This window comes from Gouania willdenowi, chromosome 7 (assembly GCF_900634775.1).
Source record: "Gouania willdenowi chromosome 7, fGouWil2.1, whole genome shotgun sequence".
Classification (NCBI taxonomy): domain Eukaryota; kingdom Metazoa; phylum Chordata; class Actinopteri; order Blenniiformes; family Gobiesocidae; genus Gouania; species Gouania willdenowi.
In genome coordinates, this window is record NC_041050.1 from 6,505,945 (window position 1) to 6,624,738 (window position 118,794).

Genomic DNA, 118,794 nt, shown 5'->3' on the forward strand with positions numbered 1-118,794 from the left:
AAGAAGAAACTTGGTCTGATGTGCGTGTGTGTGTGTGTGTGTGGGCGTTTATCTCCAGGAGGGAAGGAGAGAGGATGGGAACTGAGAGAAGAAGAGTGGGGGTGAGTGAAGCCAGGAAAGAGAGCTGTAGATGAGGTGGTGTGGAATGGAATGGGGGGGTTGGAGGAGGTGTTTTGGTGCATTGTGTGAAATGTGATCACATCCTGGCCTGCAGCCGCTTGGACAGCTGAGGTTTCCCCTTCCAGCTGGGAACACTCACTGGGAACACTGGGGGCTGCAGGCAGTTTTTTCCCTTATTTAACCCTTCATGCGCAGTGTCAGACCATTAAATCACTGGTTCTCAACCTAGGGGTCGGGATCCCATTTGGGTTAGCAAGACACTGGGGCCAGATGCCCTTAGGAGACAGAATATGTTTTGAAGACTTTAAGCCCATGTTTGCTTATTTTTACCCTTTTTCTGCAACTACACCAAACTTGCCACATTTTAATCTATTTTACCTCACTTTTTTTTTTTGCTCCTTTAAATGCATTTCTGCTACTTCTCCATCAAATTTCAATGCCTTTTCTTGACATTTTTTCCACTTATAAAAACTTTCCGTCACTTTTCCCAAGTAATGTTGCAGATTGTTGTCCTATTATTGTCACTTTTAACCTCTTTACACCATATGCTTTTTTTTTTTTTGCCAATTTAACCACATTCACAAATTGTCATGCCCATCATGTGCCAGGTTAAACTAATCGTTCCAATATTGACACTTTGAACCCTTTTTCTGTCCATTTGTGCAATTTTTAACTGATTTCTGTGGTTTTTAAAATGTAATTTCACCACCTTTTCTGGTCACTTTTAACCCATTTTCTCTCTGATTAAAACAAATATTTACAACTTTAAATGACTATAATATGGTACAAATAATAATAAACTTCCTGGATAACAGTGGATATTATTCACATAAATTAATAAATGTGGTTATCACAGATTCATAGAACAATGAACCATCATTTGTCCCAAATAGCTCGCTCGTTTATTCCTCCTTATAGACGTCTCCGTCTCCACATGACTGTTCTTCAATGCTCATATCTGTGTTCAACCACCTTCAGGTACAGTGGGGGTCCCCGGACCTTTATTATGGGGGTCGCTGGCTGAAAAGGTTGAGAACCACTGCTTTAAATAACAACTCGGAGACAAACTTGCGACTTAAGTCACGTTTATTGATTTTAACCAGCATGACTACCCTTACACAGACTTACCACCTGTTCACTAGAAAACAAACAAAAACACTTTCAGAGGATTAGTTCAGCAGTAATACAGACTCAACTTTTCTCTTTAGACTAAAACCCATTTTTCATTCTTGTTTTTTTTTTTTTTTCTTCTTTCATTTCTAAATTCCCTGACAAAAGTTAACATGTTTGTTTTCGGTTCTGTGTAAAGGTCCCATGACTGGGAAACATGCATATGACGTTTAGTCGTAATCAATATGCCACTAATCATAATGCACATTATTGATAAGAATACAGTACTGCATGACAATTCAAATAAATACCAACGTACAGGTGGAGTTGTTATTTTTCGTATAAAGATATCAAACTCTCATTATGGATCAATACTGAAACACAATATGACGATATAAAAATTTGCACAGCTAGATTTTTTATTATCACAAATGCTTTTTGCTTCCAGCAAACAGAAAACGTCTTTCACTGTAAATCAGCACCTGAATTGCACTTTAATTTGAGCTTCTCTTTCCGTATTTGTAACTTTAACGCCTCAACAAGCAAGCATTGGCTATCATGGCACTACTCAAGCTTGTTGATGCAACTTTTGTTTTCTGTTTCCTGAAAAACTGAATGCTCAAAGATTATGTAAAAAAAAAACAAAAAAAAAAAAAACACAAAATTGAGTAATAAAAAAACCCAACAACAAACAAACAAAACCTGGACAAAAAAGAAAGAATGAAATGCGCCGTTTTGCACATTTGTTAAACAATACTATCGATATCACGTCACCGTCACCAAACAATGCTAGAGATAACATTGATGTTTCCAAGAGTACACTGAGCCCAACACTTTACAGATGTTTGGGGCGTGTTGTTCAACAACTGGAGGCCAAAGGGATTTCTTTTGGTTCCCAAAGTTTAATTAGAAAAACACAACTTTTTTTTTTCGTAACACCCCTGAATTCATCAAGTGGATCACTGACCTGCAGAATTCAATGCAACTTTACCATTTATTGAGCTCATTTCAAAACAATCGTCTCACTTTTATTGCTGCTCACAGTCATTTTAACCCCAAGTCTCCACCTAGTTAAACAAAAAGAAACGCTCTAGTCTACACGATTCTCCCTTGAAACAATTAAAGGCACTACTGGTCAGAAAATAAACTTTAATGAACCAAAAAAACAAAAGCCACGGTTCTTACGGGTTGTTTGAACCCAACACCTGTGTCCGCTGGCGGCTGGTCGTCTTTTCCAGTCTCCGTTCCTTTTTCGACCTAATGGTGTACCAAAGATTTGGCACAATAAATGAAGAGAGAATGAAACAATTCCAATTTGGAATTTCAATGTTGCACTTTGCAGAGAATTCTGAAAGCCAGTGATCCCATTTACAGTGGAACGCCCTCGGTAAGAAGCTGGGGGAAAACATTACCAGCATCAGCGAAAATGTTTTCCCAAAAATGCAACTCACCATATCCGACGTATCAGAGTCAGAGCGTTTGTCAAGTTTCACCGAGAGATTTTTGAACTATTCCTAGGAATAATAAATACATGAAAAAACCCTAGAATTTGATCACCCTGGATTTTTTTTCCTTTCTTTCCGTATGGAACATGGCAGTAGAACAAACATACAAACAAAGTAAACAAACAGCTTCCATGCAATAAATGATCACGTGGATGAAATCTTGAGGAAAGTCATAATAGTACGTTTGTGGTTTGTGGAGCCTTTACTTGGGTATCGCGTTTTTTGTCGTATAAATACACGAGGATGTATAATCCTATCGTAATCTATAAGGAATAACTCACAATCCGTAGTACTACCATGCTCTCCTATTAGTTAATAATAGTAAGTTAAAATCCTAAATAATGAAAGTGCACAGATTATAAAAACAAACTAAAAAAATAAAATAATAATAATAATGAAAAGCTTGTTGATTTACATTATGAAACCACCACATCACCATTGGTTGACCGAGGGTCAGTTTAGCCAATCAAACTTGTGAGAAAATGGCTTCTAGTAGCTGAACGCAAAAAACGAGGCCTGGTGTTTTAAACAAAAATGCGTCACATGTTATTGTGTGTCAGCAAAGTCAGTATAAAACTTAAAGTAGTGTTTTTTTTTTTTTTTTTTTTTTTAAGCGTTATCACTGCTACAAGTGTCATCTTTTTTTTTTTTTTTTAGTCCAAAGCTAACAGTGCTAACAACGCTTTTCACCGTGCTCAATCAGCTGCCGGAATTGGACCTGATGTTGGAAATCCGTGGTCGGCGCAGAATTACTGTAATTACTGTAAAAATGGAAAAACAAACAAATGATCAGCATCATTAGCATTTACGTTAGCTTGAGAGTGCGGAGCCGGCGCTGTGGTTAGTTAAAGCAGCAACAGGCAGGTGTTAGGAGCATGAAGCAAACCCATGTAATGCTTCTTTTAGGCAGGAAGTAGCAAAAAACAAAACAAAAACCAAAACACACCAGGCCACACGTTTGGTTAGAAAGCCAAAGACTCACAAGTAAAACAACCCTCGATTGACAAAAGTGAGCTGAGGGTGCGTAGAATAACCCACGTCTCATGCACGTTAATGAAGGATGGCTTATGTTTTGGACATGCAGGCTTCCAACCAATCAGAAACCAAGCTAACGAGTGAGGTCCAACTAAACGGTGGAGCGAAAGAAGTCCTGCAGACGGAGGTAGGAGGAGGCACCATGTTGGAATGACACGATGCGTCAGACATAATTGGCTGTGTTCGAAATCGCATACTAACGTAATACTCATACTAAGTTTGACGTCAAAATGACTATGTAGTGCGTTCATATTAGATAGTATGAAAAGATTGAGTAAGAGAGAAATACCCAAACGTATATTATATTGGGACATTTTTTTAGCTTCAAGCTTCAAAACAAAAGCATCTCTTCTTGTCTTCTATTAGTTTTTTTTTTAAACACTATTGTAAACAGGGCTCTTATTTTGAAGTTAACCGGAAGTTTTGTCAGTAGCACAATGGCGGGTCTCCGAAAATCTCTGAAATGTCGGCATCAGATCAGTAGTGTTCCTTTGAATCAGAGGGTGTTTTGGCCTTTTTAACACTAGACACCCTCATCAAAGGTGGCCAGCTACAGGGTGTTCCAGCCTGACCTTTGTTCCCGTCATTGTGCATCAATCTACTGATTTGACAAGTTGCTTCGTAAGAAGTACTGGTCAATGCGTTAAATATGGACTCTCCGAAATGTGGCCATGAAATGCATTTCCGCGAGTTTAAAGGATCAAATGAGCACATGTTGATATTCTACTTGGTCACTTTTTCGCTTAAAATGAGAATCAACGAATATATTTAGCCTCAGTGTGTTTCAGTTTCAGGTTCAAAATGCATCTTGGGAAAGTTGGAAAGTCATCGTCATCATCCTAACCATACTTATAGTATATAGTGGACAGTATATACTCATTGACTTTGTAGTGCATAGTACAAAGTGTGCAATTTCGAACACAGCCATATATTTTGAACTAAGTGGAATGAAGGGGGAGGGACTGGTATTTGGGGGGTGTAGTCACCATCACATCTTGGGAATCTATCAAAAATAAGCTCACAGCCAAAATGTAGTTATCCCTCCTTATTCCTCTCAGCCTCACATCTGGTGATCTCCACCAAGGTGTCCAACTTCTTCTTCTTCACTGGGAACTGGTTTACTATTACATCATCAACAAATCTCCCTTTTTCAGTTCCTATTTAACCTTTCTTTTTCGGCGCAAATGATATATATCATACATGTACATTTGGTAAATCTCACAGGTAAAGAGTAAGGAAGCTCTTTTCTTTCCCGTTACGTGTACATAAGTCTGGTTTCCATGCTGTAGTGCTGTAGCTTATGGATACTCACTGAAGCAGGGTTGATGTTTCCTAATTATTTTATAAGATTAAATACTGATAGAATCCTGCAAGATTTGAACCTGAAACTGTCTATTAGGTGCGCGGAGGTCATTTTAGAGTCGTATAAAAAGTGTTTTTCGTAAACCTTGCAGGATATGCCTCACATCAACCCTGCTTTCAGTGTCATAAAGCTAATGTCTATGATTTCTAAACACAAGCCCCACTTTTTTTTTTTCCTTCTTCTTATTTGCGTAATACATACAGTAGCTTGCGAGGGGTTAAAGCTTTTGTCGATACAAACAGTATATTTTGTCCTCGAGACACACACACACACAAAAAGAAGAGAATAACGCATCCTAGTACACACACACACACACGAGAGCTCGTCACGTCAACACTGAAATATACACACTAGGGTGGTTCACAAAATATATTTTCACCAAATTTTGCCAAATTGCTTTTTGCCTTGTTCACGTTGATTGCATCTGTTACCAAAAATGGGGTAAATTTTCACCATGTTGACATTATTTCTATTTTCAGATTCCCATGTTCGATAGCACTTTATAATAACTATCATTAATAAACAGTTAGAAATTGCTTGTTGAATATTTGCTGTTGACAGTTTGTCAAGGATTTATAACTATGTCTTATAGATAGTGAATAGAATACTTACAAGCTTATCAATGACATGTTAACTGTATGTTAATGATATAGTATAACAATACCTTTTAAATTAGAAATAGATCACAAATAAGTTATTAGTAAACTACTGACCAATGACTTATTAAGAATCAGTTAAAACTTTATATATGTTATTGGGATTTTATTCTAAACATCTACTAACAGTTAGTAAACGAGGAATATTCACAATTTTAGAATAACGTCCCAATAACACGTGGAAGCTAATAACTAACTCACACTTTACAGATCAGTTGTTAATAGTTTGTTATAGCAATTTATAACTCATTAACTAACAGTTACTGCTTATAATGGATAGTTATTACAAAATGTTTTACCTAATGTTTTTACTCATTTAGTTTAAATACAAAGACAATTAATGACCAAACTGACCGTTATATTGTTGACATTTCTGATATCTGTGAAAGTTGCACATTGTTTGGTTGAGCTACAAAAATTGTGAATATTTATATTTTATACGTTATAATGACAACATTTTGGGTGCAGATGTTCAAAGAAAACAAGGAAAAAATGCGATCTGGCAAAATTTGGAATTTTTTTTCTTATACCATCATATTTTGAACCACCCTAATAGGCTAATACACACACACACATATACGCACACACACACGCGCGCAGGCAGGTGAGGAATTACCTGACCACATTATTCAGAGGGAAAAAGCTTCCCCCGAGCGGAGACTGAGAGGCGATGCCGAGGGAACAAGCTGCTGACGATCTACGAGAGAGAAAGTCGTGATGATGAGTCAGCGTTTAGAAAAGGTGAGGCGATGAAACGGATATGGGAGCTCTCGGCGATCTCGCCAAAATAAAAGGAGAAACACAGCTCGTGCAGAAAGCGAGGACAGGGCTTTCCATCATCACACTGATAGATTCATAAATAGATATCAAGCGTTTGGATCAACAGGCACTTTTGCCAGAAAGTTGTTTACTGATTTATTATTGTCCACCTTTTGTATTTTTGTGCTCTTTTGAAGTTTCTTTGTATTCAAAAAATCTTCTTTGACCAAAACTATATTTCTATATAAGCATCTCTTTTCACAGTACGTAATCATTTCAACCATTTTTTAAACCAAAAATAGGAACCTGAGGCACCTATGCTGAAGTGCACTTAATTAATTTAGATGTGGGGATCGATTTGTCAAACGTCCACTCTTATCTTCCGATATGGCTCTAAAGAAATCACACTACGGTACATAGCCCTCCTATTATTCATAAAACATCATATAACTCTACGTTGCTGTGCGATGTAGAGCCCTGCGGTTCTTGAGTTTGTCTCGTATCTCACACCTAACGACGGAAACACTGTGGATTAAAAAAAAAGCTTATAAGTGTTTTCAGCTTGCAAAGCCATGCAGTTCTACAGACTCTATAGTGTGTGTTGGTGTGCTAGCGTCACAGCTGTAAAAAAACATCCTGAAATAAACAAAGGTGCTCCTTTTTCTGTCCAAACAAATCCATCAGAAAAGCAGGAATTTTACTTAGATTTTTGCTCCCCTGACCAAAAAAATAAGCAGAGGAACTTTGCATATTTTCATTTCTCCTATTTTTTTTTTTTAAACTGTAAACATTACAATGGACTTGATTAAAATGCTTTTTTAAAGGAGCACCAATGTCAGCAGACAAGCCAGAGAATAGACGATGTCATATCATCATCATCATCATCCTCATCCTCACACGTCATGTGTTAATAGTTCTAGGCAAGCGACCCGGGGTCAGAACAAACAAGCACAGAAGCTGCCACCTATGACATCATACACAGCAGAAAGAATAGACACTTCATTATATCCACAACGGCTCCTTTATACCCAGGGCCTGACCCTCATGCCGTGTATGTCTACTAAGCTCCAAACGTCTAAGAAGTGCACACTTTACGTACATACATCCAAGTGCACACTCTACGTACATATGTCTAAGTGCACACTCTACGTACATGCGTCTAAGTGCACACTCTACGTACATGCGTCTAAGTGCACACTCTACGTACATGCGTCTAAGTGCACACTCTACGTACATACGTCTAAGTGCACACTCTACGTACATACGTCTAAGTGCACACTCTACGTACATACGTCTAAGTGCACACTCTACGTACATATGTTTGCGTTGCCCTCGGCGCTGACACTAGCACACACAGCAGTCCCTGAAACAGCAGGCTAGTTTGGGAGCTAAGCGAGCTAGCATGTGGAGGCTCTTTAACACTAAGGCAGGAAAATTTGGGCGTTCCTTCTGTACACGTCAGTCCCGTGGAGGGGGGCGTGGCCTCCGCCTCAGTCGCAGTAGATCTTGTACTTCTCGCTGCAGAACACCATGGGCCCTCCCAGAAGGCCGTTGGGCATTGAGTTGTTGGGCTCTGGGTGGCTGGAGCTGGAGCAGGTGATGCTCTGACTTACGTGGGGGGTGTTGATGGTGCCGTTGGTGGTGCTGGTGGTGCCGGCTTTGCTACGAGATTTGGCCCGGCCCCCGCTGCCTCCCCGTCGTGTCTGCTCGTGATCGAACTCGAGATCTTCCAGACGCTGAGTCAGCGCCAGCTTTTGCTGGATGGCCATCCTCAGCAGAGAGTTGAGGGTCTTCTTCTCGTCCTCTGCAGCCGCCAGCTGCCTTTGCATTTCTTCAAGCTGGGTGACGTACTCGTCACAGCTGTAGCAAACACACACAACCAGAGCAGAAATGTTAAAAAGCAAAAAATAAATCAGTTTGCTCGCTTCAAAGCACGAGTTAGAAGCTCAAAGCGGCCCTGGAAGAAACTTCACATGGAGCCTAATGCATAGTTCTTCAAAATCACGTATTAAACTTAAGGCCGGGGACCAAATCCGGCCCTTTAGACCAGTGGTTCTCAACCTTTTCAGCCCGCGATCCCCAAAATAAAGGTGCCAGAGAGCGGTGACCCCCACTGTGGCTGAGGGTGGTTGAACACAAACATGAATATTGAAGTATTTTCCTGAATAAGATCAACTAGGGGTGTGCCAAAATATCAAAATGTCATATTAAAGATGTAAATCTTTGTTTTAATCAGTAATAAAATGGATTAAAAGTGACAAGAAATGGTGGAGAAGGTGGTGAAATGGGAGTTTAAAAACCACAGAAATTGGTTAAAAGTTGAAAATGTACGTGTCCAAAAAGGGACAGAAAAAGTGGTTTCAAAGTGCCAATATTGGAACAATTAGTTTAAACTGGCAAATAATAGATATGACAAATTGTGAATGTGGTTAAATTGGCAAAATAAGCATGAAATGTGGCAAAAAGAGGTTAAAAGTGACAGTAATGGGTCAACATAAATGAAGACGGTTTTCAACACTACTACCACCAGATGGCGCCATCAAGCAACAACTTATCTCCACTGTCTGTCAACACCAGCAATGATCCCTCAGTAGAATGCTCTTAGCAGCACATTACCTATTAATATGGAAGATTTTATCAATAATTGATTATAAAAGTAATAGTATTAATGTGTCACCACTCAGGCACAGAAATCTGAACTATTTATGAAGGTTAGTAAGAGTTGTTGTGACGTTGCAAAGCAGGAAACAGTCAAAGTTAGAAATAGGAAGAGGGCTCATTGCTCTGTAATGTAGATGTTTGCACTGATTTCACACTTTTAAAGCTAAGCTAAGACTGTCAAAGCTCCATCCTCTGAGTCTATTTGGATCAGACTTCAGTGTGGCCAATCATCACACAGGACAGACAGTGTGTCTGCCTCAGGCTTCTAAAACCTGAGTGCTGCACTGCGGCACCACTACATGATGTCCTTGAATGTGTGTGCGTCTCTATGAGTAAACCCAAAAAAAACTTGGATACCCACCCAGCCATTGAGATAGGGGTTTAATATTGCTTTTCTTTATCATTTCTAATGTATCTCTCTCTCCCAACCTCAACACATCCTTCCTCATGAGTTTTGTATTTCAGCTCCTGGCATTCCCCTTCATTCATTAGTCTAATTATTTATCTCTTTCCTTATATCACACCATCACACTCATGACGAAGCAGCATGGACGACATTCTCCAGTAGGGACGGACACATCCCTACGAAGGGAGTGGTTGTACAGGCAGACGTCACTTTGTGTTTCTATCGTACACTATATTATCATATGTTACCGTACTCGCTTTCATTGTTCATCTATTTTGGTTTGTTTCTTTTATTTAACATCCATCATTGATAAAAAAAAAAAAAAAACAAACTCTTGAGCAGTGGTTCTCAACCTTTTTAGCCAACGACCCCCAAAATGACGGTGCCAGAGACCGGGGACCCCCCACTGTAGCTGAAGGTGGTTGAACACAGATGTGAACATTGAAGAACAGTCATGTGGAGACAGGGTCATCTATAAGGGGGAATAAAGGGGATACATTTTTGGGGTCCACCCATAAAGTCTGCAAAATGATGGTCCATTGTTCTATGAATCTATGATAACCACATTTATTTATTTATTTGAATTATATCCACTGTTACTCAGAAATGTTATTATTATTTGGGCCATAGTATAGTTATCTTAAAGATGTAAATCCTTGTTTTAATTAGAAATAAAATGGGTTAAGAGTGAACAAAAATGGTGGAAGAGGTGGTGAAATGTGATTTTAAAAACCATAGAAATTGGTTAAAAGTTGAAAATTAGAGTGGCCAAAACGGGGAGAAAAAAAAGAGGTAAAAACGGTTCAAAGTGTCAATATTGGAACAATTAGTTTAAAATGGTAAATAATGGTCATGATAAATCGTGAATGTGGTTAATTTGGCAAAAATATGCAATAATATGGTGATAAGAGGTTAAAAGTGATAATAATGGAACTACAATGTGCAAAATTAGGTGCGAAAAGTGGTGGAAAGGGTTTTTAAGTATTAAATAGGCATTGAAATTTGATGGAGAAGTGGCAGAAATGGGAGTAATGTAGCAAAAATGCATTAAAAGGAGCAAAAATATGGCAAAAAGGAGATGAAAATAGGTTCAAATATGGCAAATTTGGTGTAGTGGCAGAAAAAGGGCAAAAATGGGCTCAAATTGTTCAGAAAATATTCCTAGTTTCCTACACCACCTACTCCGACCCCACTCCCAGTGTCTCGTAACCCAAATGGGGTCCTGTCTCCAAGGTTGAGAACCCCTGATCTAGAGAATGCCAAGTTTTTACTTGTGTTATGTTATCAGATAAATTCTCTGAGAAAACTACCACTAATTAAGCTCAGTTAAAACGTTTACTCCTGAAAAAGGAAGAATACGTCTTTCACTTATAAACTGACATCAAAGGTCATTTCGAAGCACGTGTTATTGTTGTGTGTGTGAGACGCTGCACATGGTCCAAGGCCATGTGAACCCTGGCCAATGCCATACAAAAACAAACCGTGCCCCGCCTACTTGTGCATGCAGCTCGATTCCCTGAGGGACACACACCCAGACAATGGGATCAGTGCTACTCCATTAAACCCAGTATGAGATGGTGGGACACCCCAGGAGGAGGAAAAGGAGGGGCTGGTGTGCTTTCAAACAGATCAGTCACTCATGTGTTGGGGCTGTGCCAGTTTCCCGGGAAAAAAGCGAGGAGGTTATTGTTTGAACTGGGGGGTTACAATAGGCCTGATTATTGGCTGCTGCAGCTCAACAGCAGAAAGGGGTCAGGAGGTGGTGGCTGGCCTTCGGAATAATTGTCAAATTCCCAGCGACGAAAACCCACAAATGTGTTTATTTCTGTGGTAATTTACAGTCAGGGCCGCAGCTATTGAAACATTCATACAGACATGGGTCGTAATTAATAACCCTAATAATCCCCTGAGGCCCGCACGCCATCGCCTCAGCTGTAGCCATGTCTGGAGCTTGATTGGTCATGGTGGGATATATATCACACACAGAGAGCAAATCCCCCAACATTATAATTCAAGAAATTGGAAGTAACATGAAGCCCAACATAATACACAAAATAACAGTAGCAAAATGCACAAAGTACACAAAAAATTCTAAAAATACACAAAATGACTCATAAAACACAAAAAGACAACAAAGAGACACAACAGCCACTTAAACAAAATGACGACAAAAACAATCACACATTACATAATAGCTACACAGACACACAAAAAAATGACACAAAATGATGTGAAAATATTAAACAAACAACAAAAATACAGAAAGTGACCCCAAAAAGGCACAAATTACAACAAAAATTCAAACAAAGTTTCTACAAAAAGAAGATAAAACCCTTTTTTCCCCCTGTGGTAATTCTCAGATTGGTAATTATTCTAAATGCTGACATGAATGTTGATACTGTGGCCCTCGGATCAGATACAATCACAGTTTTATGGCCCCGCTCTGATGACTTTGCCCATCCCTGCTTTAGGAAGGCTTGGAGGACATTTCTCTCTCCATTAATAACCACATGTAGTCGGTCTAAATGAATGGACACCCTTATTGTTTTGAAAAAATCGCAATGAAATGAAACGTGCAATCCGGACCTGATCTGGATGAAACTCTGTGGAGTAATTGAGGAACCAACGCAACAAAACTCAGTCGAAGTTTGTAAAGATCGGTCAATTACGAACCGAGATACGAATCTTTGAAATTTCGCCAATGGTGAAAGATTTTTAAAACTGATCTAGAATCAGTATATTAGTCCGGAACATCCTACAATGTTACGGTTTCATCTATTCTCTGATGTTTTCCTGAAGAAAGAACTCATAAGGATGCATAAAAGCAATCAATAGATGCCTTTGAGGAAGACTGACAGTCGGCAGAGTAAACATGTCAGGAGACTAAAGTAAATTTCAAAGTAAAGGTTGTCTGAATAAATTAAACCGCAACATATTTAAAAAAATATTAATAATCCGTCCATTCGTTTTTGAGTTCGACTGCTCACAGACAAACAAATAAATAAATACCAGCAAAAATATAACCGGTAAAAAACGCCGGGAAAAGATAATTTACCTTCTAGGCGAAGGTAACTAACAAAAGCATTGCAGCTCAACTGATGGTGTACGTTTGATGATCAAAAGAACAATAGGCTTTGTATGGAGGGCTGGACTGTTACAGTGAGAGCATGTTGAGACATGTCTTAGGAATGTTGGAGGTTTGAAGTCAACACGACACCAAAGACCACAGCTGCAGAGGACCAGAGAGAAAAAACACAAGCACACACACGATAAAACTCCCTTGAAATTCTCAGATGTTAAAGTAACTGTAATCTATAAATAAGCCCCACACTGCTGTATAAGGCCATACAAAGGTGCCACAAAAGGATTTAGGAAAAAAAATCCACTCATCTGGTCTTAATCTTTAGTGGAAGCCCACACATCGTTTGTTTTAGAGAGTATGTCAAAGCAGAGATTACTGTGTAGAGACTAAGAGGCTGTCAAATTAGGCTCCTTTAGTGGGTTAACAGAAAAACCCTCCTTCCTTTTCAGGACAAGAAAACCAGTTTTTTGGTTGTGCAGGATGGAGAGGGGTGAGCAAAAGAAGGGGGAGTGTGGGAAAACTTACTCAGGCAAGTCTCAAGGAGTCCCCTGACCCAACTCTGCACCGTATAGGACTGAATTTACATACCAATACATTACAACAAACTCAAAAACAGGGGGAATGGAACTCGTGTAGGGACGAGGACGGCTGGATGTGTGCGACAAAAACATCAACAGAAAGAAAAACACGTGGGACAGATCTCCAGATCAACTTTCACACTCTAAGCCAGTGATTCTCAAACTTTTTTGGCTCAAGTACCCCCTTTCTCTCATTTCTAAATCCAACTACAACGTTTTGCTTAGAAAACTATTTAAAAACAACTAAAGAGCATAATGATGGAATGAACGAGTGATAACAGACATTTTAAAGAATCTCATTTTGCCAATAAGTGGAAAGAAACACTATTTAACACAGTTGTTCCCAACCTTTTTTGGATCTTGACCCCATTTTAATATCAACAATTTCTGGCGACCCCAAATACATTTTTTTCTAGAATTCGTTTTTGATCATGTTTGAGGTCACATTTGTTTGAGATTGTGTGTTGTTTTAATTAAAAAAAAAAAAAAAAAATTCATTTTGAATTTAAATTTTTCAGAAATTTCAGATGACCATATTTAAACTCCAGGTAACCCCACATGGGCTCCCTACCCCAAGGTTGAAAAACACTGATTTAGTGGCTCCTGAATAAATTGATATAGATATATTTTTTTATGCCAGGGGTGGGACCAGGACTGACATTTTATTTAATTCTCTCAAGTACCCCCTGTAATTCCATTGCGTACCCCTAGGGGTACACGTACCCACATTTGAGAAACACTGCTCTAAGCAACTCTAAGTCCTCTTGAGGTAAAAAGCACCACCACTGGTAGTGATTCCTTACTTTTGATGATATGACATCTTTACAGTACTACCTCCAGCCGTCTGGCTGCTGCTCGGTACTGCACTCTCATTATTGCAGACTGGAGTTTTCCGCCTGTTACTAATTCATGAAACACTGCAGGTTTATATAGAGCTGCTTTCGGGGAAAGGTGTTGTATTACTGTGTTGGGATTGAACAGCTCAGCACACACGTTGCACAATTTCTACTTCTATCAGCACAGGTCGAGCTTTGCAGTGAAGTCTTAAAAGCAGATCTAGGTCCACGTTGACCTCTTAGTGCAAATGGAAACAGATTATATTAAAAGATAAAATTGCAATTCATTGTTTTTAAAGATATGCAAAGGAAAACATAGGCATATCATCCATATAACTACAGTATAGAGGTGGGATGACATACTAAGTTCACGATACAAGACAATATTCTGGACATACAGTACTTACTCTAGGTATGATCTCAATAGGAATATAAACCATAAAATAAATAAGACACATTATTCTTATTACAAGTGTAGAAAGTGCCACTCTGCAAATGGAACGAAAAAATAAAACAGAGACTGACATTTCTAAAAGTCTAAAATTAAGATGAAATTATGTCATCATGACATTCGTCAAAAAAACAAAAAAAATAATTTCTTTCCAACAAGTTTTTTTAAAACATCAAACTAGGACCGTCTACACAGCCCAGACTTAAGATACGGACATGTTCTTTTTAACAGTATTAGCATGTCTACGTTTTCTGACGGCAATTGAGACCGTTGGACACTAGCTGCCTTTCCATTACCCTTGGAAAAGCACAAAACGTAAATAGCGCAATAAAAACTGCTAATGAAAACACCTAAAATTCGAAAAAACACTCAAATATCACTAAAAAGTTTTTCCGCTTTCATAAGGAGGAATTTCAGGTGTTTTATTATTTAAATGTATTGTAAATAGGCCATGGAAACACTTTTTCCGCAAAATACATGTCACGTGACGTGCCTGGTCACGTGACCACTTCTCTCCAAGAAAACATGGTGCGGTACGTGTGGACAGAAGAGGAGATCGAGACATTTCTTCCTATTATACATAAAAAATGTTACTGATTACACGATAGACAGCAAACAACAAAGGAATGCAGTGTTATACGGAGGTTTGAAGCGTCTATCTTCCTGCAGCAAAGTCTTGCGTGATGAGATTTCACAGGAGTTACGAGGCTCCAAAACAACCTTCAATGGAACACTTTCGAAGCGCAATTATACTTTGACGACATTTAGAAATATCGCAAAAAACTGTAATGGAAACAAAGCTTATGTCTCCTGCAGTTTAAAAAACACGCTCACCTGGGGCAGATGTACTTGACCTATTAATAACGCAATATATTTTATATAACTTTTTAACTGACAACTAAAATGTGTGATAACAAAAACAAAACAAATGCACGCCAACGTTTGCACACACGAGCCGTGGGTTTGTACTACAAACCGAGCGGTGAATCTGTAATCCAGTCTGAGATGAGGTGGGATTATACACAGAACGTTTGACCGCCTTCCTTGTGGAATGAGGAGAGATTATGGCGTGCGACGACCCGTCTGATCCACCCCCCTTTTTCTCTCAAACACACACACACATATTACTCCACACAAAGTCACTGGACACAAACAATGCCTAAGTGACATATTTTAGTGATACCCAGATTAGATGCCTTCTGTGCTTTACAGGCATTATCAGGGCAAACAATGCCTTCAGGGCTATGAGCTGAATAAAAAGCCGTCTTCTTTAAGATGTTGTGCCACATTAATACCCTTGTGACATAGCTAGCACATGGTAAACATGGATTATTTGATGACAATAATAATCCTGTCATTGGTTTACCTGTTTGTGTTGTGTGTTGCATTATTGTCGAGATTATGACTTGTGTGATATCCCAATCACTCCAAGAATTCATCTCACACTAGTGACGCACCATGTTATCGGCACGTTATCGGTATTGGGCGATATCAGCTTTAAAATTAATTATCGGACATCGGCGATATAATTAACCGATAAAATAACAGGCTTTGTTTCCTTAATTAACCCATAGACACCATATACGTAGACACATCATTTCCCGTGGAGAAAGAATAGAGTATAATCATTCACTGTATTAATGTATCCATTTCAAAATGGGAAGATTTTTGTTGTCGTTAATAGCTCTGACACAGAATGCTTGGATCTTGTAAAAATACTGATGTTGGTGTGTAAACGAGTACCCGTCGACAGTATTCTAGTCAACTGCCAAAACGCTAGTTGTGTTGATTGATTGATTATTTTCTTTCCTTTTTTTTTATGATGCTCCTGTCTGTTGATATGTCGGATTGTTTATCATCCAAATGTTTATTGTTCAGAGCTTCAAAACTAAAGAAATGCTGGGTAGTGCCACACATTACACATTGATGTCGGACAATCAGTACTGAACAAAACATGGCACAATCATGTGACTGCACTTTTGCACAGGAGCCTGGAACTGCAATAAATATTGGTATCTAGATGTGTTTTATATTGTGTGTGAGTATGCTGAGTGAATGTACATGTGATTGTCATTTTAACGTTGGATGCCAACACTTAAAGAGTATATGAGAGTGAGCTTGGATGTTGGTGATGTATTGAATTAAATGTACTGTGTGGGTAATGTAGCTGGCTTTTGGTCCAGCAGGAACCTGAGGATGGAAATTAGCTTTGGCAACAATCCTGCATATTCACATGTACATGTTTTAACATTTTCTTGTTTTTGATGTGCATTGTCCCTTGAATAAATAAACAAACCAAATCAAATTGATTCCTGTGGTCATTTGGTTTGTTTCCAATGTGATTTGCCTTCTTTGATTCATCACTGAGGAGATCTGTCTCACAGTGAGCACATCTCAGTAGTATTTAAACTAACAACTCGGTTTGCAGAGGATCTGTTCACATTTTTAAATGCACCCAATGAATTGAACTGTTTTTAGAAAAACCTTGTGTAATAGACTAGAAAGAAAACATCAGTGTCATCGCCAAAGTAAATAGTTTGTGAGCAAAATCCTTGGTTTGTACCACTCAAATACAAAAAGTAAGTAGGTAGTAATGGTTTTAAGTAACATAGGTTGCAAGTATCTTTATTGTTTAATTTAAAAATAATTGTCATGGATAAATATGCTCTTGTTTTGCACAAAAAATTATTACTGATGTTATATTTTTTCAGCTTTGTCATGTGTCTGCATCTGCCAGTGGACCAACATGATAAAGAGCCTGAGAAATAATTCTGTTTATTCCACTACAGAAACTAGATCAACTCTGCATGTACTGTGTGTGTGGGTTAAAAATACCGGTATTGGTTATTGGCCAAAATGAGTTGTAAAATATCAGCTAAAAATCCAATATTGTGCATTACTATCCCAGACTAATTACGTTTCAGCTGAGGATACCATGAGGAATGTGTGGCTATGAGTGTTAATGGAGGCGTTTCTTTTTACCGTGTGGCGAACATTGCTCTCAATGAGGAAAAGGTTGCAGCGTCTTCTTTCAGAGCTTTCAGCTCATTCCTCAGTTTCATCATGGTCTCAGTCACCATGGCCTTTTCGTTCTCATATTTGCTCTTCAGATTGGCCAGAGCAACTTCAGCTGTCTGAACAACAAAACACAAGAGTCAGAGCAGTTAGCTGGTGAGTTTACAATTCTTAATGTTGACCAAAGGAGACGTTTTTATGTCTTTTCTGAGCCACTGAAGGAGCATGGATAGATGTTTTTGTCTAGAGTTTTAAAACGCTGCCCATTTGGCCACACACACAGTTTAAAAGCATTCCACCGCGCGCGCACACGCACACGCACACGCACACACACACACACACACACACACACACACACACACACACACACACACACACACACACACACAATGCTTTGCTCTCCTGTGCTAACACAGATGATGAGGGCAGCTGACACCATCCGGCTGCTGTCTGTCTCCAACACTGTTTGACAATCTCATCTGCAAAGCATTCACAATAACAGCTGAAAAGATCAGAAATAGACCTGAAGTGCAGTGGCTCCTTTAGGTTCTTAACAAAACCTGACAAATGACATGGAGAAAGTGAGTTTGAGATGGTTAGGATCAGGATTGGGCTAAATCATAATTGGTAATTAATTTAAATTATGGCGTAACTATAATTGTAAGTAAAAAAAATCTGTTGCTGTTGTAATCATAATTGAAATGTAGTGAGTTTAGATAATTTAATTAGTAATTGTAATTCTATGAAAAATGTATATAGAATTTCATGGAAATTGTTCATTACAATTTAATTAGATACAAAACTGGGGACCCATGTTACAGTTCTATGGCTTACACATACGTAGTTAATAATTATTAAACTGTGTTTTATATTAACTTTTGTCACTACCTGTCAGTTCACTTCAGGATCATTTTACCATTAAAGAAACATTTAATCAAGGGGTATACTGACTAACACCAAAAATATTAATACCAATATTTTCATGGATAAGGAAGCCTAATAAGGTAACCAAGAGATGAGAAACACATTACATGATAAAATACATTTGTATTTACAGCTTAAGACGAAGGTCAAAACTGACTGTTTATCATGAGATGCTAACAGAAAGCTAACGCAAGAAGAACGTTAAGTTTTATGAACTTATTTATTAGAGGCTCAGTAATTGTGATTAATTGTAATTGAACATTAGTAATTGAAAACATAATTGGGTAACACTTTATTTGAAGTTTTATACATAATGTTGATATTACACTGTCATTAGCATGAATAAGGTGTCATAAAGGCTGGTATTAAGTGTCATTCGCTAAATTATGACACCTTTGGAGCTATGTTGGCATTTTTTGGGTTAGGTGGAGGGATCTAGTGAGGTTGGGTAGGGGTAGGGTTAGGTTAAAGTTTATGGTAACGAATGGTTAGGGTAACAAATGATACTTCATGACACCTTATTCATGCTAATGACAGTAAAGTGCTACCCATACATGTAATTAATTTTCTGGGGAAAATAATAATGTAAATTTTAATAATCATAATTGAGTTGTAATTGAACATGGATAATTGTAATTGAAAAATGTAACTGATCCCAGCCCTGATTAGGATGAACCCACCTGCTTGTTGGCTTTGAGGACGGTCCGTAGAGTGGCGATCTGTTCCCTCTTTGTGCTCAGGAGGGATTTCAATTTCAGGATTTCTTCCATGCAGGCCTCCTTATCCTTGTCGGCCATGGTTCCGAGCTCCAAGGAGGCGACCCTCTGGCGTGACAGCTCAGTGGTGCGATCCACAGCCAGCTGCAGGTGTTTAATCTGGTCTCTGATGATGGCTACCAGGTTGTAGATGTTCATGGGCTCGCGGCGGTGGTCCGACACAGGGGAAGGTAAGGAGGAGACGGGTGACGGCGCTCCGTCGCTGAGGTCGCTCCTGAAAGGCTCAGGGAACAGGCCTTTGGTGAGAAGAATGGGGGAGCGGCGGCCCCGGCCCTCTGGGCTGCTGCGTCCAGCTTTCCCCTCCTTGTAGAAGTCGAGCATGACACGATTTGGAGTCTCGTTGTTGCACATGCACACGTGGTTGTAAAGAGTGGCCAGTTCTTCGCTGAAAGTGACCAGCTCGTCCTGAGCCACGCTCAGGCTGCCTTGGGACTCGCCGGCCACGTCACTCAACTACGAACAAACAACAAAGTGTAAATTAGAAAGGAGAGAAGGAGAAACTGGGATTAAAAAGAGGAAAAAGAGGTTTTCTTTTTCATGTTCACCTTGCGCAGCTCCTTCTCCAGTTTGGTTTTCTCTTCTTTCTCAGCACGGCTGGTCTTTTCCAGAGTGGACAGCTTCTCTCCCAGTGTGGTGACATCGTTCTCCAGACGAGTTCGCTCCTCTTCATAACGCGACTGACAGGTTTGGTATTCAGCTTTCAGAGTCTTCAGTTCTTCTTTTAGCTCTCCTGCTTCAGACATCGCAACCTGCCAAAAAACACCCCCAAAACACCCTGTTAAGCATTTCCTACTTCCTTCCTCTCGAGACCAAATGTTTTCTTATATTCATTTGAAAAAATAAAATTCTTAATATAACGTACATGATATACAGATATTTTAAGTGCCATAAAACAAAGTGACTGTACAAAATATATATTAATTCATTTTCTCAAGTCATGTATGGTACTGAAACAAAAATGAAGCAGAAAGTGTCCACGTGGTCTGATTTTATCATGAATTTACAACATTAATCTAAAGATAAGGATTTCAGCCAAAAAGTAAAAAGAAATCAGGGCGGAGCTGCTTTCTTCTTGTAAATAGGACGGTCCAGCAGTTTTATTGTGAGGAGTGCTGGCTTGATATGTGGAATTTTTTTCCCCAAGTTTGACAAAATAATTGACTGTGTTTGCTGTGATGGTTGTGTCTTAGAATGGTTTATATGGTTAGCATGAATGAGTGAGAACATGCATTTTGACCCAAATTCGAGACAATGGACGTTAAGGGGGTGCGTAGACGCACATTTTTGTCGTCAACATTATCAATTATGTTACAAATCATTTTTGCATTATTGTATACGTTACACACATTGTGGTTAGCGTGAATCTCGAGATGGTCCATATATTTAGTAGTAGAACCTCAAACTCTGCTCGTACCTTGTACTTGCACTCCAGGATCTCTGGCCCATTGATGTCCACCTCGTAATAGTCCCCGTCCTCATGGCTGTCCCTTTCTTTCTCGTTGTCCAAAGCAGACTGACGCTCTTTGCTAGCTTGCAGTTTCCGGATAGCGTTCAGGTTCTCTGTGAGGCGGCTGACTTTCTCCTGATGTTCTGACAGTGCTCCGTTCGCCTGCTCCAGCTGTTTCTGGGAGTCCTGCAGGTTGGACAGCAGGTTGACTTTCTCACGCTCCATCTGGAATGAGATGCAGAGCAAAGACAAGTGATGCATTTCATTATCTACATATACATGTATGATGATGACGAGAATGTTTCTCGCTTTAAAAAGTGGTGAAGTCTATCCACTATCAGGTTGCTGCTGCCCAAAGCATGCAAGGCAAATTGCCGACTAGCACATGAGTCAGGACGACCTTCACAATTTGCTGGACTCTGTTCATCTCAGTATGGGCAGATTCCTTACTGGCTTGTCTTACACAAGTGCACAGAGCTGTGCTGGCATGATACTGATCTTTGATCTGTGATACATTTAAATGTATCACAGGCTTGCTCATCATTACTAATATTCAAGGGCAAATAAGTAGTGATTCATAGGTGTGACAGAAAGGACATCTGGGATATAAGGTGAGTCCACATGTGGCCCTCAATCTAACTTTGTGCTTCCCCAAAATCAAAAACACAAAAAAGATTCAAAAACATAAAAAATGACAAAAAAATATACATTGTATTGCGACACAAAATCTACAAAAATGACTCCAAAAAGATACAAAACAACAATCTAAATTGACAAAATAAGTCCAAAAACATGCATAATGACAACAAAAATTACTCTAGGAAAGGACATCTGGGATATGAGGCCAGGCCACATGTGACCCTCGATCTAATTTTGTGTGGCCCCAAAATTAAAAGCACAAAAAAGATTCAAAAACATACAAAATGACAGAAAAATACATGGTACGACAACAAAAATGACTCCAAGAAGACACAAAACAACAATAAAAATTGACAAAATGAGTCCAAAAACACACAAAATGGAAACAAAAAAAAAATACAAAATGACCACAAAACCCCTAAACCCTTTGTTTTTTCCTGTATTCATGTTTTAAATTTCCTGTATTAATGCTAAATGCTGACATGCATGTTGATGGCTCTCAGCTCAGACCACCACATTGTTGTGGTCCCCACTGTGATCAAAGTTGCCCATCACTGCTCTAGAACAAGAGGTTCTGAGTTCTTGGCCTGGTTGCTATGGAGCTTTATCAGGCGCTGCTTTGGGACTCATGGGGTGATAGAAAGCAGATGGTAGGTTATCTGGTGGCACCACCCGCTGCCTCAAGGCCACAGTGGAGCCTGGAGGGTGTGTGTGTGTGTGATTGTCTCCATGGATTAAGCGTCTATAAGGGGATTTCCATCTTCCCAGGGACTGGATGAGGATACCTCAAAAACATTCCACAGAACACACTTCAAGTAAATAAAAAGCTAAATCTCAGATTAAAAAATTACGGTGACATTTCTCACCTATCTTTATAGTTATTTGGGTTGCATCAGTTGCACCAAATGAAAAGACAAACATAATGTGGACGTTTTTCCTTTAGTTTATTAGAAAAAAATCGATTATCCACAAACCTGCATCAGCTGCTGCTTGAGTTTCTGGATCTCTGAGAGGTTCAGTTCACTCAACAGGTCGTCCACAAGGCTCGGAGCAGGACGGAATGGTTCCTTCTTGGGTGTAGAGATGCGGTTGTCGTCACTTATGGCGTTAGCCAGTTTGAAGAAGCTGTTCTCGTATCCATGGAGAGCCTCGTCGTTGTTGGGCTCAGTGCCTGCATCCTCACTGAACTTAAGGCCATCCAGAGAAATGTTGAGAGGGCTGAAGGACAAAATGTGGGAAATCAATCGTTATCTTATACCAAGGCACGGATTATTTCATTTAAATTTCATTTATTTTTATTCTGTCATGGTACAGATCACAATTTTTTTCACAAGGAATATTTAACTTCGTTACATTCCATGTTCAGTAAGGAGCAAGGAGAAAAAAAATTCTTATATAGCCTTCCCATTACTCATTCAAAAATATTAAACAATCGGTCCGCCAAGTTTACACCAACAGAAATTATGATATTACAGCGTTATATAAAATAAATAAATAAATAAATAAATAGTACATTAACAAAATCAAGGATTTACACGTCTACTCTCAGCACCAAAATAGGAAAACAAATAACCCTAATCACCATGTTCATATTGTTTAAACTGAAACATATTCAAACAGCTCTTTATATTACCATGTAAAAATAAAATAAAAAAAAATTTACATTTTAACCCCCAACATCAGAAATCCACATCCGCTTTAAGGTTGTTCATGCAAATTAAATTTCCTTCTATGGTTCTTTTCTTTTAACTTTTGTAAATGTTCTCGTAATGCTCTATTTTTTTTTTTTTAGGTCTAAACATCACTGAGTGTTTGCAGCTCAATCAATTTGTCAAGTTTTAACAATCCTGATTTAATAAACAGAATACTTGTGTGTTCTCTGTATTGTCTTGAATAATTCTTACTGTCCTTTTCTGTAATAAAAATAATGGTTTTATATTGCTTATGTGTGTATTTCCTCAGATTTCCACACAATAACAAAGATATGGCAAAATAAGAGAGCAATACAGCATTCTCATAATCTTACTATTTAACAAAACTTTGCTTTGTTTAGAATAAAATGTTTTTAGACACCTTTGTTTTTACGTGGGCAATGTGAGTAATCCTATTTGTCCTTGGCTTACTTGTGGTACATGTGGTCTCCGATGTTCATGTAGTGGGAGAGTTCTTTCCTCAGGGAAGCTTTCAACTCGCGCTCAGTCTTGATGGTCTCCAGAGCTTCGCCTAGCTGACGCTCTGCGATCTCTTTGAGGCGTATCGCGTCCTCCAACTGGCTGTTAAGGAACTGCGTGTCTTCCTCCAGGCGACGAATCTCATGCTTCAAACCCTCAAATTCCACCTAGGGAGAAAAACCAGTGTCAAAAAAAAAATGGATACACAACATTTTAGATGAAAACCAGTTGATGATTAAGTGTGTCAATGATGGTTAACACTTCTATTATCCTTGTGGTCAATTTGACCCTATTTAATGTTTGTCATGAAAAAAACAATAGTTTTCTTTTTGTAATTGGATGGGTTATAATGATTAAGTGTAAAATGATGATGATGATGATGATGACATTTGTTTAATGTGTTGAACACATGTTGCATGCATTGGTGTTGGATGAAAACTATTCAAGATAAATTAATTCCAATTTAAAAGTTTGACCTAGAGAACACGTCAAGGTTTCATTATCAAGGGGTTATTCATGTATTCAACAAATAAAGTGCCAGACACAAAAACGAGGTCAACAATTTTGTGAAAACTATTTTCTTCGGGCAAATATCCCTGGGGTCAGATTGAATAGGAAGGTAAAAAACCCAACTATTTTTCCATGTAGTAGTTCATCTTTTATTCCATGGACTGTGTAATTAAAGTTACCCACTTGAAGAAACAAGCACATGTGGAGTATTCTGAGTTCAGAACTCACAAGAAAAGTCTTCATTCAAAGGACCATTCTTTGTTTGATCTTCAGCAAAGCTTTTGGTGAGCAGCTGTGAAAAGTGGATTTTTTTCCTTTAGTCACGTTAGAATAAAGCGAGGAAGTGCTCTGGACTTATTCAATGAAGTAGTCAATGCTTTTACTAGTAGAATGAAGTGAAAAAACCAGAGGAAGCTGCTCAGCACTTTTATGTACGGTAACTAATTAAATATTAATCTCAAAGCATTATACAGTAACTTTTTTTTTAATACTTATTGTAAAAGGAGTTACTGAATGTAGGAGCATTTGTAAGGAAACTCCTGTTGAACAACTATTAAAATTGATGAGAGTTCCTCAAACAGTTTAACTAGATTAGGGGTGTACATTTGCCATGATTCTGACGATATGTTACGATTTACATGTCAAGATGTGATACTGTATACATCGCAATATATCGTGATATCAATAATTACAAATTTCACCTTTACAAGTACAAAATGGTATGAAATACAATTTATTTCATTTTTTAAACTTGCAAGAACAAGCACATATTAAGTAACTGTAATTAAAGTACCAATATCACACACAAGTGGTCATTCTCCAAAAAAGTAATGTTTACGTGCTATGCATATGTAGCACATTTTAAATGTTTTTTTGTTTGTTAAAAACATGATTAAAAAAATTGATTTGGAGATTTTTTGGATCGATACGATAATCGTGCAATGAAGTATCGCAATATAACGCAGAATTGATTTTTTTCTTACGCACTTAAATTAGACTGAATAGATGAAGTATCAGGAAGGGAATTCGTTTTCAGGCAATTTTAAAGAAGAAAACAAAAATGTCCTCTCTTTATTCTCCAAGCTTGCACTCTGCATTAAGAGATTTATCTGCAGCTATTAATGATTTCAGACATCGAGTATGTATGTGTCTTCGTCCTCCTCACCTGGCTTTGCTTGAGCACAGAGACTTGCTTCTGCAGCGAGATGTTCTCCTCCTCCAGCTCGGTGTAGTCCTGCAACAAACGACTCTCTCTGAACTTGTACTCCTTGATGTCGTCACGCAGCTGATTCCTCTGGAGCTCCATCATCTGGCTGTTCTGTGAGGCCAACGAGGAAAGGACAACGGGAGAAGGAGAAGAAGATGGAGAGACATCAGTCAACAGCAGTGTTAGGTTTAGTGTTAGCAAATTTTGATTTAGTTTTAGATGTGGTCTGTTGACTAAAATGCAACTTAGTTTGAGTCAAAATGTTGTCATCAGGGCTATTTCAGTTGTTGCATTGGTTTAATCAACTAAATTACATTAGTCGACTAAATCTGTTACAGATAAAGTCGACTAAAATATAAAACGCAAGAGAATGCTTTTTTAAAAAATACACAGACAGATTTGATGTGATGAGTTCTGATTGGATTGAGTTTTTAGTAGACAAAATTAAAAATATCTTTTGATATAGTTTTAGTCAACATTCATTTTTTCAAAATTAGTCATAGTCTAGTTCAGTGTTTCTCAACCTTGGGGTCGAGACCCAATATGAGGTGGCCTGAAATGTCTAGTAATTGAGAAAAAAAAAAACAAAAAAAAAAAAAAAACTGATTAAAAATATATTCTTTAAATATTTTAATAATTATTATTTCTCAAACATCACGCCCAATCTTAAACAACTGTATTCTATACTTTCACTTTCTCAAATATCAATCTAGTTCAAATAAAATGCAGTATAATAATATCTGAGCTGACACATCTGGTCTCAGTCTCTCATTTTAACACAAACATTATCAAAAGCTAATTCTAGGTAAAAAAAATTGTCTGGGGGGTTGCCAGAAATATGTAATATCAAAATGAGGTCACGCCCCAATAAAGATTGGGTACCACTGGTCTAGTTATTGTCACTTAAATAATTTAGTTGAGGAAAACTATGACAAAAACCTTTAGCCTACAAAATGAACACTGGTCAACAGGACACATTTCTGTCATGCTATCTTTTAAATTCTGAACGTCAGGCTTCTTGGGAAACGGTGTCCATATGGACTAAATAAATGCAAGTGTGTGTCTGTGTGTGTTTGAAAGGATGGTTCCAGGTGTCCTCTGGGCAATGGGCCCCAAATGTGCTCATCTGCCAGTTCTGACGGCAGCAAAGACATTGAAGCCTACTTATGTCCTTTCTGGTAACAGCCAGGAAGCCATGTAATGGTCTAATTTTCTAAAGAGGAGTCTCATTAGAACCAATTCTGTGTCAAAGGACATAATTGCTTTTCAGAGAAGTGCAGAAATATATATATATATATATAAATCTAAATCAAAAGTGTTGTGAAAGACTGAAATTTGCTTAGACCAAAATAATAAAAGGCTGGCATGGAAACATTGTATTACTGCAGGTATTACATGATGATAGTGTTTTGAATACATCGGTAGCAGTGCTCGGCCTTGTTGTTGCTCAGGAAAAGCTGCATTAATAATAGAAGTGTTAACAGCAGCAACAAGATGTGCCCTTCCCCCCAAAGTCAAAGTCAAACTAAAAGCCACATGAATCCAATCAGCCTAACACCACCACCTGTGCCCTGAACCACTCTACCAATGACACGTTCGCCCTCTTCTCCTCCTCAAGTCTGTGATCCGGAAAAAGAAATAACTATGAACTCCTTCTTTCAAACTGAATATGTAAAAATGAATAGAGATGAATAATAAAGCAGACAAACAATGTTAAATACATAGTAAATCATCATATTCAGCAGTGTCTGTGCTGGCCTTTACTGTTAATGCATGAAAGTGTAAGTCAGAAATGGGCCACATGCAGCTGTTGGCCTCATTTCTGCACGAAATGAGGCCAAAATAAAAGAACATAATGAGAGAAAAATGCACAGAACACTGTAACAATACACAAAACAGCAGAAAGTACACACATTGCTCCAAAAACAAAAAAATACTCACACAAACAACATAAATATATTGAATGACATTATATATATATGAAATATTATAGTTTTCTATATCACCAAAATAGAAAACTCGATACATCTTGAATCTCGATATATCGCCCAGCCCTAATTCCTAAATTATAAAACAGCATAAAAAAACGACAATAAAAATGATGCGAAATGACTACGAAAACACACAAAACACCACACAAAACAGCAGAAAGTATAGAAAATGACTCCCGAAACTCATAAAACAACTACGAAAACGCAACAAAAGGATACAAAACAGCAGAGTACACAAATGACTCCAAAAAACACACAAAATTACTCACACAAATAACAAAAATATAAAGAATTACTTAAAAATATACAAAACGGCAACAAAAATTATGCAAAATGACTCCCAAAACAACTATGAAAACACAACAAAACCACACAAAACTGCATAAAGTTCACAAATGACTCCAAAAACATACAAAATTACTCACAAACAACAAAAATATACACAATGACAAAAAATGTACAAATGGCAACAAAATGTATGCAAATCAACTCATAAAACCCACAAAACAACTACAAAAACACAGAAAAACCTTTTGTTTTTCCAATATCAACGCTTAGATTTACCATTATTCTCAAGCCAGACATTAATGTTGATAATGTGGCCCTCAGATTAGACAATCACGTTTCCGCGGGCCCTGCTGTGATAAAAGCTGTCCATCTCTGGACATGCACCAACATTTTGAGAATCAGCCATTATTACTCATAGAATAAAATACATTAGAAAGTGAAGCTTTTCTTTTCAATACAGTCAGTTTACTAAATGTAAAATAAATGTTGTGATAAATGTGCAGACAAACTCCTCTTGATTAAAGGAAATGCTCCTTGTTCTGTTCGTTATAATGATTAAACATGTTAAAAAGCTGCGTTGAGGCTGATGTTTGAAGGTTTAATAATATGTATCAGGGCTTTGTGGGTGTCTAATGATTGTGGGTGTTGCTGGGTGAGAATGTTTTTTTTTTTTTTAGATGAAGATAATCACACAACAAGAACTTAAATCTAGTGCAATATGTTTTCTGTAACAGCTGGATCCTCTGCTCTCTTCCTCTTCAGGGGTTATTCTGAGTCTCAGCTGGGGGGTCAGGCTCATCAGGACAATATGAATGCAGGCCCACACTGAACCCGATTAAGATCATGCAACAATTTGATTAAAATACCTAGCAGGGTTGTGACCTTTGAACTTTTACATCCTTTGCTAGACTGATAGCCCCCCTAGAGAGTGGGGGGTGGTTTTTAAAGAGAGGTTTTCATTAAACTCCCCAGATATTATGGTGGCAATGTGCTAATGCTTCCAATAGCAACTATTCAAATGGTAACAATTGAATGTTTTTGAGTTATGGAAAACTCAGCTTTATGATAAATTATAGCTGCTGCGCAGCAATGGTAGGGGCCAGGTAATTTAAGGCAATTCTGAGCAACATACAGAATGTAGGAAAAAAGTTGTCATTCTAATGTGTATTTTGCATCAGCTGAGGCTTGAATTCAAAAATTCTGGCATAAGACACGATGCTCTATGTCACTGTGTTAATTGGAAAATGGAAATGTCACATGTACAGTAGCTTCACTAATTGACTAAGCCTGTGTGCAAGACATTTCAAGGCGGATTCAAACAGCTGCCACACATACTCTTAAGGCAAAAATAAAAATACAAAAATTGCACCTAGATAGGATGGATATGTTGGCCATTTGTTTTTAACAATTGGCTCCATAATTGGAAAAAAATTATGTTTAAAAATGCCATTTAAAAATGCCGTGAAATTCAAAATGTGGTAAAAAGTTCTGTTTTTGAGATTTCCAAAACATCATCTACCATGACTCCAAATGTGGCCTTTTTATATAAACAAAAAACATTTATTTATCAAAAGTTTGCAAATATACGTGTACCTCCCCATTTACAGTCAAACATTTTAATGTATTCTTGGCTCAATTTTTGATAAATCACAAATCTGTGCGGATCATTTGTGTAGGACAGTCTGAAGATGAGCTGTAGCAAGTTTGGTGTTAATTGAGCAAAAAATTCCGTGAGGGGAAAAAGTGATGGACTTTATAATAGGTTTAAATAAAAAACATTATCTTTAGGATTGGAGGATTGCAATCTGTAGCAAATGTGGTTGATTTGTTGTGAGCTTTCAAAATGCTGTAGCGCCACCTTAAAGACTATTGGCCTGTTTTTGCAACTGAGGCATCTGAGAAGAAGAAGCTTAGGCCCTTAATAAATATTATAATGATGTAAAATAACCCATAATTATTGAAGTAGAAACTAACAGGTCATAATGGTTGGTGCACATCACAACACTAGCACATGCATGCATGCACGTTATCTCCAGGAAGTCTGGGCTTACACCAACTGCAATTAATCTGTTCTTTCATGTCTGCATGGTTTGCACAGAGACAAGTCTTTCATGTATGAGTGGGAATGATAACATGTTCTGGTTTCAGACTGTTTTCCATTTTGCACAGTACAAACCCTGACACACTGAACTCCAAGCCTCTCCACCCATTAAACTGCTTTTGACGACATAGTGAGGCTGAGCCTGCTTAAATCGGACCAAAGCTCAGAGTAATTTCTCAATGTGTTAAAGCCTGTAACCTCTAAATCAATCGAGCCGGCCACAGTAGCAAAGTTTTAGGCTTAACACAAGTGTAGCTTAGAAACACTTTAATGTTTCACCAAAGGTTCTGCTGTGGTCTTAATATCTCCAGAGAAGCTGGCAAGCGTTCCTGAAAGGACCGCCAGATGGTGTTGATTGCGTCAATATATCAGTAATTTCAGAGAGGCTTGATATACATACAGTTGATCTTTTTTTTCCATCTGGCTCTTTAAAATCTACTGATCTCTACTTTACTCTCTATGTTTCTCTGTTTGCACCTTTAATAGAGTTTTACCATTAAAACCTCCCAACAAAGTGCAAAGAGGCTCCAGATGGCAAGACACAAAGTGGTTTTAACCTCTTTCACTACTTCTTAACAACACTGACCTCTATTTGGAAGTACACCAGCATTTGTTTGAGTGTCCATCCCCTTCCTTAGAGTCATAGCGGAATTGATTCCTCATAGTGAGCTTAAAGCTGGTGGAGATAATTTTTCATAGTGGGGCCTCAAACATCAATAAACCAAAGATCACTTTCTCGAGTAAAAAAAAAAAAAAAGGTTGATATTGCAGCTTGAAAGTTTGTTTTCATCTCCACTGCAAACACTCTCCTATTGACAATGTTTCATGCATTGCATTGTGGGATATAGATGACTGATGGGTAAAGAGATTTTACTTCATTCTTTACTGTGATTTCTTGATTTCTGCCCCAAAAAACTATGACAAAGTGACTTTCCAACACAGGATTAAAAGTTGTGGCAAATCAATGGCGGATGTTCATTTTGTGGTTTACATGAATAGAACCAAATCTGGCCGACACAGAATGTCTCGCGGAGTGAGGTGATATCACAAGGAATATTGAGAAACCAGAACAAAAATGGTGTCTTGCCAATCACTGTCCTCCTCATCTGGCCAAGAAACACATAAAATCACTGTAAGAATGAAGTAAAAACACTTCTACACATCCGTCTAGGGAACTCCACATCCCACAATGTAATGCATGAAACTTTTTTACAAGACTACTAACATTCTTTCGTCTAGCAGTATTAAGCTCCTTCGTACCCGGCTGTCACATCAAAAGAAGCGTGCAAAATGTTACACACAAAAGGCTAATTTGAATTCATGGCCAGTTGGCAAATGTGTAAAAAGTTCAAGTAACCTTGTGAAATTTAGTCAAGGCTGAGGTGATGAACAAAACTCATCCAAGAACTCTGCTCACATAGGGTGAGGCATGACTGATAGTCCAACTAAAAAAAGATGACGAGGCTCAGAGGCGTCATGCAACTGTCAGAGCTGAGACAATGTGTGAAAGCTGATATGCTATTTTCCTCCATTTTCCTGCGAGCATCCTATAGCCTGATCCACTAGAGAATGAAAGCAGTCTTTTTTTTTTTTTAATAACTACACCCTGAATAATTAAGCAAACCGCTGAGTGATTTTTTGATGGCACTGTACTTTGCACTGGTGTGTGAGAGATGAAAACCCCTCTGGGTTAGAGCCTGCCTGCATGCACTTACTACTGAATTACTGACGTTTGGAGTCATTTGGATGAAAGTGGTTAAAAAACAATTAATGTACTGTATGTATGTTCACGCCTATCAGTCTATGCGAGTGTGTTGCTGATTTATTAGTATCCATTGACCTACAGTTTCTTAGTTTTGTGTTTTTCACAAATTTGCTAAAATCTACTGGTGAATAAAACATTTTTCACATTGTCATAATGGGGTATTTTGTGTAGAATTTAAGGAAAGAGATTCATTTATTACAATTTAGAATAAGGCTGTAACACAATAAAATGTGGAAAAAGTGAAGCGCCGTGAATATTTTCCTAATCTTTGGTTCAAAACATGAGGAGGATTTTTAATTTCTTTCACCCTGCCCTATATCCTGTCTATTCCCTTGATTGTGTAGTTGTTCTGATCCCAGTGTTCCATTTAACTGAAAAGTTATTGTATTTAATTTTTCTTGTCGTGTATGTAATCCTGTTGTATATTGTTTTGTGACTCGCCTTGACTCATTAAGTGCGAATTTTTTTTACATCAGCCTGTCTAGGGACAACAGATGGAAATTAGCCTATGGCTAGAATCTGATATATTTACATTTGTTGCATGTTCATTGATATGTACTGTTCCTACTTAAGTAAAAATAAATGAAATAAATTTTTTTAGTGGATATCAAAACGTTAAACTTATTCTTTCCGCTTTGTTTATACAATATACCGGTAAAAAAACAACAAAATACAACACTGAACAAACCTTACATCCTATTTACACATTAGCTGTGATGTGCTCAACATTAAAGCTGATATTCAGAGTTTCTGAGAAATCTATGTCTATGTATGATACTTTTGAAATGCGAAAAAATACCTATCTAGTCTTTTACTATGGTCTACTCATATACATCAATGTATATAAGTCCCTCCTTCGTCCTATAGACCCCTATACAAATGGAAACGATCGCCGAATGCACCCAGCCAATAGGCTTCGACTTCCTGTTTTTGCGACTGTCAATCAACAGAAACAGGTAAATATGATTTTGGCTCTTACGTGACCCAGAGACCTATATCAATGCGACCCGTTGCGACCTTGTTGTGTTCCGTGATGCGCATGCAAAAAAGTAGAGGCGTGGCTTCTGGTAGTTTGGCAGAGGCAGTGAGAGGAAGTGAGGCTGTTTAGGGTGGGACATCGAGACGTTTCTCAGAAACTCTGGATATCCTTACACCGGTGAACATCTGGACTGGTTTCAGGAGGTTTTAGGCACAAATATTATAGTGTAAAATGAGCAATCTTCCATTTGTTATTCTCCATTGTATTGACTGCTAAAGCCATTTCTTTAAATGTCCTGATTGGTCTTTCCACATTGGCCACCACCTTTCCTTTGCATTCAACGTGTGGTGATTTGTCTTGGTACTGATTTCAGGGGAGTAATAAGGCAGATGACATTTAAACCCCAAGGCCTTCTCAGGTCCCATTACATTAGCCTTATGTCACACGGAGAACAAAGAACCGCCCGCGTTAAATCGCTACAGTGCTCAACTCTGACTTACAGTGATCAGAATTAGCCTTTAGTGCTGCAGTAGCACCTGGAAAAGATGAGATGTAGAAGAAGAATTGGGACATTGTACCAAAATGTCACATGCAAAGTATGGAATGGACAGTTTGGTTCTTCTTTTACATCTTCTGTTTCAAACAGCAGTTGCCATACAGCATTTTAATGCATTATCACCACCACTGGTTGAAACTTGAAATGTAGCAGATAAAGCCTGTGACTTCATGACATCATTTTGACATGTATTCATCAAGTCAGATTTGTATCCACAGGAATGAAATCATTTAATAAAATTAATAAAATTAGAAAGCAGGCTTCAAATTTGACAGTTCTACCTGAGCAGACAATGAGGAAAAAATATCAACCATGTTTTCTATGTGAATGCCTTCTACTTTATTATTTACATGTGAGAGCAAAGCAAAAGCAAAGATAATATTTTCAAAATATGTAAAAGTCTTTATTTATTGTAGCGTTACATGCAAAGGGTGGACAATAGTGCAACTGTAAGGAAAGTAGACAAACAGTTAAACCTATTCTATGTGACAAATGTATTTTTTAAAAAAGACACAGGAGGCATTGATTCAACCTTTTCTCATTTGAATCCAGGCTTTATGCTAATCATCTAAAAGACGGGGATTCCCAGTTTTGGAATGACAATGATGCTTATTACTATTGGCAAATTTCTCTCAAAGCTTGGGATTTAATTTAATGAAGTCATGGTAATTAGAGTGCGCCTCCCTGTAATGTTCTTTGTATGAGGATTAGTACCATGGCACTGAAATATGTCCAATCAGTGCTTTAGTTTAGACTGAGTGTGGAGTCGACATGCTGTAAGTGTGTGGGAGGGTTATCTGAATCACTGTTCCTAGAGGGCTACGAATGCACTGGTCTCTAAAGTGACTAAATCCTTTCACACATGGAGAAGCTTCCAGATCTGCCAGGCTGCGATGATAACCATTTAAACAGGATTACCATATAATTCTTGGACCTTTTGCACACACTTTTGTAAAACCTGTGTCACCAAATATTATGTCAAAACCTTGGAGAAACACATGGTTTTGACATAAACATGTTTTTGCTATTCCAAGAGAAAACAGAGTCATTCTTTTACCATTACTAGTAGCCATACTGAACCAATAATGGTAAACAGTCCACCATTGAGGCTGAATTCACTCTCATTAAGCTCCGCTCCTTCTCCAACAGATTTCAAACCTTCTCCTTTGTGCCATTCTCGTGGTTTCCACGAACCCCCCCCATTCTCCCAGGTTTGTGCTTCGAGGCTAATTTGGAATTGAGGAGACAAAGATCTCTTTCACTCCTCTCAGTTTTGTCACAATGCCAGTCTCAGTGCCCAGGCATCCTCCATTTGCCTGCCGCACACACACACGCCTCGCACCCAATAAAGTGCCATTAGACTAGGAGCCATTATCTTCTCTACCATACATGGAGAGATTTACGCTCCAGGCACTTTTATCTGACCAATTAGAATTAGAGGTATTCGGGCCTCACCATGGTTTAATAGGGGAATGGCACCTGCAAAAAGGTCAATATTGAGGCCAACAGAGGAAAACCAGTAAAAGCTGTAGATCACATAGACAACAGTATGCTATCTATAATAAGAAGAATTATAGCGGCTGTGCAGTAATGGTTGGGGCCAGGCAATTTTAGACAAAACAAGACAGCAGCTGTTAGCGAGTAAAGGCAGATTTCAAATAGCTGTCAAAAATGATTAAGTTATTAAGACAAAAATCCCAAAATACACATATTGCATCCAGACACTATGGAGATGCTGGTCATTAGTTTTTTTTTAAACAATGTTTTATTAGCTCCATAAGTGAAAAATGCCATTTTTGCAATGATTCCAACTGTTCATATGACAGCAAAATTCAAAAGAGCCATTTATCCTGCCTGCAGGGCCTATTGGCTGATGAAGGGCACCCTCATCAGCCAACAGGGTGACGAGGGTGCCAACAGGGTATGTCACGGAGCGGCCTTTACGTGGATTTTTCTTGGAAAATTGCTAAATTGTTGGAATGCGGCCAATACAGTGGCGCGTTCAATAGCCCGGAGAATATGGTATATCGATATAGGCAATATTGTAATTTTCTATATCGCCAAAATAGAAAACTCAATATATCTTGAATCTCGATATATTGCCCAGCCCTAGCTGTCTCCCCGTTAATAATAATCTCCAGTTAAAGATTTACAAAGCAAAATGTATCTAAACTTATACTTGAATGAATGACTGCTCCATTTCAATGTCTTTCAATATGTATTTGTCTCATCTGGCCTCTGTAATGCTCAATACCTATTTGGAGTAAAGCAGCACAGGCAGCAGCTGACCTAATTATAGTGGATTTTAGGGCTTTTCTGAACTTAAGTTGTTGTGAGGGACATGCCATTTTTAGGTCGTTCACTAATCTCAGTAAGAAACACCACTGACATCTGTTGCAAGCAATGACTCACAGAAAACAACAGCAGAGTCTCCAGATGTCACTCCAGAGGGGAGCTTTTCCTTAAATCTACAAAGCTGGAGTGCACAAACACTGGGAGATTGGTTTACTATTTTAATAGTGAATGTATTAAGAACCAAAACACTTTAACAAAAAACTTTAACATCATTGTGCCCTAGTTTCCAATATCAGTTCAATTCACTACAAAAATTGTTTGTGAGAAATTACAAGATTTGTGGGAAAATAAAGTGTTCTTTCCAAACTTTGCAATTAAAAATGACTTCATGTTATATAAACAAAGGAAAAATGCCAGCCCCTAAAAATATTGTGGAGTGTCATTAAATTGGTAAATTTGAGATATCTAAAACTGGATTATTTGGTAATTTACACAAAAATTCATGTTTTGTATGTCATTTTTACTTTCTTCTGCGGGCCGATTTGGATGCTCTAAAGGGCCAGATTTGGCATCGGGGCCTTGAGTTTGACAAATGTGGTGTAGGCCTAGGAATTCCCAAAATACTGATGTGATGCATCAAAGTAGTATGCAGAACAAAAAACTCATTCCACCTTGTGCAAAACAAAGCCCTCGTCGTGCCAACTCCATCAAGCTGAATGCAGCCCTAGCAGAGACGTCCTATGCTGATGCAGCTACTTAAGATCTCAGCTTTACAAATGCACCCTTGCATCAGCACTCCAGGGGAGTAGATGTCTTTGAAGCAAAGAAACCTGTGTGAAGGCGAGAGGATTCCTTCGCCTTGCTGTCAGATTCATTTTGCCCTTTCAAGCCTCGTCATTTCTGCTTCAAAGACGTCTTCCAAATCTCTCAGTCAGCCTTCTCTGCACCCTATTAACTCAATTCCTCCATCACGAGCTTCACACAAGCTAGCCTTGCCAAAAGTACCACCAGTGCTCAACATTGTACTCTTGTCTCTTTTAATGAGGTCAATTAGTTGCATTAACTGGCAGAGAGGAGGTCAGACAACTTCCAAAATGGGCCACAGACAATAAAGGCAGGCATTATTATATCGAGGGGAAGCTTTGAAGAACTTTTCAGTGTATATTACTTGTACAAATGGCTTGACTCAAGCTTCAGCTCAAAAATACTTAAGTTAACCAGCAGGCGTGGCCATGAGAAAAACCCTTAATGGAGGGACAACTACAATTGTTAGACCTTAAACAAAACTTTAAGCACGCAATGCTGCAGTTCCCACAAATTAAAGAAAATGACCCATCAAACATGTTTGTTGGATCTAAGCATAGTGAGTGGTTGAGCTTATTTCTGTTGGTGTAATTATATTGGATCACATGAGGGTGGATGGTATGATAAGTCTTGTTTAGGCTTGTGAGCAGAAGAACAGTTTATATCTCTACAATCACACCTTTAGTAATAAAAGCCTATGACATAGTATACAGCTGGAGTTTATCCTAGTACAAAGGTACAGCTCTGTATAATTTGCTTTGGACAACACAGGACAGCTTTGTCATCAGTTCAGTCAGTCATTCCCAAACTTTTTCTGTTGGGCTCCTTTTTAAGAATGAAATCCACCCCTCCTCATTACAACAAAAATAAGTGGGAAATTGTGACCATTCTTCTTTAAAACTCAAAAAAATAACATAACATGCTCTTTCATATTCTAGAACAGTAACAAAGTTCTTTGAGTGCAAAAACTTTTTTTTTTTTAAATCAAATTTTTAATGGTCAGTGTTCAACAAGGCCATTCTTGAATGCCCTATGTCATGAAGGGGGTTAGAGATGACCAACACATTTAAAATAAACAAATACTAAATCTTCATCTGACCAAACGAGCACACACAGGGATTTTCGTTCCCTTACCTCTCTAGTCTCTTGAGCAATGGCGTTAATACGTTCGTTCTCAGACTGAGTGTTGGCAAGGTTGTTGCGTGCCTGACGAAGCTCGGTCTGCAGCTCCAGGACCCTCTGCTCGTAGTAGGCCTCTTTGCAGGCCGACTCCTGAATTAGAGACTCCTCGCGGCTTTCTCCATCTGCTGCAACTTTCCGGTGGTTCGAGTAGGCTTGTCCAAAGGCCTGGAGATAAAATGACAGAGAAAACAGCCTCGTGTTTACAAGTCATAGGTATTATACTGTGAATAAAACGCATAAATATTTCAACAAGTGCACTCAGAGTGCAAACCTCCACCAAGCACCAAATATCCCTTTTTCTAGATATTGGCAGTTGATCCTGATCAAGGTACCATGATCGTTCACACTTTAAAGGATTGGAAGAAATTTTATCCCAATTAATAATGATATAGTAAATCCTAATGTATGGACATCCATATCTTTGGAAAAATCGTAATAAAACATTCAATCCTGATTCGATCCGGATTAAACTGCGTGGGATAATAGAGGAAACCACCCGACATACCCGATTCATTACATAAAGATAGGCGATTATGCACCAAGATATACATTTTTAAAATTTTGGCAATCATGAGAGATAGGAATTTTATGATTTTTCTAAGTCAATCCAGAATCCGAATCCAGATGTTGAATTTTCCATGGCGAAAGGTCATCTTTGGTCAAAACGTTGTCAAAAGCTGTTAGGTACTTTTGACTTAATCCTGCCAACAGACAAACAAATACCGGTGAAAATTTGGTGAAGGTAATAAGATTGTGATTTGAAATGATGATCCCCCACTGAGGGATAAATGAGGACTGGGGCACCAAAGTCTCCCAATTTACCACAATCTCTGCCTAGAGGTAATCAGTTAGGCTCCATCTGGGCTACATCATCACACCCCCCCCACTCCCCAAGCCCCCTCTCCTGCACGTGCTCTGCCGCAACTCCACAGATGGAATAAGCGAACAGGAAAAGTAGAGCAAATGGACTGATGCAAGACGCAAGTATCCTAATGCTCTTAATATCTATGGAGATCATAGCAAAGCAAGGAGGTCACCAGATATCATCTCATATGACAAGCTGCCTGAAAGGGATGAAGATCTTTGAAGATTAAATAACTCGCAGGATATATGCTTTCTACCTTCTGTTGGGGGATATTCTTTGTTAAAGTGAGAGCAGTTGCGTGCTTGTTTGTAATGTTATGAAAACAGTGTTTTGATCCGATTTAAAGGTTGCCTGGGAGATAATGTCAAACACCTACACGGATAAACTCACGCATTCAACAGTTGTAAACTGAAGGTTGGACTAACCTTTGCCTCTTATGACAGATTTCAATTCAAGCACTGCCTGTATTCCCATCTTTCCTCATAGCAATCTGGAAGCACCCGAGCTATGAGGCACCCGAGGCTTTCAATCTGACCTTGTTTGCCGCTGTGGCACATTCTCTCCTCTTTGACCCGCTAACCCATTACTTTGCACGTGACTCCGTGCTGCAGGATTTTCTCCGTTTGACAACGTAGAGTATTAATCCCACTAATTCCGTATGAGAGGAAAATCAGTCAGTTTGTATTAGTCTAGCTGACCTACTTTCTGGACTTCAAGGTGGATGTGAATGTGTGAACGTAGTTTATTGGATTGGAGTAGAGTTAACAACTAAGAGAAGGGTGGTCACGCATGCACAAAATGTTTGCATGACAGAGATCATCAAATAATGGTTTTCACTGAATAAAACATCATATTGTGACGTCGGTGACATACTCTGGATTCAAAAAAATTGGGGAATTACTAATGGCAGCAGAACACTCAACATACTAAAAGAAAAGCTTTTTCTTTTTTTTTTTTTAAATCTAATCCAAGAAAACTAAATATTTTGATTTAATTTAGAGGTCACAGTGCCTTGAACTGATGACCAACGCAGCTAGAAAATCAATAGAAACATCCCAAACAAGTAAAATATTTAAACAGACATTGACTAACAGGAAATCCCTCAGTGTTCCTTCATTTGTCCTTCTTAAAATCTCCCCAACAGTCTGCAGGAGTCAGTTTGATTAAAAAGTGAGAGACTGGATTAACCCAATCACAAATGAGGGAAAATCCCATAATTATAATCTTTATGCATCACTGTTATTGTTTAGACTCCGATCAGTTCAATCTTCGACCCTATGTCAACTAAACATGCTGCTAAACCCAGGTTTTTAATCGCAGGTCCTTGCGTGTGGCTTTGGGCTCAATTTGGTTGGTGGTAATCGAGGATGGCTTGTGTCGGTGGGGCATTTGTGGGGGGTTGCACGCGACTAAATACGTTATCTTATAGCGGGCTGCCCCCTCAATTTCTGTCATGCTTATCAGGCCATATGTTGAGGGGTTTTTTTTTAACACGAGGCCACGGATGATTAATCTCTGGTAAAGCTAATCAAAGACAGGTCTTTGTTATTAGCACAGTCGGTCAGGATTTCCTCACAGATGACTAGAGTCAGCGGTTTAAATGAATAGGAAAATGTCCAAGATTTTGTGGGAATTATCCCTCTACAGAAACCAATTACTAACTCCAGATGAGTGCATAGGTTATGAGAAGAGGTTGGACCCTCTGCTGGGGGCCTGAAAGCTGTGTGCATGTAGCTTAGGAAAGAAACAAGCTATAAAACTTTCCTTTAGTTTTTCACGTTGATATTTAAATACTGCTTTTCGAGAATTAAAAAAGCAGTGTCGCAGAGTTGGGGCCTCTGATCTTAGAAAACGGATTTAAAAAATATTGAACTGAACTGAATTTGCGTTCTGAAACGGAAAAGGCAATGTGAACCTGTTTTCCCGCCCTTTATTTAAAATTAGGCCCAGACATGTCACTGAAATGCCTCACGTGCATGTTTTTGGAAACTATATGCCATTTTTCACCAAAAAAACGGGTGATTAAATGTCTATGAAATGTGACAAATGAACAAAGATGTGCAATTCTGCCAATAATCCTGTTCAAAGTCTTGCGCTATGTGCTTTGGTCCAACTCGCAATCACATTACCCTGTGATTGAAAATTATTGCAGAGCTTCATCTAAAGTGAATTTATAATGTGTTGTGATGAACAAGCGGTTCAAATTATTATGAACACATTGAAATCTGAAAATGCTCTGGTACAAAGACAGGTTTAGCTGTTGGTGTATTAGTTCAAGTGGCAATAGTGTATACCTGATAACACATCACGGCAGAATCATCTACAATCAGACTGCCGCGCTGAGTTTCGAGTGATTTGCCAGTTGGCGGTAATTTAGGACTATATCATATATTTTATGTGATTTCATTGCAACTGTCCCATTTTTGTAAATCATCCAAAGCATACAAAATGTGAAGTAAATGACAGGTGTTGACTCTATTAACCCTACTTTGGATGTTTGACACGATTTCGGGAAGTAAAGTAATCTAAACAGGGAAAGATGATGAAACGGAACGAAAAAGTGAAACGAATGTAGGAAATTTTGAACGAGAATATCTGCGGAGCTTCATCTACAAACCATTAATTTCCCAGAAAATAGGAAAGCACTGATACTGATTCCACAAAGCTTGATCATAGCGCTGCATTTCACACATAAATGAATGTTGTTGGTTAGAGATCAGTGCGATATTTACACCAAGTGCTGGAGCAAAATCCAGAGAAGGTGAGATGTATCACAGCTTATGATTACCATAGTTAGAAAAGTGTGAAAAGGCTTTTCTCAAGAATATGAAAAAATAAGAAGAATATAGGCCACAGAGTTCAGAATGCAGTGAGTCAAGGGGCTCTGGGCTTAGAGCCAAGGAAGGAAACGAACAGATCGATGCAGCTGCTCTCAGGGGCCCACATTGTTTTGCAGCATTAAGGGTGAATTGCACCATCTTCAAAGATCCTTAGGAAAATAGAACTAAAAAATGGCAGCTAGAGGTAAAGTGAAGACTGGTTTATTGTAGAAACCAGTGCGTTTTTGGAAAACTCCTGTTAGAAGACCAAAACCTAATGAGAGCACCAGATATTCTCAATCTCTGGTACATTTTACATTCTGTCCTACTTTCTACTGTGGAACCTTGACTTTCTAATATGAGGAAAGGCAGCATGAAAAAAAGAAAAAGTGTTGTGTTTGAGCTGCTGAAAGCTACATTATTAATTTAGGCAATGACATGCTGACGGTATAAACAGGAAACTTCAATTAAAACTTTGTTCATGTGGTAACTTATCAAGCAACAATGTTAAAACAAAATAATTGGACTCAACATGATACAGAAACATGATTTGAGCAAGTTGTGATGAGGCTGAAGCCGAGCTGAGATATTCTATCACTCATTTCCTGACTGCCAGTGGTGAACATTATTTTCTACACCCTGTCATTTGGATGAGTTCTTCGGTCAGTGTTGGAGATAACCGTGAATACCAGAACAGCGGCTCATAGCACTAAAGGCCACCCAGTGTTATGAGCCATGAAAGAATCAGATAGAGCAGGAAAAGAAAAAAGAAAAACAGTGAATGAGTTCTCCGGCCTTGTGAACCCCAACTCACGTGTATAGTGGCAGTTTCTGATGATAAACAGACATGGCTGTTTTTTTCCCTTTAGCTCTATTCACACACCACTACACATCACGCTGCTCTGAAGAGAGAAAGCGCTTCGAGGTGTGTGTGAAATCTAAATTTGGGCCGTCCACTACAATCAGTAACAGGGTTGGAAATTATTTACTTCAGGCAGCTCTACCGTGGGACAGAGATGAAAAATTAAAAGATCAGTTCACTTTCATCAACTGAAAAATCTAAAGGGGGGGGGGGTCATCATTAAATCTGTACTGCACTCTTGAAGTATAGAACTTATCTTTTTACTGCAGCTGCTTGTCCTCTCCATCTCCAAAATTGAAAATAATAAATTAGAATTTTTAACACATTCCCGCTGAATGTGAGAAGGAAAAAAGGCTTATATATTAGCTGTAGCCTAGCATGCAGCCACATTAAATCACTGCATTGCAAGGAGCCGTTTGCTGCAAGATCACACCACCAGGTACTCCGATTTTCAGTTTCAAGGTTTAACCATTTCCGCATAAATTTACACTTCTTTGTTTAATCATCTTTCCCTGCTTAGATGATTTTACTGCCTAGTAAACCTCCTGAAATCGTACCAAACATTCTAAACTGGGTTAATGGAGTCAAATACTGTTATAAATGTTTCATTTTATATGCTTCAGATGATGAAAACAGATTGTTACAATGAAATTATTACACGTGGTGAGAGATTTTGAATGGCAATAGGGGTGAAAACAAATTTGTAAAACTTTCTAAATATAAATGTAAATGCGTGATATTGTCCAAAAACATGCATCAGAGGCTTTTCTGTTTCATGTTAGGTCTGGATTTTAAATTAAAAAATGAAGAAAAAAATGAGTCAGAATGCTTTTTCCATCTCAGTATGTATATTTTATTTTTTCTGTCCGTTTTCCATGATCACGGATAACCTGAGGTCCTACACACAGATTGTGTAGATTGCCAAACTCATGCACATACCCTACTTCCAATTTTACCAGTGAGCCCTGCAGTCAGCTTTACTGCAGCACCTGTTAACCATGTTGAGGCTTGCACCCACGCTATCCACATACATGAGCAATAAACTGAACACCAGAGGCAAGAAAACACAACCTGATAGAGAGAGGTCAGAGAAAAAAATGCCTGAAATAGAAAAATCTAGCTGCAAATACACCGTGAATCTTGTGCGCCCAGCTTGGGACTTCAAAGCCATGAACATCCCCAAACGACCTCAAAGAACAAGGACTGTGAACCAATGGGGGAGAGGAGGAAGAGAGTGCCACTAGGGATGGAACCATTGGGAGGGGGTAGACATGCACGTACACAGCAATGCATTAATCAGACTCATGAGGACTTCTACACGACTCACTGCAGAAGTCATCATCAGTCGTACAAAATATTAGACTAGCATAATTAGGCAGTCAGGGCTTGGTATCACAATGTTGCTACATTAATTATTTCTGCTTACAACCAGAGTGGGATGTCTGTGCTTTCATTACATCTGCCAGGGGAAAAGACAAGTCATATTTAATTTTTAATGAACACTGACCATATAGTGATATGATGTCAGTATTAGAGTTTCTGAATTATACCATTTGTTCAAAGGCAATGCTTTCAGTTTCTGACAAACAAACGTGTCTTTTTCTTAAAAAAAGAAACAAAACCTAAAGAAAGATAAGAATATGCAAAGGGTGTCCTGATCTGACATATATATATATAAAAAAAAAAAAAGAGTATCGGATTTTATCTGTGTGTATTTAAAATCTCCAATATAATATACCTTGTTTTTATTAGACTTAAGTGTTTTTTTTTTGAGGGTCTTACATATTTGTCTTTGTTTTATTTAATTGTAGAATATTCTTGTGTTTAAAATTAAAATGTATGCAACCAATTTGTTAATAATAAATCAGTCAGTTTTTCTCATACCTACTCTTGCTGACTATTGTACGGAGTAATATCATTCAATCTAGCTTTTTCTAACATTCCACACTACAAAATAAGTAATAATAGTTTGTATGATCTGTGCAGGCATAAGTGTTGGCCAATACTCAAGGCTGCAATATCTGTAACGCATCGGAAGTGAAAAAGTTATCTTGGGATATCGCTAAAGGGGACCTCTGTGTTTAGTTAACATTAAAGTCAACTGATGCACAAACTAAATATGAAAAAGACAGAAGAGTTTATTTTTCACCAGTAGCATTTGCAGACCAAACAAATTTTTTATTAAAGTAAAAGTTTTCCTCAAAGTTTCTTTTGACTCAAGTTATGGTTTGCATTTCTATCATCCATGCCACAACTAAGAACTGTTTGTTCTGTCTTGTAGATTGAGATAAACCCAAAGATTGTTCAGCCTGTGTTTAATCGCAGCAGTCAATCAATCACAAGGAAGGAAGCATCTGTTTATGCCAGATTGCTTTCTGGGACTATTGTTTGCATAAATCTCCAAACGAATGGAGGAAAAGGCCTCCACCTCTGGGATTCAATAAGTCCCTATAGATTCACTAAACCCCCAATATCAGCGTCTGAGCTGGGGTGCATGATCTTTAACAATAGATTCATGCAGACTCAATATTCTGTACCACCAAATCATTTGCAATGCAAAGACAGCTTTATCTGTGGCTGCCTGTACCGGAGCCAGCCTGTAGATACCCTTTTCCTGTCTGAGACTTTGTATGGATAGGATCTCCCTGGTCCACGTGCCAGGACCCCAGGGGATGTGCTGTTGTTATAGTTACAATGACAATTACAGTGACAGAGTGTGAGGCAGACAGTAGGCCAAGCAGACACAGATGGTCCATTCAGAGCTCTGTCTCACACAACCTGCTCTCATTCTTCCTCTGAAAGTAGACCTCCCCTTTATTCTGCTCCTCTCCTATCCAATATGTTAGTCCCAAACTCACACTGGTGCCGGGGTCAATTTGGATCATCCTTATTCTTGTTGGATTGAGGGTACCATGGTGTACATTACAGACAACTTCCTGGAAGGAGTTATTTGAGATTTCCATGGCCTTTATTTTTATAGCTAACAGATGATGGAAGCAGCTTGGCTTGCAACTGGAACCATACACTCATATTTAAGAAGCCAGCCATTTGAACCCACCCGCACCATCCACTTACATTTTCTTTCAAGTCCACTGTGTGGTTTCTTCAAAGAAGAGTCTTGTTGCGTGAGCATTGAATCCCGTTTGTGATTTTGTTTTGTTCGTGTAGTGAAGGGTATCCAATATCAATATTTACGAGACAAATGTATGCAAAAGACCATTATGCATATTCACCAATCGTTTAACACCCATTCATTGGTACTGAGGGATATTCTATTGACCACAGAAAAGCATTCAGAGATTGGGGGAGGGATGCAGAAAGCTCTTTTAGTTTCCGATGTGGTTTCAGAGTCTAAAATAGCACACAAAATCAATGTTCCACAATATACAAAGCTGGTGATGAATAGGATACCATGTCTTTTAGTAGACTCATGCCATCTTGATTTCATCCACTGTACAATTTGAACTGTATATTCATTTTTGTCAACAAAGGCAGTTGAATTTTCCCTTCCCCGAGGTATTGGACAAGGGAAAATTAAATTGTCAATGTACCTTGGGCAAAGGAAAACCGACATATAAAACCTGATACGCATCTGATATTTTGCAATATGACTGCTGTTTGATCAGCCATATCACATTTATCCAATCTTTACGTTATCAAAATGCAGTAAACGTCACAATTCTGGTTACAGGAGGAGCGGCGGGGGGAAAAGTAGTGGAACGGTAAATGATTCAATATTTATTGTATTCTAGATATCATTATGCCAGTGTGGTCACGTATTGTATTGCGCATGCGGGTCACTTCAGGGTTGCATTCAGTTCATACTCTAATCTGAGAGAAGATGCATTTAATGTGTAATATGAACAAGCACCCACAAAGAAAAAGATCTGACTTTTCTCCCTTCTCAAGGAGCCTCAAGTGGCCAGCACAATCATTTAAATAACTGTCCTGCATTTAATCGGTCAACAATTACACTTTAAGGTAACTGCAGTCCTGCCTACCCCTGCCTCAAAATACAAATCTATCATTTCATCGTTTTCTCTCTCCAGCCTAAAGGTTTTTAATCATAGGTTCCTGATGATTGGGGTACAGAACATTGCAATAGGGGGACCCACTGGCATATTTACGACAGCTGCCATGGGAAAAGAGAAGTGGGGGAAGGGATTAAGGTGGAAGGGAAGTCTGGCTTGTGGAGAGCCATGTAGACATGAAGCTTTTCTCTGATTGCATTGTGGAGTTGAAGTTAACAGGACCCCTAGGGTGAAGTCGCATCCCTTTGAATTTGGGTCGGCTAACGGTTTGAATAGATGGCCTATTGAAAAAGGAAGACACTCAGAATCTGCCCCCTGGTTTAATTAATTTAGGAGGAATACATGGATGTGAACACTATGTCAGGCCACGAGTAACCGAGATAAGTGAACATCAGAGAAACCCAAGAAGGGCGTGCCAGAAAGCCACAATGTAAAAAGAGACATCAATCTGTCTATGAATCTATGTTTGGGGCTAATCAACTGCGATAAACTGCAAAATAAAGCTTCTCTTTAGAATGAAAATAAGGCTTGGGTCTGTTAGGGACATACGTGGATGCTTTTAGATTTGCAGTTAACGAAATCACCAACTGTACACTAATATAGCTAGGAATACATTATAAAAAGACTAGTATCAGGGTAAAGAGGAACTTATTGACACATCTGAAGAACTCCCTACACAGGATTAGTCAGAAAGTCTTTAAATGCATCACAATTCACTAATTTTAGGTTAAGCAAGTCAGAAATAATGGAGCACATGATAAGCACTCCTCAAACTGTGAGATGAGGAACTACTCAAAGACCTAATATTTGACAGGTTTACAGTGTCTACTAAAGATCACGGGCTTGTTCCACTATAAGTCAACATACAATACTAAAAAAAGTGCTACATCCAAAACAAGTCAGTGTTATTGCAAGAAAACAGACTTGACTCTTGCTAAAGAGATTAACAAATATTTATTATATGTTTGAAAAATTTACCGGTAGTCACAGGCATCATCATGTGGTCACTTCCTCTGATTCACTAAAACATTCTAATCTGACACAGCATCATCAATCACATACTTCCTGCTCTGCTATTTAAAGAGTCTTTAGCGAATAAACAGGATGCAGAGGTGGGGGTACAGGAGGCAGGAGCTTCAATGGGAGGAAGGAACAAAAAAAAAATGATGGACGACGTTTTTGGTAAGAGATCTTATGACCACAAAAAACAAAAACAAAATAACAATTACCGAGATTTTTAACAAAAGGAAATAAAGCATCATTATTGAAAGAATTATTATTGCTATTGTCTAGCCAATTGCTAAAGGCAAACTTCTGCTAGCACACTGGTTGCATCAATAATCAGGAAAATGCAGCCCCAGAAAAACTAAAGAAAAAAACTAGCTTGGAATACTATTATTTTATTCAACAGTCAGAAACTATAACCATAATGTTATTCATAATATGCTCCTCTATGTTTTCTTTTATTCTCTCTTGATTGTTTATAGCCATGTATGTTTTCATTGCATTCATTCATATTTTATTGTTTATTTTTTTCAATGTATGGTGACCTTGAGAGGTTTGGAAAGGTGCCTAAGAAATAAAATGTATTCTTATTATAATCTTTTCAAATCCAAAAATATTTTTTAGCCTTGAATGAGTCTGTATAGTCAACCTAAAGTGAACAGGTAGTCATCAGCTTTGATCTTTGTTGCAGTCATGATGCAACAAGCTACCATTTGTTAACAGCATGATAGTAGTATGGTACTTGGTAGCCATTGGTTAGATTTTCTCCGAGTATGGTACACAATGCTGTTACAAATAGTTCTAAATATTTACCAAAGTAGCAGCGTGAATAAAATGCAGCCATTGTGCTCTTACACAAACAGATTCAGACGCACACACCTCACACAGTCGCGTGTTTAAACACTGAACTCATTGTGAGCAGAATTACAATCATTGACAGTCAGACGAATAAAGTTTTTGAGATGAAACTGAAAACTGGCATTTTGCTTCAGGGAACTTTGTTGTATGATGAGGCATACAGTCTTTACTATGACCTCAGCTGCTGCTTTTAGCCTGATCTGGTGCTAGTCTGCAGTAATTGGATTACACCAGCTGAATCATGACCCTGCTGTGTTAGCATACTGCTTCAATGCATGTACCACTCACTGACTCACTCTGTGTGAATAGTTAAAATATATCTAAAGTTTGGATCTTTAAAAATAAAAAATAATCATACAATAGATTTCATAGTTAATCGCGATAAAGATGTGTGCAGAGACGAAAATTAAAATGAACAAATAATGCAAAGTAAACACATTTTTCAACACATCACATGACTAACTTTATAAACATGTGATTCAACTCATTAAAACACACTGCACAAACACGCTATTTTTCAAACATGGAGGCAAAGGACATTCCAGGCAGTGCAAACATTTCACTCACTGGGAATGGAAACGTCTCACAACCATTTGCTAACATTCACACTCACATATTGATGGTGTTTTGTTCATAGGATTTAAGGACAAAAGATTTCAGAATACTCAATGTTAGCAATGATCAATTCCTAAATTGTGATAAAAGTTGCATCACAGCTAATAGGAAGACTGGGAATTCATAAAGGCTGGGAGTGAAAAATGACAACAACCTAAAATAAATATATATAGGAGCATTCAATAAAACTACCCTTTATTTATGGCCCCCTTTCTCCCCTGATGTCCAATCGGTATTCAACAGCCCAGCTGTTTGACTTTGGAGCCACATCAGACATCTTTGTTTAAGAACACAGGGATATATTCTTTAGTGGTGGTGGATCATTTCAAAAGGCACAATTGTGACCAACCCTTTCAAAAAGAACCACAATGAAGCGCCTCTTTCAATCTCTCTTTTGTTACACACTGTTTCACTGCCATTTAACCCTCTATGCATCTGTGACACTCAAGACCAGTTAACCTCGGTGGGCTCACGCACACAAAGGGCCAAAAGTTTGAGTACAGAGCAACCAGGTTTGACTGAGCTTAAAAACATTTGACGTTGTGATTACGAGGTTAAATTCCACAACGTGGTACAGATATTGGATAGGTGGGAGGGGAGAAATGGGGTTGGTGTCATGGTGTGTGACTAGATGACTGCGATAGTGGTGTATGAGCCATAGAAGGCCTTGACTGTGATTATGATTTCATAATCTGATGGACTATGGTTGGATCTGATCCAGAGGGTAAAGGTTTGATCCATCTTTGATTGTCCACGAGCAACAATTTTCCTGACCAAAGGTTTTTCTCAATAACTCACTTGGTAGCTTTATCTTTACTGGTGTGTGACTGTGGCTAATCATTACCTATCCTAAGAAGGTCGTATTTTCCCTGGCGTTTATTTATTTGTTGATTTGTCGGTTAACAGCATTACGTCAAAATTACTGAATGGTTTTTGATATTTTTTTAACCAAAGAATATCATACCATGCCATGGAAGAGTCTGTTCATATTTTGGAGGAAATCTGGATCAATATATATATATATAGGGTCATTCCATGTCATTTCACAAATGGCCCACGCAATTGGGTCTCAAAAAATTCTGAAATCTTTAGCAGTTGGTCCGTGATTATTCAATAGGCACACTGCAAATTGTAAGTTTGATCGGATTAATACTTTTTGAGATATGGTCAATTTAGTGAGAGGGGTATGAGGCAATTTTCATACGTCCTTATTTTTCTTCCATTTTCAGTGTGCCAATTCAATTAATAAGGAACAACTGGTAAAAAAATTACAGAATGTTTTGAGACTGACATGAGCGGGATATCCTGGAAATTTGTTGAAATTACATGGAATTACCCTACAGTGATTCTGGATCAGTTTCAAAAAATCTAAAAACATTAGCCAAATTTTAAAAATTCATATCTCGGTTTGTAATTGACCGATCTTTATGAAATTTGACTCAGTTGTGTCGAGTTGGCTCCTTGATGGCTTCAACAAGTTTTATCTGGATTCATTCAGGATTGCACATTTCATCGCAATTTTTCAAAAACAAAAATGGGAGCGCCCTTACAATTGGACCTACTGTATGGTAATTCATGGAGATAGGCATTTCTTCCAGGCCTTTAAAGTATGAATGATCATTGTACCGTGATCAGGATCACTTACCCAGAAATAACTGCAAATATTTAGTAAAGAGGATATATGGCACTTGGCGGAGGTTTGAACTCTTGTTTAAAATACTTCCAAACTGCAAAGGTAGTAAAAACTGTGTATTTAGAACAAGTCCATCTAGCATTTGTTAGCTCTTTTGAAATTGTTCAACAAAATATTGTTTGCATCATTTGTTCGGCCTCAGTACCATTAAATTGACTTGAGAAAGCCAGAAGGGCTAAAGAAGACCAAGTTCAATTATATAGATAGCCAGACCCTTCCCACAGCAGCACAGATTGTACCCTGAGCCTTTACATCCAGAAGAAAGAAACACAACAACAGTTGGAGGTGTGGCACCTGATGTCGTCGGTGAGTGGCTTACAGTAAGTGCATCAACGACAGCTGAGGGGGTAAACTAGCATAATTGCATTAGCTTCCTCCCCTTGTGTTTGAAGCTGAACTCTGCCACGCTCATGATAAGATAAAAGAGAAGCCAAGAACTTCTTTATCATGCTGAGTAAGAACAATCAAAAAGTGTCTCTGAGTTTAGTCTTTAAAAATAAGAAGAATGTACCATGAATGCACTAACTGTCAATGAACACCATCATTTACAAACATCCCTACATTACCAGAAGAGGAGACATATGAGGCCATAGTGGAGTTTCACTCGAGGTCTCAAGTATGGGGGAATAAAAGCAAGTAAATCATATTCATTACACCAGGGGTTCTCAACCTTGGGGCCACGAGACACTGTGAGGGAGTCACCAGATTCCTTCAAGTAAGAATTTTTTCACAATTTTCCCATTTTCACCCTTTTTCTGCAACGACACCAAACTTGCCATTTTTAGCCTATGTTTATCACTTTCTCTTGCCGTATTTTTCTTCCTTTTAATACATTTTTGCTACTTTACTTTCAGGACAGTTATTTTCTGCATTTATTTCCAACTATCAAGACATTTTCAGCACTTATAAACCTTTTCCATTACTTTTCCCACCCAATGTCAAATATGTTGACCCATTATTGTCACTTTTATCCTCTTTTCATTATATTTCATGCTTATTTTTTTTTCCAATTTAACCACATTAACGATTTGTCATGTTCCTACTTTTTAATGATTTGTCATGTCCCCGTCCCCCCACCCCTGAAGCCAATTAAAACACTTTTAACCACTTTTTCTGTCAGTTTTTGCCACTTTTAACCAATTTCTGCAGATAGTAAAGTCCCCATTTCACCACTGTGTTCAACCACCTACATGTACAGTGGGGGTCTCAGGTCACTGGGAGCTTTATTTTGGGGATCACTGGCTGAAAAGGTTGAGAACCTGTACTGCAATATACAATACTGAATCAACATTAGGATTATCCTCTCAGGTTAATGAACCCATTCTGGACAACTATACCAGGTGACTGGTGTTGTCCTTTGTAATCAAGGTTAATGTGAATGAATGCTCCAACAACTTGCCAAACACACATTTTAGTCGACATTAACTCAGCCACATTAAGCCATGCCTGTTGATTAAAGTGCAGGTAATCCACATTAAATTACACAGCAGAATAATTACAAGAAATTATGTGATGGTTTATGCTAAAATGTAGTAAATGAATGCCTTTGGGTCGGAACAGACATTTGTAGTTGATCAAACAATTTATTAAAAGAAAGAAAAACACAAAAAGTGACATTGTATACAACAGAAAAATGTCAACGACTCGATAACTTATCATGTGTCCTTGGGCGTCTCTTGGTGTCATGATGTTAAAATGTAAACAGCAAAATTCAAACAGTCCTTGAACCAGAACATTTAGTGGTTGATTGGACACTTGTTTGGAGAACTGCACGATATGCAAAAAGAAGTGTATTTTTTACTGTTCAATCTTGATTTAGTAGTGCATAGTTTATACTGTACTAAGTATACATTGTTTAGGAAATGAGGCTTTACTTAAAAGCAGAAAAAGAAGAAATAATTCAATAGACAGGGAGTGAGAATTTTAGCAAATATGTGTGAAATTCTGGATGAGGAGTTGCATCAACATGTGCAGAATGGTGTTAGATTGTAAGGATATCTTTGTGATCATATATGTAATTTTTCCACAGCCTTTAACAATTGCCCACAAACACCAGCTGGTCATTTTATGGCTCAGAGCCGTGTGGTTGCCAGGCAACAGCGAAGCACTAAATTCCTCCATCATCCTATACTTTACTGCATGCCTGCCCCAGTGAATGTGCACGTGCACGCATGTGTGATTAGCAGTCCCCTGTCCAAACACAGGTGAAGATTGTTTGTTCGCTGTCATGATGATTTAGCGATTACGTTTCTCGGCCAGGGAGGATTCCACAGAGTTTTGTTTGAGCATTTAAAACAATAACGAAGAAGCAAAAGTTTCTCACGTAGGGAGAATCCTGTGTTAGTTGTGAATCCCTTTCACAATCTACTTTAATCATATGAAGGTCAGTGTAACAGATAGCTGTTTAAAAGACAATGTGTCACTTCAGATTAATCTGCTGTGAACACATCGGCTGACAAATTTAGGTGATAAATAGAGATACAAAACTTAAAAAAAGCAGTAATGCACTTATTGAGTGTGACTACAAGTAATAATTCATCGATCTGAATCGATTGGTCAAGGAAAGATCCCATCAAATGGATGGAAACAAACCATCAATCAACATTCACCAATATTGAAAAACCAGTATGTGCTGCTGTTGTTTGGGATGACATATTAAAACAAAAACTACACTTTTTTTCTCCATAAATTAAGTTAAATAAGTATTCTTATTTTGCACAGGCATTTATTTGTGCAACAAATACAATTAAAGTAGCCCAAACCTATATTTTCTCTTTAGATTTACAATATCTTAAACCGTAAATCTGGATTAAGTAATACACAAACTTAGGGATGTCCTGATACAACTTTTTCACTTCCGATCCAAAACCGATATTGCAGCCTTGAGTATTGGCCGATACCAATATGAATCCAATACAATAACAGCATGAATCATACATACTTTTATTAATTATTTTGTAGTGCGGAATGTTAGAAAAGGCTTAATCAAGTGATGTTACTAAACAGAGAACAATAAATATCAACAGTAGGGATGAGAAAAACAGACCCATTTATTATTAACCAATTGGTTACATACATTTTAACCTTCAACATAATATCTACAGTATTCTACAACTGAATAAAATACATAAAAATGTAATTATTATATCGGTTATGATATCGGAGATTTTAGATGCAGTCCGATAAAATCCGATATTCGTTTTCTGGCTGATATTGGACCAATATCCGATATCAATATCAGATCGGGACAGCCCTGCACAAACTTCCCAGTGGCATAAGCTCTCATTTAAATCCTTATCTTGTGTTTCATACCAACATTTTCTGCTTCAACCAACAACAATGAAGAAGGAGCAGCGAGAGATGTAAGCTGGAATATGTTTATGTTTCTCTTAATAGCATCTCTTCTGGTCTGGTTGGGGGTTGGGCGGTGGGATGGACGAGCACAGCCACACCATGGTTGCTCAAAAGGTTAACATCCGATCAGTGAGAGATAACCAGGATAACTGAGGCCCGTGGCAAAAAGGAACCTCTGCAGAGCTGTTAGCGGACAAATGAGTTTCTTCTCTCTAAAACGGTATTTCCACTCCATTATAGAACAGAAATAAGATGACATTGCACCTGAGTAGGATCCTAATGTCCACTTGAGTACTTCAAACAAGATTTAGGCTTTAAAACCAGGAGAATACACACAAATGTTTGTTTTCCAGAGTTTAAGATCTTTGCCCAGTGCAATGGTTTGGTTGGGAAATTCTTTCCAGCTTTTTTGTTTTGTTTTTTACTGCCATTTCTTTGTTGCATTTCTTTTTTACTGTCATTTCTTTGTTGCATTTCTTTTTTACTGACATTTCTTTGTGGCATAAACAGCTAAACCATCATGGGAAATCCAGGCAGAAGCTGAGATGGCCAAAAGACCTCCTCTGTGTTTTGGAACCACATGCAGAGGAGGCCACTGGGGTAGGGAAAGACGAAGGGAAATCAGCACAAAGCCTGAAATCATCCCCGACTGCGTGTCAGAGATGCAGACAAGCAATGAGTAGATTTATGACAAAGCACTCAGGGGTTTAGAAAACTAACTCAACTGTTCATTGCTTTTTGAGTGGGAGGACAGAGAATGAGTCAGCCTCACAGGGGATGTGGGCAATTGTCAACCAACAGTCTTTTATATTCCCAGTGGCTTTTCCAAGGGTAGAAAAAAACCCTTGTAAATCAGTCCAACTGCTCGCTTTGCACCAAATGAATAAAAACAGACCAACTGTAAAGCAAACAGCAGAGAACAAGACATTCCACTGTTCAGGAAACAAAAAAACGGCCACAACCGTCATCATGTGTCACTAAGGAGTGCAACTCACTATCTCACTCTCCACATTCTTTCCATTCCCAATCATGGGTCATAACGCTTCTGCAAGTTCTTCGTCCCTCCCTCAGCTGAGCGGGAAGTTTCAAAATTCAAACAAACACACGCCTTCTTGCAAATCCACTTGAAATTCCTGTTTTAAGGTCTGGAATACTTTGACATGTAATTTATTTTTGGTGGCAGGTTTGAAACAATGTCTAGAGACTCAGACTTTTGTTTTCAATAGCGACTAATGACTAATGTAGGGACTTAATCTTGTGTTATTATAGAGTTGTCTGATGTTTTAGACCATGGGTGTCAAACTCATTCTAGTTCAGGGGCCAAATATGAAACAGTTTTATCTTAAGTGGGCACAGATTTCATGGAGCAAAACAAGTAACTTCAACATTTTTGTTCCATAGTCTGCACTTCTACGTACACATAAAATACTAAATATGTAAGAAACAGACCATATCCAAGCAATATCTAATAGATATCAGAACCAATAGGATCTTCATTTTACATTTCCTCCTTTTTGTGACCAATTTAGATTTAATCAAGGAAAATATGTGAGCCCCTGCAAATATTGTTGAATTTCATTTACACAATGATTCATGTTTCCTCTGTCATTTTTACTTTCTCCTGGGGGCCAAATTGGATGCTCCAAAGAGCCGGATTTGGCCCCCAGGCCATGAGTTTGAACACATGTTTTAGACCCTTAGATTACATTTGAAAAGGTTTACATTTACCCAAACTACTGGAAAAAAAACTACTTTTAAAAATATGGGTAAATATCATTTTTACATTAATATTTAGTAGAAGTCTGCATATCAGAATGAATGCCTGTCACATCTGCTCTTTACTATGTGCCAAACTAGGAAAAGCCAAGAGGAATGAACCTTTAGAGCTCCATAAATAAATCAAAGGGCCAATGCAGTGGGGATACCCTGACTGGTTGTGGAGGGGGTGGGGATGAGAAGAACCAGCATCCCATCCTCATATTGCAGGTATATGACCTTGTACTGTGAAAGGTCGAAGGAAAGAAAGTGGCCATAATAATGCCACAAAAAAGAGTGATTAAAATCCATTTGTGGGCATTAAAGTTAAACCGAGCAGGTAGAGGGAACGCCCTGCAATGCAGTGAGTGGTGTTAGCGATGATAAAAAAGGCATATGTGGATGCCTGGTGACTTTTTTCAAATATATGGTGTTTTAAATTCAGAACTCACGTCTTTCAGCTGGTCGACCTCCTGCCTCACGGCTTCGTACTCCATCTCCAGGTCATCGTACTGCTGTTTGAGCTGCTGCTTCTCTTCCAGAACCGCCAGCCCGTACTCGGCCGCCTGGATCTTCTCGTTGGTGGTCTCACTCAGCTCCCGGGACAGACGCTCGATCTCGGCCCGCAGCCATTCCGGCCCGGCCTCGAGCAGCCTCATAGGCTCGGGATATCCCTGCTGTTCCACGGACATGGTCGGTTACAGGTGACGGTGGTTGCTGCGACTAGACGACGTTGCGGGTGTAACCTTGAAGAAGATGAAGCGACAGCTCAATTTCGTCTGTATTTAAGTTGCATGGTTGTTTCTCGCTTTCGCTCTCGTTGCTTTGGTCATGAAGATGGCTCTGCTCGTGTTTTCTAGTCAGCAGAGTCCGTCAGGAGCTCCTAGGACTTTCCCATCGCTGCGCTCCTGCGCTTTCCTTTCCTCTTCGCCCGGCTTGTGAGAGCTTAAGCACCGCAGCGGGAGGACTGTCTGTTTAGCGGCGACCAGGAAGTTCTGTCTTCTATTTTCAAAATAAAACCACATGTATTGAAAATTTGCATCAAACTATAAAAACGCCACGAAATGTATCGTCTATTGTTTATGTATAGACACTAATTCAAACAAAAACTCATAATATATGCTCAAATTCTTGTTACATTGATAGTTTATCCTTCTGTAGTTCGAGCTGTTCCACTTTGTTTTGAAGGTATTGCTGCCTTCAAGCCGGTAGCGTAATGACGCTATCTAAATATAGCTTTATGTGCGCCACACGCCTCCGCAATCAGCTGGGAAGCAACTGTCAACCAGCAAGGCACACTGGGAAATGCAGTGTATTAATTTTAAAATTCAGTCACAAAGCCATGTCTCGTTGACCAAAATAAACTCATTACCCAGAGTGCTTTTCTTAATGCTTATGTGGAGTACGGAAATCTGGCTCCAACTCATTTGTTGTCATAAATGTAAGGAACAGCCGGCAAAACGGCATTTGAAGTCCAAGTATAAATCTATAATAATAATAATAATAATAATAATAATAATAATAATAATAATAATAATAATAATAATAATAATAATAATAATAATAATAATACACGTGTTGATCAACACAATAAAAACCATACAAAAAAACACAAAACACATATGAAAATATCTAAATTGTAATTTAAACGTGAAAATTACTAAACTCATCATTAGGAATCAAATTACTCAGTTTGTAAACTGTGTAATTGTAATAGATACCACTTATCTCGGCGTGTGTATCTAAAAAAGTCTTTAGTGACCTCTCGTGGTTGGATTTTGAAGCAAACACCTTGTATGGCTGCTCAGTTATGGAGGTAGATTTGTGTCTTTATTATTTAATAGAATAAAATAAAAATAAAAAGTAAAAAACTTTTCAATAAAAAAATTACTTCAATTTAAAAACAAAACATTTTCAATAAAAAGGCAACTTCAATCAAAAAAAAATTCAATCAAAAAGTGTTCAAATGCAATTTTTTGGGTCTCAAATTCGTTTTTGCAATTTTTCTTTAATTGAAAATATTTATTTTTGATAGAAAAGTTTTTTATTGAAAAGGTTTTTTTTATTGAAAATTTTTTTTTTATTGAAAATATTTTGTATTGAAAATATTTTTTATTGAAAAGGTTTGTTTTTTTCAAGGAATTTATTTATTTTTTAAAAAAATGTTTTTTCTTCTTTATTGAATAATAAAAACACATATCTATCTCCATACTCAGTTGCCATCAGTGTGTCAATGATTGAAATGTGACAGTGTAGAACACTTTAGACTGGTTTGTACGATGACCTTAGGTACTCTGAAAGGGACCACTAAAAATAATAATAATAATAATAATAATAATAATAATAATAATAATAATAATAATAATAATAATGTACATAAGGATTTGACAAACCGCTGACTTGCAATGTTTCATAGCTGCTTAATGTTGCTCTTCAGCACCTCATTTCATTCAGGAGAAACACACTGCTTTAATTTAAGTTTTAATATTATTAGGACATATAATCTGATGTCACAGCGCTTTTGAAATATTTAAAAAGTCAGCGCAGATTCTACAACTGACTCATCATTAAAAACAGGAGAGATAAGTGTGACTTCTGAGTTTAAATTATATTAAAAATGTAGAGTTCTTTTAAGTAAAAATGAAACATTTTAAACTATATTTGAATATCATTGAAAACCTCCACTGAAATGTGTATAATGCCACTTGGCACCAACTCTTAAAAGGGTTTTCCATTTGCTGAAGCTGTGAATAATGATTCAAGCCCTCCATGCTAAACTAAAGTTAAACAGCTTTAAGGTGAAAGGTAGGATAATAAGATTAGTTGTTCTTGCATATGCCTGTTTAGTCTTAAAATGTAATCTAACGCTGTCAAATAATTTTGACAATAATAAAACTATGAAACATGACATCCCACATGCTGACATTATAATCTGATGGACAGCTTGGTGCAGAAGATGGGATTCAAAGACCCCAATATGTAAACGGTGTAGTACAGAGTTGTATAGGACGGAGCTGTAGCGTTACTTTTTGTTTCCATACATAATAAGATTAGGAGTCTAATCTGAGAGGAGTCAGGAATAGCCCTGTGGTTTGCTCCTCCACCTCCTGTTAGTGCACACATGTCTGTCTGTCTGTGCATGGAAGACTCAATCACAGCTTCTTCTCAACACGCTACTGTTGCTGCTGATGGGACTTCACACACAATCTTGATTACTTTATTGATCTCGTCATTCAGTGAAGAGCTCCTGAAAGGCAATCTTTCCGTCCTCGCCGCACCGAGGTAATCTGAGACCAATCACATCAAGCAAAGGCCAAAGGATTGACTTTTCACTGATCATCAGAGGGAACAACGGGAGCTAGAGCTGTGCACACCAGTGCAGGAGGACACGTTTGTCAACATTTGGCCTTATTCACAAAAGGTAAATATATCCTTTCATTTATTCTCATTATTATCTAATGCATCAAGTTGATCCCAACCCTTAAAATGGCCCTATTTGGCTCAAATCTAGACATTAATGTGACTGTATTCAATCATAAGACAGGTTTGAAGAATTTAACACTGTTTTCAGGAGATGAGGTAAAAAGTTTGGTGTGACATAATATCATGAAACATGCATGTCTGTCCAGGCTTTGCTATGATCATCATCAACTGTTCACATGGAGTTCCCTGTGAGGAAAAGTGGCAGTTCTTTGATGGAATTCTGTAAGTAAACCATTAGGAAAACTTACTTGTGATATAAAACTCATCTTTTTATTTGGCCAACATTGTCTTTTCCATTCATTTATAAGATCAAACTGTTAATTATATTTGCCGTAACGCTCCAATGACACACTTAGGACGTCAGACATGGATTAGACACTTTAGGTAAGTTCTAAACTATTTAGGTGAAGCAGTCCAATCCACATTTGATGGACTCTTAATGGTGTCCAGTACTTAGAGACGTGATTCAAGGACTGTGTATGTAGTATTTAAAAATACAGGAATCATGATTTAAAATCACAACCAGTTTGACTATTTTTGATCGTCTTTTGCCCTCTAAAATGCAGTCACAGCCCCGAGAGCAAAGTACACCCTAGTCGGAGAAGCTATACGTCACGTCATTCCGGGTCATGTGCAATGTTCAATCGCCTGTGGAGGTGAAGACTGCAAGTACGACAATCCCAGTTACTGGAGAGATGACCAACAAGCTATTAGAGGCCTCTACTCATCCTGGTACTATTATTCAGCCTTTTACAAATGACTCTATGTATGTAATATAAGCAGCACTCACTGGCTTTCCTTTTGCTTTCAGGGTTACTGATCAGCTTCTCGCTACATCCAGACCATCGACAGAAATCATTGAGAAGTTTAATCTTATTGACCAGTTCAAAAGGTATATACTGTATATCATTTCAGCCGACCAACTTTGAGCATCTATCTGAAAGAGAAAGCAGAAAAAACCTAGATGAACAGTCTTTCCCAATGAAAACATTCTTTTGATGTATTTCCCTCAAAGGGGTATTTACTTCGGTATTACCCCTTGGAGTCAGTATACTGTAACCCCTCCTTGGAGCCAGTATCCCTCTGAGTCAGAATTACCCCTCGGATTCTCTATAAGCCCTCAGAATCAGCATTAGTCCTCGGAGTCAGTATCACTCTCTGAATCAGTATAATGTCACTGTTCCAATAGGTTTGAATGTACAGTTTTCAAATTCAATTTGCCAATTAATCAATAACTATTAAACTTACATAAACACCATAACATACAGCACAATTATCCTCAGTATTCTACATGCAAGAGTACCGTCGCTGGTACAACTGAATTAAATGTGGAGGATGACATAAAGCTGCAGTATGTAGAATCGTGAGACTTGTATAGAAACAAATACTCTCCTCCCTCAGCTTCCTGTTTCGAAACATGTCATCCCTTACCGGTTTCGCGCACAACTGAGGAGGTCTTAGTGACTTTTTTCTTAATAGAGACTAGTGACTTTGTCTTGTGTTATTATAGCGTTTACTGATGTTTTAGAGACATTAAAGCACGTATCACTCTGTAGTTACGGACCTCCGTTGAGTCCATTCTACCCGAATGTTTGTCCTTTATTCTATTGCTTCTCCACATTGGTCTCCCTTTTTTGGCTTGCTTTGCCTTGGAATGTCCGCCATTGCATTTTTACTACCAATGGGACGTGAACGTGCATTAACTTCAGTCGAGCAGCCATTAGTAACGCCCCAAAACAGCTCATGGTGCACTCTGTAGAAATATCTCTGATTGGCTGAAATGAAAGCGTCACGTTCCTGGATTTCTAAAGCTGAAATACAGAACCAAGACAAGTTGCGGAGTTTCATTTTCCTCTCTGAACACTTTGAATTACAATACGCTCAAAGGTAATTATGGACTTTTGACCAAATTACTGTATATAAGGAAATTTACATACTACAGCTTTAACTCACCAAAATTTACTGAATAATAATGAAGTACATGGAAAACAGTGATGATGTTGTGTGATTTATGCAGTAATGGCATCAAAACACTCATCAACCTCCAGACAGCAGGAGAACACGCAACCTGTGGGAAACCTCTGGAGCCCAACAGTGGCTTCTCGTACTGTCCTGAGGTCTTTATGGAAAACAACAGTAAGTGATCGGAGAAAATGTTCCAGTGAGATACAGTATGCATATGAGTAACCAAAACTGTGTCATTATTTAAAGTTTATTTCTACAACTTTGGCTGGAGTGACTACGGAGTAGCCAGCTTGACAAAAGTCCTGGACATTGTGAAGGTCATGGCCTTTGCCCTTCAGGAGGGAAAGATAGCGGTCCATTGTCACGCCGGTCTTGGCAGAACAGGTACATTTGAGGATGAAAGAACAGTTCCATGTTTGTTATATGTAATATGGTATAAATAAGGTCTTTTTTTCAATAAAATTAGATGAAAATGAAACAATTGCATAAATTAGGAGGAATAGTGTTTCATATTGAAACCTCAACATTTCCTACCTTTTTCAGTTACTGCTATAGCCTTCCTTATTATCTTACTCTAATTAAAGTGAAATTGTGAAAATGTTGTATTTAAGAAGTTATTTTAGCCCTTCGTACTATGAAGTACCTGAAGTAGCTAACAGTTTCAGAAAGGTTGATGACCCCTGATGTACTCCATTCAAGAAATTCATTGTTTATATTAGTTGACTAAACTTTCTCTGTAAAATGGTACGAGCTGTGATACATTATGGAGTCATGACTTGTTAAGACTTGTAAATTAATGTTGAGGACTTTTGACTTGACTTGGACTTGATTGTCTTGACTTGGGACTTGACTTGAGACGTCAGTGAGAAGACTTGAGAAGCAATGACTTGTTCCCACCTCTACCATTTTACCTGTGCAAGTTAAAACTGATCTTTTTCTCTTTTGCCAGGTGTGCTGTTAGCATGTTTCCTGGCCTATGCCACCAGAATGACGGCCAATCAGGCAATTTTGTTTGTACGTGCCAAACGCCCCAACTCCATTCAGACCCGAGGTCAGCTGCGGTGTGTCCGACAGTTTGTTCAGTTCCTGAACCCTTTGAGGAGTGTGTTTGCCTGTGCTCAGCCTTCATCACACCCCGTCACCCTGACTCAGTACCTGAACCGGCAGAGACACATCCTGCATGGTACTGAGAGGAAGGAGTTGCGATATCTTCCAAAGATCGTCCGGCTTGTGTGTAAGCTCCTTGTGGACATCGCAGAAAACCGGCAGGTGATTGAGGAAGATATTCTAGAGGCGCCTGACATTGAGGATCTAGAAATGACCCTTAGCATCATTGAGAAAATGGGCCCTGAGGCGTTTGCCAAGGAACCCCGTTTGCCTGGTACACCCACCTTACCCAGACATTTCAACGAGCCCCCATCTTCTACCATCGCAAGGAGTCTGAGCTACAGTGAGTCCGACCTGAGGCGACTGGGCTCGGAGTTAAAATCTCCTCACACATCCGATGGACATCGGTGTCACAGAACAACATTGAAATGCCAATTAGCTCCAATTGCGTCCCAGCCGCCATTGGAGCAACAACCTATCACACTTCGTCTCAGGCCTCAACAGGTTCTCTCTGGCAAGTCCAAGATAAACAGACCAAAGTAATGCTTCCATTGTGCATAGAAGATGAAGAAGAACAGTCATCCAGCGCAGCGAGTCCGTGGGAAACAGAGACCGTGACAAGAAGGACAGCATATTGTCCAGGTGGAAGGCAGAGCAGAGGAACAAGCTCGCCATGAACGGGAAGCTGGCAGAGACGAGGAGGACCTACCAGAAAATTCATACGTGCCCTTCATCACGCTGCAGTCAGAGCTGTCTCTGGAAGCCAGAAGGTTGTTAGCAGCACAAGCTCTGGCTGTGGACCCTTTGTCTAGATTGGAGAAGAATATCACAGGAGCAAAGTTTTGACCTGGCAGGTAGCATGTCGATATCAGATATCAATATCATCATTGTTGTATCAGTTAAAAAGAAATTAGACATAAATAAACAGTAGAGGTGGGACGATACACTGAGGCTGTGTTCGAAATTGCATAGTAACGTAGTATTCATACTAAATGTGATGTCAAAACGAGCATGTAGTGTGTTCATTAGATAGTATGGAGAGATTGAGTGTGCGAGTAGTACCTGGATGTATAATATATTGGGACATTTTTCAAGTGTGCACGGTGGGCACACTAGTCATACGTGATGAATTACGAGCGTCCTGGGACCAGCTTCCAGCTAAAAATCAAAAATCATTTTTTCAAAACAAAAGCACCTCTTCTTGTCTTCTATTAGTTTTTCAACGCTTTTGTAAATAGGGCTCTTGTTTTGAAGTTAACCCGAAGTTTTGTTAGTACCACAATGAAGGTTTGTGAGTTTTATGGATCAAATGAGCACATGTTAATATACTACTCGGTCACTTTCTCTCCTAAAATGTTTTCAGAACTTTCAAAGGTGGAGAATCAACACAGATATTTAGCCTCAGTGTGATTCAGGATTTTGGTATTGTTGGTTCAAAATGTACCTTGGGAAACTTCAAAATATACTTCAGTGGGAACAGTCATCATTCTAATCATACTTAGAGTATATAGTAGACAGTATATACTGGTTGAGTTTGTAGTGTATAGTATGGAGTGTGCCATTTCGAACACAGCCTGAGTTCAGAATACGATATTATTGAAAATAAGAAAAAAACTTTTGACTTTTAACTCTAGCCATTAGAAATGTCCCGATACAATTTATTTTATTTTTTTTTAACTTCTGAGGCAATACTGATATTACTGCCTTGACTATTGGCTGATACCCATATTGATCTGATATCAGCACTAATCCTACATACTTTTATGATATATATATATATATATATATATATTGTAGTGTGGACTGTTAGAAAAGGCTTGATCTAGTGATATTACTCAAACACAGAACAATAGTCAGCAACAGCAAGTATGAGATAAACTGATTAATTAATTAATTAATTAATTAATTATTAACCAATGTGTTACATACATTTTAACATTAAACAAAGGAATATTCTACAATTAAATAAAATATAATAGAAGACCCAGAAAAACAACCTCAATAAATCCAATAAAACTAATTTTATAAGGGAGTGTTTGTATTGCACCAATATTCAATATCAATATGGGATCTGGGAAACCCTTACATCTTGTGATGTTTATACGTTTTGCGATACAATGTATAAATCTTGTTATATTGTCCCATCTTTAATTTACAGTTTATCAAAAGTGAATTCTTAATGCATCCTTTTACAATTTAATTACTGTAACGTTTACAGGCGGAGCTGAACCAAGGCGGTGCATGGGAACGGCTTTGCATGGAGCGTGACCCCTTCATCCTCACTGGACTCATGTGGGCATGGCTGGAGCAGCTGAAAGAGCCAATCATCTCCTTCCAGGAAGCCAAGGCGTTGGACCCGAACAACCCTGATGTTCAGACTATGCTCACTTCACTGGATACGGTCAGAGAGCTTTCAGTCCTGGTTGTGGTGTGAAAGGAGAACATTTTAGAACCTTGTCACATCTTTGCATCTTTGCAGGGCCCTAAGGAGACTTTGACTTGCATTCTCGTCTGCATGGCTCATATGCAGACCATACCAGAAGAAGTAGAAGAAGCCTTTTGAATCGCACTGTCAAGGCTTTCACCTGGGTAGAGAGCAAAATTTCAATAATAACTCCCATGAAAAGTTACATATCTTTTAATATGGTCAATGTTACCGAGCTTTTTCATGTTAAGTTTGCCAGATATTTTACGCCCTTTGCAAACCATACTGAGATATCTAAAGCATTTTCTCAGCCATTTTTACTTTCCCCTGCGGGCCGATTAGGATGTTCTAAAGGGCCAGATTTGGCCCTGGGCCTTGAGTTTCACACATGCTTCAGAGCACCAAATTCTGTAAATTACCAACTGTTTCAGTTGTAGATGCAGAGCTCACACATTTATCATGCTTACATTACATGATGGCAATCATTTTTTATTGTCACAATTCTTATTTTCTTCAAAGTCATGCAATTTTCCTTAAATTATTCCACAAAATGTATCCAAATTAAATAGAAATTGGTTACAAAACTCATTTCAGGGCTTGAACCGAGTGTATTCTAGCTGTGTTACACACACGCTAACCCTAAACCAGTGGTTCTCAAACTTTTTGACTCAAGTACCCCTTTCTCTTATTTCTAAACTCAAGTACCTTCTTTGTCCTACTACAATTTTACTCAGAATTCTGTGAAAAAAACAACTATAGATCATAATGATGGAATGAATGAGTGATAACACACATTTTAAAGAATTACATTTTGTAAATAAGTGAAATGAAGCAGTATTTAGTGCCACCTGAATAGATTTTATTTCTACAGCTTTTTTTCTAGTCATCTCCCTCCTGGTGTGAGACCAAGACTGACCCTCATATTTTCAGTTCATGTTCTAAACCAAGATCATTTTGTGCATTCCTGGTGTGATTTTGTCTGTGTATTCTAACTCAGTGTGTGTGTTTTTAGTGTAATTTGGTTATTTCTTATGTCGTTTTATGTTTCTCTGTTATTTTTGTGTATTTCGTAGTGATCTTGCATGTATTCTTCTTTCATTTAGTGTGTCTTTGTTGTCATTTTGAGTGTTGCTGGTAATAGCAGGGATTTTTCTCTCAGTACGTGTGTTTTTGGTGTCATTTTGTTGTTGTTCGTCTGTTCTTTTAATTATTCAGTATATTTTTCTCTTATTTTGGTGTGTTTTGTTGTCATTTTGTGAGTTGCTGGTAATATTTAGTATGATTAACATAAAAGCAGATATTTTTAATGGTTTATTTGTTAAGTGTCCTCTCTCTCTCTCTCTCTCCTTCAGTACCCCCTGTAGTGCTATCGCGTACCCTCATTTCAGAAACACTGCACTAAACCATCATGCCATCATTTGTATTAAATGAGCTCTGTCTTTTTTTAAACAGGTGGATTGAGGTCTGAGGAGGGGTTGAAGTCTCAGAGGTCCATGTTTAAAGTTCTTAAGTGCATCCTTGAGGACGTAAGACCGTCAATCATCACAACAGAGGAGACCGCCCACGACATGTCCCTCTGACCTAAACAACTAGTAGGGAATATGAGGTTCATGGCCCAATGCGAGGATGGAGGTGTTTTTGTGCCTTAAGTTAAAGAAAATCACTATTGTCGTCCAACATGTGCAGCTTGTTCATAAATAAAATAATAATAGAACATAGGTACGTTTTTTCACTATATCATTAAACATGATCTCAGCTTGGAAAACGAATGTAATAATAACGACTAACGGTTTCTCAGGGTTTGCCTTTAATATCACATAGTGTTCTTATCTGTAAGTTACAAATGTAATTCTCCAAAGATAACATGACGTAAATATAAATATTCCTAATAAAGTCACTAAAGAAAATTCTGTCACTGGATTGTAGAGTTTTTCTTTTTTTATTACAGGCACTTCTGTTGATGTTCAGCAGGTGAATGAATACGCTTTTAAAACGTCTTTCCCATCGTTTCCTTCCACTGAGGCCACAATGCTGGAGTAGTCACAGGAGACGTGAGTAAAGCCCCTAAAAAAGAAGAAGCCGATTAATATACAATACATTCATAATGTGACAGCATGAGAAGGAAATGTCAAAACATACCTGGACATTGAATGTGATCCTCCCAGTAAGTGGTACAGGCTTTCCAGGGTCAATCCAAGGACTTTGTCATTTTTCCACGTCAGCACTCGTAAAGAGAGATCCTGAGATGCCGTCACCACACGGAAACTATCCTGTGATTAGAAGTTAGAATGTTATGTGGGCTGAAATCTATTAATTAGGTTTTTATGTGACTTTAAGGCAGTGGTTTACAACCTTTTCAGCCCGCGACCCCCAAATTAAAAGTCCCAGAGACCAGGGACCCCCACTGTACCTGAAGGTGGTTAAACACAAACTGAACACTGAAAAACAGTCATGTGGAGACAGGGCCATCTATAAGGGGGAATGATGGGTCCATTGTTCTATAACCACATCTATTCATTTATCTGAATAATATCCACTGTTATTCAAGAAGTTTATTAAGAATTATTATTTGTGGCCTAGTATATAGTCATCTTAAAGATGTATATCCTTGTTTTAATCAGAAAAAAAATTGGTTAAAAGTGACCCAAATGCTGGATAAGGTGGGTAAATGGAAATTTTAAAACCACAGAAATTGGTTTTAAAGTAAAAAAAAAAAAAAAAAGTGGCCATAAACAGACAGAAAGGTAGTTAAAAAATTTCAAAGTGTCAATGTGAAACAAGTAGGAACAATTAGTTTAAACTGGCAAATAATGGGCATTATCATGTGAATGAGGGTAATTGGCTTAAATACAGTAAGCATGAAATATGGTGAAAAGAGGTTTAAAGTGACAATAATGGGTCAACAAATGTGACATTAAATGGGAAAAGTGGTGGAAAGGGTTTATAAGTACTGAAATGTGCAGAAAAGGCATTAAAATGTGATGAATAGTGGTAGAATTTGGAGTAATGTCGCAAAAACGCATTAAAAGGAGCAAAAATATGGCAAGAAAAAGTGATGGAAATAAGTAAAAATATGGCAGGTTTGGTGTAGTTGTAGAAAAAGAGGAAAAATAGGAAAATGGGCTCAAATTGTTAAAATATATATATTCTTAGTTTCTTGAAGGCATTTGACGACCCCCTCCCAGTGTCTCGCCGACCCCAAGGTTGAGAACCTCTGCTTTAGGGTAAGAAAAGGTCGTACCACACAGATAGAAGTGATGAGCTTAGTGTGCTCCTTGAAGCTTGCGAGCAGGTCTCCTTTCAGAGAGTAGACCCAGAGCTGCTCACCAGCTGCCAACACTAAGCAGTTACTGTCTTTGGCTTCCAGAAAGATGCTGGAGGACCTGGAGCTCACACTGACGGGGAAGGACGCCACCTGCTGGACTGCACAGTTCAAGAAACAACACTTATTTTTGGGAAACACAAATAGAAAGATCGAGCCTGCAACCAAAAAAAGATTTTGAAGATAAAACTGAAGTTCACAAAAGGATCAAATGTTCCTCATTATTATCCTTTAACACAGTCGTTTCCTAACCTTTTTCGGGTTGTGACCCCATTTTTATATCACAATTTTGTGGCGACATTCTCTGGAATTCTTTTTGATCACATTTGTTATGCTGTTTTACAAATACAGAGTATTAGTGCGTGTGATTACCGGTTGTTATATTTGAGAAAGTGAAAGTATAGAATTGTGTGTCATAATAATAAATATATATATCATTTAATCAGTTTTTTTTTAAATCAATTGCGAGACATTTCAGGCGACCCCACATAGGGCCACGACCAAGGTTGAAAAACCCTGCTTTAATAACACGCTGTGTGACAAATTTAAAGACACAAAATAAAAAATTAAAAAGATATATTAATAAGTTTTCCAGTAAATAGAGAAACAGCATTCACTTTGAAGATAATTAAGTGAGAATAACTGCTGCCTTAGTGAAGTTGGAACAGGCAGCACTCAGTTACAAAATGTATCCCCTTCAAAATAAAAGTACTTGATTATTTGCTTTTTTGTCAAGACAAATTTGTTCTACTGACTAAAATTTGGTTTCTGACCCTTTTATAGTTTTCACATCACCAAATGAGAATCTAATGCAGGGGTATAAAACTCATTTTAGTTCAGGGGACGAATGTGGGACCAGTTTGATCTCAAAATAGCCACAGATTATAGGAGGAGATTTTTGTGACCAATTCTTATTTAATTTGGGAAAAATATGTGAAATAATTTGAGGAAAATTTAAGGATTTTGAAAAAATTGAGAGTTCTTTCAACAATTTGAAATTAAAAATGTTGCCATCATGTGATACAGCCAAACTTGCCATATTTTAAACCTATTTCCATCACTTTATATCACCATATTTTTGCTCCTTTTAATGCATTTTTGCTACATTACTCCCATTTCTGCCACTTCTCCATCACATCTCAATGCCTTTCCTGCACATTTTTTCCACTTTTAAGACATTTTCGGCACTTATAAAACCCTCTTCCACCCCAATTTCCTCACCTAATGTCGCATATGCTGACCCATTTTTGTCACTTTTAATCTCTTTACACCACATTCACTATTTGTCATGCCCATTATTTGCCAGTTTAAACGAATTGTTCCTACTTTTTAAATTACATTACTCCAACAACTGCCATTTCTGCCAATTTTTAAGACAATATTGACACTTTGAACCCTTTTTACCACTTTTTAAGTCTGTTATTGGCCACTCTAATTTGCAACTTTTAACCAATTTTGAGCTTAACACATGTGATCTAAGGTATAGGATAGATTTATCAATTCAAACTCATTAACTGCCTTTTCTGGCTGGCTGCAGACTGTCTGATAGAAGCAAAAATTACAGGTCATTATGTACATTTCTAAGTCCTCACCCTGGATCTGTGACTTGTACTTGGTCTTATTCATGCTGACATCAAAGACAGTGAGGGCTTTGTCGTGTGGCCTCTCAGTGCGATGGATGATGGCCAGTCTGGCGGGCTGCGTTGGTATGAAGACAGCCGCCCAGCTCCCACTGACTGACACAGACTGGCACAGAGGATCTTCGTCCTCAGATGGAAAGGTCAAGCTTTCAGAATAAATCACCTGGAAACAAACCAAGCAACATAAACCTGCAGCACTGATGAATGGACCGTGTGTGTTCTGGCTAATGTGTGTCTAGGCTGAAAATTCAAAAAAATGCCTTGATTATGGGCGGAGCTCCTGGAGCATTTAAAACACACCAATTCTATACTATAAAATCTCTAAAGAACAATCTATGCTATGCTATGCTATCTACTCAATTATCCCAATCCCACCTACTTGCCACAGATTGCAGAATCATAAGGTGATAGTTTTTATTGAAGGGGCGGGGTCAACAGTGGTGGTTTGTGACATAAGAAGCCACCAAAATGTCACAAACCACAATTCTCAACCAATAGCAACATTTTAATGTAATAGTTGGGTTTTAACCCATAGAGGTCAGTCACTTTTAGATTTTTACAACATTCATACTAGGGGTGTAAGGATACACTCAACCAATGATTCAATTTGAATCTTAATTTAAAAAACAAAAACAAAACTCAAATCAAAAACTGGGATGTAATGATGCACTAATCTCCTTTCAATTTGAATACATTTTGGAGAAAAAAACAGATTAGTCAAAATACAGATTCCTATAATTTTATTCAAATTGTCAAGATTTTTTTAAAGTAATATCTTTTCTTCTTATAACTTTCATACAATACGTTTGAACTGTTTGAACTCATGTACCAAAATAAACAGCACATTTAGTAATTTATCATCGGCTTGGAATTGACATATTGTTCTTCAGGTGTGTGTGTGTTGCGTGTCTCTCTGTGCCGCTAAATTTTGATTGTTGTACCACAACATTGCGTGGTATATCAGGTGACGTGTTTTGATTAGCGCGAGAAAGATGCAAAAATGGATACTGACTTGCTTTGGATCATTTATGTGCCCACACGGAAGTAAATAGTGTCGCGTTGAAACAAGTTTGGGCTTCAAGCTGATATCCGGAGTTTCTGAGAAATCTATGTTTATGTATAATCTTTTGAAATGCGAAAAAATACCGAACTAGTCTTTTACTATGGTCGACTGCCGGTGGTCATTCATATACATTAATGTATAAGCCCGCCTTCATCCATAGACCCCTATACAAATGCAAGAAAGCGTGGACTTCGGCCAGCCAATAGGCTTTGACTTCCTGGAGCGGGCCTCTGTCAATCAAAGTGAATGCGCGTGCATCGTCACAACAGCAAACAGGTATCACTGAGCAGCATAGCATCATGGAGGAGCGCTCAGAAACTCCAAAATTATCCATTCCACGATTGCCAACGTATAAAGCTTCTCCTAAAAAACAAAAGAAAAGTCCGGGTACAAAGCTTGTGGATAAACGTCTTTGTGACCGCAACAGAATTTATCTCTGAGCTGCTTTTCAAAGGGGGAGGGACTTGGATTTGAACAGATAATAAACATGTTTTAATCAAAAGTTATGGCACTCAAACAATAAATGTGTCGTTTTTGTTGTTATGCGACTTTGTTATGTTCGCAATGCACGTGCACAAACGTAGAGGCGTAGCTTCTGGTAGAATGGCAGAGACAGGGGAGGAAGTAGAGCTGTTGAAGGCGGGACAAATCGAGACGTTCTCTCAGAAACTCAGGATAGCAGCTTTAAAGAGACATCGGTTTAATTTGGGTCAGACGGTTCAGGCCGCGATCTGTCGGGTTCACGCCAGGTCGGGTCTTCTTTTATTGGCCCGATTAAAGCTCTGCCCCCATCGATGCACATACTGTGCTGTATCGATTTTTAGCCATTTAGGATATATCCCTACATTCCTAATTCATCCCAAATACATCTGTTTTCAGCAGGGGTTCTTCAGTTTTGGGGTTCAGTTACTCTTAAGGAGCTGCAAACGACAACAGAAAAATACCTTGGGGCTGAAATCATCATTGTTCGTTGTTCCAGCTGCGATCCATTTCTTGTCAGTGAAACTAGGAGTAGGTCGACTTTAAAGCTGTCACACACTGACACACTGGATTTTTTATTTAAAGTCAAATCGTTCAGTGTACACACAGATCCCTGACTTGTTCCAACCTGGAGGGAAAATATCAAAGAAACCTTTACTTACTACTGCGTGTTTGTACGTTCATTGTACTGTATGTGTGGATTTTTCATTCAGAAAAAGAAATAAAAAAAAAAAAATGGTTCTTTCATAACATCTCAAAATTAAAAAAAATTATGATTGACATTTTTTTTTTTTTTTTTTTTAAATCGAGGTCAAGAAGAGATAAAAACAAAAATTTAAAAACAAGTTGAACAATTTTCTTACATTACATTTCTTTGTATTTAGATCTAGAAACTGAAAGTCGACTGATTTTTGTTTATCCCTTCTTGGCCCTGATAAAGAAAAACATGTTGAATTTCAATCTTAATTTTTTTAATTAAAAAATGAAACAACTAACTTCTTAAAATCCTTTTCTGAACGAAACACCCAATAACCTAAACATACACTGATCGTTTGTTCTTATTCATTTGAATGTGTGGTTACTCACAGTCAGAAACCACTCAGCGTTTACATTATACTGCAGTAGTTTACAGTGTGGAGAGCCTGATGAGAAGGAACCCAACTCCTCTCCAGTCTGACCTCTCCAGGTTTTAATGAGTCCAGTGGAGTCTGATGTGATCACTATTTCACGCTGTTCATCACTTATGATCCCTGTCAAAGGACTCTGTACAGGACTGCACCACAGGACACCGCCCTGAGTTACAAAAAGACAACAACAGAACGACCATTACCTCGTCATCAGCAACTATCAGCCTAAAGCAGTTTAAGGAGAGCATCACAAACTTTAACACATTTCACATGTGCCAGGACCGTTTCTTGCTTTATGCAAACTATACACATGCAATAGAGCCTCAAACTGCTGCACCCACTTCATAAATAATATTTTGTTGTTATTTTTATTCAAGGTTTTACTTTTGCTGATTTACTTATTTCTTTTTGCTGGGGACCTGTGGGTAACTGGTTTGAATCCACTGTGTGCCATCCCTGTGGGACCTTGAGAAAGACCCAAAAACCTAAATTATTTCAGGACTGTCTTGAAAAAAGAGATCCTTAAGTTTACTGAGACTACCCTGGCAATAAAAAGGTTAGAAAAATAATGTAAATATATATTATAGGCCTTGTTAGAGCCTGATATGTAACAACGACCAGAAATGAAGGAAGACCCGAATTATTTAAAAAATTTAATAAAACCAAAAATGTTACAACTGGTTCAAAATGTAACAGATACTGAGCCAAAATGCAAAAAAAAATTTTGCCTGATATATATATATATATGTGAACATTTTAAAATATATGTATATAATATATATATGAAAGTAAGAAAAAGTAAGTAACCAAAAATGCCAAGGTTCTCCAAAAGGCTTTAATTATATATATATATATATATATACACACACACACACAAATATACACATTTTATTTACACATGCGCATTTGTGTATGAAACTACTCTCTACATTGAAGAAATAATCCATAAATCATCGACTCACTCGATGATGTCATACAACTATTAAACTATTAGGGGACAAATATTTTGTCTGCCCCATAATGTAATAACCATGGCAAAAAGTTTTTATGTTTTGGGCTTAGCATCTGGTTACATTGTTGACCGGTTATTACATTTCGGGTTTTATTAAATTTTTTGACAATTGGGTTCTTGTAACATATCGTGCTCTGACAGGCCACCTGTTTTTACCTTTTTCTTGTTTGCACTGTAATACATTGATGTTGGCAAATTGTCACATTTTATTAAAGGCACACTGTGTAACTTTTGACCACTAGGGGCGCTAGACCTGTAACTTCGGGATAAGGATTGGCTCTAAGGGCTGGGTCGGTCGGGCTGGGGTGCGTAGCGGGGCTGGGCACACGCCGTGGCTGGAGGAGATGCCGCCGCCACCCTCCTCTCCCCGCCGCCAGAGGCCCGACGCTGGGAGCTCCTCGCTGCGTCGATTGCGCTGCCCCCCTACTCCCTGGCCTTGCCGCAGCGGCCGGGATCGGGGCTGATGGTATCCGGCACCGAGCGGAAGGCGGGTCGGCGGAGGGGGCCGGGTCTTGGCTGAGTCTTTTTAGCCTAATCAGAAGCAGTTTTAAACTTTTTGCTTGCCTCTGCCATGTTCAGGAGTCGAACAGGCGGAAAAATACTAGGAAAAGCCTTAGCCCAATGAGTATATACGAGCCTGTGGTCACGTGACTGCCGTAAAGTGATACATTCTCCAGACATTCTCCAGGTCACATGACCTGGCCAAAGACGGCCCGTCCCTCCAAACTTACATAGTCGGTATTTCAAGAGGGAACCCCCGCTCGGAGCATTGATACTGTCAAGCTCTGTATATTGGCCTGAGGAATCATTTAAAATAACTGATATGGGTCCATTCTTAAGGTAAAAAAGTGTGCGGTGTGGTTTTAAATGAAGTTCTATTATTTGTTTGTATATCTTTTACATTTTAACTTTGGTGCAGACTGAATATTAAGGTTATGTCACCACAGATCATCTAAGAGTTGCCCCTCACCAGGCCCTAGAAACGGCAGTGATGGGTGCTGAGCGTGCATAATGGAGGAGGTTCACTGACATTCTGGATGTCCCAAGCTTTCAGGGTTCCATCAGTGGAGGCACTGCAGACCGTGGACCTGCTGCTCCACAGGTCCGGATTCTGGCTTGAGTTTTCCTGCAGGTAAACAAAGCCCACTATCCTGCCTTTGGACAGGACCACAGAAGCATTAGATCAGGAGCGTTAATAAAGTATGTAGACATGATGATAAGGTCATATACCTGTGTGACCTCTGAGGCTTTTACAGGAATAACCTCCTGACCGACCCTGAGTCATTTTCTGCTCCAAGTGACAACGTCGCAGGTAGTACCTCTTCCAGGAGGGGTTCACCTGTTCACCCCCCAGGACGGAGAGATTACAGAAGCTCCAGCGCTGCAGACACATCCTCCTGGAATAATAACACAAGTTAGTGTCTCACAGAAAAAAAAGGTATTTCCTCAGGGATCAGGATCATCTCACCTCCATAACCAAGGAGTCTCTGCTGCTTCATGCCAATCCTGAACATACACAACAAGCAGAGGTGACAGTAACTGATTAGTACTCACGTCATGTTGCTGTAATTTAGTTGCTTTTATAGGAACTTGGACTATTTTGTGTATGTTTCTAAATCAGTAATTTTACTTGTACTTTAGTACATTGTAAAAGAAGTAAAGTGATTTGTTACATTTCTACAACCAACCTTTTTGTGATTTCATTTTTAATTTCAGGTTTTTTTTTTTTTTTTTGTGATGATTCATGCCTTTTGATCAGACAATTTTTATAGAAATGGCTGAACTAATTTTTATATGTATATTATACATGAGATGTTTACTGTATGCAAGCGAACAGTGGCAAGATTTATTACCAAAAATAAATGTTGGGGGTGAAAGTAACTAGTAACTTTTACCAAGTGTCTTTTGATACAAAAATGTATCAATAGCCTCCGGGACTATGGGTATGTTTTCCGCTTTTTCCGGACCTTTTCTACATAAGCGTAATGTGCTTGCGTTTTTTCTCCGTGCTAAAAGGGCCGAGGCGCCGCACTCAAGGATTCTTCCATCCGCTAACGTGGGTTCGTATCCCACTTTTGTCATATATACTTTTTCATTTTAACATATTTAACACAGCAAATTCCACCTTTAAAAATACATATACGAAAAAAAATAAACGTTTTAGGGTATTTCCTGGGTTAGGGTTAAAAATACATATATGAAAAAAATAAACATTTTAGGGTATTTCTAGGGTTAGGGTTAGGGATACGGTTAAAAATACATATACGAAACAAATAAACGTTTTAGGGTATTTCTAGGGTTAGGTATACGGTTAAAAACACATATACAAAAAAATAAACGTTTTAGGGTATTTCTAGGGTTAGGGTTAGGGATACGGTTAAAAATACATATACGAAACAAATAAACGTTTTAGGGTATTTCTAGGGTTAGGGTTAAAAATACATATACAAAAAAAATAAAAGTTTTAGGGTATTTCTAGGGTTAGGGATACGGTTAAAAATACATATACGAAAAAAATAAACGTTTTGGGTATTTCTAGGGTTAGGGATACTGTTAAAAATACATATGAGAAAAAAATAAACACTTTAGGGTATTTCCTGGGTTATAACCCAGGAAATACCTGGGTTATAACCCAGGTATAACCCAGGTATACCTGGGTTATACCCAGGTATAACCCTATAGGGTTAAAAATACATATATGAAAAAAATAAACATTTTAGGGTATTTCTAGGGTTAGGGATACGGTTAAAAATACATATACGAAAAAAATAAACATTTTAGGGTATTTCTAGGATTAGGGATACGGTTAAAAATACATATACGAAAAAATAAACATTTTAGGGTATTTCCTGGGTTAGGGTTATGGCTAAAATAAAAGGGTTAGCGGGGTAGCTAAAAATAAATATAAGCTAAAATAAAACTGACACGTGGCGTTTAAGTCATGTAGTACACCTATTACGTCACCTAAACTGGCCAATGAGGGGCGCTCCGTATGAATAGTCATATATTCTATGCATACGTTTCCGTATCAATAGCCGAGGCCTAACGTTTATGGCAGTGGCTATCCAAACCTAACCCTAAAAATTGTTGCGATATTGGGTTAAAACCTAACCCTAACCCAAAGACGCTACGTACTTGCACTTCGGTAAACGTACTAATAACACCAGGGGTTTTCCGTACGGCAACCGTACAAATAGAAACTTTAAACTTTTACTGAGCACTTGAGCACTATTTAATTGAGCTACTGTTTACTTATACTTGAGTATTTTATGTATGACTTACTTGTGCTTGAGTACAATTTCAATCAAGTAACAGTACTTCTACTTGAGTGAGTAGGATATATCAGTACTCCATACACCTCTGATAACCATGTTTCACTTTGCATTCATCTTTCTCAGTTACTTCCGCACAGCTGACCCTCCTCACTCACCTGACACACGCAGGAAGCACTGCTGAGCTCTTCATCGGTGAGGAATGTGAAAATATGAATGAGACAATCACTGATCAGGTGAGGATGATGAAGGTCCATAATGATAATACTAATAAATCTCAATAAACTTATTTAAAAAGTCAACATCAGCGCAGCAAACTGGAGCTGGTATGGGTGGAGCTACGGGAAGAGCGCGAGGACACGGAAGGAAGCGCTCCGGCTGCAGCTTGTAATGACGTCACATGACCACGAGATGTCGCCATTGTTGAAGATAGTTGGTACAAAAAAGGCGCACGAGAACAGCGTCAACGCGCCACGCTGACAAAGCGATATGTATTGATTGACAAGTGATTAAAAAAAAAAAAAAAAAAAAAAATCGGTATTTTGTACAGCTGGCATTTTTGAATTTTTCGTTTCATGTATTTCCTTCATTTTTCTGAAAAATGTTTTCATTTATTGTTTGTTACTGTAATTCAATAAAAAGTAACATTATAAAGAATACAAAAAATAAAATAAAAATGTGTTGTTAATGTTGCAGAAAGAAAGACACCTTTTATTTATTTTCTAAATGAAATGCAACCATACTGTAAAAAAACAAAACAAAAAACAAACAAAACAAAAACAAAAAACAGCACAATAGTTGAATGGATTATTATTATTATTAGTATTATTATTATTATTATTAATGTACATATTTAGCTTTTTCTGGTGTGGTGTTTGCTTGTAAACTGATTTTTTTACATGTGTCATGCCATCACATGTGTCTCTAACTTCTTACAAATAACACAAAAAAGTAGCCTACTTTAAGTTCATGCTTAATTTCAGTGAGGTGTGTCAAACTTATTGCAGATGGAATTAAACATCACAATAAATATATATTTTGTGGGGAAAAAAAGGCCATGTTATTCATAATGCTCTTAAATATGTAATTTTGTACTTTGTATCCACTACGATGTTATAAGTTTTAATGAAAGATATCATGTAAAAATGCACCCAAAAATATCCCTTTCTGTAACAGGTTGGGCCTGTTTTTATTTGTTAATTATTATGTTTGAAAAATTACATTTGCTACGCCTGCTTTAATTACAGGATAATTAAGTGCATAATGACTATACGTGTTCGAAAGTGATGAGGGTTTATTGTTGTTTTAAAAAATGTTTTAAGTAAATTTAGAAAAATTAAAACCCATAAAGCGTATTCAGTGAAGTGTATTAACATTAACCTACGGAAAAAGGGTTTGGATGATATGCTGACTTCACGATATGATACAATTGACGATAATGGGCTGGCGATAGCGAAACGATACAATATTTATGGAAAGGAAAAAGACACGAAAAACTTGCATACATCATTGGACCTTTTAACTCTCCTATTATCCTTTTTGACCCCATTCAATGTTTATCATTCAAAAAAAAAAAATTGTTGACTAATTTTCTTGCTTCATATTTATTGAGGGTTAAACTCAATAGGAAGAATACAAATGAAAACTAGTAGATTGTGTGGTTTTCTAAAATCTAACCCCCCTCTATTGCGAAACATTCGATGATACATTTTAATATCGCGATATCTTAGTGCACGATATATTGTCTCACCTTTATCATTGAATATAATCTTTTTACAGGAAACAAATTATTTTGATGTAACCTGACCAAAAAAAAAAAAAAAAAAAAAAAAAAAAAAAAAAAAAAACTTACATACATACTTTGACCTTTCAACCCTCCTATTATCCTTGGGGTCAATTTGACCCCATTCAATGTTTATCATTAAAAAAATTATAGTTGACTATTTTTTTGCTTCATATTTCATGAATTTTCCAAATTTAACGAGTGCAATTGAGATTAAGCATTAAATCATCATGATGACACATATTGCACGCATTGGTGTTCCTCTGGGGTCAGATTGACCCCATGAGTAAAATGTGATCGTAATATTTCAGGATAATAGGAGGGTTAAACTCATTAGGAAGAATAAAAATGATAAGTATGTGTGACTTTTTAAAAAATCTAATCCTCTTCTCTTGCGATACATTCAACGATACATTTAAATATTGCGTTATATTGTCTCAACTTTATATCATTGAATAGTATTTTCTTATAGTAAACAAATGATTTTTGTGTAACCTGATTTTTGATAAATATCAGCAATGTGTGTGTGTGTGTGTGTTGTGATTCAGCCCTGCATGGCGGGATTCTTCAGCAGGGGCCCCCGTGTGTCTCCTGAGAACACGCCCCAGACAGATGAGCAGATATATAACGCAGAGCTGCGGGCTGCGGAGCGACTGGCAGACTGACTCAGAGGAAGGATCGCACTTGTTCACCCTGAGGAGGAATTATACCTGTGACACTCACCGCAATGACAACAGGGCCCGGCCAAGAAAAGGGGGCCACGTAAACCAGCCGGAGAAGAAGTGGAGGACATTTCTTTACCTGAGGGAAAACACTTCCTTAGCGCTGACTTTTTGATGTATTTTCCTCACTTGGGACTGACTTTGGACTTACCTGGCTGGCTGCTGATCGAGCGGAGAGGAAAGGACTCATCCCCGCACTGCGTTGCATGAAACCGGGAGCCGGGCAGCAATGAGTCGGAGAACACGACGCTGGATTTTAAGAGTTTTACTTTGTTTGGGGATCGTTTATTTAAAAATTGGGTGAGCTGCGTTGCTTTTTCTTTCTTTTTTTCTTCCCTTTTTCCTTTTTTTAAAAAAAATCTCTACGTGCCCTGTTTGCAGGCACTTTTACGCATGGATAGAAGACTTGAATACCTGGAGAATAACACGCTTTCAATAACATCTTCTTTCATTATTAAAACAGTAAACAAGATTCTCAGCCATAAAAATAGTTTCTCACGCCTTTGAATTACAAGTCAGGTAAAAAAATAATGTCACTGCACATTAATAGTGTGATGATTGCACACAAACTGCAGCGCACCTGTCCTAAACCAACACCCCTTATCATATATTTTGCCATGCTAAAATACAAAATTTAAAGTGCAATTAGTCATTCATAAATGTACAGACGAAAAAAAGTTACAAACTGTTCAATAAAAAAAAAGTTAATCTGATCGGATTATTATATCATTGGCTTCTTTCCGTTCACAGTGGCTTCTCGTCGGTGGTGGCCCTAGGTGCGAGTATAATCTGTAACAAGATTCCCGGTTTGGCCCCCAGACAGCGGATTATCTGCCAGAGTCGCCCCGATGCCATTATCGTCATTGGAGAGGGAGCCCAAATGGGCATCAACGAGTGTCAGTTTCAGTTCAAAAACGGCCGCTGGAACTGCTCTGCGCTTGGAGAGAGGACTGTCTTCGGAAAAGAGTTGAAAGTGGGTATGTTGCTGTCAGTTCACGTTTTGTTGACCACATTTAAGCATTTTTACCTCCCAACTGTGAACATCATTTATCATGTCACGCATTTTGCACCTTACAAACGCACAGGCTGTTCGTGCGTAAAAATACGCACAGTTTTACGCACAGGGCTTGATTTAAAATATGCATATATCTGGGTTCTTAAACATCTCAATATTCAAAAGCATAGTACAATTGGCGAGTTGCATCATTTATATTATTGCATCCATATTGGCAGATCCATATTTAAGGAGACAGAGTCATTTACCTTTGTTTCAGGCCCAGTTTTGCTGCAAACATTTCACTAAAATAGTTTTTTCTCAGCAAGTATCAAAGCCATCTGAAGCCAGCATTGTGAATGTGTGCCAGCCTCTCTCTTTTCAGTCTCAGGAGACACATTTTCACTGGTCTTTATCCTGTCTGGTGATGGGTGCTGTGGCTCTCACTGTAAAAGGGATGTAGATCTTTACCACGGGTATAAGTTACAGTGAGAAATAGCCAAGAGGAAAAGCAAGACTTTAGAGTAGAAAGTTGGAGAGCTGGATAAACCCAAACCAGTGTTCTCTGCTTTAGAGAGAGAGAGAGAGAGAGAGAGAGCGAGAGAGAGAGAGAGAGAGAGAGAGAGAGAGAGAGAGAGAGAGAGAGAGAGAGAGAGAGAGAGAGAGAGAGGACACCCAGAAGGTGGAATTAGGGTTGGAGTTTAAGGCTTTGATCTGATAAGGTGGACATGTGTTGTTCTGTTTCAAGATGATAATGATAGTTTGTGAGATTATGGTCATTTTGTTGCCACATGTTGACAAAAAGGACAATAATAACTTAACTGATGTATTTCAAAAAACAATTTGTTATATTTTGTCTCACTTTTTGAGGAAAAACAAGAATTCTTTAACACAATGTGCAGTATCTTCAACCAGCCGCCTTCTTCCCTGCTGCTATTTAACACAGAGGATTATCCCTCCACATTTGACAGTCCTTTCTTTTATGAATGCTCTGGTTTTTTTCAGCCAATCAGGGTTTTTTTTCCAGAGTTGAAGGCCATTTCTCAGACAGCCATATCAAATAGATTGGTTTCACCGATCAGATTAGTAAAGAAGGTGAAGACTTGTAAATGAACACTATTGTGGAGGTGCTATGGCTGAGTGGAGCGGCTGTTGTTATTCAAGTTAAAATGAAGAATAAGCAGAAAGTAAATGAGACACTGTCGGCCTCTGAGGGTCGAAGCTTTATTGTAAAACTCTTCCAAACCCGGCTTCATATTCAAAGTCTTATGACTGATGGTAAACTGGAACTCCCAGTTCGATATAATACAAGCTTTTGAGTTTTTTCCTTTTGTCTAATCTCTTTTAAATATCTTCCCTCTCATGTTACGAGGTTACGAAGGACTCATCATATGTGGTGAACCCATGCACTAGAGAACTGTAGGGAAAAATTAACTGACTGGCTTGCTTTGACACACCTTCTTTTCTGGCTCCGATCCCATCCAGTCTATAAAAACGTCCACATAATTGATGCCTCAATATGAGCTTTTTTTTCCCCTCCTTTATCGCAAAGGCACACATCCAAGATGTTTATCAAAAACATGGCATCCTGTAAGCAGTGAAGCGGGTGGCAGGAGGGAGCACAAAGAAGTTATAATGTTTGTTTTGAACAAACAGCAAACATTATTTACATAAAGATATGATAGGCAATTTCCTGTTTGCATGATACTGATTCGCAGATCTGGGAAGTAAAACGTCCTGCTTTGCAGGTGATGTTTGACGACATATTTTCCTGTTTTAGTGTCATTTTTGATATATAGATACTCATTTCCAGAGGTGAAAGTAACTAATTACAAGAGCTCATGTTACTGTAATTGAGTTTCTTACTTGTACTTTTTTTGAGAACATTTCTAAATCAGTAATGTTACTTGTACTTAAGTACGTTTCAAAAGAAGTAAAGTAATTCATTACATTTCTACACCCAACCGTTACTGAGTAAATTATATATTTTTTGTTTTAAAAATGATCAACGGATATTGTGAAACTACAAAAAATGAAATGACCAGACAACAATCAAATGCATCACATCATAGCCAACCAATCGGATTAAACGTAATGTACCACGCCAAAACAGCATTGAATTCTGGTTATTTTCTCCATTTTAGAGTTCATAAACGTAGCTATACTTAGAACCTGTGAATTTTTTATTTTTTTTTATTTATTTTGAATTGAATTCATTGGTGTTATTTTATATTAAAAAAATAATTTACATTGACATTGACAGACCTTTTAGTTCAAACAGATGCCTTTGTGGAAAATAAATGTAGTTCCAATTGTGTCCTTTTTAAGTTACACAAGATGTTTACTGTATGCAAGAGAACTGTGGCGAAATGTATTACCAAAAATACCGTAAACGTGGGCCTACTATTAAATTGAGCTACTTTTGACTTGTAATTGAATTTATTATTATAATTTTTTTAATTGAATTCATTGGTTTAAAAAAAAAAAGAATTGTACATTTTGACCTTTTATATTAAACAGATGCCTTTGTGGAAAATAAATTTACTTCCAATTGTGTCCTTTTTAAGTTACACAAGATGTTTACTGTATGCAAGGGAACTGTGGCGAAATGTATTACCAAAAATACCGTAAACGTGGGCCTACTATTAAATTGAGCTACTTTTGACTTGTAATTGAATTTATTATTATAATTTTTTTAATTGAATTCATTGGTTTAAAAAAAAAAAAGAATTGTACATTTTGACCTTTTATATTAAACAGATGCCTTTGTGGAAAATAAATTAACTTCCAATTGTGCAAGATTTAATCTCTTCCTTTATAAGTTTATACATGAGATGTTCACTGTACGCAAGAGAACTGTGGGAAGATTTATTTCCAAAAAAAGTACTATTTAATCAGAGGTGCAAAGAGTACAGATGTATCCTACTCAAGTAGAAGTGCTGTTACTTGATTGAAATTGTTCTCAAGTTAGGGATGTCCCAGGTATTGCCCAATACCGATATCGAGCCGATATCAGCATGAATCATACATACTTGTATTACTTATTTTATAGTGTGGAATGTTAGAAAAGTCTTGATCAAGTGATGTTCCTCAAACAGAGAACAATAGTCAGCAACAGTAGGGATGAGAAAAACTGACCCATTTATTATTAACCAATTGGTTACATACATTTTAACCTTCAATATACTATCTACAGTATTCTACAATTGAATAAATATTATATAATATATATCGGAGATTTTAGATGCAGTCAGATAAAATTTGATATTCGTTTTCTGGCTGATATCACACCGATATCCGATATCAATATCGGATCGGGACACCCCTAAATTTAGTAAATTTTAATCATGATTACGTTTTTGGCATCCACGATTAAATTAACCTGATCATCAGCAATTTCTACTATTAAAAGGTGGGCTCTGCTGCTTGTACCGACACGCCCCCATGAGTTGATTGACATACGTATCTAATTAGTTAGTGTTAATGAATTAATCGTACACACGAGTCAGAAAATGTTGACAGGCTGGTGTTTCTTGCCCAAAATCTTAGGGCTTAAGCCTCATGTTCTTAATTTTTCTTTATACTCTGTAGTGTTTTTCAAGGAGTCTCACTCTGTAACAGTGTATTCATATAGTTAACCCATAGTAGATAAAAAAATACTGGGTAAATTTGAGTATTTATCATTATTCTTGTTTAAAGCTTTTCTTTTGCACTCAAAACTGTTCACATATTGTTTGTTAAAAAGTAGAGAAACAAAAATACAGATGTTTTCCCTAATAGGATAAATAATCGTGTTTGCAATATTGATCCAAATAATCGTGTGATTATCATTTTGGCAATAATCGTGCAGCCCTAACTCAAGTACAAGTAAGTCATACATAAAATACTCAAGTAAAAGTAAAAAGTAGCTCAATTTACTCAGTAATGGTTGGGTGGAGAAATATACTAAAAAAAAGTACAACTACCCATGAAAGCAACTCAATTACAGTAATTGTGATCCATTACTTTCACCTCTATATTTAATTGAGCTACTTTTTACTTGTACTTGAGTATTTTATGTATGACTTACTTGTACTTGAGAACAATTTCAATCAAGTAGCAGTACTTCTACTTGAGTAGGATATATCAGTACTTTTTACACCTCTGCTCATTTCAGCCACATTAGACTCCATTATCTCCCTAACGGTGCCTCAGGATCCGTTTATATATATGTCAGATTAACCTTTACGTATTTGCCAATATTTCCGCCTGTGTAAATGATTTGTTAGCTGGACTTAGGTGTAGATAACAGCAGAATGAAGATTCTGATGTCATTGCCTTATGAGTTTACACAGAATGGGACGGTTTTCTGAGTGGATCAATAAGCCCCTCCTTGCCGACAACCCTCTTATTCATAAAGCTTTGTTGACTGTAGCACCAACAGACATTTTGGTTCAGGGGCAGGACACTAGTTTCCAGGTCAGGTTTCAAAACACTGGAGCCCTTCAGGGATGTGTCAGTAAGACTGTGATGTAAGCACACACGTGGTTAATAATTGACCTTGTTTCTGAATTAAAAACATTGCTGTAATCCCATTAAATTCCCTTTAATGTCAACAAGATTCTCCATGTTTTTTCTCTCATTCACTAAAATAAATGTCCACCTGTTGCTTTGTATTCATCCCAATTTCCTGTGTTTTTTCCAGGCAGTAAAGAGGCAGCGTTCACCTATGCCATCATTGCAGCCGGTGTGGCCCACGCCATCACAGCAGCGTGCACCCAGGGTAACCTGAGTGACTGTAGCTGTGACAAGGAGAAGCAGGGCTTTTACAGCAGAGACCAGGGATGGAAGTGGGGAGGATGCTCAGCAGACATCAGCTACGGCCTGGGCTTCTCCAAGGAGTTCATCGACGCTCGGGAGGTCAAGCAGAACGCACGGAGACTCATGAACCTCCACAATAATGAGGTGGGACGCAAGGTAAGAAATGAGCAATATCTCACTGCTTCGCTCTATTCATTCAAAGTATTAAAAAGGAAAAGACCACACAAAGGAATGGGTTACTTTATATTCACGCTCAGGGTTGTGCTGTTTATCAAACTTTATCCAACGTTTGAGTCGTGAGACTGAGCGTGTTCATGAAGTAGCTTTCTAACAGGAAGTGTTTGATTACAGGTCAGATGATGACACATTTCCTCTGTTAGCCTCTATATTCTGCATGAGGACAGAAACACGAGCATCATTTATCACAGTGGGGGCCTCAATATTGTGATTTTATGATCAGAGGGCCACATTTTGTATATTTTCCTGTCATTTTTGTGTATTTTGTGTAGTTTTTTGTGTGTTTTTCTGTAATTTTGTATATTTTTGCTGTTATTTTCTGTCTTTTTTGCTTTCCACTTGAGTATTTTTTGTCCTATCGTGTATTTCTGTTGTCTTCTTGTGGTTCTTTGTATTTCTGTTATCCTTTTGTATATTTTTGTTCTACTTCTGTTTGTTTTTCTGAATGTTTATACATTTCCACGGTCCTTTTGAATATTTTTGTTTTACTTCTGTCTATTTTTCGGAATTTTTGTATGTTTTTGTGGTCCTTTTGTGTATTCTTGTTGTACTTTTCCCTATTTTTCTGAATTTTTGTAAGTTTTTGTTGTCCTTTTGTGTACTTTTGTTTTACTTCTGTCCATTTTTCAGAATTTTTGTAAGCATTAATTGTCTTCTTGTCTATTTCTGTTCTTTTTTGTGTTTTTTTGTTGTCCTTTTGAGTGTTTTTTTGTCGTCTTGTGTATTTTTGTGGTCCTTTTGAGTATTTTTGTTGTACTTCAGTCTATTTTTCTGAATTTCAGTACATTTTTGTGATCCTTTTGTGTATTTTTGTTGTACTTCTCTCTATTTTTCAGATTTTTTGTTAGCATTTGTTGTCCTCTTGTCTATTTCTGTTCCTTTTTTGTGTTTTTTTGTTGTCCTTTTGAGTATTTTTTGTCGTCCTGTGTATTTTTGTAGTCCTTTTGTGTATTTTTGTTGTCCTTTTGTGTAGTTTTGTTGCACTTCTACCTATTAGAGCGAGGGCCGCTTGTGGGTCCCAGGTTGACAGTTGTCCAATGTGCGATATAAAGTCACCTTTGTGAGGATTTCCAACTCTGTTGATTCAGGTGCGATGTAGGCAATGGGAACACTTCTTTGATGTTGCATCAAATCAATTCCGTTGTTATTTTAATTCCTAACTTATAAAGTTTTCTTTACATGTGAGGAAAAACAAAAGTCCTGCGAAGGTGACAATAATAGAGAATATATATGGGTGAATATAAAAAAAAAAGTCATCCAAGACGAAAAGTTCTCACCCAATAACACTGCATGATGACAAAGAGACTCTGGAAAGTTTGGAGGTTAAAGCTTCTATAGAATAATGTGCCAAATGGTCAAAGTAAGTCTAATGTTGGTTCAGAATAAAGAGGCAACTTTTCTCACATTAACCCACATCCTTTCTCTGCGCCTGACTCTGCCAAGATAGCCTGATTCACACAACCGACACGTCCAACATGGACGCTGAAAAGGCCTTGGATTCAATTGTGTCGAGCGAGCGAATCGTTCTCCGTGTTCGTTCAGGAGCCATGAATCTCAGGACGGCTAAATTGCCTCCCGAGGAAAAGAAAAACTCCTCTCTGGGAATCAAACTTGAAGAAGTTGCACTTGTTTTGCCATTCACGGTGCTGATAAATAGACTCCCTGTTTTGATAGTCGCCCCTGCTTTATTTATGCTAATCAAAATCAGTGACACTGAGCAGGAGTGCGGTTCACAGCTCCGGGGTTGTAGACGTACGCACAATGGCTGTCACAGGAGTTGGTCACGGAACAACTGATGGATTAGGGAGTGGAAGCCAAGGTTTTTATGAAGTGGCCTGCTCAGGAGAGAAAAAGCTCTTGTTTTGTCCATGTTCACACATTTGTATTTGGTTTTTACTGTTACAGTTTACTTGCCAGGACCACAACGTCATTCATTTGTGGTAAATGGCTTTCAGAGACCGTATCGCATAGCAACAAGCTGGCGTTTGACAAAAAAAAAAAAAAAAAGGAAATCGTAATTGACTGTTGCTGAAGAAAATCTCCCCCATTTCAGTCAATGGTGCTACTTATTGTCATCAGCTTGGGGTTTAGCAGTAATCCTAGTCACTCTGCGCCTTGTACATTCACTCTTGACATTTGTGTGTTACGTGTGGTAAATGCACACACACACAGGCTGAAATCTGATACCTTATTTTGGCTCTTGTGTGTTTGGTATCACACCGCTATGTGGTGGGGCTGACTGGGTAGTTTGTCAGAAACATTGTTTAGTAAATTGCGTGTTTGTCAAGTGTTAAGAGATTATAAATATTCAAAATTGATGGATATAGCAGTAGCAGTGAATATGTATTAACTTTAACAAGAACCTGTTTTAACCGACGAAAAAGAAAAATGATTAAATATTTGCCAGATATTGACAGTTATCTGGATCAATGATCCTGATCATGGTACCGTGATCATTCACACTTTAAAGGATTAATAATCATACAGTAGGTCCAAATGTATGGACACCCCAATTTCATTTGAAAAATACTGATAAAATGCGCAAACCGGATCCAATCCAGATGAAACTCAGTGTACTACTGGAGGAACCAATCCGACATAACTGAGTAAAATTTCACAAAGATCAGTCAATAACGAACCAAGATATGAATTTTTGAATTTTTGCCAATAATAAGCGATTGGGATCTTTCTATTTTTGAAACTGATCCAGGATCAACATGTTGAACCAAATCCCTTCCAAACTTTAATTCAATCTTCTGTGGAGTAAAGCAGTGTTTTTCAACCTTGGGGTCGGAACCCCATGTAGGTCGCCTGGAATTTAAATGGGTTTGCCTAAAATGTCTAGTACTTGATTTAAAAAAAAAAAAAATTATATATATATATACAATACAGATAAAAAATACATTTTCAAATTGTTTTAATTACAATTATTTTTTCAAATTAAAACCACACACAATCTTAAACAATTAAAAGAAAATGCAGTAAAAAATTAAGAGAGCTGGCACAAAATATAAGAGCTGGCATGTCGAGGGTCACCAGAAATTCTTGACATCAAAATGGGGTCACAATCCAAAAAAGGTTATGAACCACTGGTATATGGTCTATCTTTGGGTGAAAAATTGTCATAATCTGTTTCGCATTTTTTAACTATTCCTGCTAAAAGACAAGTAAATAAAAACTGGTGAAATAATACGTCCTTGGCGGGAAATAATTCAATAATTTTAATGTCGCCTAACAAGGAATCAATAACCTAGTCATAGTTTTTGTATTTCAAATGTTCTTTTTTATTTAACTTCACTCTGAGCTTTATACCGGGCCTTTTGTTCTTTCAATTTATTTTTTTAAAATATTTATATAGGTATTTTTCTACATAAGTATATATTTTTTTCATTATTATTAATATTGCAACTAGAGCTTGTAAAAAATACACTTCACTGCACATTGTACTGTGTATAAATGTATGTGTCACAAATAAAAAGAATCTTTAATCTTGTGTGTCAGACAGAAATTTTCACATGACTAAATTCACCAAGATTTTAGAAGATAAAATGGGGCTTTGTCAACTAAATGTCTATTCCAACTTCAAGCAGAAACCCCCCACCACATCCTTTTACACTGTTAGTGCATTGTGCTCTGAAGCGCTATAAGAGCCAATCCTGTGTTTCCAAAAGAAGAGCTAATGACTCTCTTTTCGTCAGTGCACGTCTCCTTTAAAAGAGAGCGCGGTCGGAGCCGGAGCATATGCTAGCGTAAGAGCTGTCTGAGTGATGGTTAATATTAACAAACTAACGTCACACTTTTTATGTAATTGATGAGTCGAGTCGCGCTGTGAGCGTTCCAAGCGCTCGCTGATGCTGACAATATCTAGGAACCGCTGTTACAGTTTAGAGCTGAAAGCGCTAACGTGTGTCAATCTCTGATCAAACCCTGCACGTCTCCAATCACTGGAGCGCAGCCCAGAACACAAACAATGGACACTATATATTATACATATACATATACATATAAATGATGAGAAATTAGGTAAAAATTGGAAAAGAAGGAATGATTTAACGCAATGTCAACCTGATAATGTGTTCCACTTAAATTTTCATTGAAATGTTAAACGAATAACATGGTACATAGTGTTTCTATCAGTATAAAAATTACTGATACTCATCTGCAATGGTAGTCGCAAGTTAAAAAACATCCGAGACAGTAAATTAAGTTTTAATTAGATTTATTCATTGACAGCATTGTCATTTCGTAAAGGTAAAAGTGCTTTATTGGTCATTGAAGAACAAAATTACAGACCGGAGTAATGGATTGACTTCAGCTGCTGCTACATTTAGACAATTAGAGCTGGGTATGGATTCAGATTAACAATTTAATTCGGTTCCTTTCAATTTTTGTATCGGTTGATGATTTTTCGGTCACAGCATCCATTTTGCCTGAATAGCACTGCATTGCACACAATAGAAAAGACATATTAAATGATTAATTTTAGGATTTTATGAATCGATAGCAAGCCATTCAAAGAAAAATCAATTAAAATCTATTAATGTTTTTTTGTAACCCAGCCCTAGTGGCAACCATGACCAAGTCTTCTTACAGGTATAATTAGCTGGTGTGTGAAACTGGAACCACAGAGAAAATATAACAACCATTGAGAGAACAGGCAAACTGCACATACACAAAAAAACAGTGGTAATCAAACCTGGGCTTTGTTTTTGTGTTTGTATATGTTAAATATATAAATCAGTTGTATATTTGTTTATGGGTCAATGTCATATAAAGATTTTCACTTTATGATATTTCATAAAATGTTCATCATCGGGCAAGGTAAATGGTTACAAAATCCTGCAGGTGAAGCCTGTACATGTTCGAAAAGGAGTGAAGGAAGAACATCTAGTACTATACTTTATTTCTATACATTAATCTTCTTATAATATACACCTATTTACACTATAAAAGGAGACAGAATTCACTGATAAGTACATACACGCCTATTTATATTTTTTTCCCTTTAACACTTGTGCATCGAGAAGATACATTTTCATGTTTTTATTTTAAAATTACTTTAAATTCAGACACTTTTTTTATTTCCACACACAAACTGTTCCACAACCTGGTACCGCTTAAAACACAAAAGCTTTTTTTTTGTTGTCCGCGCGTGCAGTAAACGAAGGTTCATTTTGTCTCATAAGTTATAAGTCTCAGCCTTTTCCATAAATAGTTTCTTAATATTTTTTGGGATACTTTTTTGTTGTGCTTTAAATGTTATTTGACTTGTTTTAAAAGCTACAATTTCTGCTAATGTAAGTAATTTTGATTTAGTGAATAGTGACTCGGTGTGCTCCAAATAGCCTGTTTTACGAACACAACGTATTGCTCATTTTAGAAGTGAACTTTCCTATTTTCTTACTTCCTTTCTCCTGAGACAAAAAGCCTTGTACTAGGTACGCTATTTGACCTCTTTGAAATGCTACAATTTCTCAGTAATTTTGATTTATTGAATAGCTCTGTCAACATTGCTAAGCTGTTTTTTTTATGCGTCTGTAGGTCCTGGAGAAGAACATGCGGTTGGAATGCAAGTGTCACGGCGTCTCGGGCTCCTGCACCACCAAAACCTGCTGGACTACACTTCCAAAGTTCCGCGAGCTGGGCTACATTCTCAAGGAGAAATATGCCCGAGCGGTGCACGTGGAACCGGTGAAAGCCAGCCGCAACAAGCGCCCGAAATTCCTCAAGATCAAGAAGCCTTACTCGTACCGGAAGCCCGTGGATACAGACCTGGTATACATAGACAGGTCACCGAACTACTGCGAGGCCGACCCCAAGACGGGGAGTTTGGGGACGCAGGGACGGGTGTGCAACAAGACGATGATGCAGCACATCAGCGGCTGCGACTTGATGTGTTGTGGCCGCGGATACAACACGCACCAGTACTCCAGAGTGTGGCAGTGCAACTGCAAGTTCCTCTGGTGCTGCTACGTCAAATGCAACACCTGCAGCGAGAGGACAGAGGTGTACACATGTAAATGAGAATATTTATTGAATGGTATATGTGTGTGAGAAGCTACAGTAAGCTGGAAACGAGGCCTATATGAGCTCTTCTCCCTTCCTTTAAGAACTGCTTGTTTGGATGCAGTTCACTGTGACTGAAAAGGACCAGATTTCATTCAACGCGGCACATTAAAAGCTGATGGATGTCATGATATTAAGCTACACGGACACGCCACGAACATTTGTGACTTTTTGGACCAATGCAATGCATGAATGAACTATGGTGGATGTGTGGCGGAATGGGACACTGTAGTTCTCCCTCTGTGCATGAACGCAGTGACACACTATTGGGAATATTTAACGAGCTGTATTTAGAGAATGGAAATAATAATTATTATTAATTTATTCTATTAAGAACTACTGATTTTGTCCATTTTGGATCGAAAATTACTAAATGTCACATGGTTGTAGTTTTTTTTTTTTTTAAAGCAATCAAAGTGTGAAAACACTGGATATGAGTCGGCCTGGGGCAGTGTGTGGTAGTATGTTAGTATGTTAAGTTGAGGTTTTGTTTATTCAGACAAGGTTTTTCTGGAAAGGTTTATCTCCTGATATGTTTCTACTGTCAACTGCCAGTCTTCTTCAGAGGAGCTCTGCCGATCGCCTTTGATGGTTCCATTGAAGTTTTACTTGACTTTTGTTTAATAGTTCCTGCGACATTAATTTTGTCTTATTTTTAATAGTATGAATAGAATAGTATTGAAGAGTACTAAATGAATTGTATAATTGATTAGTATAAATAGCTGTGGAAGTAAAACTTCAAAGGAACCATCAAAGGCCATCGGGTTTTGTTTATTCAGACAAGGTTTTTCAGGATTTTTTTTTTTTTATCTCCTGACATGTTTCGACTGTCAACTGCCAGTCTTTGTCAGAAGAGTTCTGCTGATCGCCTTTGATGTTTTCTTTGAAGTTTCACTTGACTTCCAAGTAATTGTTCCAGCAAGATTCATTTTGTCTTCTTTTTGAATAGTGTGAATAGAATAGTATTGGATATTACTGATTGAATTGTACAGTTGAATAGTATGAATAGAATTCTGCTGGAACTACTACATGGAAGTGAAACTTCAAAGGAACTTTCAATGGAACCATCAAATGCGATCAGGTTATGTTTACTCAGACAAGGTTTTTCAAGAATTTTTTTTATCTCCTGACATGTTTCGACTGTCAACTGCCAGTCTTTGTCAGAGGAGTTCTGCTGATCACCTTTGATGGTTCCTTTGAAGTTTCACTTGACTTCCGTATAATAGTTTCAGCGAGATTAATTTTGTCTTCTTATTGAATAGTATTCTATTTATACTACTCAATTGTACAATTCAGTTAGTACTATTCAATACTATTCTATGTGTTCTATTAAAAAAGAACACAAAATAAATCTCGCTAGAACTAGTACATGGAAGTCAAGTAAAACTTCAAAGGCAATCAGCAGAACGCCTCTGACGAAGACTGGCAGTTGAGTCGAAACATGTCAGGAGATTAAAAAAAAAATCCTGAAAAACCTTATCGAAATAAACAAAACCTCAAATTAACATGCTATTAAAAAAGAAGAGAAAATGAATCTCACCGGAACTATTACATAGATGGAAGACAGGTGAAACTTCAAAGGCGAGCAGAACTTCTCTGACGAAGACCGGCAGTTGACAGTCGAGACATGTCAGGAGATAAACATTTCCTGAAAAACCTTGTCTGAATAAATAAAACCTCAACTTAACATGTTAATAAAAAAGAAGACAAAATGAATCTTGCTGGAACTATTACATAGAATAATGGCTGTTCCAGGACAAACTGCTGTTGGTTATTTAAATAGAACTTCTGACATGTTCATGAGTCGTCTTCCCTCTGTTTGCTGCTAGTGTAGAAAACTCATGGAGGTGGAAGACTTCAACTACACAGCTGTCTATGAGAAGATTGAGCTTAACTGGATTTTATTCACACACTGGCATGTTTTTGGTAAATAGAGTTTATTTTGTAAAACGTATTTTTATATAAATATCTTATTTATATATTTTTTGCCTTCAGTGTCATTTTCTGACCCTGGTGCCGGTTTTTTAAATCCCAGTGAAAAATTGGAAAAAAAAGCTAATTCTCTTGTACATTGGCCCCAGCTGTCACTGCCATTGTTGTGTTGTTTTGTAAGCGATAGAGATTGTTTTATTTCTGTCTGTTTAAAGTGTTTACTGCATTTCATGACTACTACTGATGGAATACAGGAACCCAATAACACTAACGTGATCTGGTTTCTACTTTCTGCTTCCTCACACATCATTAAACATGAATGCGGAGAAATATAAATGAAAAATATTAATATATGTTGATTTTTGATTAGCAAACGGCAAGTGTTGGTTTTACAGTTACATTTTGTATGGTTGTTTTATTTAAAAAAAAAAATTCTGACAGAGGGATTTTATTGAAATGTAATAGCGATGCTTCAACACTTGTAATCATGAAATTAACTTAAGCATTTAAATGAAACATGGGTATAAACAAGTATTCATTTGTTAAATTAACTTCAGTGTTTATTACCTCACAAAAAAGTTTTGGGGAAGAATTTTAAATGTAAACAAAGAGCTAGCAAGCTAGGTATGGATTAGCCAACACTGTTAAATCGCTTACAATTTCATCATAAATGACATTTGTAAAGTTTAACCTCACTCTGCCACCACATTATAATACCTTGACATGTTCATATTTACTAAAACATGATTAAGATTGGTTAAAGCAAACGTGTCAAACTCAAGGCCCGGGGGCCAAATCCGGCCCTTTGGAGCATCTAATTTGGCCCGCAGGAGAAAGTAAAAAAGACAGAAAAAACATGAATCATTGTGTAAATGAAACTCACCGATATTTTCAGGGGCTCACAGTTTTCCCAGTGCTTATTTTGCAGTGCTTATATCGCACTATTTTCCTCAGATTATGACATAATACATCCCTTAATTAAATACAGTGTAAGGGGAGTAAGTATAGTTATTTTTATATATATTACAGTAATATATTCCTTTTTGAAGTAACTCAGTAGTATAAGTCATTACAAAAGTGAAAATTGGTATTATATTACAAATAAAGTAACTCAAGTTACATGCATAATTGATATAAGTGCTATATCACACTGATAGTGTTCTGGACCAAAAGTAACTCAAAATAGTGTATTTCAGTTACATTAAAAAAAAAACAGTAATTTTAAAATACAAATACATTTTTATCCCAGTAACTAGTAATATAAATACATTACAAGTTTAGATAACTATACCCAACACTGATTAAATAGAAATTTGTCACAAAATCTAGGAAGTTTAAAGATTCTGTTGGGACTGATATCTATATTTTATTGCTTGGATATGGTCGGTTTCTTACATATTTTGTATTTTATGTATAAGTAGAAGTGCATAGGAAACAATAATGTTAGAATGAATAATCTATATAATCTACGACACTGTTTAAAATGAGTTTTTCAATGAGACAATTTATACCACTACTGATTTCAGAGGTCATTTGTTTGATCTGAATCTTCACCAAGTCAATAATGCATCAAAATGGTCATACTTGATACAATTAACAACATTTGATTGTTTTTAATAGGACTGAAGATCACCAAGAAATAAAAGAAATAACAATAATGATCATTTTAACATTGTAATATGTGTATAATGACTTAAAATCGTATAATAAATTGAAAATAAAGATTTTTTTAGCCACTCAGAAACATCAAAAAAAGCAATTGAAAGTTTCAAAATGTAATTGAAAGTCTGCACAGAGCTAAAGTTTTTAAAAGCTTTAAAATCAGTTCAGTTTATATAATCAGTAGAAGTCATGGACTAATGACTGAGGAGGGTACGTAGTAGTAAATTAAACTGTTGCCCGAGGATTTAACAAAATTCTCATGGCAACGTAATTACTTATTCAATAAAATTCATGCCACTTTTAAGCAAACATACAAGTGCTTTCAAACTTTAAATAGCCTGCGTGTGGTTTGCATCGCCGTCATTATGGGACTCCGGGGCATCATAAAATGTAAATAAACGCTTTCAAATTTTAGGTGGTCACCATGGAGATAAATCAGCTCTTAAGGGACAAGTACAATGTGTGTGATGCGTGGCATTAAAAGAGATGTTCTTTGTGAGGGGAAAGTTATTCAGGCTTAATTGAGGGCCCATCTTTTCAGACTGGGGAAGGAGTTTGAATGTGTCCGAGGAGAAAATTGTTTGTGCTCTAATGGTAGGGTACCGGTGTAATTGATGATACTGGCCGGGCAGAATGTCACTATGATGACTTGCTCAGTTTGGGGGGGAGTGGGAGCCTGTCAGGTGATAGATGACTCGCACATCTGCTTCATTCACTCCTAGGGCCACTAGTTGCTACAACAACTCCAGCACAGCAGAGAAAATGCGGGGCGGTCTCCAAGAGAGGCCGGCCGACATGTCAGGGAAATGTTAACGATGCGAAAGCCCACAGTCGTTACAGATTCCGCTCCCATCGACCTGGAAGTGCAGTGGGGAGACGGGAACGGAAAACCTGCACTCAGTCATCTTCCTGGATTGGCTAATGGAGCTCATACATTTTTTCCACCTGTGATAAATTCTAAGGGTTTTCAACATGATTGAGCATCTTTAAAGTAAAAAAAGGAGAGAATGAGAACTTCAGTCGTATTACATCAATGTGTGAACATTCATAAGAGCTGTGAAGGAATAGTAACCAGCAGAGGTAAAAGTAAAAGTACTCATGTTACTGTAATTGAGCTGCTTTTATGGGCACATCATAGCTGTGAATGCCAGGAAAGGCATTTTCTTAATGCAATGTAAACTTTGTCTACCTTTTTAAGTTTATACATGAGATGTTTACTGTATGCAAGGGAACCGTGGCATGATTTATTACCAAAAATAAACGTGGGGGGTGAAAGTAACTAGTAATTTTTATATGATCTAAAGTTCATGGGAGCTTCTGGTGTGTAATAACAATTATTAAAATTTGTAATATACAAATGATGGGTTTCAAACTGTTAATGTTGATTTGAATGAGTTTGAGGCCAAGTCAGAAAAAAATAATGCTAAAAGATTAACTTTTAGCAACTTTTAGAGCCGAGAATGAAATACAAAATTACTGACAAGACTTCTTATGAAGCTATATCTTAAATTAGAAAAATGTAAAATAAATAAATAAATAAATGAAATAAAATAAGTGGGGGTTAAAAGTAACTAGTAACTTTTACTATGAGTACTTTTTTACTTTGGTAACCAGAGGTGAAAAGATACTACTCAAGTAGAAGTACTGGCACTTGATTTAAATTGTACTCAAGTGCAAGTAAATCCTACATAAAATACTCAAGTACAAGTAAAAGTAATTCAATTAAATAGTACTCAAAGTAAAAGTTACTGGTTACTTTCACCCCTCAAGTATATTCTTGGTGATAAATCTTTCCATGGTTTCCTTGCATATATAGTAAACATCTCATGTAAAGAGACCAAATCCTGCACAACTGCCACAAAGGCATCTGTATAAGATAAAAGGTTTGTAAAAATGAATAGTTATTTTTATTTATTTATTTTTTTCTTTAAAGTAAAATAATACCAATTAATTTAATTCAAAATACCAATAACAAAAAATTCTGAGGCTCTTACATACATTTATGAACTCTAAAACTGAGAAAATAACTTCCATTCAACACTGTTTTGGTGTCATGTACTGTATTATGCTATGATGGTGGTCTGGTCATTTAATTTTTTGTAGTTTCACAGTGTCTGTCGATCATTTTAAAAAAAATAAAAATAAATTACCCAGTAACGGTTGGGTGGAGAAATGTAACAACTTACTTTACGTCTTTTAAAATGTACAAAAGTACAAATAAAATAACTGATTTAGAAACATACTGAAAAATTACCCATAAAAGCAACTCAATGACACTAAAATGAGTACTTGTAATCAGTTACTTTCACCTCTGACAGTAACTGAAAGATGCTGCTTGTCTGACAAAAGCTTCCGGTCTTTATAATTTTGATACAAAAGACTCCTGCATAAGAAAAGACGGCTGTACTAAAAGCCGTAGTTAAAACTAAACTAGGGCTTTGTGTGTTGGACGCACATCACATGATCTCACCAACAAAGCACACTTGCGTCTCAGACTCAATTAAGTGTTCCTTTTTACTTTCACCAGCAGTTTAAAAGGCAAAACCAAAGCTCTTGCTTTAAGTGGATATCCTGGTGTAAGGTAAACCTATTTATCAGGAGGACCATGAAAAAGGAGCAGAAAATGGATGTATGTCAGATTATTCCGAGCCTACTATTTAACAATGCCAAGTCAGTTTTACCCAATCAGTGGCTGTGTTCGAAATGTCATACTAACGTACTACTCACATTAAGTCTGACGACAAAATGAGTATGTAATGCGTTCACATTAGGTAGAATGGAAAGAGTCAAGAGAATATGCAAAAAATACCAGGATTCACGGTGGGCACACTAGTCATTCTCAACCCTCCCATGATGCATTGTGAGTGGAATGTAAAATCGTCCTGGCACCGGTGTCATGTACTGAGTACGCACCGTGCTGAGATTGTATATGCGCATATATGCGCATGCACGTACATGCACACTACCGGAAAATACATTTTTGCTAAAAAAAAACAAACTCCTTTTTGTTTATTTTTGTTTTCAAAGTGAACGGACCTGTGTTTTGTTTGTTTATTGGATTATGTTAGGGTTAGGGTTAGGGTTATAATCTCAGTACAGAGGTAAACTCAGTACGTGACACCGGCTTCAAGCTAAAAATCAAACATCTCTTTCAAAACAAAAGCATCTCTTCCTGTCTTTGATTAGTTTTAATCCTTTTGTAAATAAGGCTCTTATTTTGAAGTTAACTGGAAGTTTAGTCGGTAGCTCTATGGTGGGTGTCCGGAAATCTCCAAAATGTCCGCATAAAATGCGTTTCCGTGAGTTTTATGGATCAAATGACCACATGTGATATTGTACTTGGTCACTTTCTCACTTAAAATGTTTTCAGAACTTTTAAAGGTGGAGAATCAACATAGATATTTAGCCTCAGTGTGCTTCAGGTTTTTGTTGTTATAGGTTCCAAATGCATCTTGGGAAACTTAGAAGTATACTTCAATGGGAACGCTCATCATTCTAATCATACTAACCATACTTATAGTATATACTAGATATCTACTATATCTAGTATATACTATAGTATATACTAGACAGTATATACTCATTAAGTTTGTGCACAGTACGGAGTAGGGGAGAGTGGGATAAGTTGAGCCACCCCTTGTTGTTCAGAAATGGTAAAAAAGCGTTGATCATCTGACCACATATTTAGGAGGAAGACATTATTTCATTATTTCTGTGAAGGTTAGAACAACATGGGTAAAATGGTTCTTTTCCAAAAAAGCATTTTTCACTCTTGAAAGTGAATTTAGTCGATCATAACTTTCATGAGAATTGTATTTAGATTCAAATAGATCATTTTAATTTTATTTTCTCCATAAATTGTGGTATCTATGAGCTACAACATGTGGTAATGAACCTCATAAAAGTGCACCATTTTAGCTGTGGGGACTAATAAAGTCATAATGGTAGCTCTGAGGTAAGTTGAGCCATTTGGCCAGTGGTAAGTTTACTCTATACACTTATAATAAGTGTACTTTGACTGTTTAACTATTACATTAAGATTCAGCATTTGTATGATTACAGAGTGGACATCAGTAGGGATACGGCTCAATTTACCCCGTCCTATGGTCAACTTACCCTGTACACGGGGTAATTTGTGCCACAAGACCACTTTTTTTGGACAAGCTATGTTTTCCAGTTATGTTTACGCTCATTCTGTTTGTTAGAAGGGATGCACAACATCCTGAAATAAATGTAGATATATTAGTTACTGTAGCTACAAAACTATGATTGCCTTGATGCAGTGATCATAAATATGAAAAATCTCTCCCCTATGCCGTTTCAAACACAATCAGTGTATTTTTCATCAATCCACCTGCAATTTTTCCATCAGGTGCAAAGCATCAGCACAACGAGGCCACAGTCCCTTCATCCCCTGTTGAGTAACACACACAAAATAGCAAAACTCTTTGATATTTCTGCCTAAGTCAGACACCCTGCAGGATCACTGAAATGCTAATTATACACTTACTTCTGTTTCTCCATAAACAGGAGCCGGTCCTTGCCAAGATGTTCGGGGGGTGTAATATCCATGTTGCTCTGAAGTGAGGTTACGGTACCCTTTGGAGTTGTGTCTATAAAACCACACGCATACACACAGCAGTCACACACGTGCACGCGTGCTCAGGAATCACCTGCACCTTATAGTTAGAAAATGGTGGTAGCGGCAGATTTATGGTTAGTCGTCTGGCTCACTCCCTTTGTTATTGCTGGAGGTCTGCCACATGCTTCTCTACGTGCTCCCATGACCCGCTGCATCGGGGCAGCAGCAGTGTGAGCCCAGCCGGCAATTAGTGTCAACGCCAACAATGAGCCTCTGAAACATATTTAGGCAAGATCCATCCTGCTCCGCGTTTTATCATTAGATCACCAAGCAGGCGGTGCCGCAATGATCATGGTTAGATTTAAAAGCTAAATATAATAGTTTGAGGCCATAGTTTTGGTGGCCCTGGAACCTCTTTGTGTTGAAGGTGCATGTTCCCCTATAGCCAAGGTGTGAAACATGGGACAAACTGTGGAGGCATGTGTAATCACAACGCCTCAGGATCACCACTTAAGTCTCACCTTTAATTTGGTGGTCCATCACTCATCCTCTGTGCCCCCTTCTTCCTGTGGGAGTGTTATTCTTTCACAAAGCTTTGACTTTGTCCAATTATAGAAACCAAAATTGACAAAGATGTGTTAGGGTTAGAAGATTTGTCTATTTCATTACTTAAATCAGTGGTTTATCTTTGAAAGATAAGTGATGGAGTCTGTTGGAAACACACCTGCAGCTTATAAAACAAAAACCACTTTAGCTTTAGCAAACATTGGCAACTTGAGGCTCGGGGGCCACCAGGCGGCCCTCAGTCAAATTTTGTGCAGCCCCCGATGTATATGGTCGTTTTCTGATCAAGAGATTGGGGGTTTAATCTCAGTCTATACCTGTCTATGCGTCGAAGTGTCCTTGGGCACGACACTGAACCCTAAGTACAAAGACACAACCCCCCCCCCAAAAAAAAAAAAAAACATTAGTTAGATTTTTAATGGTGGCTTGAATTCTTATACCATGGCCCTCCGATCAAATAATCACTTTTGTGAACCCCACTATGATCAAACATGCTTACCTTTGCACAGAGATAAGAAGGACTTATTTGCAAATGCTGCATTAGGTTTGATCACCACTGTGAAACATTATGATCTCTTGTGTTTGCCCCAAAAACATTGTGAAAGTGACTTCCCAACACATTTCTAGTGTGTTTACACGGACTAATCACACTTCTATGCATCTGTATACCAGATTCCACAACCAACAATGCAATGCACAAAACGTTTCAGACAATGTCAATGAACAGTGTTTACAGTAGAGATCAAAACACACTTGTGCGGTAATTTCAGCCTTTTTATCTGTTTTTTTTTTTCAAGCAAATGATCTTTGATTTTTTTATCTGTGAAGCTAAACTGAACTGTGTTCGAAATGTCATACTAACGTACAATTCATACTAAATCTGACATCGAAATGAGTATGTAGTGCGTTCACATTAGATAGTACGGAAAGTTAAAGATTAAGTGCATGAGAAAAATACGATGTATACTATATGGGCACATTTCTGAAGTATGAACGGTGGGCACACTAGTCATACTCAACCGTCCCATGATGCATTGTGAGTGGAATGTAAAATCGTCCTGGGACCGGCTTCAAGCTAAAAGTCAAACATCCATTTCAAAATAAAAGCATCTCTTCTTGTCTTCCATTAGTTTTTTAACGCTTTTGTAAATAGGGCTCTTGTTTTGAAGCAGAAGTTGTGTCAGTAGAACAATGAAGGGTCTCCAAAAATCTCAGAAATGACGGCATGAAATGTGTTTCCGCGAGTTTAATGGATCAAATGAGCACATTTTGATATTCTACTTGGTCGCTTTCTCACCTAAAATGGTTTCAGAATTTTCAAAAGTGGAGAATCAACGGAGATATTTAGCCTCAGTGTGCTTCAGGTTTTTGTCGTTGTAGGTTCTAAATGCATCTTGGGAAACTTGGACGTCTACTTCAGTGGGAACGGTCATCATCCTAATCATCCTAACCATACTTATAGTATATAGTAGACAGTATGTACTCATTGGGGCAGATTCACTAAAGGTTTAGGGATATTAAAATGTGCTCAAACGTCACTCCGCTAATAAGGGGTACAAACCTCAGGGAATCAGGACTGCGCGTCTTCTGCGTGTCACAATGCGCCCTCAATCCATTTAGTGTGTTTCCCTCTGATGAATATGTAAAGTAGGCAGATCTCAGTTTCTATGGACTGATCAGAGCAAAGTTACAGGACCGGACGGAGCAGCCACATTAAATTAGGGTAGAAAAATATCATTTAGTTTTAAAGTAGTTTTTTTTTTTATTTTTTTTTTTAAACAAAAATATTTTTATTTGTTTATTTAGTTTTCTACATTAATAAATGTTTGTGCAGCAGACAGAAAAGTCCATCTGCCTCCAATTTAACTTCCTCAAATGTCATTGTGTACTGTGCACTCACCTCTCCACATTGAGCTAGCAAAACGCTCATTTAAATAGGGCGGTCTCCACCACTTCTGCACGCGTGCTAATCATTGCTGCAATCTTAGTGAATTCCTTGTAGCAGGTGACAAAACTGCGTCACCAAAGGATTTTTGGACACAACTGGTTTACCACCCTTTATTTTCAGTGAATCCGCCCCATTGAGTTAGTAGTTAAAAAAACTTTTTCATCTTCAGCAGCTTTAAGGGAGACGATAACTAAATAACATTTTGTTCAAAAGACCAAAATTGACTAAATCGTCATTTTCTGTCAAAACAAATTTTTGGTTTAACTTGTGGTTAAAGTGGCAAGAAAATCTGGTTGAAAGCCTGATAATTCGATGTTTCTACACCTTATACTGTTTTGCTATGTCTACAACTGAAAAAGAAAAACCTGACCTGAAGCCACAGATTGTTTGACTGAGTGCGTCGTCTTCTGTCTGCATGGTGGCAAGTTACTCATTCAGCAATGATAACATCTCACATTTTACTTTTTTCCAGAACTAGTGAAGGTATAGCCGCAATGAATAAAGGAAATGACTCATAATTTCACAGTAAAAGAGTTGTTAAATCATACCTCTGGCTAGTCTTTAATCTACACACAACTTAACGTGTGTGAACCTTTCTGTTCCGACAGTTTCCAACATTTCACTCAAACTAGTGGACAGCACTAAAGACAATAATTTGGAGGAGGAGGAGCGAGAAAAAGGTGCTCTGCAGTTTCTCTCTCCCCTTCGCTCTCTGACCATAAATCTCCTGACACATGATTATGTCAGTCATACTTTTGTTTTTCCCTCTGGTTGAGACATGCACAAGCACCTGAGTGCCGCACAGTAAATTGCAGAGCACAGAGCTTGTCTTTATGCGATTGCAGAGATACTGTATGGGTGCCGAGCTCATTCATGCACTCTCTTAACCGCGTGCCGTTTGAGGTTCTGTGATGGCAGCTCCAGATAGTCGACAATATATCCACTCTCCACGAAAAGGATCCTCCACTGTTTGGCCCTCACAGGCCTCTATCTGGCTTCCCATGGTCTATCTGATTTTGCAGGTAAACACAGTGGTCAAATAGCTCCAGGGTATTGTTAGCAGCATTAGGGTGAGGACACAAGGCAGGAAAAGCTCTCAAGAGGGAATTTTGTGGTAGTCATTTGCAACGGTTTAAAGGAACATACCAGCCCTCCAAAGATCATTTTGATAACTTGAAATTACGGGTATTCAAATTTGACAAAATATTTCAAAAAGATGCCTTTGGTGCTATCTTGTCATCATCTGAGCATCCCAAATGCTACTTTTCTTTGTTTTTGGAGTAGTTTGGAGCAAAGCTATACAGGGCCCTCATACCTGCCCCCCCCCACGCACACCACGAGACGTCACCTGAGCTAAGCTTACAGTAATCCTTCCACGTCTCAGGCATCTTGACGCAGGATGTTTTGAACATAAACACCACACTCACTACAACCATGTAATATCACAGATCGTCCTCCAGCATTGTAACAGTCAGTCCTGACAGATCATCAGTTAAATACTTCAAAATATCAGCTCACATGCAAGGAAAACCCATTTTTGTTCCAAATGAAAAACCAAAAAGAAAACTATATCAGAGACAAAAACCTTCTAAATTTTTTAAACCCTCAACTTTGCTGCTGCTGCCTATTTTTTTAATTTCCAAGAACACGGACAAAAGAAGAATGCTTCCGTGGAGGTAAACATGCTACGTGTACTTTACTGATGGTGTCATAGCTTCCAAGCTCCTGTCTGTTGGATGAGTTCAGAGGGAGTTCCAATGAGTTCTCTCCTCTAGCATCTTGCAAGCCTGTCCAGACACGCTCTTAAAAGTATCATTGCAGAAAGCCATGAAACAATTTGAGCTGATGCTGCCAGTTTAAATAACTAAACCATGTGGTCAGAGCTATTATATCATTAATCTTCCCCCTCTCTCCACTCATGCTTTGCCAAGATATGGAAACACCCTCACCTTCAACCCAGAAGAGGTAAAGAGATACCTGAAAGTACTTCTTTTGATATGTACACCACAATGGTGGTGACAAAAGTGTTTTGATGTTTGTGCTACCGACCTTTTCTGACATGTCATTCTCAGATTTAAAAACATATTGATAAAAGGATATTTAAAAGAAAAAAGGTATCACAACAATGGCTCACAGACATTTTGTCTATGACTTCTGATGTGTGTCAGAGATGTTTCTGGCTGAATGCGTACTATGCAAATGCATAGGGCCCCATGTGCCATCAGGGGTCCCCGAAACTGAGTCCTAGCAGAGCCCTGATTGGAGATCTGTGTGTATGGCAAGCTGTTCAAGCAAATTCCACACAAATCAGTGATGGTTAAGCTCTACTAGTACTCAACTTTGGTTTACTCGTGTGTGGCTTGCCATTGACTTTCGAAAATATTAGAACCAATCACGGAGCTGGATAGGGTTTTAATCCCTAACAAAGTTTTTGGCTAAAAAAATGTCTCCTAGTACACAAAGTTCTACTCACGCACTAGTATGCCAAAAACCTTTTCTATTGCACTAGTACTACTAGCACACTCAACACTACTAGTACTAGTAGACTAGTAGATTCAATACTTCCTCCATCAGTAATACTAATAGACCTCATTTAATGAAGTAGGAGGGATTATAACCAAATCCAGCTCCCTGATTGGTTGTACTATTTTCAAAAGTCAATGGCAAGCTAGAATTTGCTATTTTGGTTCTTTTAGTTCTTACAGTATAAATTTTCCCTCTTTATTGGCTGAGGGTTTTACTTGGTTGCATGTAAGATTTTTTCTTTATTATCGTATGTTCTGTTATCCTCACTTTTCACATTTTTAATTTCTCACTTAATTTCCTCATTCATTGTCTTTTTTATTGATTTTACAATTTTATCTGTAAAGCACTTTGTAACCCTGTTACCGAAAAGTGCTACATAAATTATTATTATTATTATTATATAATGTTACTTGTAATACTACTGACACAATTTTCTTTCCAAGTGAAAAATACTCACGCAACAGTACAACCAAAACTGAGTACATGTACTCAGAGTACAAGCAGAGATAAACTATGTATGATATGACCAATATCAATATTATACTGAAATGGCTTTGAGTGTGTGTGTGTGTGTGTGTGTGTGTGTGTGTGTGCGTGTGCGTGCGTGTGTGTGCATGCACAAAACAAAACAAAATGGTTTCATCATGGGTTAATCGTGTACAGTTTGTGACGCAGGTGTCGTGTACTGTAATAACCACTTATATGGGACTTTTATGAGTGTCCCTGTAAATAATAGCCAGTGTTGGCTGTAAACAAGGTGAAGGCCCGACGTCTGACAGGTGGTATCTCCGGTCATTCTCTTCATTCCTACAAACATATTTCTCCCGTTCGTCACTCTTTCCGCCTGCAGTCGTTGCCAAAGTCACTCCAAAGTTTGAAATGTCGCTTTTGAAAAAGTGAATGGAAGTAAAGTGGGTGATGTGCACCCGATGACCTCTGAGTCGTGGAGGTCATCTGGTGACAGTGCTAGATGATCCAACAGTTCAACACAGGGTCAGAGGTTTGTGTGTCGGGCAGGAGAACACAGCTGGATGCTCCTGCTCTGAGGTCATCTTCAGTGATGCTAATGAGATAAATAAAAGGACAAAAGCGAGACGAGAGAAAGAGGGAATTAGGGGGCGATCACTTTCACTCGGCCTTAATGATTTTAAAGGGTTTTTATCCCTACAGTGTGTTGATTCATGGCTTTGGAGCTATTGCTGCTTTTGTTTTCCTCACCTAAAAAACAAAAACAAGAGTTTCTTTCCGTTTTCCTAATGGCCTTTGATTAGTGAGTGTCTCTCTGTGGCCCAGTTGAATCCAGATTGAGAACCTGATGGACAGTGTATCCTGATACCGTGCCAGACAATAGCAAACACCCCGAAGGCCTTCTGACAGGAAGTATTTACATTACTCGCTCTTTTTAGCAGACAAATAAATGACCCTGTCACGAGTGACAGTGACAATAATAGCAGGATACATCAAGAGGAAAGTGCTCTGTGTGGACAAAGTACAGTATCTCCCTCAAGAGTGAAAACATGATCCGTGCAAGTAATTTGATGTCATTTGTGACTTTTGAAGAGGGAACAAAAAGCTGCTGGAGCTTTGTCAGCTGGCACAAATGCAGCAGCGATCATTTCCATCGCAAATCACTGCTCTTCAAAGGACGGGTGTCTGGTGACAGAACAGGTAAGCTGAACAAAGCAAAGTATGCTCGGGCAGAAAGTTATACTAAAACAGCGCCCGAGCACATCATTTATGTAAGAGAGGAGGACCATGTTCTCTAAGAGATTTTCTTTGACACGTGTCAAAGAAAGGGAGGGAAACAGCACCAAAGGGATGGATATGAAAATGTATTTCTAATATTTCATTTTCAAATTTTCTCAAAGACTGCAAGTGAAAGTGGGGAATTTCCATTACCCTTGGAAATATGCAAAATCTAAATAGCGCAATTAATGGTAATGATAACACTTTTTAGAGCGTCAATCTCCCTGCAGCAAAGTCTCGCCGGATGAGATTTCATGGGCGTTACGAGACTCCTGCGTTCAAAGCACAATTATACTTTGCCTAAACTTTATTTTGCAAAACATTTAAATGGAAACACAGCTAGATACTAGAGCTTTAAGTTCCGGACAGGCTGGGTCGTGTCTGGGCTCAATGCTGATCTTCATACCATGGGCTCAGGCCAGGTTTGGATGCTGCGTGTTAAATAAATGGTCATGTGATGTGTTGCGATTAGAGTGAGAAAGATGCATGTACCATCTGCAGCGGCACACAAAGTTGCTCGTCCTGTTTATAGTTGTATGCAGAATGATGAACTACTAAATAAAGCTGATAAAGCAACTTGCATCGGATCAACATGCGCACGCACGGATGTGTCGGGTTGAAATGGATTTGGGCTTACAGAGAAGTCTGCTTCATTGGGGTCGGACGTGTTCTGTCGGGCTCACGCCGGGTTGGGTGTTCTGTTGTCAGTCCGAATAAAGCTCTACTAGCGACTGCTATCTTCTTGTTGGTAATATTGTGAGAATTCTAACGTCAGCACAGGTGAAGCCAGGGGTGGCCAATCCTGGTCCTCAAGAGCCACTATCCAGCATGTTTTAGATGTTTTCCTCTTCCAACACACTTGATTGAAATGACCAGGATCGTTATCAGGCTTCTGCAGAGCTTGATGATGAGTTTGAATCAGTTTAAAACATGCTGGATAGTGGCTTTTGAGGACCAGGATTGGCCACCCCTGGGTGAAGCAGTTATGAACTACATACTTTAAGTACATCTTAAAATCAGAAAAGATTGTGGATTCTATACTGCAAGCAGTTATTACTGCAAGGCCTAGACAAGGTCTTGGTCTGTCTTGGTCTCAGACTGGCCATACTAGATTCTCCGTCAAGACCAGGAGAGACCAGCACTGATCTGCTATTGTTCCACTTCAATGATGCGATAATAAGGAGAAGCACTAGGAACTGTTATGGATTATTCATGTTGTAAAATGACATTTAGCATTAGCTCACTGATTGTTCTGCCTCCTTGGAAATCTTTTCCAGTGTTTTATGTGTCAGACACCTGAAAAAACCAAGATATCAGTCCATCTTAGTACGAGTCAGAAATACTTCTGAACACTTACGGTATTTTAAAGAAGCATTAAAAACCTTGTCATGATTTTTGAAATAGATTCCAAAAGACTTGCTCTTGGTTTTGATGTATTCTGGTCTCGGGCAAGTCTTGGTTGTGGATATTGTGGTCTCAAGTACACTACTACCAATATATGGAACTGCACTTTATTTACATGTTTGACTGAACATGTATATCTTGAGGGGCTGAGATCTAAAACTGAATTAGTTGGTCATTTACACATCCATTCATGTTTTCTCTGTAATTTGTACTTTCTTCTTCGGCCCGTATTGAATGTTCCGAGGGGTCTTGAGTTTGATTTGTGCTCTAAAGCAAAACTGGTTCCAGAATTGGTTTGACCTCCAATCAATCACCTGAAGAATGTGTAAAAAACAAATCTTATTCATGGAGGTCTGACATTTGCTAACTTTCATGATATATAAAGCAGGGAGAGCCTGGATCCTGCATGTCTTCCTGCTCTATCACAGCTGAATGTAATGATGGTGTCATCATGCAGTGTCTAAATCATGCAGGACAGGGGCTCTCCAGGACACAAAGGGTTAATGGTGAACATATTTGTGCTGTTTTCACAGCAAAAGGGAACCACAATAATATGTAAGATATACCCAAAATCTGAAATACATCATTTCAACAATCGGCCGTATCTGTCAGATTTCTATTTCCCTCCCATTTGTTTCTTGTAGAGAAGCTCAATTTAACGTAAAATGCGCACCGCACCTTAAATGTCAAAATTAATCTCAATGAATCCACTTTGACAGATTTATTAAAAAAATAGCAAACAACCTATAAACATGAAATTAATCAAATTAATATTGATATGACAAACCAGACAGCGAGCAGCTGCTCTTTTGCACCTTCAGCATTATAGAGCAAATGTTTGTTTAAAGTTACGTTTCTGCCTTCTTGATAAAACCTAAGCCCAATATTTACATGGGATTCTTTGAAGGTCTTTTTTTGATGAATGATGTGGCATTTTCTTAAGCTATCGGGAGCAGTTAAGGTGAAACAAAGCTCCGAGTTTGAGAGTTTTACTAAACGGAACGATTGACCTAAGAATGGGTGAGTGACATTTATGTGGTTAGCGTGTTTAAGTGTGATTCACCAGTTAAATTAGTGGGCACTGATGGTATGAGTGATACAACGCTTCCCAAAGCATGAATGACACTGACGATGACGATGATGATACTGGCTGAGATCGTAATTCTTGTGCGTGATATGAAGCGCTTTTGGGAGTCTTATTATGAAATACTTTTTTAGCGTACAGGTATTTCTGGATTCACAAACATCCGAATTATAAACAAAATGTTCAGACAAAATACTGAGCAGGATGAGCATTTATCAAATACTTGATACTTGTTCAAAGCAAAAGGTTTATACTGGTAGATCTAAATCTGGCGCTGTCTGTCGGGTTATGGTTAGTGCTTCAAGCACTAACTCAAAAACAGGTTATTGGAGAACTATAACTAAATTCTTGCATGTATTTAAAAGCCACTGATGAGCATAGAACAATTCAAAATATCTGAAATTAAGATGTTTCTTTGTCAGGTGAATGAGGCCTAAAATACTGTGTTCAGAAGTATTTCTGACTAGTAATAAGATGGACTGATTTTCCAAAGACTGGAAACTTTTTTTTTTAGATTTATTGTGTATAATTTGATAAAAACCAAATTATTATCAAAACAGTTTTTCATGTAACAAATTGAGGTGAATTTTGCTAAGCTATGGTTAAAACAAAGACACTACTATTTATATTATAACTTATAATTACTTTGATACTCATGTTTCTGAAAGCCAATGGAAAGCCAGAATTTGAATTTACCTTACTAGTAGTACTTGCAAATATTGTATTACTAGTGACACATTTTGCTTCACTGGTAAAGTCTACTCTTGAACCAATATTGAGAACCTGGACCGTAAATTTGAGTACTAAAAGAGCTTAATTTTGGTTTTGATAGTTTTGTATCAAATTCATGCTTTTAAAGGCTTTCCATAGCAAACATTTGTTTGGCCCAAGAAAGCACAAAGAGAGCAAAGGCTAAATATGTAAATGTATAGTCAGGTGTTTGGAGTTCCTACGAGGAGAAAGGTTGTGCCAGGATTCATAACTATGAAAGGCATGATGTTGAAAACTGAGTGAGGCTTTGTTGAATCAAGATCTGGGAAATGATTCAGATCTTAAACACATACCTTTTCAAACTTTAGTACAGACCATATAAACACAAAAAACATAAAAAAAAATAGTTTGAGATATTGTTCCACAAACGTCAATCTCAAGATTGAGGATGATGCAAAATAATAATAATAAAAAAACATAACTATAATTCATACTCTACCTGGCATTTATCTGGATTAAAAATATCTACTGCTTACATCTTAGTGCAGGCAGTGGTTCCAAACTGTTTTTGGGTCTTGACCCTATTTTGATATCTCAAATTTCTGGCGATCCCAGAGAACTTTTTGTTTTTTTACAATATTTGTTTAACCCTGTTACAAATCCAGAGTATAGCCAGGATTAGTGCACAAAGTGAACAAATGGACCAGCTCAAATATTTCTATACACTGAATACAGTTGTTTGGGATAATGTGTGGTGTTTTAAGTCTATATTTCATATCAAATACTAGACCTTTAAGGTGACCCCATTTGTTATTTGGGTGACCCCAGACGGGGTCACGAACCCAAGGTTAAAAAAAAAACATTCTTAGTGTTACAGACCACAGCAAACCTTCACAGATCATTTGCTTGATGAGTCGGGGATATTTCAGAGGTATTAGTGGAATGAGTATCATGGAATCATAACTGAATCATAACATAACCTAACCACTAAAGCGGACATGGGCTCGTCGGTAAACCGTCACATTTACTGGTTCAATAAATGGGAAGAGAGTCAAATTCTGATATAGCTGGTAATGATTTTCAGTAAACAGGACTGAATCAAAACCTAACCGCTACAGCGGGCATGGGCTCGTCTGTGAACGGTCACATTTACAGTCCTTGGAGTCACTGTTAGTTTACCAATAAACGGAAAGAGATTTGTCACTTTTATGATAAGTGCTGACTCGGCCACTGGGAGTGAGGCCCAAGGCCAAGACAGGCTGACTTGATAATAATGTATCATGTTTTTCTGCAGTCAGTGCCTTCTCCTCGTCCTTCTCTCTCTGCTCTGTGTCAGGTGTCGTGAAGCTGATGATGGCAGTTCCTGATCTGTGGTTCACGGCTCAACTAGTCTGGGACACTCTGATGTTCTATCTCTCTATCCTGTTCTGTTGGTCCTTCTGTCCACTAACTCCAACCAGTCAACGCAGATGGCTGCCACCTCTGAACCTGGTTCTAACGGAGATTTATTCCTGTTAAAAGGAAGTTGTTTCTTCCCACTGTCACAAAATGTTTGTTCATCTGGATCTTGTTGGGTTTTTTCTTTCTTATTATGGATTTTATATATTGATAAGCGCATTAAGATGACTTTGTTGTAATTTGCACTATACAAATAAAATTGAATTGAGTAATATCAGGTAGTTCATTTCCTGCACTGGGTTAAGCTTTTGAAGAATGTCGTAATTAAACGAGGAGTGAGAATGTGACAGGTGTGTCAGGGCCACTAATCACAGGTCTATCATGAAGAGGGACAAACCTTCCCTCAGAACCACCTCCTCTACAGCTGCATCACATTTGTTAATCACCCCAAAAACTGCCTCAGTTGACCAAACTGTTCTGTCCTCTGTGTAACTTTTGTCTCCCTCCGTCTCTCGCTGTAGTTGTCAGTGTTTGGTCACTGGATGATACGCTTTGCATGTCCTGATGATGGAAACATTCTGTAATTGTAAAAACATGATGCACAGCACAGCTGGAGGCTCAAAAACATGGATTCAAATCAGGACCGCATGAGGTGTACTATGAAGAGAACAGAAAGCAAAGATGAAATATAATTATTCAGCTGAATTAAATCATCTTTCATAATTAGAGGAGGAATAATAAATAGGTTTGGTATTTTACAGACATAGTCATAACGTGTGATGTTTGACATGTTTAAAAGTCCTGACGAACTAAAGCCAATGCTGGAAGTGAACGTATTTTTTCAGTTGGATGTATACTGTACAGTGCAGACGACTTCATCCCCTTGTTCCTGAGCTGCCTTAGAGCCAGTAGGACAGGTTTTCTGTAATTACGTGAAAAATGGCTTTGGCCCCTGCGGGCTTTTTGGCCACATTTAAGAGAAAGAGGTGTCTTTGCGTGCCTATGAGTGTGTTGGTGTCTAAGAAGAAGAAACATTAAGGAACGCTTTAGTTTTGGCATGTTTATGTGAATTGTGACTGATTGGATGGCACACATTTGCCACTGGTTAAACCATTCTTCATTTCTATGTATCTATATTTGTGTGTACTCAAGTCTTCAGTGGTTTCAATCTTAAAGGATGAATCAAACAAAACCTTTGAAGATGTGAGAATATTTAGAAGTCAGTTTCTATCCGTACAGTTGCAGTATTAATATACCGACATTTTAGGATAAGACTAAACCTTACCCTAAACCGAACCCTAACCTTAAAATTGTTGTGATATTGGGTTATAACCAAACCCTAAACCTAAACCTAACCCTAACGCTAAGATGCTACGTAGTTGTACTTTGATAACCGTACCAATGGCCCTGGGGGTTGTCCGTACAGCAACCTTACAACTACACACTTTCTATTTAGAAATTAGTGCAGTGCCCCTATAGGAAGTCTTCATAAATGCATGGGCAGACTCTCTCTCTCTCTCTCTCTCTCTCTCTCTATATATATATATATATATATATATATATATATGTATACAGTATCTCCATGCATGTATGAATATATACATATGTAGATGTTTGTGTACACGTACTGTATGTATATATGTACAGTATTTACTTGTGCAACCGGACGCATATGTGTGTGTATTGATATATGTAAAATTCTGTACATAACTTTTCGGTTCCCTTTCTCAACTCAACCATATAATTATAGATGCTCTTTGGCGATATTACTGCAGATATATATTAAATTATTCTCCTTTAATTTTTCACTCCACCCACCGCTGTTCTTTCACAAAAATGAATTGTTCTCTGGGGATACTTTGGCATCCATTAAAGGGTTAAATCTGACTTGGACATCAAAGTGGCTGTGGATCCTTTCTTTCATAGGGACTACATGACAGTCAGCAATGTTTTCAAAAAACCCACATCAATCAAATTTGAATTACCAGTTCAGTCAACATCACTTACAAGAGCCATGGGTGCTGTTGCAACTTTAGCTTCAGACTCGATTCCAAAACTCTAAATGCCACTGGCATCCAACATCCTCTTGATTTAATCTCAAAGTCTTTCATGATTTGTGTTAAATTGTGTGAGATTCCTGCCTAAATCCAGGTCATCAATCAAACCCTTTCCAAAACAAGCCTTGGGCAACATATTCAGGAAAAACCCTGCTATGCAAGAGCTGTGGAGGAGAAGCGGGAGATGGCTTAAGTGAGTGTAAACCCCTCCTTTGCTGAATTTATGATTCATTTCACCTGTTGCTGGAAAATCAACATTATGTTACGCATAAGAAGAAAAAAAACAAAAAACACTTCGAAATTCACAATATCAGCTAACAAGGCTAATCTGCGACCCAAACAGATGTTGTCTGTGGTTTTGATGAATCTGGGTGAGAGCAGAAGCTGTCTGGAGCTCAGAAGCCTGCCAGATGCTTCTGTATCAACACCTCTTTTATCACCTGAAGAGAGTCGTCCTGCCAACTATGACAGTAATTCCATGTGAGAGGGCCACACTGACAGAAGTATCATCCCTGCATGGATGAGTGGGAAAGACTGAGAGCACACGTTCACGTCGGAACACACGCTCTACGGTACCCAAACGTCAGAGGTATAAAGCAGTGTTTCTCAAGTGGGGGTACGTGTAGCCCTAGGCGTACTCGATGGGACTGCAAGGGATACTTGAGAGAGAAACGGAGTGGAAAATTAACAAAAAAAAGGTGTCAGTCTTGGTTCCACCCCAGGCATGAGATGGACTATAGAAATAAATGTATTCCAGAGGCACTAAATCAGTGTTTTTCAACATTGGGGTCGGAACCCCATGTGGGGTTGGAAATTTCTGAAAAATCAAAATAGATTTTTGAATTTTTGAAAATTTATATTATTATTATTATAATTTAAATTACAACTGTATATCTTTACTTTCACTTTTTGAAATATAAATCTAGTTCAACTAAAATGCAGTACAAAAAAATTCTGTGCTATAACCATGGTCAAAAACTAAAACTAGAAAAAAATGTCTTTGTGGTCGCCAGAAATTCTTGATTTCAAAATGGGGTCATGATCCAAAAAAATGTTGGGTACCACTGCACTAAATACTGTTTCTTTCCACTTATTTACAAAATGAGATCTTTTAAAATGTCTGTTATCACTTGTTTATTTCATTATTATGCTCTATAGTTGTTTTTAAAAACATTTTTAAGGAAAATGTTGTTGTTGGACAAAAGGGTATATTTGGATTCAGAAATAAGAGAAAGAGGGTACTTTAGCCAAAAAAGCTTGAGAACCACTGATCTAAAGAGTACTGATATATCCTACTCCAGTAGTAGTACTGTTACTGGATTTAAATTGTACTCAAGTACAAGTAAGTTGTACATAAAAGTACAATTAAAAAGTAGCTCAGTGAAATAGTACTCAAAGTAAAAGTTACTATTACTTTCACCCCCCATGTTTATTTTTAGTAATAAATCTTCCCACGTTCCCTCATGTATAAAGTTAAAAAGGAAGAGACTAAATCTTGCACAATTAGAACTCAACTTATTTTCCACAAAGGTATCTGTACCAAATAAAAGGTTTGTCAAAATGTATAATTCTTTTTTTAAAAAAAAAACACACCAATGAATTCAATTCAGAATTTAAAAAAAATTAGTTTGATACGTGTTTTAGAGTTTTACGTCTGTTTTGCCGCGGTGCATTACGTTTAATCTGATTGGTCGGCTATGATGTGATGCATTTGATTGTTGTCTGGTCATTTCATTCTTTTGTAGTTTCACAATGTCCGTTGATCATTTTAAAACAAAAAATTATTATTTATTCACTAACGGTTGGAAATGTAATGAATTACTTTACTTCTCTTCTTCTAAAACGTACTTAAGTGCAAGTAAAATGACTGATTTAAAAATATACACAAAAAAGTACAAGTACGTGTACGTGTGTACTTGTAATACATTACTTTCATTACAAATGCAGGCATTCATTGGCCACGTTTACGTGAAAGCTTGAATTCCCCTTTAATTCAGAATACAAATTAAATCCTCATTAAAATGACTTTGTAAACACCTAATTCCAAATGAAAATGGCCATTCTGAATTAAATTTAAATCCAAATTAAGTGACAAATGTATTCTGATTTGAATTCAGAATAGAATAATTCCTCGATCTTGTAAACGCTTAATTCCGATGACGTGCTGGTGACGACATAATCTAAGATGTGAAAACAGTTCTTATTATGTGGTCTTCCATGTTGTAGCCGAAAAAAAAAAGACTTGAATAAATCTTCATAAACTGGTTTTCCAGCGTCAACCTCAATTCGGAATTACTATTTCCATGTAAACACGAAGCAGAACACTTTAATTCCAAATAATTTAATTCCGAATAATTAATTCTTAATAAAAAAAATAAAAAAAAATATTGTAACCATGGCCAATGAGACTACAAGCGATTTTCAAGCTCAATCAAATGAGCAAAAATGATCCGCCATGAAGTCTAGTTTATCCGGATCAAAACTCTAAAGATGGTGCGTTTTTTTCACTGCTCGGATGACACAAACAGAAATAAAGAGCGCCATATTCAGCTAATCGAGCCTCAGCAGTCAACAGGTACATAATGGAAGGTAAATGCCAAAAATCCAGCAATGTGCTTTGAATAGCCCGAGGGGAGTGTAGCTAACTTGACATGTTCTCCGTTTTATGAGAAGATTCAGTGTTCATGCAAGCTGGGAAAGACACACAAAAAAACAAAAAAGCAAAAACAAAGCCATTCATTACATTCACAGCTAGTAATTAAAAAGTAATCAACACTTTTGTTTATCAATCACAGTTGATATGATTAATGAAAACAGCAGAGTTGGCATGTTTTTTAAAAATATTTTTTTTAAATGCATACCTGCACTGCATATGCATGTCATAACCGCACCTCGTGTTAACCGGATCCTGTCTGTTCTTGTGCAACTGGAACATTTTAATTCTAGAGCGGCTGTGATGCTAAAACAAACAAAATAAAATCATTTTAAAAATTACGTGGGGGAAAAAAAAAAAAAACCCAAAATAAACAAAGCAAGAACTATAATAGCTTCAATTGTGTCCAACAATATGCAGAGGCTGATTCTATTTTTGGATTGTCATGGTTTTCACAGACCTGACTGTATTTTAGGGAAGCTCTAAAAACAAATCCTTCCCCATGTTTTCTTTGGAGCTCAACATGCCACAGCACAGTCCGCAACCATATGATGACTGCACCTCCAAGAGGAAAAAATGCCTTTTGAAATAACAAACACTTGAAGCTGGCTCATTACTGGGGTGACATTGGTTCTTCCAAGGCAAGCCTCAACTCTTTATCATCATCTTTATCCCTCGGAAACTTTATTATCGTATCCAGTGTATGCATTCCAACTTTATACATGCTGTTAGTGACATAGAAATGAACACATGTCAGGTATGTCTGAGCGACATGGACCAAAACTCATATCTCAATATTTTTTCTCAAAATGGCGACATACAACTCGATCATTTTAATTCAATAAAGCCCTAGCAGAAAGACAATTCTGGGTTACAGGCACATGTATTAGCTGAACAATATGTACCATTTTTGGCTTTTTCTCCTATAAGGGACAGCACGTGTGAGTGAGTTCTGTAGTGTGGCTTGTTTAAGGGAAGGTCTGTGTTAGGATGCACTCAGAAATCCATCCAATTGAGCTTTTCATGCTGTTCTGATAAGTTGCAAAAGCAGCCCCTCCTTAACCTAATATTTTGATACAAAATAAGCTATAAAACTTATTATATAAGCGATATATTATAGACTTACTAGTGACACGTTTTGCGTCACATAAAGTGTACTCGCAGACTAGAAAACCAAATTGAGTACATGAACTCAAAAATTGAGCACTGACCCTGCAGGAATTCACAATGTCGCGATCGCAAATTCAGCCAATCCCCGCGAGTTCTACGCAGCCCTGCAATTCTGTCCAATCACTGCAAATTTCCGCAATTTTAACCGATCTGACTAAAGATTTTGGTTCCGAAGCCGGCGGCCTTCATCAGCTGCCGGGAGTCCCCCGGTGTGACCGGAATCACCATTTAGTCTGATTACCGACTGTGTCACAACAGCCAAACTGACTCTTTCCAGCAAAATAGCGGCGAACGTGTCTCACGAACGCAAGTGTTTCATGATCTCCTGCCTCTGTAGAAGAACTTTTTATTTATTTTTTTAATATCCTGATTAAACCTCTACTATTTTAAAAGATCTTTGATAGTGCTTCATTACAGGTACCATCTAGAAGCGTAGCTGCTTGCGCCCCATCAAGGTAATCTCCGTTATTCTCTGCACTGGAAACCTTTAAAATGTGATGAAAATAATCCATTGCCTTGAAAGAATTCCAAGGCAATCAGGTTTTTTGGAAAATTTTTGCTGCAGTTTTTTTTTTTTTTTTTAAGCTGCCGCAAAATCAGGCAGTTTAGGCCGCAACAATCACAGAAATTGGCCTCGAAATCCTGGAGGGACTGACTAAGGACTGACTACAGATCACATATTTCTGCTCAAACGTTCCTTTCTTAGGCTCGTCTTTGTTTTCACGTGAAGACGCAGGCTGATGATTCCTCCGTTAAATACCTGCAGGGAGGAATGATTTCCAAAGGGAAACATTTACTGACAGCTTCTCAAATAAGGAAAGTCCCTTCAAATACAGTCCTGCACGGTGGTTAATTACAGAAATTATTATTATTATGAAGCATAGTGGCATCACTTTATTGATTTGATGATTTGATTTATTTCATTTAAGTGTCATGCACGTATACGCGCCAAGCCCACATGACTCTGAACCAACATAAGCAACAAACAGATGGCTACAGACCGGTTTCACAAACAAAAACTATGACAAAAAGCATCCAACCACAGACATCCTGCACAAAACTTCTCATACTTGTGGCCTTCTTTCCCATGCTTTACAAATAAAACAGACAAAAGCAAAAGCTCTCTTTTCTGCACAGCTTTATCATATTTTTTTTCTTCACTTTTACTCACAAAGTTTATGTGATGCAGAGGAAGGCAACGTTGAATTGTGTCAACATGGTTAATTATTTTAGTGAAGGCTTTTATTACGGCTACATTACTCATCATTATGTGATGCAATGACCATGTTCTTCACGATACCGAGGGCTTCCATAGCCTTGATGACAAAATAATGGTATTAAGAGATGGATTTATTTAGGCACGGCATTGCCGAAGGATTACCTCTGAGTCACGACCTGTCCTGCAAAAACGATTAGACAAAAGGGGGATCAGCGAATCAACACAGCGATTATAACTAGACATATTTATGTATAACTTGGTGTTAAAAACATGTTTGCTAAATATCTAATTGTGAAAATTCCTTTTGATAGGAAAAATGTACTTGGTTTTCTCTTACTGAGGAGTTTGATTTAAGGTCTGCATGAATTAAAATAAATCCACTCGTTTTAGACCACAAAAACTGAACTTTCATCAAGAATCTTAGAGGTGTTTTTGATTAATCAGCTCCCATGGGAAAAAGTCTAAAGATGATCCATTCAGGAAGCCAACGTAAGCGCTAATGAGGCAGAGTTGAACAAATACACATGCCCACAGAGAAAGCAGGCTGCACCCCACTGAAACATTAACTTTATTTACAAAAGCTTTTTTTATTCACTGATTACAAGCCTGGACACAAAACCTTCCCACGTTCTTACCTTTTTTTTTTTATTTACAACAGTAACGTTTCCCTCAGTCAGTATTAAAATCATAAAGGGAAATGCTTTTGTAAAGTGTATTTATAAATATTAGTAGTGTTTACTGTTCTCATGTTTTGTTATGCATGGTATTGATAGCATTAGAGATGTCCCGACCCGATATTGAAATCGGAAATCGGTCCGATATAAGCGAGATCTAAAATCCATATCTAAAATCTGAGATACATCAGTCCATTCCAGACTCCGCTCCAGCACTTCTATCCAGCAGCTGACAGAACTAAAAACTGACAGTGAAAAAATAAATAACTGAAGTGAACTTGAATTGTTATTTTGCACTTTAAAAGTCTAATTATTCTTTTTTTCAGAGTTTTTTTTCCAGGACTTCTAATTATTTTTCTTTTTATTCTATTCAATGGTAGAATATTCGTATGTTTGATTTAAACTAGTAATTATTTTTTGTTAATAATGATTTATTGAGGTTATATTATTTTTTAAATTTATTTAAATTTATTTAATTTAATTGTATGGAATATTCTTTTTTTTTTTCAAATTAGTTCATTAGGTTTTTCAACACACAAACAGTAGGCATTACAGCAAAGGGTACATAGGTATAAGCAGAACACGGACAGCCTGACATAATGTCTATAAATTAAGGTAAAGTGTCTGTGTGTAGAATATTCTTCAAAATTCTGTAACACGTTGATGATGATAAACGGGTCGGTTTTTCTCATACATGGCGTTGCTAAGTAAAGAATTTGCTAATATTCCACGCTACAAAATAAGCATTAAAGTCTGTATGATTCTTGCTTGTATTGGATTGTAGTGATATTGATTTGGTATCGGCCAACACTCAAAGCTGCAATATCAGTGACAAAATTTTTACCTTTTTTAATATAGGCTACACTTTTTGATCCATTTTGCTGGAATTATGTTACT

The 118,794-nt window shown here is 37.8% G+C and overlaps 4 protein-coding genes across 9 annotated transcripts; 2 read left to right on the plus strand and 2 right to left on the minus strand.

Annotated features, from left to right (window-relative positions):
- Positions 1-1,188: 1,188 nt before the first annotated feature.
- On the minus strand, positions 1,189-56,041 carry LOC114467691 (protein bicaudal D homolog 2-like). Of its 5 annotated transcripts, XM_028454174.1 has the most exons (12): positions 55,522-56,041; positions 37,165-37,377; positions 25,210-25,362; positions 23,487-23,701; positions 22,338-22,581; positions 20,692-20,949; positions 19,823-20,026; positions 19,182-19,730; positions 17,545-17,696; positions 8,162-8,408; positions 6,406-6,486; positions 1,189-3,496 (listed from the first exon to the last, which is right to left on the minus strand). In XM_028454174.1, the coding sequence occupies exons 1-11, from the start codon at positions 55,759-55,761 to the stop codon at positions 6,415-6,417; spliced, it is 2,547 nt and encodes an 848-aa protein (XP_028309975.1). In that variant the 5' UTR covers positions 55,762-56,041; the 3' UTR covers positions 1,189-3,496; positions 6,406-6,414. The 5 variants fall into 5 exon arrangements, 4 of the variants coding, with proteins under 4 accessions (XP_028309975.1, XP_028309976.1, XP_028309974.1 ...); XR_003674542.1 differs by having other exon boundaries at positions 6,406-8,408; XM_028454175.1 differs by lacking the exon at positions 6,406-6,486.
- Positions 56,042-58,721: 2,680 nt separating this feature from the next.
- LOC114466553 (protein tyrosine phosphatase domain-containing protein 1) lies at positions 58,722-65,629 on the plus strand. Its single transcript, XM_074783809.1, is given in 15 exon segments — positions 58,722-58,774; positions 59,119-59,284; positions 59,364-59,444; positions 60,570-60,688; positions 60,764-60,901; positions 61,467-62,002; positions 62,004-62,024; positions 62,026-62,154; positions 62,157-62,310; positions 62,313-62,437; positions 62,440-62,478; positions 63,843-64,025; positions 64,104-64,182; positions 64,185-64,220; positions 65,508-65,629. Coding segments are annotated over 15 exon segments (1,974 nt in total). The 5' UTR covers positions 58,722-58,728.
- Positions 65,630-65,839: 210 nt separating this feature from the next.
- On the minus strand, positions 65,840-76,306 carry fbxw12 (F-box and WD repeat domain containing 12). The gene is given in 11 exon segments (XM_028453387.1): positions 65,840-66,113; positions 66,189-66,319; positions 67,291-67,472; positions 68,964-69,174; positions 71,019-71,074; positions 71,077-71,182; positions 71,641-71,847; positions 73,724-73,848; positions 73,924-74,090; positions 74,162-74,199; positions 76,124-76,306. Coding segments are annotated over 11 exon segments (1,422 nt in total). The 5' UTR covers positions 76,223-76,306; the 3' UTR covers positions 65,840-66,013.
- A 2,107-nt stretch (positions 76,307-78,413) lies between these two features.
- wnt7ab (wingless-type MMTV integration site family, member 7Ab) lies at positions 78,414-91,364 on the plus strand. Of its 2 annotated transcripts, none has more exons than XM_028453447.1 (4): positions 78,414-78,770; positions 79,221-79,447; positions 84,149-84,420; positions 90,043-91,364. In XM_028453447.1, exons 1-4 carry the CDS (start codon positions 78,700-78,702, stop codon positions 90,523-90,525), a joined length of 1,053 nt encoding a protein of 350 aa, XP_028309248.1. In that variant the 5' UTR covers positions 78,414-78,699; the 3' UTR covers positions 90,526-91,364. The 2 variants fall into 2 exon arrangements, with proteins under 2 accessions (XP_028309248.1, XP_028309249.1); XM_028453448.1 differs by having other exon boundaries at positions 84,149-84,408.
- The last annotated feature ends 27,430 nt before the right edge of the window (positions 91,365-118,794 follow it).

Excerpts from the sequence above, each read along its gene's own strand:
- LOC114467691 (XM_028454172.1), bottom strand. The coding sequence starts at position 55,761 with ATGTCCGTGGAACAGCAGGGATATCCCGAGCCTATGAGGCTGCTCGAG. Across the intron at positions 23,702-25,209 it reads CTGTGCTCAAGCAAAGCCAG|GTGGAATTTGAGGGTTTGAA; the intron begins GTGAGGAGGACG and ends TTTTCTCCCTAG. Across the intron at positions 20,027-20,691 it reads TCCTGGAGTGCAAGTACAAG|GTTGCGATGTCTGAAGCAGG; the intron begins GTACGAGCAGAG and ends GTTTTTTGGCAG.
- wnt7ab (XM_028453447.1), top strand. The coding sequence starts at position 78,700 with ATGAGTCGGAGAACACGACGCTGGATTTTAAGAGTTTTACTTTGTTTG. Across the intron at positions 78,771-79,220 it reads ATCGTTTATTTAAAAATTGG|TGGCTTCTCGTCGGTGGTGG; the intron begins GTGAGCTGCGTT and ends TTCCGTTCACAG. Across the intron at positions 84,421-90,042 it reads ATAATGAGGTGGGACGCAAG|GTCCTGGAGAAGAACATGCG; the intron begins GTAAGAAATGAG and ends ATGCGTCTGTAG.